Source organism: Ammospiza caudacuta, chromosome 1 (genome assembly GCF_027887145.1).
Source record: "Ammospiza caudacuta isolate bAmmCau1 chromosome 1, bAmmCau1.pri, whole genome shotgun sequence".
NCBI classification, from domain to species: domain Eukaryota; kingdom Metazoa; phylum Chordata; class Aves; order Passeriformes; family Passerellidae; genus Ammospiza; species Ammospiza caudacuta.
This window is the reverse complement of record NC_080593.1, coordinates 57,475,060-57,619,238: the sequence shown is the minus strand read 5'-3', so window position 1 is coordinate 57,619,238 and position 144,179 is coordinate 57,475,060. Positions and strand designations below refer to the sequence as shown.

Below are 144,179 nucleotides of genomic sequence, written 5' to 3'. Positions count from 1 at the left end.
GCTGCACTGCACAGCTGAGGTACTACTTCACTTCCCTTGGAAGACAGTACTTTAGTTTCTTTGGTCTTTAAGACTGGATGTTACCACTAAACTCCTTACCAAAACCTGTTGCGGTGTGATTTCATGGTTTACCTCAGGGCCCTGGGTCCCTCCCCTGAAGATTCCCTCCCAGGTGTGTCAATCATCCTTCCTTTCCCCACTCAGACCCCTGCTGAGCACTGTCTGTCAATCCTCGAATTCCAGAAAGGTGTCAAGTGGTTGGCAGGTTCAAAAGATACCCTCTACCCCTGCGGGGGCATTGCGCCATCCAGGTGTCCTTTGTCCCTTGAAACCTCCTCTCCTGTACCTGGTTGGTGGGCTTCCTATCCCTTCCCTCCGCCTCTTCCCCAGGAAGACTGTGCAGCCATGCGGTCGGGAAGTTCTGTTGAAGCAGTTGCTAGATTGAGAGGCCTGTGGGCCAGAATAAAAGCTCTGGATTGAAACCCTCCATCAGAACCGATTCCTTTCCTTTACCATTGCCTTAAAGCTTCTCCGTCAGAGGAAAACCTGAGGAGTGGACCCTCCACAGGAGGAAGCTCGCCCCGGCATGACTGGACTTGTCTCCACGCGCCCAGCTGCAACCTACAGCTAGCCAAAAGTGTCTCTGAGGTGAAACACTGCAGCAGGCTCCGAGCTTGCTAGGGCCCCATGGAGAGCTGAGGCTTAAAGACAGGAAATGCCAAGTCATGGTGAAATAGCAAAGAAGCCCCTGTCTTCTGCCTTTCAGACCCCTGCTTATCTCTCTGAACCCCCATAGGTCACTTTCCCTTAACCCCTGCTATTGGACAAGTTTGGATCCCCTTATACCCTGTATAAAGGGCTGTTTTAGCCCATTCTGGTTAGAAAAGCCGTCACTGGAACCCTTCACAGACCCCCAATAAAGACATCGCTGTGGAACTCCAGCTGCCTTCTCCTCTTGTCTGTCTTCTTGGTCAGGCCTGCATCGGCACCTTAGCAAGCAAAGAGCTGAAATCATAAGAGAGCTGATAAATCACTAAAGAGTTGATATCCCTTAAGCTTGCTAAGGTTGCCTGCGGCTAAGAGCAGCCTGGGTACTTGGACACTCTGTCCCCGAAAGAAGATTGAGCTATCTGGCCTGTGCTGCCTGCTCAGGGGCAAATTAGCCCAGCAGGAAACCGGGATAAAACACCACAGTTGCCACTATTTGGTTCAGACGCAGGGGCCAGACAAGCCAAGGCACATCCCATCCAGCAATATTGGAAACACCAATAAAAACCAGTACTGTTTGTGCTGACGGAAAAATGTGCAGTGTTATAGAAGAGCATGTTCCCTCTTGGTTTCGCTTGGCTCTTAAATTGTGCCATTTAAATCACTATGCATGAAATGTAATGTATTATTACTCTCACAAAACATTGAACTCTGTTCAAAACTGGCTTTCATGGTTTAACTCCAGTATCTCAGTTTAGGGATAAATTTAGCAGAAGACACTCTGGAATGAGTCATCTCCTCTAAAAGGGTTCCAAAAATCCCTTTCCACCAATAGGAAATTAATACTAATGGATGAAAGCGAAGGGAAGAAGTCCCCAACAGTCTATTAACACCTACAAGATGAGGAGAAAAAAAAGTAAATAAATGCTAGGTATTCAACTGTCAGACCTTTACCCCCACACACACTGGAACAAAACCCCAAAATGCTAGGGAAAATACCCACTCACAACATGTGGTACAAGGTGGTGTTGGGGTCTCTCTCAGGAAGGAGCGAAAAAAGAAACAAACAGGAGCTTCATGCAGCAATTTGGGCAACAGATGAAAATCTGGTTACTCTCTGGCATTGACCTCCTCTCCACAGCAGATGAAGCAGCTGGGCTGGAGCCCAGCTTGGTGTGCTTGCTGTGCTTTTTCTCCCTGGCTCAGCTTTCCCAAGGTTTGAGGCTGAAACAGAGTGGCCCCTCTCCCGCTGATCCTAAGCAACCCCTGTCCTGCAGCCCACAATTCTTTGTTTTGGACTAACAAACTGTCCAATTCACATTAAAAGGCTGCTGAAGGATTGCTGCTGCAGCTTCTTCCAGGCCAGGGAAGGGAAAAATTTTCTTATCTGGGCTAAAAAAAACCAAGCAAAAGCAGACCACATGCCACCTGGATACCAGGGGAGTGAGGCTTTGAGAAAGCCTGCCAAAGAGCCCAAGGCCCCCCTCTACCCTGGCCACACCTTAAAGGTATAGCAAGCATTTTTGGGCATAAAGCAGAGGATCATGGAATAGACTATCATCAAAAAACACCCAAAGACACCCAGCCAGCAACTAAGTACTATGCAACAGGTCAACAATTCTCTCCTTTCTGCCCCAGAAGGATGGAGGATGAAAATTAGAAAAAAAAGTAGAACTTGTGTATTAAATGAAGAAGCATTTAATGCTTGAAATAAAGTAAAATATACTCCTACTGTTACTAGTACTAATTGTAATGAAAAGGGAGATTACAATAAGGGAGGAGTAAAACTAAAACCAAAACCTACCCCAAGTGATGCACCATACTACTGCTCACCACCTGTTGACTGCTACCCAGTCAGTCCCCAAGCAGCAATCAACCAATACTAGCCAACTCCCCCCAGTTTATATACTGACCATAACATTCTATTGTCTGGGATATCCCTTTGGCCATTCTGGGTGAATGGCTTACCCCTTGGCTCAGGGTAAGCACTAACTAAAACAGCAGAGCAATAAGTAAAACAGCAGTGAGTTATCAACATTATTCACATACTAAATTCAAAACATAGCAATGTTACAGTTACTAAGAAGAAAACCAACTCTATACCAGACAAAACCAGAACACAAGTGTAGATTGACTAATTTAAAACTTAATTTTGTTAGTCCAAGTAGAACTGTAATTTTTCTACTAAAAACATAATTTCTGTTATGTCCAGATAATCTGAATAATAAAAAATAGCCTGTTAACATATACTGCTAATGCTAATGGGACTTTCTTTGGCAGTCATATACTGGAAAACCAAAACTTTCAAACAGAGTGAAGATAAGTATTTGATTATCAGAAGGCTAACCAATAGAACCTGAACAAAAAGTGCAAAATTTAGGGGCTGGTGCTCTACCCTCTGCAACAATGCTTAAAATTCCTGGAATTTTGAAAGAATGTCATATAACTTCTGTGATCTTTCTCTGCAGATGTTCAAATACAGATGAAACATCATGAAATAATTTTTCTTCTGCTCAGTAAAAATAATGGCACCATGAGGAAAATGTCCTTCTTGCCTGAGTAATTTCTGTCCCACCAAGTAACTGGCTATAATTTCAATAATGACTTCCTGGAAAGCTAATGTCAGACTTGATACTAATATTCCTTTGCCTGTGTTTGTGGTCATGTTCTGGGTAATCCAACGTGTTATTGCTGTGAGAAATAACCCCTTACTTTTAAAACTTCAAGGGTTTATTAAATGTCAACAAAATACAACAAAGGACTGAATAAGGAAAAAGGACAGTGCCACTGGGAGTTTGTGACTGGCCATGTGCCATGTCCTTGTCTACAAAATGGCTGCTTCACCTTTTATACCCCGGGGGGTTGCATCAGGCAACCCTGGCCCCTCCTAAAGTCTATCAGTCAACTCTTCTTTGCCGTTTATTCATGGAGGCTACTTTCTTGCAACTTGATTGGAGGTCGGTGTTGTTATGCTGCGCCCCCCAGCAACAAGCTTTTCTCATTCTCAACTGCCCTGTCACAGCGCACCCGGTGATGGGGGGGCTACACTCTCCCAGGACCCCGAACCCTCCTCAGTAGTTGCCAATGGATCAACACAGAATGACGAGATGGGCCTTGCTTGCTTATCCGAGGATTGTTTCTTATGCTAAAAGGGCGAAACTAAAAGTGTTCGTAACTGCAAAATGAAAAACTAAATATAAGAAGAGGAATCTCCCACAAAGGCAAGGCAGTGGGGTTTTAAGGGACAGGACTGGGGTGGAGCTTGGGGTGGAGAGCCAATAGCTAAGAGACTGGGGAGGAACACAAGGCGGGGATTGCAATGTTTAAACCAATAGGGAGTTACTTGGGAGGGGAACAGTTTAACTAAACCAATAAGGTATCAAGGAATACAAAATTGACAGGAAAATCTCTGGAACAAGACGTAGCACTGAAGGAGGACTGAAACGGGCTAAACCAATGCCTCAGGGGAGGGGGGTACAAAACCAATTGTTGAAAACAATATATAACAAAAACACACCACAACATTCCCCGCCCCCCCCCCTTTTTTTTTTTTTAAAAGAAGAGAGTCTTGGTTAACAAACAAAATTTTGGAAATTAGCAAAATAAAACTTGAGAACAATTATTAAAGAAATAACAAAGAGTAATAAAAGATTCTCAGATATACATGTATAACACTAAACAGTACGTTCCCAGGAATGTAATTATAAAACTGAAGAAGGTGATTAACTTTATAATAACACTTATGAAGTTTAACTTCAAGCAAACTCTTGTTAGTAGTTCATTTTTGGAAAGTTCTTGTGATGGAAGGATCTTTGGCTCTCTGTATTGCTCAGGCTGTGACAGCACGGTCATTTACAGGTGCGATTTTGCTATTGTCTATTATGGAAACTTGGAGTTGCTAATTGATGGTGGTCTTAGCTTAGATGTCCGCTTGGTGCAGTGCACAGTAGCTCAGAATTCTTGGACTCAAGTAATCCATTAGGCTCAGCTTCTCTGGCAGCTGAAATTACAGGCGCAGGCCACCATGCACTGCGCCACTACACTTTGAATTGTTTTTCTTTTCTTTTACTGCCTTTTTCTCTGCAATGTAGAACTCACATCACAGATTAAATTGCATAAACCCTTACATGGGCTATTTTATGAAACAGGGTACATATAAGAGATTAAATTTAGCATTTGTAAGGAAACTGAGGTAGAAGCGAGGAGATAAAGTTAAACACCCTGATTAACGTAACTATTAACTAAAATGGTTGCTGTCCTCTGTTTACTCACATCTTAATGCCTTTTATTATTAGTAAACCACTGATTTTCTGTTTCATGCATTCTCTCTCACTGTCTCTTCTGTCTTTCTCCTCCTCTCTCTTTCATCAAACAAACTTACTAGTAAGGATTTCATAAGTAACTCAGGAAGCAGCTTGCTCTATAACAACATTATTTCAAGTTTCCCCTATGCTAATTATGTCAGTAACCCTGTGGAAACTGTACAGGTGAAATTATATTCTATGACCAAGCTATCTACTTACAGCTTCTTGAGTTCAATTTTAAGCATTCTACACAGCACTCCTCGTCTTACTATCAACATTCTACACATACCTTTTTACACTTACTTTTTTGTTCCCAATAAACTTTTTATTATCTTTTGATGGATGAACATTATGTTTTAAAACATTAAATACTAATTAAAATATCTTATGGTTGAACACACAAAAGAGAACACTCTTCCTTATAAAACTGTGAATATTTGTTCCTTTACGAGGCCCTTTGCAAAAGAGGCAATAGGTAGAGCATAAAGGAGTGTATTAAATTAATTTAACTACTAAAATTAAAATGAAATAATTAAACTTAGTGAACTCACAAAAAGTAACTCTGAGCTCAGAACAAAAGCAATATTAATACTCAACAGTTTTAAAGTAACTAGGATAATGGAAATAATTAAACAAACATGTTTTTGATACAAAACCCATGTAGGCTTAGGATGGTTTACACAGCAAAATAAACTTAGAAGGGAGCTTAGAGTGTCCCAAACAGTTTGGACAGTTGCCACTAATTATTATCTTGCATGGAAATGATGATGATCTCCTTCCTTTTGCCATTAGTCTTTAAAAACTTGGAATGGAACACAGTTATTCTAAAAATTTCCATTGTTTTAGTTGGGAGTCGGAGCGGGCTTGGCGGTCTGGCCAGCTCTTTGGAGAGATGGTGCTTCCCTCATGTGGGTTTGTTACCAAGTGGGAATGGGGAATCTGGTCTTGTGAAAGTCTATATGACAGATGCTGCACTTCAAATACTAGAGAATACTGTATCATCTCTATTTAAGAAGAACTATATCATTCTGACTCGGTTGACAATGGAGGGATTTGTTTCCAGAGGGGCACTGATGTTGTATGTTATGTGATAGTGCAAAGCTATCTGGGTTTCTGGTAGGAGAAGGGGTAAGGACAGGGTGGGGAACATGGGCACTGCCGTTGTGGGGGGAGTACATAAAATGATGGTTTCCAGTAGGGAGCTTCTGTTTCCATCCCTTCCAGAAGGGGCGTGACCTATGGTGAAATGGTTGCCACCCCTTGGGGTGGAGCCTTCAGGGGAAGGGGCTGGAGCCGGGGCAGGATTATGGACAGGAAAAGAAGGAGAGGTGCATAAAAACTAGTTCCAAGTGACGTGGCCATCGCCATCTTGGACAGGGGAGACCGGGATAACACAGCCAATGGTATCCTGGTCTCAGGACTGGGAATGGGATGGGAGAGTCTGAGGGAGAGAGGGTAGCGGAAGCTTCAAATAAGCTAAAAAGGGTCTATGGGAGAGAGAGCTGACAATCTAGAATTTTGATTTTGCTCAAATTGGTGGATGGTATCTTGAACCACATTAAAAATAGGCATAAACTGGGGTGCCCTGATCTCTAAAGGCGCACTTATCATGTCTCAAAGGTCAGCATAATGAATGATGTCTGTAGATATTCTAAAGGTGTTATGATGCCATTTGACAATCTTTTTCAAATCTTATTTGAAAAAGTCTCTCCCATAGGAAATTGAAATAAATTTAAGGACTTTATAAACATCTTGTTGGCAAATGGTGAGTGTTGATCCCATTGCTGGCCCTTCCCAATTACTTCTCCCCTCACTCCCCTCCTGAGAGCCCTGAGGTTTTTAGAAAGAACTTTCCTGTGACCAGTCCACCCAAAACCCAAGTGACTCCTCTTACTAGTCCAAAAGGGAGCCCCCACAAGTTTGGCCTTTAACTTTTCGGGATTTGGAACCTGGATTCACTTTCCCACAGGGAGTGTCTACTGGCTCCCCGCTCGCCACAAAGGTGCCCAATGGAACATCTCTAGTCTTGACCCCACACTCATGCTGTTGATCAAAACTAGTCATCCTGGTCATGGGCATGTTGATCAAGAGCTGCTCTCTGCTGTTTTGAAGCTCAGCTCTTCTCCTTCTCTGATCCAATGAAACCTGGATTTCATTCAGGAGTGGCAAGTGTGGTGCTGTTATTTTTCCTAATTTAGTCCTTTTGTTGTATTTTTTTTAAGGTTTAATAAACCTTTATAATTTCAAATGGTAAGTGATGCCAGCAATTTATATACAGACGTGAACAGGACGGGGCTCCTGTGAAAAGCGTCTTGAGCTATTTATTTTTCAGCATCAGTCTCATTACATGATTATGACAATAGAGCGATGCGAACAGCTCGCTATCCAGACAGCAGGCCAAAAAACCTTAATGTTACAACATACCATATAGCCGTCTTAGCCAATTACATAGAGCAAAAGCATACTGACAGTAGTTCTATCCAATCATCTTAAACACATGTAGCTTTGGTTAAAACAATGGTTGCTTATTCTTGAATACAATGACCGTTTATAAGAGACAATGAATAAAGCTCTATTCATAATCATAACCTTCTTAATATCCACTAGATAAACATTTTGCAACTTAGAAAGCCAAACTACACAGCTCTATTGTTCTATTTCTCATGTCCTCTCTACAGCTTAGATATTTTTTCTGCTGTTTTAGCACTGTTCACAGTTCCGCTTTATCTGAGGCCTGTCTTTTTACCACCTTCCTAAAACCCTCTGATTTTATGGATTCCCACAGTAAGTGGTCACTTCTTCAGTTCTCACACTGTTCTTTGTGTGTCTTCCTTTCTTCAGTTATCCCAAATAATGTAGATGTGAAATGTTTTAGAGTGTCAACTGCCACTATGGTTTATCAGAGCTGTTTAAAGTCTAGGGAGAAAAAAATGGATAATGCCGGAGCTAACTAAATTTAGCTAACTGAAGGAAATAGGCAGTCTCTTTCATTCCTGGCCTGTTTAATTTCCTAGCATATACATAAAACTAAGCAAAGTCTTTATGGTGATAGGGTAAAATGAAATTTATCTCAAAGTCATTGAGATTTCTACTTATTCTTAGCCGACAAGTACATTTTCTTGTAAAGAGTCCTTTAGACCTGAGGATTTTGCTATCACAAGGATGACCACTGGTCTTTGTTCCTTTGTCTGAAAAGGAAGGCAGGAGGCTCCCTTGGAATAGAAAATGTGACCCCCTTCCCTCCAAATTGTTATAATTTTGAAATTAAGGGGCTCTCAGGCAAAGATATGAGAATAGGAATAACAGTTCTTTACTAGTATGTATAATAAAGCAAATCAACAGCAACAACTATGGTTATTAACAACAAAAAAGAACTAGGAATCCAGTGACAACCTTCTCAACTGAGAAGGGAAGGCATGGAAGGGAGGCTTTGCTTTACAAAAAAAACCCTGAGGCAGTCAATCCTGGTGCCCCATCAGGACTCTTGGAAGCAGCAAGCTGGGCAAACAGAAATAAGCAAAAATCCTGGAGTGTGTGAAAAATGTGTATTTTATGATTGGCTTTTGTTGTGGTGTGTTGGTATGTTCTGTTTCTTCCCCCCCTTTGTTACGATGGTTCTGTCCTCCCAGTTTTCCCCACCCTAGTTTCTGTCTATTATTTAGTTGCTATGGTTGCCCCCATGTCATGTAATTTCCCCACCCTGTATCTCCTAATATGTATTATTTTCCCTCCTCCCTGGGCCCAGTCAATCACTCCCCACCACTCCCAGTCTTCCAGAATGTTCCTCTCAGTGGGAGTAGTGATTGGCTGAGGTCCCGGGGCCCCTCCTTTATAATGTATCGATTAGTTCTCCCTTACAGTCTATTATGTTAAGCACGTCCCCTGACTTCCCCTGATTGGTTTTTTGTAAATCCCACCTCCAGTTACCACCTCCCTTTATAATCCCATGCCCAACTTTTTTTTCTCTCGCGGTCACTCCCTGCTGGTCGCCCCCCGGGACATTAAACTCGTTTGACCCCAGAGAGTGTCCGGCTCTTTTCTGCTCCGCCCTATTCAGCAGCTCTACCCCGAGACCTCGTCCTGCAGGCACAGCCCAAGGCTACTACCGCCGAGGGGTGCCTGAAGCTGCCAGCCCTGGGGCCTTGCCACCGGGGCTGACACCCCCTGCTGCAGTGGGACTGTTGGCCACCTTCTCAGCTAGCCAGGTCACAGGGTCTCCGGTCAGTCATCGCTGCAGATTGGCACCCACCGCGTGGCCCTCGCTCGGACCCCGTGGACAAGGTCATCGGACCTCTGGACACTAATCTACCACCAGTCGCAGCAGGCTCCGTTGTAGGAGCAGCGCTCCCGGTGGACCCGGAGCTACAACTCCTCTCACCCAAGGAGAGCTCCGAGGGCGGAGTTCTGCCTCTACCGGATCTTCTTTTCGCCGTTCGTCTGATTGGTAAGCCCCTGCCTTGGGGGTCTTCCCTCCCACCTTTTTAATCTTCCCGGGACCTGAGCCCTGCTTTGGGGACAGCTCCCAACCCCTCTTTTCCTTCACTTTCCTGCTGTCTTGCTGTTGGGGGCTCATGCCTGCTTTGGGACCGGTCTTCTAGGCAAGCGGCAGCGTGGGAGCGGGCAGACGAGCAGTTCTTGTTTTAGTTGTTTTTTTTTACTTCGGTTTAGGCGGTCAGTGTCATCAGAGGAGTGCTCTTTTCTTTACTTTCTCTGTTGTTTTCTTTAATTTACGCGATGGGTGCGCGTCAGAGCTCTCCTCAAAAAAGAGCCTTTCACCAGGTTAGAAGTTTGTTGCTTGGGGGAGGTTTAGATCCCCCGAAGGTTGCTTTAAAGAGTTTAGTAAAGTGGATTTTTTCTCAGTTCCCCAACACTACCCCAGAGCAAATTAGAGACCCTCTCTATTGGAAAGCTGTTTTAGCAAAATTAGATCAAGAGGTCAGCTCTGGGGAGGCAAAGCTTTACCCGGCCGCTTACTGGGCGGGTAAAGTTTTGCAATTGTTGTCTCAGCAGAGGGAACTGCGAAAAAATTCATCAGTGTCGCGGTTGAATCCCAGTTCCCCTGGTTCTGTTGTCCCTACCCCGTCTACCTCACCCCGTGTCCCTCGGTCGGAGCCCTTGAGGGGGGTCCTCAAGGCCAACCCACAGCAGAGGCTCCATCTTCCCTCTGCCCCCTCTCGATCGGTCCGACCTGGCCCTCCAAAAGGAGGACTCCGAGGAGATCCTGGCCAGACTCCTTGGAGCAGGTTTTCTGTCGACGGAAGGAGACCCAGACATCCGTTGATCATCATAGGCCCAATTTTATTGATCAGTACGGCGGGTTAAATACAGTTAATAATGAGCTTCATACATATTGCAAAAGTTGAGCTCAGGATTGGTCAGCTTACATATCAGCATCTACGCCTACTTCTACATTCCTATGGTTCTACTTTTGATACTTTCTACATATTCTCAGGATATATTCAGGAATATCTCTACTCCCTTTCCTCATGTTGCAGCAAGGTCACTGCTGACCTTTCCTTTTAGCTTGCTGACTGCTGGCTTTTCTCTTTCAGCTTAACCAGCGGCATTATTTCAGCGTGGCCTTTCTCAGCTAACCAATTATTAATAAATCTCTCCACATTTCCCCCGTTTTCTTCTTGCGCAAGGAGATTAGTTTGCCATGTTTTTGCTATTGTACGGCTAACCATGTTTTGAATACAGTTAAAGATACAAGGCAAAATAAGCAAAAACAGTAAGATTACACCGAGCAGGCCTATAGCATAGATCACAAGGTTCCTCAGCCACGGTCCAAGTCCTAAGCCTTTAAGCCATTCGTCAATTCCTAAACCGTCTTCTTCCTTAAGTTTGTGAAGTCCCTGTTGCAATTCTTTTATCTTAGAGTGAATGGACACCGAATGATCAGACAGATTCATGCAACACATTCCCTCAAACTCTTCACATCCATGCCCTTGTGCTAAGAGCAAAAAATCTACAGCAGCTCTATTCTGCAAAACAGCATGGTTAACACTTTGCACATCTGCAGTTAACATGTCTAAAATTTGTGATGTCTTGTTCAACTCATCCCTTGCCCAGCATCCTAATTGTTTTGCTAAATTCATAGCTTTATTGGCAGATCCTCCTGGCAAGATAGTTGAAACCACCACCTGTTTGAATGTGCCCCAAAACCGTGGATCTCCTATCTTGCTGCAGTCTAAGTCATGTATGCTACGTTTTTTCCTGTTTGAATTTTGACTCAGCTGCATTAGCAAGGACACATTAGGGTGAAACAGTGACAATTTTCCCAAATAACAGGGTCCACCCTGTGGTTTAGCTGGTATGCCATTCCACGCCCTGTCTCCACAAATCAAAAATATTCCTGTGGGTAATTTCATTGGTGCTGTGATATTTGTGCCGTTACACTGATTGTAATGCTGTGGAGAGAATTCACTCACATTCAGGGATGAATCTAGGGTGGCCCATGTTTCTTTAGGTTGGTTTAAATTCTGAGCACCCAAAAGTCTGAAGCTAAACCATCCACCAGCTGTAGTGTTAGATACGCTGGCATTTGTACTTTCAAAAAGATCCAATTCCTCAGGAGGAGAATGCAAAGAGGTGTTAAGTGATTGGATTAGAAAGCATTGACGATAGCCATCACTCTGACCTGCAGTATACCCTTGTTGCACCGGCAATGTGATGTTTGACATGTTAGACATACATAAGGTTTGGTTGTTTATCCAACTGCAAAATTCTCCAGGAGACCACACCGGAAGTCCCACTAGGCATGTTCGAAATGGGTTAGTGACTCCTCCAAGACTAAGACAAAGTGATGATTGGTTAGTTTGATTAGCAAGTGTCACCCATAAATTTTCCCTTGGTTGACTAAAGTGTGTTATTCCTACTGCTTCACTTGCTACAGCATTGAGCAGTATAACAAGAACAAACCTCATTTTTCTTTCTGCTTGCTTTGCTTCTCCCTTTCTTCCCTCTGCTTGCGTTGTTTTTCCTTTCTTCGCTGTCTTTTCCCTGGTTTGTTAGATTGTCTATTGTAGGGCTGAGTTAATTTTTGAATGTACTGATCTAATTCTAAATCAGCATCCTTGCTCACAAGTATAGCATGAGATAAGTTTGAAGGCAAATCAGCTTTACAGCGGGCTGCTATGATGCGTGAGGCTTTATTAATTTCAAATATTCTAAGGTTTTCCTGCAACTTCCACCTAAGATATGCTATAATCACTTGTTCTGCACTCTCAAAAAGCTGTAATCCTGTCCGTCCTGGCAGGCCAGTACTTTGTTCAAGAGCTCTAACCCAGAAATAATTTCGAATCCACCTTCCAGAGCAAGGGTTACACCATAAATAATCTACTGACCTCTGTGAATACCAATAAACCTGATTACAATCTACACAATGCAAAGCTACCCATGCATAGCATTTATCATTATCCCTTTTGCAAACATAACAAGGAAGTGAATATAAGTAAGGACCAGTATGAAATTGTGGTTCTTCAATCCAAAGCAACCAATTCAATGGCGGTGATCGCAAAGCCTCTTCTGCCTTTTTACTGTATGAGGCTAACAGCTCAAGGTCTCTCTTTAACACAAGGTGTATCTTATTTCGTAATCGTAGTTCTTGTTCGTTATCCTCCTCAACAACTATATCTTTCCGAGGGTCCCACAACTGTAAAAGTGTTCTAATCATAGAAAATTAATTAGCAATCACTGATACCCTTATTTAAATGAGACCCTTCCCCTTTTGCCTTCTTTTTCTTATCTGTCTTTAATCTTGCTGCTCCTGATCTCACTGGTCCTGCCACTTGCAAACTCAATTTTTGCAATTTGTCAATGCAGCAATCTAATGCTCTATCAGGATCCCCTTTGAAGGGTCCTACAATTGAATGCTGTGCTAAAGGCACTAATTTCCTACACCTTATAGAAACTATACGTGATTTACTTTGAACCTTAATTCTATTTACAATACATTGTACTTCCCATCGATAATAAGCAAGAATTTTCTGTTCAGGAGACTCATAAAGATTTAAAGCTATATATGCATTTTGCCCTGTTTGTCTCCTTAATTCATCTTGCCAACTTTTACCCCACGTGTGCTCTTGTTCACAAGTATGACACCACAAATCCCACAATAGTGATTGTTCTATCCAAAAAGTTCTTTCACAACCCCCACAACGTAGAGCTATCCAGGCAGCACAATGTGGATTGTAACAGTCAAGACAATGTAGTTTCGCTGGATTCGTTAAATGAAAAGTTGATAATGAGTCAATAAAACCAATCAGCTCCTGGGCTGTCCGATAGTGACGTGTCAGTGCTCTGTCCAACGCTTCCGAGTACCCCTTCAATTGTAACAGTAGTGGTTGTAGGACTAGAAGCAGTTTCTTCCCCAGTCGCTCCCTGTCCTCCTCCGTAAGGCGATCCACCAGAGGCTGCATCAAAAACAGGTTTAGTCCACTTAGCAGGCACCCACAAAGGCCCTGTAGGTGAGGAAACACAAAGATACCCCCGACCCCAATATAATACTTTTGCAGGTTTTTCCCATAATCCTGTACTCGGGTTCTTATACTTAACCCAGACCTCTGTTTCCTTAGTATTTTCCTGACCTGACCTCGGATGACGTTTCATTGCAGGGGGGGTATCATCTTCCCCAAAAATGCATAAATGGTTAATCACATACAAAACCTTAGCCAAACATGCTTGTGGATCTGCCAAATCTTGATGTTTTTCAATATACTGCTTAAGGGTACCGTTTGCTCTTTCCACTATTGCCTGTCCAGTAGGAGAGTGTGGAATACCTGTCACGTGCTTAACGGACCACTGATTCAAAAATTTCTGGACCCTAGCACTTACATAAGCTGGACCATTATCGGTTTTAATACTCTTTGGAACTCCCATAACAGTGAAACAACTTAACAGGTGTCTGATAACATGTGTAGCTTTCTCTCCTGCCTGAGCCGTAGCCCATATGTAATGACTATATGTATCTATGGTGACGTGCACATGCTTGACTTTACCAAATCTGGCTATGTGTGTAACATCCATTTGCCATTTCTCATTTATTTCTAAACCTCGAGGATTTACCCCGATGCCTAGACCTATCCCACCATTATGATAACTACATGTTGGACATGCTCTGACAATGGCCTTGGCTTCTGACAAACTCAGCTCAAAGTGTTTTGCTAAACCTTTTGCATTTTGATGATATCTACTATGTGCTTCTCTGGCCAATGTGTGCTTGTCAATAGGACAAGAATTATCAATGGGTAGGGTAACCAATTTATCTGCACGTTCATTCCCTTCTCCTAAACCTGATTTCTTTTTGATTACAAAAATAGGTGTATTCCAAGGGCTTGTAGATAGTCGTAGGTGCCCTTTTGTATATTGTTCCTGTACCAATTCATGGGCATGCATAAGACTCTCCCCTTTTAATGGCCATTGCTTAACCACCACTGGTGTATCTGTTTTCCAGGTGAGTGGAATGGGGAAAGTCCAAGCAATGGCAATTACCCCAAAGGGTGCTGATTAGTTAACACCACTCCCAATTGTGTTAAAATGTCCCTTCCAATTAAACAAGAAACTGTAGGAGGCAGTTGAACAATTGAAAACACAGCAGATATTTGTTGATTCTCAATACACACAGACAAAGACGGCGACCTGCTTGCCAGTGTAAATCCTCCCACTCCTGTGAGCATGTTTGATGAGGGAAATAGAGGCCAGTGTTGTGGCCATGCTTCTGGAGAAATGATGCTAGTATCTGCTCCTGTATCCAATAATCCATAAAGGGTAATGCTTTGATGCCCATAAGTAATTCCAACCTTTTGCTTTGGTCTATTTTGTAAATCCACAGTTAAAAGTGCAACACCAGTAGAGCCAAAACCTTTTTCATCCCGTGTTTGTCCAGTAAATGATTGTATTCCTGATGTCATTTGTGACAGTGGTACCAATTGTGCAATGCGTTGTCCTTTTGTAATTTTAATCGGAGGATAAAGGGTGTAAGCCATGATTTGTATTTCCCCAGTAAAGTCTGCATCGATACCACCAGGCAAAACAAATAATCCCAACATAGTTGTAGAGGAACGTCCCAGCAATAATGCTCCACATGTTTGTCCATTTAATATAACAGGGCCCTTTACTCCAGTGGGTATCCTCTCAGGCCGGTTCGTCATTAGTGTGACGTCTACTGCTGCTGATAAGTCCAAGCCGAGGCTCCCTGCTGTTGCGGGTTGCAGACAGGAGGTAGCAGCGATGTCATGGCAGCTGCTGGTGTCTCCGATGACACGGTGGCAACTTGTGTCTGTCCCTCATTGCCGCATCGGTAACACTTGATGAATGGTCTCGAGCCTCCTTACGTGACCACCAGTGAGCCGCTTCGGAGAGGAGCAAGAGCAGCTAACACCTGATTTTGAGTAGACTATGCTTTTGCAACCCTAATCCTAATTCCTTTAAGGCTTCTACTATAAATGCCTGTGAAGCTGTTGGCATTAATGCCATTCACTCTAATGCTTCCTCAATAGCCCAATTTGCCCCTAAAGCAGCTAACACTCTTTGGGTTGCTGGATTGCTATTTTGCAAGGCACACTACTTCAATAGGGCCCTGCAACACCAGCCCGATATATAGCAGTAGCTGCTCTATCGATAAAATTTCCAAATGATTCTTCTCTACCTTGTTTAATGCCCATATAAACCGGTAACCCTCCTGGCTCTTTAACCATCTCAATTGCAGCACTGACTAACCACATAGACTCCCTAAGTTTATCTTCTCCCGATATCATCTGTGCCTCTGTACGTAAAAATGCCTCTAAGCCCATCAGCTCCTTTACTGTTACTCCATGTAATGGGTCATGTGCATTAAACAACAACTGCTGATGCTGAGTGAATATCAACCGAACTATTCCTCTTAAATCATTAGGACATAAAACCTGAGTATTAAAAAGATAATCTAGCATTTGCTTAACAGGTTCACTTTTTACTCCAAACTGACTAACCGTAGAACGTAGCTGAGTTAACAGCTTCCAATCTAAGGGAGTATATTCTGCTATATTATGCGTAAGGTTCCCCTGTGCATTATAGTGTGGTGTGTATGTAACTGGGCATGCAAGACTAGAAGCTATTTCCACCGCCTCACCATCCCCCATTTGCATTACTTCTTTTGCCAAAGCAGCCCAAGCTTCCCTCCTCTGTTTAGCCATCTCCCCCCATGGATCACGGTGTGCCCCTGGGATGGGATCTGGCTCTTTAAGGGTGCTATGCTGCTGGCGCTTCGGTGCAGACACCGAGTTTTCGCACGGGGAAGGCAGTGAAGCAGAGGCTGGCTCGCGCGGGGGAAGCAGGGGAAGCAGCCCCCCCGCTGGAGCTGACAGTGAAACCGGAGCCAGTGGGGCGATTCAGGCGCGGGTGCTCTTCCCGACGCAGATCACCGAGTCCTGTCGGGCTGCAGAGAGGGCCTTTTTCAAGCTCCCAGTGGTCTTCTCTCAGCAAGACGAGGAAGAGCCCCAGCAGGGGCCACAGGAGTCCTATTTACGTTTTTTAGAAAGACTTTACAGATATGTGGAGACTCAAGCTTCCGAGGAGGGAGAAAGAGAAAACCTGTTGCGGCGGATGGCGTTCAAGAACGCAAACTCTGAATGCCGGAGAGCCATCCGAACCCTCCCCCGTAGTCCACGACCTACCATCGAGCAAATGATGGAGGTCGTGGCACGAGAAGTCCCACTGCCAGGAGCGCCTGACTCCAAGCTGAAGAACAAGCGGAACTCAGTGGCGTTCGCGTCGACCTCCAGCGCCGATGAGGAGGATTACAGCGCGGCAGCAGCTGGAACGTCTACCCCAGGAGCTGCAAGGAGACATCCAGAGACCCACCCGTGTCATCTATGTGGAAAAACGGGGCACTGGATGCCTGACTGCCCACTGCGGCAAGAATTTTTAACATTTAAAAGGAAGGAGTGTCCTGCTGGGAAGCAGGAAGTAAAACAGCAAAAAAACTAGAAAGCGAGCGCAGCTCCTCCCTGCGCCATGATACAAATAAGGCGGGCAAGGTTGCACCAGGCAGGGAGGAGGGAACAGGGAGAAGCCCGCCACATGCCTCTACTGGACTTGACTTTTCCTTACCGGACTTGACTTACTGTACCTGTTGGCTTCAGCCTCAACCTGCTTTAACTACCACCTTTTCGTTTTCTCCCTTTAGGCTGCAGCTGACCCGCAAAATACATCTCCCGGACACTGATTTCCACCTGGTGACTGCCGACATTCAACATCCCGGCAGCTGGAGGAGACTTGGACGTAGCAGGTGGATCATTGTTGGGGACACCAAGCACACACCATTCAATCTTCACATAGTCCCGGGGTTAGTAACAACTGACCGGGACAGATTTGCATTAGGGCTGTACTGCGTCCAGCCCCCGCTTTCTCTCCCCAAGGGCCAAATCATCGCCCAAGCCATTCCAGTGCCGGAGGAGGTACAGGATTCCCAGTCATCTAAGGGGTCCTCACCTCCAACGGTTGCTTGGGCCCAAGTTGTGGGAAGAGAAAAGCCCAGGCTGACATGTCAACTGTCCCTGGGCTCAGACCGTAAAATCGTGCGGGGGTTACTGGACACAGGGGCAGATGTGACGATCATTCCCTCTAGGGATTGGCCGTCACATTGGGATTTGCAAAACGCAGCCGGACACATACAAGGTGTAGGGGGTCTAAAATTGGCGAAGCAATCAAAGAGCATTGTACAAATTACGGGGCCAGATGGGCAATTGGCTTCTGTACGCCCATTTGTTTTAGATTACACCGAGCCCCTGTGGGGAAGGGACCTGCTAGCCCAATGGGGAGCCAGAATTGACCTCCCAAAGGCTCCCCAGGTTTTTCGGGCAGTGGCCACTGAGGAGCGCCCTACCTGGAAGCTGGACTGGCGATCAGATGAGCCAGTACAGGTAGTGCAGTGGCCACTTAATAAACAAAAATTGAAGGCGCTCAACGAGCTCGTTCAGGAGCAGCTGCTCAAAGGCAACCTGGTGGAGACCATGTCACCTTGGAACTCCCCAGTGTTTGTCATCAAAAAACCTAATAAAGACAAGTGGCGGCTCCTGACCGATCTCCGCCAAATTAATGAACAAGTAATTGACATGGGTCCCCTCCAACCAGGGATGCCATCCCCTACAATGCTCCCCCAAAATTGGAATTGGGCTATAATCGACATAAAAGATTGTTTTTTCCAAATTCCTCTGCATCCTGATGATGCCCCGCGTTTTGCGTTCACGGTTCCCTCCATCAACCGTGAGTCCCCGGCCAAGCGCTATCACTGGCGAGTTCTTCCGCAAGGATTAAAGAATAGTCCTGTGATCTGCCAGTGGTATGTTGCTTCGCTGCTGTCTCCTGTCCGTACAGCCCTCGGGGATGTCGTCCTGTTACATCACTATATGGATGACATCCTCGTCTGTGCCCCAACAGATGATCTACTTGCCCATGCGCTTGACCTGACAACCAGTGCGTTGGTTGCTGCAGGGTTCGAGCTCCAAGCAGAAAAAATTCAAAGGATGCCACCTTGGAGGTACCTGGGCCTTGAAATCACCAAGCGGACCATTGTTCCGCAGAAATTGGCCATCCGGACGAAAGTCCAGACCCTAGCGGATGTTCACCAACTGTGTGGGTCTTTAAATTGGGTGAGACCCTGGTTAGGTATACCAACAGAAGACCTAGCCCCCCTTTTCAATTTATTGAAAGGGGGAGAGGAGCTGAGTTCTCCTAGGGAACTCACCCCAGAGGCTCAGGTAGCCCTGGAGAAGGTTCAGAAAATCATTTCGGCCAGGCAGGCCCACCGCTACCATCCAGGCCTGCCATTTAAATTCATTATTCTGGGGAAGCTGCCACATCTTCACGGCTTGATCCATCAGTGGGACAAGAGTTTAAAGGACCAGGGTCTGGGCGACCCCCTCTTAATCATAGAGTGGGTGTTCCTCAGCCAGCACAGGTCCAAAAGGATGACAAGGCCACAAGAGCTGATGGCCGAACTGATCCGAAAGGCGAGATCTCGGATCAGGGAGCTGGCAGGCTGTGATTTTGCATGCATTCACCTTCCAATTCAATTGGTTTCGGGCCAACTCAAATTAAAGACCTTCAATGAACTGCTGGAAACCAATGAAATGCTTCAATTCGCATTAGACAGCTACACTGGCCGCGTTGCGGTCGATCGGCCGGCCCATAAACTTTTTAATTCGGAGTTTAAATTATCAATCAAGGGAATTCAGAGTAAGAAGCCTCTAGATGCTCTGACAATATTTACCGACGCGTCCGGGGCATCCCACAAGTCTGTAATGACTTGGAGGGATCCTCAGACTCAGCGGTGGAAGGCTGATGTTGCCATTGTGGAGGCCTCTCCACAAGTAGCTGAATTAGACGCAGTCGTCCGAGCATTTGAGAGGTTTCCTGGTCCCTTCAATTTGGTCACAGATTCCGCATATGTGGCTGGTGTAGTATCTAGAGCGGAATCAGCAGTTCTGCAGGAGATCTCTAACCAAAAATTGTTTAATTTGCTCTCAAAACTCGTAGAATTAGTCTCCCACCGAGAGCATCCGTTTTTTATAATGCATGTAAGATCACACACTGATCTGCCAGGGTTCATCGCTGAGGGCAACCGTCGGGCTGATTCTTTGGCCGCAGCTGCTGTCACGGTGGGCCCGCTCCCAGATGTGTTTGGCCAGGCTAAGATCAGCCATCAGCTCTTTCACCAAAATGCACCAGGCCTGGTCAGGCAATTCCATCTCACGCAGGATCAGGCCAAGGCGATTGTGGCCACATGTCCCCAATGCCAAGCCCATCAAATGCCTACCATCGCAGCTGGGGCAAACCCCAGGGGCTTGGCGAGCTGTGAAGTGTGGCAGATGGACGTGACACACATCCCGTCCTTTGGGAGGTTGTGTTACGTCCATGTCTCCATCGATACCTTCTCAGGAGCTATCTTTGCCTCTGCCCACACAGGTGAGAGGGCGGCGGATGTCCAGAAGCACTTGCTTCTGGCATTCGCTGTCCTGGGCATCCCTAGGGCTTTAAAAACTGACAACGGCCCAGCGTATACCTCCAAGGAGCTGCGGAGCTTCCTGCAACAATGGGGAATAGAGCATAAGACCGGCATCCCCTATTCCCCGACAGGCCAAGCCATGGTGGAGAGGGCCCACCAGAGCCTGAAAAGGATCTTGGAGAAACAACGCGCGGCAGTGAAGGTGGAGACCCCCCACGTCCGGTTGTCGAGAGCTTTGTACACCTTAAACTTCCTAAACTGCTCTTTTGACAACCTGAATCCTCCAGTTGTCCGGCACTTCGGCAGTCACCAACAGCTGCAGCCGAAGGCCAGGCCTCCGGTTCTGATAAGGGATCCGGAGACCTGGCGGATGGAAGGGCCATATGACCTGGTTACCTGGGGGAGGGGATACGCTTGCGTGTCCACTCCCTCAGGGCCGAAATGGATACCATCAAAATGGGTCAAGCCCTTCCTCCCCGAGCAGGCAAAAACATCCGAGACTGTGCCACAGGTGCAGGAGGCATGTTGGCGGCGGAGGAGGAAACCTCTCACTTTCTCTCACCTTTATTTTCCCCACAGGTTCCCTCCGACCGGGTCCCCTTCCTCTCCACCATTGATTCGCGCCCCTTTTCGAGTCGTTCTTGATTCCCGACCTTCCTCCCCTGTCTCAGATTCTTCCCCCGAACTTAATTTACTTTTTGAGACAGAACCATCTCTTTAAGAAAATATTTAAGTTATAACCATGCTTGTTTTGTTTTTTCAGTTTGTCTCCCTTTGCCTGGCCCACACCATGCCAGAATGGCCCAGCTCAGCCCTCAACTGTGGCAGCGTCCAAGCGCTCCTTTACATCTCCTGATCTTCTGCCTCCTCCTTCCACCCTGGGCAGCGTGGATCGTCCCTCAGCCAAAGGTGAATGTCTGGCGTACCTTGGCTCAGGCGTTAGGGCAAGATCATATCTGCCTCGACGCAGCATCAGCAGAGGACCCGATGTCGTCGTGCCTTGTGGGGATCCCTTTCTCTCCAGGCAAATTCCCCTCCGCTTTTCAGTCAGCCCTTTCCCCGATTTTGGCACGGAGTCTTACTATCCTTCCTAGTTTTGATTCCAGCAACGCTTGGAGAGACGGAGTGGTAAAGCTGGATCCTTTGCCCTCCGAGCCCACTGAACTCCACCTGCTCGGTTCCGCCAATTCCTCTATTTGTTTTCAATTTGAGTATACCTTTTCCTCTATTGAGAAGGGCAATGAGGTGGTGCAACAGAATAAAGCTGAATATCAAGCCTACCAGTGGTGCAAGGCCGTTTTAAAGATCAGCGGCCCCACCACCACGGGCCGCACCCCATACGCCCTTCCCAGGGGAGCATTCTTAATTTGTGGCGACCGAGCGTGGGCAGGCATCCCCTCTGGTCTGATCGGAGGGCCGTGCACATTAGGCAAGCTGACGCTGTTTACCCCCAACATGACTCAAATTGTGAATTGGAAGAAGACTAACATCACAGCAGAATTGGCCAGGTCCAAAAGAGATCTTAAAGATCTCCCAGAAGACTGTGATGATGAAATTACACATTGGTCCCATTCCAAAACCGTCGCTTTTACCATTCTGTTGCCGTGGGTATCAGTGGCGAAGTCTCTAGGTGAATTGGGCCGCCTAGAGTGTTGGGTGGTTAAGCAAGCCAATTTGACTTCGGCTGCTATATACGACCTCCTCACAGACGAGGAAATAACAAGGAAGGCGACACTCCAGAACAGGGCAGCAATAGATTTCCTATTGCTGCTCCATCATCATCAATGTGAGGAGTTTGAGGGCCTCTGCTGCATGAATTTGTCATCAAGAGCTGAGAACGTCAGACACACCATCCTGAAGATGAAAGACCAAGTCCATCGGATGGAGCAAGAAACATCAGATTGGCTGAGGGACATTTTTAAGGGCTGGGGCTTGGGCAGTTGGGCCAGTTCTGTTCTAGAATCGGTTATGAAAGTTGTTTTAGTTTTATTTTTACTTTTGATTTGCTTTTCGCTGGTCCGTGGGCTGGTCCAAAGACTTGTTAATAAGATCACAGCTCCAAGTGTCAACCAGGTGGTAGCGGGAGAATCTGCAGAGGGAGACACCTATCCTTCGGAGGCAGAGGAAACCGCAGATGAAGAAGAGCTCGCTGCGCCTCCCTTATACCACCAGGAGCTGTGTTTCGAAGAAGAAGACGCCTGGACTGATCAGCCCCGGAATCCAGCCTTTTGAACCTTTTAGTACAGATTTTTCCGTTCTTTTCAATTTTATTTAACAAAAAACGGGGAGATGTTGTGGTGTGTTGGTATGTTCTGTTTCTTCCCCCCCTTGTTACGATGGTTCTGTCCTCCCAGTTTTCCCCACCCTAGTTTCTGTCTATTATTTAGTTGCTATGGTTGCCCCTATGTCATGTAATTTCCCCACCCTGTATCTCCTAATATGTATTATTTTCCCTCCTCCCTGGGCCCAGTCAATCACTCCCCACCACTCCCAGTCTTCCAGAATGTTCCTCTCAGTGGGAGTAGTGATTGGCTGAGGTCCCGGGGCCCCTCCTTTATAATGTATCGATTAGTTCTCCCTTACAGTCTATTATGTTAAGCACGTCCCCTGACTTCCCCTGATTGGTTTTTTGTAAATCCCACCTCCAGTTACCACCTCCCTTTATAATCCCATGCCCAACTTTTTTTTCTCTCGCGGTCACTCCCTGCTGGTCGCCCCCCGGGACATTAAACTCGTTTGACCCCAGAGAGTGTCCGGCTCTTTTCTGCTCCGCCCTATTCAGCAGCTCTACCCCGAGACCTCGTCCTGCAGGCACAGCCCAAGGCTACTACTGCCGAGGGGTGCCTGAAGCTGCCAGCCCTGGGGCCTTGCCACCGGGGCTGACACCCCCTGCTGCAGTGGGACTGTTGGCCACCTTCTCAGCTAGCCAGGTCACAGGGTCTCCGGCCAGTCATCGCTGCAGGCTTTTCGCAAATATTAAAATTATATGTGTATTGTATGTGTTATGTTAGAAAGTTATGCTGTATTAATTTTCTTCAGGAGTGTGTTAAATATAGTTTTAGGTTATAACATAATGTTAAAATAGAAACTATGCTATGTAAGATACTTTTTTTTTAAGAGAAGAATGAGGTACTTGCACCAAGATAGCAGCCATAGGACACCCAAATATTTCAATGAAAAAGAATTTATTGCTCCCTTATTATCAGAAGAAACTAACTTCTTCCTGCCTCGCTCAGCCCTGAAGATGCTGTCAGGATTCAGAGGAAGAAGTTGACACTGACCATACAGAATCCTTTGTTTGAATGGATTTTATGCATCATGCATGAGATGTATGAATATGCAACAGGTTATTGTTTTTAAGGGTTAATCCTCTGTTAACGTGTATCCTTTTTCAGGCTTGTTTTGCCCAGAAAGAGGTACCCAGACTGTCTGTAACTCTTTGTTTTTATTGTCTCATACTGTCCTAATCATCCAAATTTTTATTACTCTAATTATATGACTATTTTAATAACTATTTTAATACTATTAAACTTTTCAAATTTTAAAAACACGTCATTGGCCATTTTCACAGGTGTTAGACAAGATGTATCAGAAGCTCCAGAGCAGTGGCTGGGACCATGGGACATCTTGGCAGGCAGGGGGTGCAGGGCTACAGTGTAGTGAAAACTAGAAGCAGTGCTGAAGAAGCAGCAGATAGTGGCAGACTGGTTCCCAACAGGGCAGGGAGGGATGAGCTGAAAACCTTGGGCACCCAAGCAGATAGAAGTAGGTCCCTCTTTTAGTGAGTGTTATAAATGGTCAAATCTGTAGCCAAATCATAAAAAAACTTTGACAAAGATTTATTAAGTCAATCAACAAAAATAGAAAAGTTCACAATCCCACAGCCAAGTCAGCATCAGCCCCGGGAGCAGCCGCTGGGTGACCCTGGGTTCCTGCTGACAGAGAGACAGTGTTTCCCCTAAGGTGTACATCGAGTGCTTCCAGCAGCCTGCTTATATACAGTTTGCTCTACCTAAGGCAGAAATGACCACATAATTCTTTGTTTCTCTTGGCATGTAAAGTTGGGTCTATACATGTGTAAAAGCAGACAAAGAAAGTGTCCAAAACCTAGACAAGTGTCTGATCGTCTGGGAGGAAGAGCTATTCACATGTAGTAGGTGATGCCGTCTCTTGAGCAGTACAGATTCCATCAAGTCCAGCTGCAGGACCTCGTGGCCCTCCTGAGATGCCCTGTTGATCATCACCTGGGAAATTCCAGATGATATCTTCCAGGTGCAGAGGAAATCCTTTCAGATGGCTCCAGCTTGTCTCCTACATCTGATACCAGGTCTAGCTGTCCCAGAGCCTGTCCTGGAACTGGTTATCATGTGAATACCTCTAGCCCTGACAAAGACAATTGCAGACACCTTGGCTCAGGGCTACTCTGTTCATATGAGAACAAAGTTTTGATTTTGTCTTAACTCAATCCGGGAACCAGTTATAATGTGAATAACTTCTTGTTCCTGGACAGAGTGGTTTCACAAGCATAGGTTCAAACTTTATTAATATTTTATACCTACATATATCTATATCTATAGCATGAATTGTCTTCACTACATATAACAGTGAGGTAGGATTTTAATAAGGCCCAAGTTCAATGGCTGCTCTTACAGCAAAGGTTCACCCACAGAAAGGATGAAGCAGTACAGGAGTGGGCTCCAGCAGTGACAGTGAATTCTCCCGGCAGTAAGCAACAGCTTGACAGTTCTGCAATGCCAAGAGGGAGAGAGCTAGCAACTCCTCAGCAACTCTTTTTCCTGTCCAATTCTGGAGGTATCCCTGCCCCTCTCCCCTAAGCTTTGTCACTTCTTTTGTTTTCCTTAAGTACCCAGTTGTTAGGGTATCCTAGCAACTAATGGGAAAGAAATTCTATAAATAAATAGGAACAAAAGGAAAGAAACCTAACCCCAATAGCACCTTAAACCATGATGATCAGGATCTGGTTGTCTGGTATGTCTGAACTGGCTTTTGAAAACAGAGGTAATTGCCAAACCTTGTGTGATGAACAGCTTTGAGCATGACTTGCCTGAGAATGCTGCTGTTAATCCACATATTTGTCACACAGCTGTACTCGGTAGATTTTCCCATTGACTCTAATGCAGCTGGTCATGGATCCCCTTTATGAGTAAAGGTTTGCACTTATTTGACCCCACTTTTCTGGATTCCAACTTCAGCCAGCTGGTAACAAAAGGAGAGGTGATTATATAACAGTGATATTGAGATAACTTTCTGTTTTCTCAACCACTTTTCAACCCAGTGGTCTTTAAGAAAGTGTACTTATGTCCTAGATCCCTTTCAAAGTCACCAAAATTAGGGTACCTGTCATTTCTTGGGCACTTAGGTTTTACTAGTAATCTTAATTGTACATTTACTGCCTATGTATTGAGTATAAGTAGTTTCAGTACCTTGAGTTTATGTTTTGAAAAAATTAATGTCTATGTTTTTACAAAATGCAGCACATAATCGATATGTGAGAGTATATGTATGAATGTTTTTATAAATGATCAGTCAGAAATCCAAATTAATAAATGTGAAGAGATTTTATTTATCTTTTCCTGCGACCAAAATACGGTCCCCAAAACCACCACAGCCAAAGAGACAGCGTCGAGCCTGGGATCGGCACTGGGTGAACATAGATCTGACCTCCATCGCATCGGACCTTCACCCGTTCACCCATGCCACTTCCAGCCAGGCTGTTTTATACAGTTTTTTATGCCTGAGGCAGAGGAGCCCCAATTTCTTTTGTAACCTCACATATGCATGAGAGTTTCTTTCACTGTGCTGGGCTGGACAATTGCTGTTTCCTGAGTCGTATCAATCGAGCAGTGATTACTCTTGAGTGTCTCCTGATTAACCCGGAGGACGACGATCATCACGCTGGCCATGTCTATTCATAGGTAAATGGGGTATTGTTCTACTGCTGCCTTCAGGAATTTTGACATTCCGAAGTAGACATCTGTCCCTGGGCTGCTTGTGGTCAGAGACTCGTTTGGATTTTACAAACCTATAAAATACATTCTCTCTTTAAGCATGAATTATTTAATGACAAATATTAATTTATTCACACTATTTGTATCTAAAGGTACTTGTGAACCCCAGAATGTATTTTAACACATGGTTAAACTGGTGGTGTAATAATTTCAAATAATGCAGCATTAAGCATTAATTCATGATGATGGTGGATCTATGGCATTCCACAGAGCTGCTCCTTTTCTTAAGTCATGTTTTGGATTAGGGCGGATTTGGGAGGAAAATTATAAAGGGGTCCCTCTAGAAAGCAGATCCAAGCAGACTCTCCCCCAACTGGTTCAAGAGAAGATCTCCTTGGAGAAAAGTGGAAAAAAATGTATTTAACAAGCAAAATATTCACAAGCATAAAAATTATTAATATTAAGCTGTTCTGAAGAGATGGCAAATTCAGAAAGTCCTTGTGGGACGTAGCTCAGTGGGCTTGCTCAGTCTTTTATCAGTCCCTCCTGCACTTTAAAATGCTGTGTCCTGGTCCCCAGTGTGCCACAGGCATGAGCTCCCAGTGTTTTCCTGGGTTTTCAGTACAGAGCAGGATCAGTTCCAAGAAAAATAAATGCCATTGTCTGGGGAACTTCTCTGCCTCAGCTAGCTAAAAAAACCCAAACAACTATAAGGCAAAGAAGAGCTCTCTCCCACTGTCTGTGCTGCAGACAATACAGTCCATGAGAAGGAATGTGGGGGAGCAAGTGAAGTTTCTGCAAATAAACTCCGTGCTTCTTCTCTCCCCTGCTTTGCTCTCGGAACCAGTCTTATCGATGCAGAACTTGATATCCATCATAAACAGAACAAACTATTGGGAATACAAGCATCATAAAGTCACTCTAGGACAGGTCATGATATTTAAGATTTCAATCACGCTGTTACATATGCTGCCTTACACATGGATGAAGTCAGTAATTTTTCAGGAGTTGTCACATATGGAGGAAGATGTATCTTGGTTCCCATATGGATTTCAGGATGAAGGCTGATCATGACTGTGGGACAATTAATAACAACATATTAAAGTGATAATTCCAGTTCTCACAGCTAGTTGGTATTGCCTCTTTGATATGTTCTGCCCTGAAAAGATTGTCATCTACAAACCTTCTGAGCTCTAACCTATCTCAAATGTGTGGAGGAGGCATTAGCCTTCCATTCCACGTCTGGCAGGAATGTGGAACACAACTGATGAAAAATGGACTGCTGCTTATGGATCTTCACTGTTACAATATTTTTTATGTGGTTTGACTTTTCCACCAGGGCACCAGGCAGATAGTAGTATGTGACATTCAGGGACAAAACAAGTGGAGTGAACCACAGCAATATGTGGAAATTTTACATATTGTTTCCTTTCTGTTAATGAAAAGCTTCCAGTGATGAAACAGAGCTTGATGTCATAAGCCACTTATTTATAAAAAAAGTTGAAAGGGAGACAAAAAGAGAATGTGCTTTTCAGCATCTTGTTTCTGTTCCTCTCAGTTCTCTGTCAGCACTAACCAAGAGCCTGCTCCTAATGCTTTTTTTTGGTCAGTTATCCAAGCAATACAGTTAACGAATATTTTTTAAAGTAATAGGCTCTCAGAAATTAATGCAAATTTGGGCCTGGAAAGGCCAAAAGATTTTCATTATGTTTTTAAAGCAAATGTCAAACATAAACTCTTTTTCATGTCTGTATAAGCCCAATGGGCATGTAATGCTTGCTCCCTGTCAGATCTGGTATTAACTGTGGCTATCACTTAGAGAAAAATTAAAACCATTTGTGCTTTTGTTCTTGAAGGCTCCCCATACAACCTAAGAAAGTTCTTTGTAGATTTATTGCTATATCTATTCATGGGTTTTCAGTGCATGCACTCATTCCGTACGACATTTCAACAACAAGCTGATCATGTTGCAATCTTAATGCAGTGGCCAAAGGACATCAATTTAAGCATATACACTGTAGCACCAGAACTTAGATATGTTGAGGGTGCATGCCACTATGTATGGTGTGAGAGAAAAAGATCAATGCAGAAAGTAAGGGAGCTCAGCCTGGAGATTTTGATCTGTATTTCATACAGCTGTAATTTTGGTGGGCAGTTAAACAAAGGATTATATTATTATCTTGTCTTTAAGGTATTTGAAGCAGCTTTTCTTGCCTTTGTGCTTGATCAGGGGAAAGTGCTACTTTGTGCATGGGTGTTTTTGATGGGTACTGTAAGAAGAACTACATTAATGTAAAAATGATTTAAAGTACACTACTTCATTCAGCTCTTTCAGTGCCATGACACCAGTAGCAGTACTAACTTGAGGGGGGCTGAAGTCATGCATAGGGAAGTTTGGTGGATAATCTGTTGCCCTGAGATTTTGTGGTTGTAGCTTTCTCATATAGAAGGAAGTTGATGTTTGCAGTTACTTTGATGCTGTCTTGGTTTGAAAAGACAGGTGTCTGCTAAGGAAGGCATGACCCTCTCTTGAAATGGAAAATGTAAACCCCCTCCCTCTGAATTATTCTAATTTTGAAATTAAGAGGCTCTCAGGCAAAGATATGGGAGTAAAAATAACAGTTCTTTATTAGGAAATATAAAAATAAAATGCAGTAATATAAAACAACACGGACAGAGTCAGAATATGACCAGACACCCTGTGGGTCAGGGTGTTGGTAGCAGTCCAATTAAATGGTGGCTGCACTCCTGCTGTGGTGACAAATGTGGTTCTGTTGAAGCAGTGATCCTGTAGAAGGGTGTCTTTTTCCTCTGAAGGCCCAGTGGTGCTGTAGGTAGGCTTGGTCTTCCTCTGGGAATCCAGTGGAAAAGAAAGCTGTTCCTCTGGGAATCCATTGGGAAAAAGCTGCCTGTGGTGCTCCAAATCTCAGACTATGTCCAGGTAGGAATGCTTGTCTTCTCCCCCTGGGCAGAGCATCTCATGATGGGATGATGTAATTTTATCAGTCATGCAGTGAGACTCAATGGCCCATTAACAGCAGATATCTCCCAGGAAGGATAATGGGTTGTGAAAGACAAAAAAACCTGCCCCACCTGGTTTTAACAAGTGGCCCAATTAAAAGATAACTGTCCCAGCTCTAACAGATGGCAATAGAATACCCTAGCCACATCTTGCATTTGTAACCTAAGATAGACACAAAAGTGTATATTCTGTTAACTGCTTATGTGACATTTGACCTGTAATTTTCACTGAGTCTGTCCTAACATATTTCCCAATGACTCTGAATAGCTTTAGTTGCATGAAGTGTGTCCTCACCTGGGAAAAGAAGAGAATGCGTTCACTCAAACTGAACAAACATTGCAGGACTTTAGGGTTCCTAGGTTATTGTATTTTAAAGCCAGTGATCTGAAGGCAAAAGTTGTAGTGTTCCTCACTGTGGAATCATGTTAGACCAGTATGGGGATGGCTTTTCTTTCCTCAGCCCTCAATTACAAAGAATTCCTATTTGGGAATGCATTTACACATCTATCCAGACTTAAGATATAAGAGTCTAGACAAAAGCAACACTGAAAGAACCCTCCAATACTGATGGGGTATGTCACTAAACCACAACACTACTATTTTCCCTGCAGAAAAAGAAGCATAGTTTTAATGTATCACACAGAAAAAGGAACAGGGTTTTAATGTATCAGCTGAGATCAATGAATGCTCTGAACATCTGGAATGGAAGAATACTGAAAGCAGAAAGATGTTTGCCTTACTTGTGTTACTTCTCCCTTCATGAAAGGAATCCATCATGAAAGGATGTTGATGCTAAGTATTCATTAAAGCATACAACTGATTGAGAGAATCAAGTTCTTGGTTTCATTGTGCACGGCCCCCATCTTGAAAGGCAGAGTCGTCTGTAGAAAGGTGGAAGCTGAGCCTTAGGCAGCTCTGACTGACATTCTGGCAAAGCTTGCTGCTTCTTGGATTTTGCAGCCATATTGAAGTTGTCAGTGTTACAGTACTGGAATATTTTTTAAAAAGTTAGCAATCCTGGAGAGGTTTCAGCAATGTTGGAGGGCATTAGATGGAAAAATTAATTGTGTGAAACTCATCAGAGAATTTTCAGTTTAAATTGTTTTAAGCTCTTTCTAATTTCAGCTAAGACACTTAGTTGCAAAGGCTTTTCTTACAACACTTAAAATTTTAATCTTAACTTTTTGCTGAAACATGGTGAGAATGAGAAAAAAGGATGAGAATGATGAATCTTGCTACAGATTTGTGCACTTGAAAGTGATGGCTGTTATCCATACTGTGAATTTAACGGTTTCCTTATAAATATCCTGTCTTGCTTCTACATACTGTAGAAGTTTATGTATTACACTTTGTTACAAAAATTAAAATTGCAGAATAAATAAATAAAAAGAATCCTTGTTAATACTGCAGTTGCATTTCTGTCCTATCTTCAGTGTTTCGATCATTTGCACCATAAAAGCAGAAGATCAAATTAATTGAATTATAATCTTCAATATAAAAGTGTCTCCGTCTGAAACACTTGTGTCTCAGATCTGACTGCAAACTGAAACCTGGCTTATACCTGTCAAACACTACAGCACAAATACGAAAATTGTGTTTTCAGTGCATGCTTACTGAGAAGAAAGATTTAACTTGGGGGTTTGTGGTATGAAGCTGGGATATACACTTGAATATGCATTAGTTAACAGGGATTTGACAGATGAATAGACTGCTGGCTGATGGATTCTTGAAAATTCTCTGAATCTATATTTTTGGCTGATGGTGTGTGGAGAAATCACATCTCTTCCTGTAGTAAATTAGAAAAAAATTTGCCACAAGGCATTCCTCCTCTAAAATCCTGCTGGCAGTTTCGGCCATTCTACAGAAATTGGGAGCCAGGATTAGAGAGGAAACCTTGCCAAGAAATCCTAAAAATGGAAAGCTGAAAAATATTACTGGTGTCACTAGACTGGTGTCTACTCCTAATTACCTTCATAATTGTGCCCTTAAACTGTGAAAATCACACTGCATTGAAAGCATTCTTCTGAAAGTACTTGCAGATTTTAAGAGATCTTGCAAGCATTCAACTGTGGATCATTTTTTCCTGTCTGCAGTGTATAAAATAAAATGTAGAAATTGTAGTACATGGTGGTTTCTCATCTCATTCCATCCCTTACACTGTCTTTCTAACTAAGGAAATAGTTGGATTCTGAAATGCAGAGGAATTTATAGTTAAATCTCAATTGATCCAAATATTAATACTAAAAGCTGTCAGCCCACAGCTTGGAGAGTTGCACCCTGGGTGCACTGGGTTAAGAATGGGCTGGATGGCCAGGCACAGAGAGTGGTGGTGAATGGTGCTGCATCCACTTGGTGACCAGTCACCAGTGGGGTCTCCAGGGATCAGTGCTGAGCTCAGTCCTGTCTAAATATCTTCACTGATGATCTGGATGAGGGGACTGAGTCCACTGTCAGTAAATTTGCAGATAACACCAAGCTGGGAGCATGTGTCGATCTGTTGGAGGAAAGAAGGACTCTGCAAAGGGACCTGGACAGACTGAATAGATGGGCTGAGTCCAATAACATGAAATTTAAGGAGTCCAAGTGCCGAGTCCTACCCTTTAGCCACAACAATCCTCTGCAGCACTACAAGTTGGGAACAGAGTGGCTGAACAGTGCCAGGTGGAAAGGGACCTGTGGGAACTGGTCGACAACTGACTGCACATGAGCCAGCAGTGTGCCCACATGACAAAAAAAGGCCAATGGCATCCTGGCCTGTATCAGGAATAGTGTGGCCAGCAGGACCAGGGAAGTGATTCTTGCTCTGTACTTGGCACTGGTGAGGCCACACCTTGAATTCTCTGTCTAGTTCTGGGCCCCTCAGTTTAGGAAGGACATTGAGATTTCTGAACACATCCAGAGGAGTGCAATAAGGCTGGTGAAGGGCTTGGAACACTAGCCCTATGGAGAACGGCTGAGGGAGCTGGTGTTTAGCCTGGAACAAAGGAGACTCAGGTGTAACCTAATTACTCTCTGCAGATGTCCCCTCCCCAGGGAGGTATGAATGTGGTCACTCAAAGAGAGAGATAAAGCAAACTGCCCACTTGACAAAGGTAATCTGCCATACAGGTGGTAATGGAAAACAACTTGCATTGCAATCTTCAACAGTTGTTCTTGCTATTATGTTTCGTAATACCAATAATTTTGAAATCCATCTCCATCTTGTGGTCCAACCAGGTAAGAAAATCTTTATCTATGTGTGTGATCTGCAGAATGCTAGTTGCCACAACATTTACTACTTCTGTCCATCTTGTTTGGCTTACAGTCTATTCTTTAGGAGAAACTTGTCAAATAATTTTCAAACTTCAGGTATATAGCTTAAGGAGCTAGGATGTCAACATGCATGTTCTCTAAAAGTCTTCCTAAAAGGCTGCTTTATAGCTGAAGAAGACTGGACACACTGAGTGCTTCCTTTTCAGTTTTTTGCAGTATATCCATTCTTAGCAGTGGCTAGATCAAATAGATCTGGTACTGTCCATATCATTAGTGGAATGACCCTGGGGTACATGGGTAAGTTTTTGCTTACATGGGTAAGGAATTTGCACAGGACTTTTTTGCCTAAGAGAGAGCTTTCTCCCTTTGGCTGTACATTCCTCAAAGGCACTCAGAAACTGGGGGGATTGAAAAAAAAATATTGTACCCAATGTAAGCTAGGATATTACAGTGACTGGAAAAACACCTCCGATTATTGATTATCATAGCATCTCATGGGCTGCTGTACAATATTTTGAGGCACACTTATTCTGACTTTCCTTGACTGATGTCCTTTTATCAACTGGAAAGATGTCATGCAGAGACCTACACAAAAGAAACAAATGACTTTACAACAAGGTACAGAACAACACATGGGATTATAACTAGTTTTTTTTTTAATCACACATATAAATGTTTAACTGGGCACATCACCATTAACAGTGGAATAAGTGTGAAACTAGTTCTCACAGCTGAATACTATGCAGAGTATGAGAAAACCAGAAACTTTGCTGTAGAGAAAGAGGCCTCTTCAGAGCCAAATAGATGACACCTGAGACATCACAATAATGTGCAAGAGGAGGAAAGAGTTGATGATTACAGTGTCAAATACATACAGCTCTCAGGACACAGCAAAAACCATAGGCTGCAAATGTAATTGGCAGAGTGCACCCAGAAGTAAGTTCATAGGGACATATTTTCATTCTGTGCAAACAAATGAGGCTAACTGCTTTAGTTGCAGTACTAATCAGGAGCAGAGTTGAGGCTATGGAAATGGTAGGTAAAGAGAAATAATCATACAAACAAATATTAAAGTCTTCTGGACATTTAATTACCTCTAATACATGGCCATGATAGTTTGGTCAGTCAAGAACAAAGGAAAACTAGTCCTATTGGTGCCTTTTTCCTATAGTTCAGCCTTTCTGCCTTCCAATGCATGCATTGTTGTTATGGGATATCTGGTTGTGATGGACAAGTAAGTTGCTATGGAAAGTTAAAAGATACCCCTGTGAAACTGATCTTGGAATAATAAAAAAAGTTTCACTGAAGCTGTGATAATTTATGAAAAGGTTGCCTCTTCCTGTATTAAGAGAGGGAAGGAGAACAAAATCCACAATATATTAATAAACCAGGAGGAATAAGTAAGTTGTTCTTTTTCTAATTAATTTTTATTACAACTTTTTAGTTCTTTAGAATTACATCCTGTTCCAGCAGACTTTTTTTGTAAAAAACCCTTTTAATAATTGCCTTCCTTTTCAGTTGTTGTAACTGTACTCTATGATTTACTAGAGAAAGGGTATTTTATTTCTGACTTCCTGAACCTCCTGCAGGGAGATCTGGTGCAATCTGGTGCCTTCCTGAAAGGAATTATTTTGGTTGCTGGTCCACTCAGCTATGCTAAATTCATATAAACAAGTTTTATATATCTAATGATGCCATAGAAGCAGATGCTTTATGTTTACTGATGTTTTTTGTCATTAGGCACTAGAGAACAAACTTAATACATCCAAAGCCAAATACCTTTTAAAATTATAGCTTTATTAGATTTGGTTAAGAATCACCCATTTGTCAAGCAAGATTATTTTACTAACTAAATTACTAATTCATAGCTGTGCAAGCAGGGTCGGTCCCGATTCTCTTTTCAGCTCAACAAAAGGAGAAACTGATTTTTAGCCGATATTACTGTTCCCTCTGTTTTCTTCCTATCCTTGTGTGTAATGAAACTTCTTCTTGATTACTTTCTTGACTTTAAGACTTCAGTGACTGGGAGAAAGTAATGAAGAGAGAGGGTAGAGTAGTGGGGACTCAGAAGTAGACGGTATATTTGAATGTGGAGATTTAAAGAGGAAGGCAGAGAGCAAAGGAGATCTTGAACAGGAAAGTTGGATATGAAGGCAAGAGCTGCAAAGAACAGTGTCAGAGAAGTGAAACAAAAATAGCTGAGGAAATAAAAGATGGAGTGAGGAAGACACAGGGAGATTGAGCAAAAAATGAAAACCCAAGAAAATATAACTTATCACAAGCTGCATACATTTCTGTAATATGTATATATTGGTTTAAATTGATGTTTCATCGGAAGTTATGCATCTAGGCTCCCTACTTAAGTATTCAACCCGTTTTATAAGTGGCTACTTATGTTTGCTGACTACAGAGGGAGCTCAGACAGTTTAAACTTGGGAGACCAGCTTTTAGCTGTCCCAAAATTGGCAAAATTATTGCTATTTAGTGTATTAGAGCTGGATTTTTTTTAAGAGTAAAAGATGTAGGTTTCTTAGAAATAACTTGGTATTCTTATAGGATCAGGATGGAACTGTAGGTCAGCAAACGTACTTGGTGAGGAAGAAAAACTGTTTATGTCAAAATAATTTAGCTTGACAGTTGATACTTTTTTTCTTCACCCATATGTAAAGACTATTACAGAGTTTAGTTTGTGTTTTGCTTTGTGTATCACTAAAGAATAAAGAATGAATTAGCATTTATTACTATTAGCATTTTAGAGGTCTTGCCAAATTCTGAGGGTGTAAATATAAGTATAGGAAGGGTGTCTGAGGACATAGGAATGGAGAAAAAAAATTGTGATTATATAAGAAACTTAATTCTGTTTTAATTATTTAATTAATTAAAACAGTTAATAAGCTGTCCTAGTCTTCACACTTGTAATTATGATCTAAAATTTCACTTGCCATAAGTGAGGATACCAACCTGACTTACTCTTATTCAATGTGAATTAAAGGATCCAAATATGTTTCTTTGGCTTCTGATTTCTTATCTAGCAGCACTGAAAGCTATGGGTTTGTCTTCCAATTGAGAAGTATTGCTGTGAATTCAGCTGTGTTAATCCTGAATACTTGTGGAAAAACAACACTGCTAATTGTTCTTGAGGGGAGAAATTTAGTTTTTCCCATGCATGTGCCTTTCCCATGTTTAAATGTCTGTCTGTAAGAGCAGGTGTTTCTCAGTCCTCCTGCTTTAAAGTGAAGTATTATGAACTTTTCTTTTAGATTCCTTGAAAAAGTCTTGAGTAGGGACCCCTAGAAAATGAGTATAAATAATTTTGCTAAAATGTGACAAATAGTCTTGGGCACTTAGGACTATCACAGGATTTAGGTTCAGTTGTGTACCTTCTTTCTTGCAAAGTCCGAAGTATATGGTAATGCTTGCCTCAGCTGAGTGAAGGCAAAAAAAGGAATGTGGTTATTTTGCATATGTGAAAGATTAAAATACATAAAAAAGAAGAAGCATATAGAATATTTCCATGGGAAATAAGTGGATTAAGTAGGCAAGCAAAGTTTCACACTGGAAAGAAGAACTACTTACTGAAATAAGTGGCATTGGGATTAAATGTTTTGTCTTCTTCCCTCCATCTCTGAAGACTGAAATGTGCAAATGAAATTAGCACATTGACACAGATAGCCAAAAGCCTTTTCTATGTTTTCTACATGACTCCACACCTGTGCTTAGTAAGAACTCTGTAAAAAGAATTTGTGCTTGATTCTCCAAATTGAAGCTTTGCTTAACCATTTCTCTGCACACTGCTGCAGCATTGCTCCACTACAAGTTGTCCAATGGGGAAGGGAGTCAGGGGAGTAGTCGAAATGGGGTGACATGGGGTACTCCAATGAGGGAGTGGAACGAGGGTGGTCCTTCGAGGAGAAGCAAGAGGGGAAAAGAAAGTGGAGAACTTTCTAGAACAGGGGAGTGAACCACAGTTGATTGACAGTCAGACAGCAGTACCTTCCCAGGGCATCTCTGCCCCATCTTCCCTGTGGTTTCCTCCCACAGTTCATAAATGACGAAGAGAATCTTATCTCAAATGTTACAGTATTTTTGTTATCTAAATGAAATGAATGAGAGACAGATAAGCTTTTTCTCTCATGGGTGCAGTAATTTGATGCTGCCCTTGGTCCATACAACCCACAAACATAGGTTGTGAAGATTTCCTTCAGAAGCTGTTGCTTAATGGTAACTTCTACTCAGAATATGAAGAAAAAGAGAGGGGAAAAATTTTAACTACTGCAGGATTCATTTAGAGGACTTCAGCTGTCTTAAAGATACTGTCCCAGGTTTTCACCCAGTTTATCATCTTGCCTCCAGAGGGAGGGGTAGTGAGGGAGCATGAACCCTTGTTCACCAGGAATGGGGTGATTACAGAGCAGCTGACAAGAGGAAAGGGGAAGGCAGAGGCCAAATATATGGCAGGTTTGTGAAAGGAAGAACTGTTTTGTTTATACTTGTCCTTCTTATTGTCTAAGGACAAAGTTAAGATTAAATTCAGCTGCGGCAAACACTCTTTTTCTCTTTTGTATTCCAGATGCTGAAGCTTGTGTTTCTTTACTGTGGTTTGGACTGTGGAGAGTCAATTAAGTGAATGCCCTTTGGTTTGGGAAAAGAGAAAAGAGAAGAAGTAAGTGCATTTAAAACAAAGATAAATAGCAGAGTTAACTAGGTCTGTTTTCCTGAGCTTTAGTGTCCTGAGGTCAGTCTCTTGAGTGGACTCAATGAACAAGGATGTGCTCTCAGGATTTTATTGATGAAGGTGTCCCAAAAGGGGGAGTCGGGAGGACTAATTGGTAGATTTTCTGACTAAAATGAAGCGCAAATGCAACAAAATTATATATGAGAACTGTTTATTGATAAAGAAGGGTAAGTGTTCTTACCGAAGGGGGATAGAAAAGAGAGCAGAGAGGGGAAAAAGAGAGACAGAGAGAGAAACAGAAGAGAGGAATAGCGTTACCGCAAGAACCCCGTGCGCTCTGTTGGCGTCAGCTCGGCAGATGGAGTGTGTGTGCTGCACGCCGCGGTGAGCCCACGCGGCTCTGGTGAGCGCTTGGCACGATTTCCAAGCGGCTGCGGCAGCGTGTCTCCGGCGTCGGCGGCAAGCCGCGGCGGGCCTGCGCGACTCTTGTGGGCGGCTGGGTGCAGGCAGTGGCTGTGATGGGCTGGTACTGCGGCAGACTGGTGTGGCGGGCAGCTCTGGACTGCTCCGTCCGGGAAGCAGAGGAGCACCCGGTCGTCTCGGCGAGGAACTGCGGAAGCGGTGAGGCAGGGTAGGACACATGCATACAGGGAAGCAGGACCACAGGTAGGAAAAGGTGAGGGGGGAGGAGGTCCAAGCTGACCTTCCGAGCGAGCCCTTGATCCCTCCAAGAAAACCAAAGAAAATGGCCCACGGTTGTGTCACAGTTAACTGATTTTATGTTCTAAGATTCCTCCTACAGCCCGATTTCACAGGCATTTCTTCCTGGGCATTTTTCCCGGGCATCCAGACATCTGCCCCACTGACCAGTCGGGGGTCGCTTGCAACCCAGTCGAGGAATCTTCTCTCCCGACTGGCTGCCAGTGAAGTCTCCCCTGGGACAGGGCTGCCAGCACGTGTACAGCCCTTATAGTGTTATGAATAAGAAGCTTGACTAGGCCAATATTCAAGCAGCAATCAGTTTATCATTTAATATGGTAAAGTATGAGCAATACAGTGCTGGGTACAGTGGGGGAAGTTTTCCCTCCAACTGCATGCCGATAATTGATGGTTACAGGTATTTATAGGGGTACTCATCAGTTTTTTTTCAGCAGTTTCTGTTTCCAATTTTTACTCATCAGCAATTTTTATTCCAAATTATTACATCACAATTCTATACACTATTGTGATTTTAACTTCTCAGGATGTATTCTCAAAGGAGTATCCCCAGATGGTGACGGTCCAGTTTCCGAAAGAAGAAAGACGAATCCCATCCGGTGAAGTCCAGCTCCCCAGATGTGGGTCCACCTTTTAATTGCAGAGACTATAAATCTCATAACAGTGATGTCCAGCTTCCCTTTGGTCGAAACCATAAATCCTTGAGGTGATGTTCATCTTCCTTTCTCAAGCTGTTTTTCTCTGCTTCAATAAGGTGTGAGATAAGCATATTTCCTTTATATATATTCCAAAGCTATAGTTTCAAGGATACAAATAATATTCTAAAATTATACTTCAAAAGGTTATTATTGCAGAGCTTTTTTATGGATTAAATGCAAGCAAAAAGCAACATCCTTAACACCTTAATTCCAATGCTCCTAAATCAACCAGGGTTAATTGCAAACAAAAGATAGGTTCAAAGGCCTTTTTCCATGCTTTATTTTCCTCAGTTATTACTAGAATTTGCAACTATCCCATTGTTGATGTCCACACATTTCGCATTCGCAAGTACACACGTCGCCCGTTTGTACCTGACAGGAAACATAGCTTTGCATCTCACAATAGGAATCCTTCAACTAATGTATAACATATGTTGAGGCATAAATAAAAATCAGATTGATCCCTCTCAGGAGGCATTAGCATAGTTTGCATGCTTCAGCTATTTCCTGTTTTTAGGAAATCTGAATGAACTATCCAGGAATGGAATTGCTGACTTTGAAAACTACTAGAAAAAATGATTAAGACAGAGATCTAAAGCAAGGTGATTTTTGTACTCACAAGTAACAGTTATAAAATCAAGCTAAAAATAAAAGTAACAGAGACAAATGCACTGTGCAAGGCCATCAGAGCCTAATTCCTGGTTAGCTCTGCTGCTTCACACTGCAGCTAGCTGTGAATTTTCAACTTCTCACAAATTAAACAAGAATGAGTTTTATAGTGATTACAATATTTCTATTACTGAAAGGTGTCTAGGAATACATAAACACCTCCAGCCAGAGGTGAGTGAGAAAAATCTAGGAAATTTGCATGAGAGTGGCTCTGCAGTAGCTATGTTTAAAAACCTCAGGCAGTTCTGATGTCACTGATGGGGACTTCTTAAGGGGAGTAAATATAAATTCAACACATTACTGTGGTTTAACCCCAACCAAGCACCATGCAGCCACTCGCTCACTCCCTCACCAGCTGGACTGGGGAGAGAGTTGGAAAGGTAAAAGCTGGAAAACTCATGGTTTGAGATATAGACAGTTTAATAGGGAAAGCTAAAGCCGTGCACACATGCAAAGCAAAACAAGGAATGAATTCACTGCTTCCTATGGGCAGGCAGATTTTCAGCCATCCCCAGAAAAGCAGAGCCCCATCATGCATTACAGTTACTATGGAAGACAAACACCATCACTTCCAATGTTCCCTTCATCCTCCTGCTTCCTCCCGCTTTATATACTGAGCATGATGTCATATGGTCTGGAATATCCCTTTGGTCAGTTTGGGTCCTCTGTCCTGTCTGTGTCTCCTCCCAACCACCTCCAGCTTCCTTGCCAGTGTGGCAGAACAAAAAGCAGAAAAGGCCTTGGCTTTGCATAAATACTGCTCAGCAACAACAAAAACATCTCTATTATCACCTCAGCACAAATCTAGAGAATAGCCCCATACCAGCCACTGTGAAGAAAGTTAACTCTACCCAGCCGAAACCAGCCCACATCCTCTTTCATGATCATTAAACCTTTATTACTGGTAAATATTTTTATAAAGAATATTCAGATTAAAGGCAAAATCACTACTGTAATCTTCTACCTCACTGTAAAATTTTAAGTAATTTCATTCTGATTTTAACTGCTTTAGCTGATTAGTAGAGACAGTAAAAGAATCAACTTTGAGGCAGGTGCCATTTGACCCATTTATTCCTTGGGGAAAGAAAGCTATTGACTGGCAAGCTTCACACAGGAGCTGAAAACTCCTCTTGTAATGGTTAGCATAGCCTCAGAAATTACGACTATACGGTTAAACATCTAAATAGTCTTAATAGAAGGGAAGGGCCAGAGATGCTGCCCCCAGAGTCACTCACTAAACACATTATTTTTTCGAGTGTCAGCCATTATTACCTGCATTTCCACTGTACTCAGAAAGTGAATGCTTTGACACAATATGGTGTTGATTGTGTGCTTCATATTACAGGTAGGTACTGACACATTGCTAGTGGTTTCCCGTGTAATCAACGGACACAACTGTTCAGGCTCACAGTGTGCTCCAGATGTCAGTTCTTGTCATTATGGTGTTTCGAGTTTCTTTTATTGCTAGTTGATACTCCTTTCTTTATTTTGGTATTTGTAAGTCCAGGTTTTCTTGGTGAGAAATAAAAAGGAAAGTGATCAATATTTTATCTTTCTGTGTAATTTTAAATTATTTTCTTTCCTGTTAGTCTTCTTTTTTTTTGGCAGTGATTTTCTAGTACAAAACAGTGAAGTGCTTGGCACTTGTCTTGAATGTGTCTTTTCCCTGGTGACTGAAATGAAAGGAAGCATTGTGTATGCGAGGTTATAAAATTAATTGAATGGAAGGAGATGGTTTAAGATATGCTCTGGTGTGTCTTACTATACATAAATGCCTGCATTTGATAGCTGCCTATGGAGCTGCGGAAGAAGATGCAAATTATCTGTGAGACGCGCAGACCCTGATGTCAGTGTTATAGCTGTCTGCCTGCAGCATTGTAAAAGCTGAAGTCCAAAGAGAGGTGGCATAAATACCTCATGTCCAAGATGTCATCAAAATGTATGCAAATTATTTAAACCACTCTAAAAACTTACTCTGAAGAAAGATGCTAGTGTTCTAATTTCTAATTCTAATTTCTGGAAAGAGTGTTCTAGTTTATAATCTGTCAGTTAGTTACTTCTGCTCGATTCTTTCCTCCTAACATGGTCAAAAAGTTTTTGTGAGGTATTATTTAGCTACCAAAACTCCTCTCCCCCCACCCCACCAAGCTAGATAGGAGTTAGACATACTGCTAAAATCAAAGTAATGGCATTTTATAGGAATACTTATTTAATAGGAATTTTAAAAGGTAAATGGATTTAAATATGAAAACTGATAATTTGGAGATAGTTCTAAAAATAGAACAAAGAGCAGAAAATTAGCAAAGGAGGGTGACTTAAAATGACTGTGCAGGTACAGACATTTATGGAAATAGATTGGCTTGAGCTAAGTAAGAGGGTAGAAAATTGGCAGAAATGAATGTAATTCTGCTTTATATAGTACCTAGAGTTTATGTGCAAATACTCTGGTGGCAGAAAGGCACCCCAGGTTCTGAGGGCTACAGGCCTTACAGATCAAGAATAAGCTAAGAGTGGATCCCATTTAGGATGGGATTAACTGTGCTGTTAAATTAAAGAATGAGCACATTCAAAATTGACAAAAAGGTGGACACTAGCAAAAATACAGCAAAGCAGGCACTGTATACATAAGCTTTAATAGCAGCTACATATGTAGTGATCAGAGCTGAAGATAATAAAAGGGTGCTATAAAATAGAGGAAAATAGTTAATACAGAAGAAATAAAACCCAGTATTAATCCCAATAGTATTCATGGTGGAAAAGACAAAAAGTATAACAGGGAATTCCACTAGAAATGGAAGAGTTATTCATGGATAAACCTTAATTTCAAAGCACAGCAATCTTCAAACTTGATTAATTTCTCAGTTGTTCCAAAGTAGTTATTAACATGATTCCCTGATTTCTCTGTCAAAGTTCTTCTGAACAGGGGACAAAAATTCCTATCTTCAAAATTTTAGGAAGTGTTTAAATTATGAAATTAATATGTAGAGTACTCTTACTAAGGAAAAGGCAGTGACTGACAAGACAGGGCTTACAAGACCTGGGCTTAAGTTAATGTGCTACGAAAATTTGTTATATGTACTTGTAAAGGCATGTACAGATTCACTGTATATCACTTTCAGTCATAACTCACCAAAAATAGCAAGATGCTTTGGATGTAAGAATAAATAAATGGATATTGTACCTAAAGTCACTGGTATTGTGATAAACTGTTACATATGCATAACCATTTACCCTTTCTAATGCTTCTAATGCAGTGAAGCTAGGGCTTTGCTGTAAGCAAGTGCTGATATCCCATCTATAAAAAGTAAACAGCAACCTGAACACGTGTCTGGTTTCCATGATTATTAAAAACTCAAACTGAAATGCAGTTCACTTATAATTTTTGGCATTTCATCTATTTCTTCAGCATGGACAGATGAAGTTGAATTGGCTGAGTCTCTACTCTGTAATCTCTGCTTTTGGAAGAACCTGGGCAAAGTAGTAGTAGGGCACCTGTACTTGCACTGCTGACTAAAACTTGGCCCTGGGATCTAAATTAAGGAAAAGAAAGTAGCCTTCCTTTGAACAAAGGCATTCTCTTTCTCTACTTGGGTTTCGTTTCAGATATATCATTACCAAATGTCAGACATGAGATCACCCTCCACTCCTATACTTATAAATTGTGGAGCAGTAGTTGGAAGAATTCCTTAGGGCATAAGAGTTAAGGATGCATGATGTGCATGCTTAAGGTTTCTGAGGCAACATTTACAAACAATAAATGATCTGGTTTTATCTTATTTCCTTTGGGGAATATTTTTTGGTGTAATTTGGTTAAGTGATACAAGGATTATATGTGTGTGCCTATGTGTATGTGAAAAATGCATGTATTTTATGATTGGCATTTCACAAATATTAAAATGAATATTATATGTGTTGTGTTAGAAAATAATGCTGTGTTAATTTTCTTAAGTACTGTGTTAAATATAGTTTTAGGTTATAGAAATTGTTAAAATAGAAACTATGCTATGTAAGATGCTTTGTTTAACAGAAAGGGCTTGCAGCGAGATAGCAGCCACAGGACACCCAAATCTTTCAGAGAAAGGGAATTTATTGCCTTCTTATCAGAAGAAACGAACTTCTTCCCGCCTTGGAGTCGCTGTTAGGATTAGAAGGAAGAAGTTGACACTGACCAGACAGAATCCTGTGTTTGAATGGAATTTATGCATCATGTATGAGGTGTATGAATATGCAACGGGCTATTGTTCTTAAGGGTTAATCCTTTGTTAACGGGTGTCCTTTTTCGGGCTCGTGGTGCCCAGAAAAAGGTACCCGGATGTCCATAACTTTTTGTTTTTATTGTCTCATATTGTCCTAATTCAATTTGTCCATATTGTTATTACTCTAATTGTGTTACTATTCTTTTTAACTATTTTATTACTATTAAACTTTTAATAATTTTAAAAACAACTGGTTGGCAGTTTTCACAGTGTATATATAAATACATACTCACAATTATCCCCGAGGAGAAATGCAAATTAATTGCTAAAGGTCAACAGTTGCCCTGTTGCTGAGCCAGTAGTAAGAGGCTCCCTGTTGATTAGCTAATGCTTTCTTAGTTACGTTAACTCAGATAAGCTAGCTGAATGTGAAAGAAGCATCCTTTTGATGTCTGTTGAGGTGCTAACATATCTTGAAGACATGTTTGCTGCTCATATTGTAACTTACTTCTGGAATGCAACATGGTAGTATCCTAGGTGAGCCAAAAAATGTGTACTATATTCCATATTTTCTCTCTGTCCATCTGCACTGAAATAAACACGGGCAGGGGACCTTTCTACTTTTTAATGCCTTTATTAAAAGTGATCAGCTCAGGTGGGGAGAACCTGACAGGTCCAAGCTCACGCCACCATTGCTCCCAGGAGTGACATGGAGAAGGAGGAGGAAGTGCGCAGCTTTGTCCATTGGTCTGTGGGCAGAGCTGGGGTTCTATCCTCATGGGAGCATCAGGAGACTCCCTTACTACTTGGTTCAACATTCGAGCTCCTCTCTCTAGCCGACATCTTATGTTAGGGTGAGGGGTAAAAAGGGTCTTAGCGAATACTAGATTCGGTTCCTCACGCCTAGACATTACTTTGATTCGTCAATTTTGTGTTGGCTCGTGTTTTTAGGGGTTTTTGGCTAGGTTTGGTGAGGGGTCTCTCCCGTTGCCTGCTGGATCCGATGTCATTTGCATGCCGACTTGATGTCCCTTCCCCTTCACCGTCTGGGTGCCATCTTCCAGGAAGCAGCAGGGCGACGCCTGGCTAAGGGAGCCGGCCAGCAGCTGCCCCCGTGGGACACGGCCACCCAGGCCGGTCCTCGCGGAGCTCCCCTGACACGGCTGGGACCTGTGCTGAGGGGGAGCGCCCCGCTGCGGGGGAAGGGTAGATATAAGTCTAATTGTGTCAGGAACTCATGTTTTAAAAAAGGAACTCACTAGGCTGCGGCAAAATATATAAATATGGATAACATTGTTACTAGACTAGTGAAGAGATTTCTGCTTTTATTTTCAGCACATCAGTCTCAAAATACAAAATGGAGACATGACAGCTCACTGATCTACACTAAAATGTCTCCTCTGGGAGAGCTGATACAGAAATACACAAAATCATCTCAGTCTAGATTTCAGCTAATCACACACAGAAAACACGTATTGACAAGCATTCTATCTAATCTTATAAAACATATGTAATCATAGCTAAAACAAAGACTGGTTCATAAGAGACAAAGAACAAAGTTTTATCCATGCTAACTTCTAAAGATATACATTAAATAACCTTGTTGCCATCTTAAAGCCAATTCTACAGAGGCTTATTGTTGTTTGTCACGTCTACTGCTTGGGAAACTTTTCTGCTTGCATGGGAAACTTTTCTGCAATGCTAACAAAACTCTAATCTAAGGCCTACATACTTTTTTTAACCATTTCTTAAAAATCCTCTAACCTTATGGATTCCAACATTTCCCCCTCTCTGTTTGACTCAGAAGTTTTTATTTTCTTGTTGCTTGTTACTTGCGTTTCATAGTTTTATTGCAAAATTTCTGCTTATTATCTGTTGAAGACTTATTTTCACTAAACTGAAGCATTGCTATATTACGGCACAGCAACTTAATGCTGTGAAGACTTAATTTCTGAAAGAGATATGATTCACGTTTGGCAACAGTCACAAGTCATCGTTCGAAAAACTCTGGTCGATTTTAAGGCTTTAATTCAAAACTTTCGTTCATGTCAATACTTTCATTTACTGCTTTTGTGAGATTTCCTATACTTTCTGTGCTTCTACTTCTTAATTCTCTTGCTTGAATGACAAAAACTTCTCGGACTGTTTTGTTCATCATTCGCTGAACACAACAGAGTATACAAGGTACTACTATCAATATCAGTATTAGAATACTTAATACGTAAAGACTTATCTTGCAAAGTTGCTTTAGCTAAGGTGCAAAACTCTAATTTTGAAACAAATCATCTAATTAGGAACTTTTATCTTCTTTAATTTGGGTTGTCAGATCTTTTAATTTTTGAATGCTTTTGTGAATGGATTTAGAATGATTAGACAAATTCATACAACACAATCTTTCAAATTCTTCACAACTATGTCTTTGTGCCAGTAAAAGAAAATCAATGGCTGCTCTGTTTTGAAGAGTAGCATGTCTAATACTATCAACATCGGTCAACATATCACTGATTGCGGAGGATGTGGTATTAGTTTGTTTGCTCAGCTAATATCTAACTCGATCTAATTGTTTCAATGCTACTGCTGAAGCTAATTGGGGTAGAAATATACTTGCTGAAACTCTTCTGGCGGCATTTTAAGGCATAAAATTACTCTGACAGTTCTCATAATAATGAGGAACAGTTCTCGTTTTCTTTTGTTTCTTTTTCATCACTGCTTTGGCAGTGGGGGCAATTATGGTGAGCACACTAATGTTACAAGGGCTACTTTCAAGGTGGGCTGGAATGCTTTGTTAAGCTCTGTCTCTGCAAATGAACTAATACTTTTTTGGCAATTGCTGTGGATATTGATCTGGTTTTGGAACTACATTTCGACTGTTTGAAACATTACACTAAAAACTCAAATTTATATATGCAAAGTAATGAGGAATAACACTGAACTTTGGGGGATCACTTTTTCGCTAGGTACGAGTCATGAAAGTAAAACAAAAATCTATGGTCAAAGAACTAAGGATTTCTAATTCTTGAGATTCAGATGCTGCTCCAAGGAGTTTTTTGGACTAAATGTTCTAATTGAAGAAAGGACTGTTTGTATTGTCAATTCTACTTGGTTTACTATTAGATTGTTTTTTGACTAAAGGCAACTCTTTCACTGGCACACTAACTAAACAGGTTGAAAAAGGCTTTTCTGGTTCTGAATTAGACAAACATATAGTATCTGATCTGGCAGCTTTGGCTAAGGTCATTTAAACATTCGTTTTCGGTTGATCTACAGGCAAATCTGCATGACAAAAAACAATTAAAATCAAGCAAAACAAGTATACTATATGATTTTGCCCCATCTCTTTCAAGAACTAAGTATTGGCAGAATTCTTTCTAAACAAAAACAATAACTTAAGTTTTCACTCAAAGTTTAGCTTTGTTAAACAAACATTCAGCATTCAATTAGCATACTTATAAATAACATTGGCACAAAATCAGAGTTCATGGGTTCCACTGATGCACAAAGAACGTCAGGCACAAGAGGCATCAGGCGAGACTCGGGATCTTTCGATTCGGTTCACGTCTGCGTACTTGCTTCCTCGGTTCTGGGCTCGACAACAGGTTCTGAAGTGCGATATGGTTTGACGTTTTTGGTAGGAACTCACTTAATTCTAGCACCTGTGCAAATAGAAGCATACCCTTTGCCTCACGTTATTAATTGAAACGGACTTTCTATCTGTCTAGAGTCAGGGTTTCTAATTAGAACAGGAGGATGTTCTTTCAGTTTTGCCTGTGTGTTATTTGAAAAGTGTCTAAAGATTGGTGGATCTGGTTCTGTACTTGAACTATTTAGAAAATTAAAAACATACAGAGCCTTACTCAGTCTCATCTGTGGGGTGATCTCCGTTCTCCCTCTCTGTTGATTTAATATGCGTTTTAGGGTTTGATGTGTTTTTTCAATGATTGCTTGGCTTGTGGGAGAGTGGGGAATACTAAAAATGTGTCGAACACTTCATTCATTTAAAAATGTGGCTAATTTTTGAGATATATATGCGGGACAGTTGTCAGTTTTTACTTCTTGGGGTATACTTAAGGAAGCAAAAGCTTGCAGGAAATGATGACAGGCATGGTTGCTAGTTTTACTTGTGTGAAGGGAAGCAAAAACTGTACTAGAGAATGTGTCTATGGAAACATGAATATTTTTAAATTTACTAAAAGAAGGATATTTAGTGATATCTGTTTGCTACAACTGTAAGCTTTGTAAGCTTCGGGGGTTGATTGCTCTTGTAGAAACAGGAGGTTGTACTAATTGACAGTCAGGGCAAGTATGAATGATAGCTTTAGCTTGACTTTTAGTGATTTGGAACATTTGCATGAGCGCTTGTGCATTTTGGTGGAAAAAGGCATGATTCAATTTTGCTTGTTCAAAAATGTTTGGCAATGTGTTAGAAATGACTATTGTCAGCTTGTCTGCTCTTGCATTTTTTTCTACTAAAAATCTAGGAAGTGAAGAATGCACTCAAATGTGAGAAAAAAATTATGGATTAGTTCTATATTGCAAAGTTGTAAAAAGACATGAAAGCTAATGATGTAAAGTTTTATTACTAACATCTTTTAAAATTGAACTTTCTATTCTCTTGACTACATTAGCAACATAAGCAGAATCTGTGACTAAATTAAAAGGCTGAGGAAAAAGCTGAAAAGCTCAAATTACTGCAGCAAGCTCAACAATTTGAGGGGATCTCTCTACTGCTTGAATATCAGATTTTCAAACATTAGTCTTTTGATTAAACTAAGTTACAATGGACTTGTGGCTTTTACTAGAGCTATCAGTGAAGAGAGTCACAGTATTTAAAGGTTTTTCACTTAATTTAGGTTTTTCTCTGAAACTCAGTTTTGCTTGCAGTAGTTTGTGAGTTGGATAGTGTATGGAACAATACTTGGGAAATTTAAAAATGCATATTGTAAATCATCAGAATTTTGCATTGCTTAATTGAAGTAATCATTTTTCAATGGCAAATAGATAACTGAAAATTCTTGACTTGTTAAAGTTAACAATTTGGTTCTAGCTTTAATTATAATGTATGCATTTCTAAAACTGAGCAAATGGTCTTTGGAAACTTGTAGGGAGGAAAAACTTATTTTATTATTAACAAAGGATCTTGTTTTGTGGCATCTCATTGGAAAATGAGACTACAAAGCTGCATCTTCTCTCCTAAAATTGCAAGAAAGAAAGGATTTTTAGGAACGCAGTGATGAGCTTGTCTTTTTTGAAGAGCTTCTGTGACTTTGTTGAGAGCAGCATGAGCTTTAGGGGTTAAAGTTCTTGGCGAAGTAATGTCGCAACTTCTCAGCAAATTGAAGAGTTGACTCAGTTCATCATTGGTGATTCTCAGCATCGGTCTGACTCAGTTAATTTCTCTTAGAAGTTGTTGTAACTCTTGTAGGTTGTTGACTCTGGTTCAGATTTGAATTTTTTGTGGTGTTATTGTCGTTTCAGTCATTTTTTATCTTAGGTACTTCTAAGATGAAACTTCTTGAACTTTCGTTGCAGAGATTTCAAGTTTAGCTTTTTGAATTTCAGTAACAACACAGTTTCGAGTTTCTTCTATCTCTTCTTGTGTGGAGGCTGTGATGAGAAGATCATCTATGTAATGTAGAACCATGGATCTTGGAAACTTCTGACGGGTAGGATGCAAAGCTTGGGCAATGAAATGTTGACAAATTACAGGCAAATTTTCCATTCTTTGTGGGAGCGATTTCTAGTGGTATCTTCGAATGGGTTTACTTCGGTTGATGACGGGAACTGAAAAAGCAAATCTTGGAGCGTCATCAGGGTGAAGTGGAATATGGAAAAAACAGTCTTTTAAATCAATTACAACGAGAGGCTAATGCTTTGGAATTATGGGCAAAGAAGGAAGTCTAGGTTGAAGAGGACTCACGTCTGCAATCACTTCATTGATTTTCTTCAGGTCATGCAGCAACTTCTAGGAATTAGATGTCTTCTTGTGGATGACGAAAACTGGAGAGTTCTAGGGACTGTTCGTGGGAGCGATGTGACTTTGCTGTAATTGTTCTTTTACTAGCTTATTAAGAATGTTCAACTTTGTCTCTGTCAAAGGCTATTGTTTGACTCACACAGGATGATCAGTTTTCTAGGTAAGCTTCAAAGTTGTAGGTTTTGATGGAGCTTTCATTACAGGCTTACTTCTAATCTTGCTCTCCATTGGGACAGGACGTCTCTCTCTCAGACGGTGAGAGGCTTCTGAACAACAAAAGGACGTACTGTTGCAGTTTTTCTTTCAGGACTTGTAATGTCAATCATGGATGCACTTTGCATACACACACTAGCACTTTTAATTCTTGAAAGAGAATTTGAAGGAGCTACTAAACTCTAGTCATTGGGCTAAAATATGTGAGAAATCACAGTAATATCTGCACCAGTATCAGGCATTCTTGTAACATAAATTGTTTTATTATAGTGAGTCAAGCTACAAGTTAATTGTGGACGGTCACAGTTCAAGCATTGCACTCAGAAAACTTCTGGACTTGAGGTATTAGGAGACATTTCTAGCATTTTCAGATGCTAGAAATGCAATAGCAATAGGTGTTTTTGGTGGAATTACTACAGGAACATTAAATGCAAGAGTTAAAATCATCAGCTCTTCATTATAATTTACTGAAAAAATAGTAGGGAAGATTGACAGTCTTAGAAATTTGTTATTTGCTTTGCTCAAAATTAAAAAATCTTGTCTTTGTTGACAAGAATTGATTAGCTTAGTGGGAATATTCACTTAGCAAAAATTATTTAAAAGATGAATTAGTTTTGAGGAACTCAATTCAACTCTTGTGTTTGGAATTGCTGAGCTGGGATCATTCGAGGTTGGGCTGGTTGAGAGACAAATGGCTGACGTGCTATCATCATTTGGTCTGAGATCTGATTGCTAGTGGGTACCACTATTTGTGTCTGAGCGCGGTGGAACGCGCTGTTTCTGAAGTTTAACGACAGTGGGTTGCTATTGATGTCAAATAGTGAGTGACAGAATTTAGTAAGGTGCTTTCTTTTTCGGCATTGAGGGCAAATAGAAATTTGATTTGATGTCTCACGACAATCTTTTTTAAGGTGCTCTAGTTTACCACAAGCAAAGCAGACAGGCTTTTTATTAAAGTTTACTTGTACAGCATTAACAGAATTTTCTCAATGTTTTTCTTGTTTTTCTAAAAACTTTTCAATTTTATCTATTCATTGTGTCAAATTATGTTCTAGTGTTTTTTCTAAAGCATTGACTTGTGAATTTGCAGCATTTTGTGAACCCATAAGTCTACTGCAAGCTGTTAGCATCTGTGTAATTGTTGGAGGCTGATCAGGCAAAGCTAAAATAATTTTTCTACATTCATTATTAGCATTTACAGAAGCAAGATTTTGAATGATATAAGAGTGGGCTTGTTCATCTGGACATTGCTTTTCAACTGCTTGAGTTAATTTATCTAAAAAAGAACTATAAGATTCAGTTTCACCTTGTTTGATCAGTGGATAAGAATTCAAATGAGAGCTAGGAGGTTCAAGTGAAAGCAAGGCCTTTCTAGCAGCATCTTTAATGTCTGTTAACACAGGCTGAGGCAGTTCAGCTGCTTGATTTTCAGGCTTATTGTAAGGTGAATTACTAGCTAATTGAGCAACATCTAGATTAGCATAATTAGTATTTGCATATCTTTCAACTAACTTGTTAAGTAGTTTTTGCTATTGTAATTCTCATAGTAGGTACTGTGAATTGGTTAAGATCAGAGAGGCCACATTCTTGCAATTAGCAGGAACTAAGTTATAAGAGTTAAAAGTATTTTTCAACACACTATTAAAATAGGGAGAAGAAAATCTACTCTCTTTCAAAGCTTGTCGCAAATCTTTTATATCATGATGATCAAGTCTTTTATATTTTGGATTTCTATCATTTCTTCTGTATTTTACTGGTAAAGCAAGATATTGTTCTTTTAAATCTGAATCTTTTTCTAGTTTCTGATTAATGTATGACTAATCAGGTAAATTTAATGGAAAATTTAAATTGTCACTTCGATCAATGACAGGTTGACTTTTACTTCTAACTAATATATTTTCTGATTCTGAAAAATCACTAAATCTAAACTTTCTAGGCACTCTGCCCAAATCTAAATTCTTGACAGGGATGCTGTACTCTTGTCTAGGAGTTCTGCCAACTCTGGGAACTCGGCCAGCTCTGGGAACTCGGCCATAATAGGCAGGGGTGGACTCCCACAAACAACACGCCTCCTCTGAAGCCTGGCCCAAAGGGGCCGGGAGGGTGGACTCCCACAAACAACACACCTCCTCTGAAGCCCGACTTAAAGGGGCCGGGACAGAGGCGTGTTCTTCTCTTCTGGGAACAGTGCCATTTAACCTTGAGTTCGCTACTTTACTACAAGTTTCACATTGTCTCCCTGCCAAGAAAAACTCAGCTTGGGAGTCCCCAAATCTAGGTTTTAAACTTACATGGTTTTGTTTTAAAATACAAGAATTAGGATCATGACATTTTAAAAACTCAACCCGTGTTTTTTCAGGTTTTTGAGAGTTATCCATCCTTGCAAAGGACTCCACCCTTAAAGCCAGTTTTTCTTTCTCTGTATCTATAGATTGACAAACACCAGAAAAACCATGTTTTTGCTTAACTGAAAAAGAGTTCCCCGGAACCACAATTTCTCGAGTTGAAGTGACACTCTCAGCTTCCGTCTCAGGCATAGAAGAATCTGAATTAGATTTCAATGTCCCTGTACAAACAATTTTAGAAGGTACAGACACTTTTTCATTTACATTTTCTACACATATTGTCCCATCCCCCTTACAAGAGTCACATATTTTTACATTAACAGAACAACGCGAAGAAAAGTCCGAAAGAGTCTCATTTTTTCCCAGAGAGAGAGAAGAAAGATTTTTTTCAACAGAGTTCAAAGCAATACTTTCAGCATTTGCAACAACACTTGTAACATTTTCCGATACACACACAGTCTCTGGTTTACTGGAATTTAAAGAGACAGAGCCAGAAGCTTTGTTTTCTGAGTCCGAGTTGATCTTATTATTAATATCAGTTTGTTTAAAACACTCCAACAGAGCTCTACAAATCGGCATAAGTTCTCTTAAGCTTTCATCTTTTTTGAGAGAGACTAGATTATAGATTCTCCAGTTTATCTGATCCCAAAAATGAAAAGTAAAAGCAGACTGCAAATTTAAATCTTGCGTATTCGCCTTAACCCAGACAAGTAAATTTTTAAGCTCCGTTTTTGAAATTTCAGAGTGACCTTTCTCTTGTAACATTGTCTCTAATTAATGAAAAACATCCCATTCAACTTTTGATAAATTCGTTCCCATTTTTGTGTTCTTTTAATAATTTTCTTTTTCTCTATATTTGCTCCCAACATCACTCAAGCGCTCTCCTGAGACAAGTTACTTACAATTTTCTTGGCTTCGGCGGGAGAGATGATACAGTGTCCTCCTTGTTAACACTTGGGTCTCCACGGCTGGGACATCAGGATTTTTCTTTTTTTCTTCTATTCTATGTCCTCGGACGGGGGTCTCCTCACACGGGGCACCAAAATGTGGGGGAAGGGTAGATATACGTCTAATTGTGTCAGGAACTCATGTTTTAAAAAAGGAACTCACTAGGCTGCGGCAAAATATCTAAATATGGATAACATTGTAACTAGACTAGTGAAGAGATTTCTGCTTTTATTTTCAGCTCATCAGTCTCAAAATACAAAATGGAGACATGACAGCTCACTGATCTACACTAAAATGTCTCCTCTGGGAGAGCTGATACAGAAATACACAAAATCATCTCAGTCTAGATTTCAGCTAATCACACACAGAAAACACGTATTGACAAGCATTCTATCTAATCTTATAAAACATATGTAATCATAGCTAAAACAAAGACTGGTTCATAAGAGACAAAGAACAAAGTTTTATCCATGCTAACTTCTAAAGATATACATTAAATAACCTTGTTGCCATCTTAAAGCCAATTCTACAGAGGCTTATTGTTGTTTGTCACGTCTACTGCTTAGGAAACTTTTCTGCTTGCATGAGAAACTTTTCTGCAATGCTAACAAAACTCTAATCTAAGGCCTACATACTTTTTTTAACCATTTCTTAAAAATCCTCTAACCTTATAAATTCCAACACCCCGCCGCTCCCGGGTCACGCCCGGCATGGGCGGGCCCGCGCCAAAAGGTGGGGGTGAGGCCCCGCCGGGGCAGCGGTGGGCTTGCTCGGGGCGCTGTTGAGAACAGGTAATTAAAAAGGAAACTGTTGACGGGAGATTACAACATGAAATGATTAACAGTTAGAACTCCAACTTGTCAGCAATTGGTTTAACTTGTGAACTCTGCAACCTTTAAAAAAATTGGCAGCTTTTCTACTCATAACATGCGCTGTTTGTGTTACTGTCACTAAGAGTCGACAACCTGGGAAATTGCACTTGTGTGTTTTACCTCGGTTCACAGAAAAGAAGCAGTCCGTGGTCCCTTTAAAAGACAGCCAACAGACATGCAGAGACCGCCTTTGTCACTCTCTGGGCTCCCAAGGAAGTTGCTTTGGGCAGGTCTCTGGTTAGAAACCTGAGAAGCTGAATTTTGCAATCCAAAACTGTTTCAGAGTGAATACCTTTCTGCAGCTGCCATACCAAGATAGGACTGGCGGGGACTGGGGTGGCCTTTCCTCAGTGCTCCATGGGTCCACTTTCTTCTTCCCCCTCCTACCCTTTGGGACAGGGGCCTATGACAGCAGCACCAACACCGGCTGAGTGCAGCAGGTGGCAGGAGGAGGCAGCGAGCAGCTGCTCTGACCTCTCACACACATACACCTCATGACAGTCATGAAAAGGAAGAAGGGGAGCTGACACCCTGGGGCCAGAGCTCCCTAGGCAATGCCAGCACACCCCATCTGCCACCAGAGCTGCTTCCTGTTTTTTCTTCCAGGGAAAAGGTTGAGTTGAGTGGGGCTTCTTTGCCATATTGTCATTGCCTTCTGGTCCATCCAGTCTGTTTATGATGGCTGCCATCCTGGGGGAGGGTTTTTCCACCATACTTTGTCTTCTAGTTCATGCAGCATGCTACAGTATCACCATCTGGGGAGGAAGGATGTACTCCTTATCTATCAATGCCCAGATTTATTACTATCTCTTTTTAAGACAGGGTGCCAGGTTTGGGGGATTGCTGGGATTCCTTTAAAAAGTCAGACTCACCCAAACAGACCATCTTTTTTGCCTTGTGGTCTTTGCTCAAGGCAGAAGGTCTGCTTTGGGATTTTTTATCCACTTTTGTTCTTCTCTTGCATCTTGGACTGCCTCAAGATGAATTCTGGGAGTGCTTGACTGCCGCCAGTACATTGTGTCAAGGGGAGTGGAGCAGCCTCACTCTGTGTGGTCCTCAGCCCACAAACAGTGTGAGGCAGGAAGGGAGAGTCGCTCCAGCTCTGCTTTGCTGTCTCCTGCCTGCCAAGAGGATGGCAAAGTCTCTTCATGAGTTCTAGCCCATGACTGAGTACCAGCTGCTGGAGTGTGCCAGTTGCCTTTGTTGATGGAATTTCCACTGCTGGAGAGGTAAGGCTGCCATTTTTCCCCACTGTTTTTGAGCCACATACTTGGCTACAGAGCAGCCATCTTGGTGGGACGTGTCCCTGCCATTTTAAAATTCTCTTTGTTCCCATGGAAGTTGGGCAGACTTGGCAATTTTGTATCTAATAGATTTTTCACTGAGGTTTTTTTTGCCTGTTTCTGTTTTGCTTGTCAGCAAACTTATTTTTTCACTTCTATCAACTTGTATTAATTTCTACTTATGGGTGGCAAGGGATTGGTCAAAACCAAGAGCAGGTAACTAATCTTAGAGCATCTCCCTTAAATTGTCTTAAACCAAGATACCTAACATGTGGTTTTCTTGTTCCTGGGGAGTCCAAGGGTTTCAGCAGATTTGTGTCTAGTGGTTATTGCTGTTATCTTGGTGGTTGTTGTTTGTTTTCTAGTAAACTCTTTTTTCACTTATATCTTCTTCCATTTATGTCTCCTTATTGGTGAAAGGGAAGTGGTTAAAACTAAGGGTAGGTAGTTCATTTTGGCATCTCCACTCCATATAATTGTCTTAAACTAAGGTGGCCTGATAACTTGTCTTTAGATGTTCTGTGAAGTTATAAATATTACCTTGGTTAGAGCATGGTGGTAATAACACCAAAGTTGCAAGTTCAATCTCTGTATGCATCAGTCACTTAAGAGCTGGACTTGACCATCCTTGTGGGTCTTTCCTAAATCAGAATGTTCTGTGCTTATATGAACAACACTGTGATCTCAAGATCCAGCCTTTAGGGTAGTTAGAGTTGTTTGAGATTTTGTTGTACCTTTTTTATGGGGGCCGTTTAAAATAGAATCTTAGAAGTCTAAGTTTCTTTTTCTAGACACTCTCTCCTCCACTTAATGACTTTTTTTTCAGTAAGTGTTGGAAAAGAAAGGAAAAATCAGTCACAAAAATCTGAGTCACGCAATTAGGCTACCACTGTACATCTGTCTGATATTGGAGTAGGCATAGGAATGATCCAAAATAAGTATAAACTTGATCAAGCTTGAAAGAGAAATTCCCTTATTGTGAAAGAAATTTGAGTGAAGGATCACATCCCTTATTTTAGGTTTATTTCTGTTCTCCATATTGAAGAGAGAAAAGCACTGTTCTTAGTTCATTTCAGAGGTGCTGCTTTTGGAATAATGTGAGATCAGGAAGATTTGTCAGCCTGTAAATATATATATCAGCTGTTCTGGTGACATAGGTAAATAAGTAGATATGTCTCGGCTATAGCAAGTTTCTGTAGTTCTAGGCAATATCTTTTGCCTGTAGCTTTGAGCAAGTGGATATTCTTGCCTGTATCTTCATTTTATCTTGAATCTTGCAATAACTTGATGTATTTTTAAGGTTCTGAAGATAAGTAAATAATACATGAATCCCGGTTTTCTGTATTATAAGGATAGTTCCTGGTTTGGGATAAAGGCTTGAAAATGTGAAGTCTCCAGGCTGACAAAACAGATAGCAAAGAAAGGGGATTAAAACAAAGATTATCATGGATAAAGGGGAGTTAATCTCAGAATTTTGTCATGCTGTACATTTTAAAGTTGTGAAGTTGGACTGGCATACCCATGTCAACTGGGAGTCCTTTTAGGGAAAATACCTTTTTCTAAACTGGTGGAACACTGCTGACAAAGCCTCAGTGGAGATGGAGGCCTCCCAGCAGAAGGGTAATTCTCTGAGTGCTCATATTTTTTGAACAGGTAAGATGGCTGTAGTGGCAAGAGACATTCTGTAGACCAGTGCAAACCAAGTCTGTGGTAGGAAGCTGTGTCAGCATAAGTGGGCCAAAAGTGTGGGACAGCACCAATTAGTGCCCTGCTCAAGAAGTTGAGGGCTTTCACAGGTGGCTGAGTGAACCTAGAAAAAGTCATGCTAGTGCTTCCTGCCACTTGTCATAAATAATTTACCAGTATCTCTACTAGTGTAAGACTGGCATAATCTAACAAGTAGGCAGAAAGCAACTTTTCAGAAACTTCTATGGGAAGTGACAGATTGTAAGAAGGTTTTTGGTTTTTTTTAAAATCGTCTTCAGGAGACAATCTGAGCACCAAAGATGCAGTGAAATTATTAAAACATTCTCCATCCCTATAACAGATCTCAATGAAGAATTTCATTGTGTTTTATCCTACATTTTTCTTGACTGGATACTGTGCTGAGGTTTGGTGTTGAACAAGTAGGTGTTGAACAAGCAGTTCCCTTGTGTCTTATAATTGTCACTATGCTAAAAGTCTTCCTCCTCATTCAACAGTTATAGTTTTGGTTTGTCTTGCAGAGTTGAATGTAAGCTCTGGGAAAATACAACAGGCTGATTTGTGTCTCATGTTCACTCAGAGCAATGTTGTTTCTCTGTTCTATTTTATTATGGCTAATTGAATGTATTTTCCTAATTCATGTGGCTACAGTTATATTATTGCAACTCTTCTGATGTTATTGGTCAGCTCACACCAAACTCAAAATTGGTGTCTTCCTCTCTCCCCTTATGATTCAAACTGGGGAGAAAAAGACTATTTTGATTTATAAACTGGAGTGGAGGGGAAAGGATGCAAGAGTTTGAAATAGGGGACCTGGAGCCAAACATGTTTCAACTCACAGGAAGGAGTTTTATAAAAAAAAAAATTGTCTTGTTGCATCTCCCTTTCATAAGGGGGGATATACATATACATTTGCAGGTTAGATTCTACTCTTTGGGGTGTATTCTTTGAGTCATGTCATTATGAATTAAAAAGAGGACATCATATTCCCTGAGAAGATTAACTACGAGACCTATGATTTTTGTGAATCATAGATGTGCCGTTCAAATCTTTAAAGCTTTTTGTACAGCTGAAATTATAATGAAAGTTTAGGGATCTTCCTTAAACTGGAGATGATATCTGGGATTGTAAAAAGCAGCCAGGAGTTGAGTAACTGGACAAAAATTTAGACTCCTTGAGGCACACCCATTGGTTTTACATATTACAGAGACATAGCATACTATGCCTAAGGAGGGATAATTATTATTGTATTTGGTTAAATAAATTTTCTGTTTGTAGTATTGTCCTGGTTCCAGCTAGGACAGGGTTAAGTTTTCCAGTAGGCATAAGGAGACATGGCTAGAACCATGACATTATTCAATACCACCTCATGTCATTCCTAGGATTGGGGAAGGAATTCTCTGAATCACTCTCTATTTTGTATACTTCTGTTATTAGGATTGTTACTGTTTGTTTTCTTATTTCATTGCTGTTTCCAGTAATTGTTCTTATTTGATAATTATTTTTTGTGCCTTGAATTCTCCTCTCCAGCTGCCAGATGGAGAGGGGGGAGTGGGAGCAAATAGAGCAGTGTTGCGTTTTAGTGGGAATACTAAACTGGGGAATACCATTTCTAACCTGCAACAAGTACTTAAAGAGTGTGGCTCTATCTAACCCTATCTAAAGAATCTTAATTTCAAATTAATTGCTAGAACCCAAGCTGTCTAGCTCCATATTCTAGAAAAGAGTGGTGGCTAACCTGCAGTCTGTGAAGGTTCTAAATGGACGTGGAAACTCATGGCTGCTCATCTGTGAGGTCTTGTATGACTTCACTGATAATTGGTAGCTGATACTACTGGACCATAACTAGGAGGTAGGATGCTCTGCACAGACTTGAAGAAAGCTTGCTTTCTCTTCAGTTTAAGGAAATCCTCCCATCTCCACTAATAAGTAGTGTACACACATACTAATGTTATTCATAGACACTCAACATGTACAGCAGATTCTGTCTCAGAGCTGTTATCTCTACAGATTGTTCTGAGTTGGGGCCTGTTTCACTGTAGGATAAAGGGAGGTGAAGGAAGAGAAAAATATTATTTTGAAGCTCCTGTGGCGTCAAAAAACCCTGGCAGTCACTAATCCTGAAGCAATGCACTGAGATTTGAGGAAGCATGTTGGAACATCATGCTATAGGTTCTCTGTTTTGTTTTTCTTAACTTTGTGTAGCCAGTTACAGAAACTTTTGTATGTTCTGCACTAAATTTCCAGTCATGTTACACTAAGTATGTGATACGTGGCATTTGATTCAGTTGTATCCTATCACAGAAGTTGAAGAACTGTGCAATTGATCCCTGTGTGTGGAACTTCTGTTTGAGTCCTTGCCCTGGGGTGACTTTATGATGCTCATATCCCCATTTGTCTGTTTAGCCCAGAAATAAGTTTTCGACCTTTAAGACTGGTTCTGAGAGCGAAGGGGAAGGAAGATGAAGTACAGAGTTTTTTTCAGAAACTGCACTCATTCCTCCACATTCCTCCTCCTGGACTGCATTGTCTGCAGATGGACACACAGACAGCAGGACAAAGCTCTCTTTTGCTTTTAGTTAGTTTTTAGGTAGCTGAGACAGAGAAGTTTCCTGGACTGTGGTTTTTCTTTTTCTTTGGACCTGTTAAAACCTGCTCTGGACTGAACACCCAGAGGAGCACCGGCAGCTCACACCTGTGGCCCACCGGGCCGGGCCTGGGCCGTGGCATTTCCAGTGCTGGAGGGACTGATAAGAGACTGAGTGAGCCAAGCTACAGCCACGAAAGGGACTTTTCTGAGTTTGTCACCTCCTTTGGAGCGGCAAGAGGTTTTGTTTTTTAATATGGCTCATTTATTTTGTGCTGGTGAATGCTTTGCCTGCCAAATTAACAGGTTTTTTCCATTTTTCTCCAAGGAAATATTTTCCTGAACTGGTTGGGGGAAGGGGCCCCTTGAATCTGCTCTCTAGAAGAAACCCTTCAGAGGTTTTCTCCCAAATTTTCCCTAAACCAGGACAGTCCTATGAGAGAACTGATTTGAATTTTGTGAAGAGTAAAAAGCAGCAACTGTTTTATTTTTTATTTAGTTCGCTTTCCTATCAGTTTTCTCTGTATCAAATAACACATGACTTCACTCACTCAGTACCACCAGACTTGCCTTGAAAGCACCTCTAGAGTTGGTTTTTTTCTGAACTACAGTTGTAGTAGTATATGTTAAAGCATCAATTATACAATATATAAGAAGCTTTTCTGCAGCCTTCACAATTTTAAACTTGCCAATTGCAGTGTTTCTCACTAGTTTGTTCTTAATGCAAGGAAAAAAAAAGAGGAGCAGTTCTAGGAAACTGGAGAATAGAAAAATGTTTATGGGACTATGTAAAGTAGTAGGCTTTTTTTGTTATATCACAAGGCATCAAGTATTGGATTGCATGAATACACATATAGTGCTTGTTGTATCATAATAATATAAATGAGCCAACCTTAAAACTGCATGGTCCTGATTTTCTACAATTATTTTCAGCATGCCTATACTATCTGGTAATGGGTAATGTAGGCATGCATTTACAGGGGCTTGCTTTGCAAGCTGATAACCTGCAAAAATGTAATCATTTATTAGGAATATCATAAATCAATACAGAGAGAAAATGTTGTAAATACTATGCAAGGTTCTTTTTCTTGTCCATTTTTTAATTAAAGAACCAGAGCACCAATAAGAATCAGATAATTGATAGATTTTTCTGCAACACACTGTCAGTATGGACTGCAGTTATTCTCAGTTTAGAGATTTTGTATCTTTCTTTTGATTTTGTATCAACTGAACATTTCAGGAGGTTAATGCAGATTGATGTTTCATTGTTGCACTTGTAACACAATCACGGGTGTGTTTGATAAGTCAGCAGATTTAACATTAGCTTTTTAACCACCACAGATACCATGCATCATCTGTGCCAGTAAGTCAGTGATGGAAAACAGGTCAGGTGGGTTCATTCCTAGAACATGAGGTTAAATATGGTCTGTTGGTGTGGTCGCTTGAAAATTTCTGAAATGGTGACTTAGTGCCCAAAGTTGACATATGCAGGGCAATTAATAAATCATAGAATGGTGTGCGTTGGAAGGAACCTTGCAGATACCAGTTCTGTTAACAGTACATGAATGAGATGATTATTACTTGTACAGCACTGCAGCTATAAGGATTTGTTTTGCTGAAAATGAAAAGAAACAATAAAACCAGTTACCAGAGTGTTGTCGCAAGCCCCCAGCTGGGTAATAATTAGCATTGACTCCATGATTGCAGAAGGCTGATCAATCGCCATGCCATGCCATGCCATGCCATGCCATGCCATGCTCATTATGAAAAAACCAATCACCCTTGCAGACAGTCCAATACAGTTTTGAGCAGATTGGTTAATCAAATTCAAACACCATCACCATTGGCCAATCAAGAAATCACCCTTCGGTAAACAAAACTCCGTAACACATTCTACACAATGTGCACAACAACAGGTGCAGCAAGTGAAGGCAAGAATTGTTTATCATTCTTTTCTCTGATCTTCTCACAGCCTTCCCCAGGAAATGCCTGGCAAAGTTGTGCCTGTTGTTCTCTGTGGAGAGAGCTGTGGCTACACCAGAGAACTCTTTTTCTTGTTACAAATAAAAATGTGGTGGTTGTTCATGCCAGAATACAGAGCTGCTGGAGGGACATTTATGAAACACTATAAGTTCTTATGCTACTGTTTATGTTACATTTGGAGCTACTTAAAGTTATTTTGTGATCTCTAACACTGAAGTCAGATTACAAATTTATAGTAAATAGCCTAGTTTGAAAGAGTATACTGAATTTTAGGACCCTTACTCAAGGGAAACTTGATATCTATCAAGTGTTCTTGATGCAAATGTGATATATGCCTTATGAGTGGTTATAAACATAGTTTATGCCATCACTGTATGTATTTTATGCACATGAAAGACTACTGTTCTGCCTTGTGTTATTGAAGCAAAATGGCAATAGGAGCGAAACCATTTTTCTGTGCCCTGATTTCTGCGTAACTTGCTCTCCAATTTCTTGGTTGCTGGTAAGAATAGATGATTAGTTTCAACACAGTGATAACTGACCAAGCAGTCCTTCTTTCATCTGATATAAAAACTTTATTTGTTCACCTGATACATTACTCAAAGTTGGTTGCTTCTGTAGAAACCAGTAAGAATAAAGCACATCAGAGCAAGTAGTAACCCAGTGTGTGAAAGGTGTGAATTACTACCATAACTACTCTTACTCCATTCTTTAGAATACATAAATGTGTTTGTGATGTTATTAAAGTAGAAGACAAGACTATTTTGATAGCAGGTTAGCCTAGCACACAGCAGATTCTTTGACTCAGCAAGTTTGTGTCTGAGATGAATGTTTAACATGGTCAGTGGTAATATCTCTAGGCAGGTTCCAAAACACTGAAACCTCTTTAAAACACAGACACAGATTTCTCCTTTCCTGTCCTTCCCAATTCCTAGGGAAAAGTGATGAAGGGAGGAATTCAAAATATAGAGGTGATAAGTACAGCTGTAAACATATTAGAAGGTATTATTTACCATAGACATACTATAAAAAGTAAAGAACATTTATGCTAGGCTAACACTGTGGTATTAACCCTACACACTAAACTTCCTGGCACTGAGCCTTCACATTGCAGAACTGTGCAAAAATACTTTTTTTCTTTGGCTAGTGTCATATGTAAAATACGTGCATCTGTAAGCTGGTGTCTGCATATATGTGAAGTATTGCCTAAGTGGAAGAATTTAAAAACCATGTTGTCAGAGTGCTAAATCATGATAGTTTAAATTTTAAAAAATATATAGTCATTTCTACCTTCTTTCATTGGAGGTCAAGTTTTGAAACTTTTGCTTGAAAGCTAGAAGGTGATTGTAATTCTCTTTTTGTTTTGTTGGTGTTGCAGGCACTTTGCCTATTCCCATAATATGAAATTTCCATTGCAAAGAACGGACTTAACATTGAACTTTGATCCCATCTCTGGGATCTCTAAAGATCTCTGTTTCTTGGTGGTCCTTTGTCCTCAATGCAACGGAATTGCAAATATCAGCCACTGTATTGCCTAAATCAGCCAGAAGAAGTGCCTAGTGCTAGAATAGGCTGGCTGTAAATCTAGCCTCTAAGAGTAATAAAGTATTTATTATTGCTTGTCACTTCCCTGAGCTTGTTTCTGGGACAAGCTACAACAAGGTCACATCATGTTTACATGGGGTCCTAGTCATAAGAGGCATGCTCAAATCTTTTTATCACTAGTAATATGCATTCACCTCAAGTGAGGCCATCTGAGTGTGGTGTGTTAGCAAATCCAATTCTATTAAGTTCCTTTTTGCTTCAGTTAATATTTGATTACACATATATATATATATGCAAGGAATGGCCTCAAGTTATACCCATTTTAGCTAAATTTCAGTGTCCCTTTGGGGGTGAAATTCTGCACCAAAGGAAAGTTATGGAAGTTACTCCTTATGCAAGTGGAAGTAGCTGTGAACCAGCAGGTACAGAGAACAGTGCCATGTGTGTATGTCCGGCAGGAACTCCAGGCATGGAGCTCCCCTTTCTTGAGCTACTTCAAGGGAGAGGTAATTCTTGGTGTGTAAATAGCATAAATACCAGTGTAGTAAAGAACTCTATTGCATGAACATATGTACAGAGGGAATCTGCAGCCTTAGGCAGTGTGAAAAACGCCATTCACTTTTGTTAAAATTTTAAAGGTTTTGTAGTAATGAAAATAGTAATAAAAATTAGGACAATAAGAGACAATAAAAAGTAAAGAATTATGGACGTCTATGTGCCTGGCACTCTGCCACAAAGCACACCTTACTAACAAAGAATTACCCCTTAAAAGCAATAGCCTATTGCATATTCATATATCTCATACATGATTCAAACCTTCCTTTCACACTAGGGTGTTTCTGCTTAATTTTAACTTCTCCCCCCATCTTGAAAATCAATCTTCTAGGTTCCTCGAAGTCTGAGCTTTCCTGATAAGGAGATGATACTTCTTCTCTTGGGATCTTGGCGTCTGTTGCTGTTATCTCTATCCAGTTAGGATAATGTGAAGAATTTCTTGGTTATCCTTTCCATTCCTTGAGCTAGTTACAAAAAGTATCTTACATCACATAGTTTCTATTTTAATATTATGCTATAGCCTAAAAAGTATATTTACCACACTACTTAAAAGAGATTAATACAGCATAACTTTCCAACATAACACATATAGTATTCATTTCAATATTTGCAAAGAGCCAATATTGTAATACGTGTCTATGACAAGCAGCATCTAAGCTGTGATTTTAGGGATCATCTTTGCATCTCTGATGCTGTGCTGAGAAACTAAAAGGAGCAAACCTCTCGGTTTTGGCTTCCTTGCTGTGGCTGCTTTGCGCGTGGCTGCTTATGGGTGTTAGCCTCACTCCTCTGCCTGCAGCCAAGCCAAGCCGTCCCGGAGAGAGGTAAATGCTCTTATTCCAGGAGCTGCAACTTCTAACCCTGCACTTAAACTCAAAGCCGCCGGGATACAGGGAGGAAAGCCAAGCCATGCAGGGCCTAGGGGTGGCGGCACTCTCCCGTCCTGAAGATCCCCTACCCCCCTCGTAAGCCCTCCGAACGAGGCAGTCAGGCTGCCACGGGGAGATGGCGCCAGGTAGCAGGCCAGAGGAGGGAGCTGGTGTCGCCGCTTCAGGGTGAGGGGTGCAAGGCGCGGCTAGACTGTCCCGTACCCCCCCGCCCCAAGCCGGGAGCAGCGCCACGCGCCTCTTCCCCGCCTCCTCTTCAGTCTTTTTCGAGACGCTGGAGGCTTCTCACGGCGGGAGGGAGCAGAGAAAATAAAAACAAGTGTGTATGGTGCTGGGGGAGGGGGATCCCTGCTCCCGCTCCCCGGCCGAGCCGCCTTGTCCTGTCGCTGAGCCGGGAAAACGAGGTAAACTTTGTCGGCCGTCGTTATCCACGGCAATGATAACGCGCCAGCCGGTGCGGCGGCGCGGGGCTTTGTTACTGGTGGGGCGGAGGAGATTCGGCGGCGGGGAAGGGAGGGAGGCCCTTCGGCGGGCCGCGGGGCCGCCGCGGTGGGGATTGAGGGGATGCGGGGCCCCCACACTCGCCGCTACCGGGTGCCAGGGCTCCGCTCCCGCCCCGGAGCGTGTTAGGGCGGGAAGGGCGCAGTTCCCGGTGGTGGGGCCGGGCGGGGGTTCAGGCAGTCTAGAGGGATTGGGAGCGCCGTCCGCTGAGACAGTGTGCGGGAGTTCATATTACCAGGAGGGTAGAAGTGGTAGAGCGCTGCCGCAGGGAAGGCAGGATGGCGCCGGGGCTGTGAGGGCCGTGCCGTCCGCAGGCAGGCTCCGGCCGAGGGGGCGGGAAGGCGCTCCCGTATCTTGGTAGTCACGCTAGCTCTCTCTCCATGCTGGGCAACTTAGTGGCCGGCACTCTTTTCTCTCTTAGAAAGTTACTTCAGCCTGTGGGTTTGTCAGGGAGGGAGACGCCCGGTCTGGGGCTGAGGTGCGTCCGCCAGCGGGGAGGCCTCCCCCTCCTTCCCCGCTTAGCTCGTCGTCCACAGACAGCCCTTGCTGAGGCTGCCTTGGGCCTCAGCACATCTGCTGGCGTGTGCGATAAATGGTGCTGGTTTTGGTACCCACCCAGATCTCTCCCGATGCCCAGATTTTCTGAACTGTTGGCAGTGTCTTGCCATCACTGGCTAAAACTTCCAGATGCTTGAAGCCTTCTGATCACTTTCTTAGATAAATGATCCTTACTGAGGATCGGTATTTAGAACCTTTGTATGTCTTCTCACAAACGTCCAGGTCTTGAGCAGCTTTTGGCATTGGTGCTGGCCAGTAGTGCACCACAGCTGTGATCCTCCGTGTCGGGTGGTCTCCTGAATGTAAGGGAGTTGCACCTTAACCAAGAGTCACATTTCCAAGTCTAGGATTAGGTGAGAAGGTGAGAACTACAGTATTTTCTGTAACTTGAATTTTTTATTTTGGAATGCTGCTTATATGTTCAACAGAGTGGGGGTTTTTTATCTTCTTTTTTTTTTTTTTTTTTTTTTTTTTTTTTTTTTTTTTTATGTTGAGAAGTACCTGGTGGTAGTCATTACATTTGTAATCACAGTGTTTACTTTCTACAAGTTATGATGAAACAGAAGTGAAAGCTATAAGGACTTAGGGACTATTTTATGTGATATTTGATAGGAAATTTCTGTATGCTGGTCAACTTCAACAGATGTCTTAAAATGACTAATTTTTAAAAGAAAGAACTACAGTTAGTCTAGGCTAAGCAGGACTTTTGCATAAACGAATGGTATTTTTGATGAGATTGAAGCTGTGAAAGAGAACCTCAGAAAGTAGTGAACCTATTGAAACCTAGGTTCTAGTGAACCTAGAAGAGAACCTATTGAAAATAGTGGGTTTTTCTTCCTACATAGGCAGAATTGGCTTTTTTTTTGTGTAACTAAATCGATTGCTTCTAATAACTCATGTTTATTGGAAGTTTTAATTAGTTATATAATTTGTTGGAAGTACATGTGCTCATGAATTAGTGATGCATTACCAAGAGTTTTCTATGATTTAAATTAAAACATTCTATTTCAGTTTAGATTGTGCATGTGCCCCAGGGAATGATTATTTAGAGAAGGCAGTGGCCACAAGTAGTTTAATCCATGTTCCTTTCAATCTCTGATTTAATCCAAAGTACCTTTCTGCCGGTCACACTTTGTTTTAGTAAAATAGCTGTGATATTTTTGGATATCATCACCATTGGTATTACCTTCTTTGGCCTGCTCTTGTTTTCTGGTCATTCAGAAAATATTTCTATCTCAAACATAGCACCCACAACAGGGATCTTTTTCATTCTCTCTCTGGGCTGCTCACCATGGAGGCATGTTAGTCCATTCCTCTGGGTTATCTGCCACTTTGACTATAACCTCTATAGCTAGCAGATCAGAAGATACCACTGAGACAGAGATATAATAAGGCAGAATATTGGAAAAATACAGCAATTTCTTTTTGCATTAGAAAAACCTGATGGGGAGTCTCTTATTCTCTTTTGTCTGACTTCCCTTCTCTGGAAGTGACCATAATGACAGAGAATGTTGGTATTTTTGAGAGATGAGTGGCACTTATTTGGATAAAACTTTGTTAGTATAATTACCTACGTGTCTCCTAAATATACTCTTTAACAAAAACAGCAATGATAACTAAAATAGAGTAGTTCTGAAATTGCAGAACAGGTATAATGAAGGAGAACCAATGTAAGGAACTTATTTTAGAAGTCAGTAAAAACGCTATAGAAACTTAATAATTGGTTAGCATTTAATTTTAGGGCTTACAGTTCCATATTATTCCTGGTGAGAATTTCTAGTGGTGTTTTTCTGGCTGCCAGTTGAAGAACGGGATTATTAACTCATTTGCATTTTGGAAGGATCTTGGCTCAAATACAGAAATGTAAGTAACCAGAAGTTACCATGTCATAATGAGAGTCTGATGTATCAGCTACACAGATACTTGACCTATTGCTGAAGAGTCTCTTGGAAAATACCTTGGTGGAGACTCTCTAGCTGTGAAGGAAAGAAGATGTGTGATAGGAAAGGTGGGAGACGGGGAGTGAATGATTCAGCTTTTTGCTTTTTTTTTTTTTTTTTTTTTTTTTTTTTGTTTTGTTTTGTCTGGGCTGGGTTTTGGATCTTTTGTTCTGTTATTTCTCCTGGTCTTAGTACCTTTGTGGGTGGAAGGTGAGAAGCAAACCATGTGACTGGATACCCTCTTTAAAAGTTAAGTTTGGTTTCTGCTTAGTTATTTCTTACACAGCAGGCCTATAACAGGGATTGGATTTGTATGTAAGTATTTGCAAGTGTTTGGGAGCACGTTATTTTAGTGAGGGGTAGGGAAAGCAAGCATCTGGGAAATATCAAAGCTGTTAAAGGTTTTGGCAGGCCAACGTCCCCAAAGCCTGCCATTTGATGATGAATAAAAACTTGAGTTTCAGAGAAACAGCCCGCAATATGATGTTTTATAGCTAGGGATAGACCAGGCTGCTGTTTCTAAAAGATAAAAGATAAAAGACATACAATATCAGCAATTTGTTAAAAATTACATTTCAATTGCAAACACGACAGGAAAGCACACCAGGTAAACAAAACCTAGCACATATTTTCAGAAAACCAGATGTTCCCAGAAGTACACAATACCCACAAAGATATTCTTTATAGCTGCTATTTCCAGGACACTGACTGTTCAGAAAAGTATCCTGTAACAAGTCACTATCACCCTGAGGTACGTCTCAGGTTTTCTTACATTTATGGTAGTGTGAGGGAGTCTGCAGTGATAATGGTAATACACTTAATGTGTGTAAGTGCCCCCTCACCCTTTTTTCTCCACTTGATAGTCTTCTGTATTGATGCATTTCACAATGTAACTGTGCTTTTAAAGTTGCTTTTTTCACAGTTTAACAATATAACTGGATTTGCATACTCAGGACTTGTTAACTTCTGGAAAAGAGTATAGCTTTTCTGTGCTTGATACATTAAGCCAGAATTTTCATAATCTGCAGGGTCTGTTGTAGCGATCTGCCAGTGACAGGAAATTAACATTGCCTTGCTTCACAGGGATTAGGTGTCTACCTTTCTTTTTTCTTTTGCTCACTACTCCCTCTCTCATCTTGCCTACTCCACCATGCTACTATCTAATTACCTTGCAGGTACAGACCTTTGTCAGAACAGAATTGAGATAATGAATTGCTTGAGGCATAAGGTGGCAGATTGATATGCAGCAGTGTAATGGACAGATGTGTTGATGCAGCCTGCTTTCAGTGTACATCCACTGAAAAGGACCTGAGGAAATTAAGCAGCCTCAAAGACAGAGGAAGGGAAGATGCTGTTATATCTTTGTAGTTCCATGAGCTTCACAGACACTCTCTTAGCTTTGGGGATGGCAGAAAGAGGATGTGAATCCATTTAGGAATGTATTTATTTGTGATTTGGGGAATAAGAAAAAGAAGGTGGTGTTTGGAGAACAGTCTATTAGGTTTTATATGTTCAGGAGAAACCTCTAGAACTTAGCTTTTTAACTTTTGGTCTTGCATTAATTTACTGAAAAAACAAAACTTTGGTGGTGATATCTTTTAAGCCTTAACCATGAAACAAACAAAAAGCAGGGTAGAGGGCATCTTTTTTTCTCCCAACTTGGTCAAATCCATATGTTTGCAGACGGAGTGAAAAGGTGATTGTAGACATCTGATTTTACTTTCAATTAAAATGCTGTATTATGGTTTTTCTTGAAGGATAATTTTAGTTGGGGAAACTGTGGAATCCTGTGATGTGAGTTTGTGCTCTTTTCAATTCAAGGAAGAATGTACATTAGACCATATGTAAAATTTTCAATGTACTATACTACCTTGTGTACTTTGCGTACAGTATCTCAGACTCAATGCTTTGTAAGCACATTATCATTGATCAGTAGAAGAACTGTATTTACAGCTGTCTTTTTAGTTGAAGTAAAATGGGTGGTCTCTCTTCTTCAATAGGTCTTTCTGTACTTGTTCTTTTTTTGCAGCTAGTACTAATAAAATTCTTTTGAGGAGATAAGGTAAAAAGAAATTGCTAGTATCTAATTTGATGAGGGATATTTATATTTGTGTAATATTGCCTTGTTGTATACCAGGGTCTCTGCTGAAATATTTTCTCTATCGATGTTTCTTTGTGCCATATAAAGCATGTTGCACCTCTTATCTTTTGGCATACAAAAATGTCAGGTTTTTGCAAGGCTTCTTGGTTGCCAAAATAGGACATTTTTATGTCCTAATCGTCTTTATTCATCTCAGTGCATTTTGGGGGCTTTTTTGTGTACTTAGGTTTCCATGTCTCTTGGTTTAGTGATTCAGCAAGTTGCTGCCGTTGAAAGTGACCCAGAGAACACTTTGATCTGGCTTACCACCTGTTCTCTGGAGGGGATAAAGAAGGCCCAGAGAGCTGTGTTCTGCATTCTGCACCTTCTTTCATGCTGCTGGTCAGTGTCAGGATGCTGCTGTTGCTTCTTGTCCTTGCATAAGTGGGTACATCCTCCTTCTCCAGACCTCTGGCAGCAGTAGTGTCAGTAGCTCAATCCTCTGATATACTGAGGTTTTTTCCTGTTTCAGGGCTGTGGCTGTGTTTGTAGTGGTTAGCAGAGATAGCTTACCGCTGTTAGGTAAGTTGGTAGTTTAGCACCATAGGGGGAATTGAGGGCAACCCACTGTGAAGAAGAGGGGTAAAACTGGTGTTGGAATCTGAGACTAGATCGTTGTGGTAAATAATCCACTATTCAGAGAGCCAAGAAAAGACAAATACCACAGCACTGTGTTTGGGGTGCTCATGTGCAATCTGGAAGAAAAGGTGAGAAGGAGCTTGAAGGTGAGCCTTCCACATCAGAGGACAGTGTACTGGCTTAGAAGTCTTCCGGTATGCCTTTTAGTATGCTGTACACGCAGATTATCCCCTCCCTGCTTTGGTGCTTTAGTATGAAGAGCAATTGCTGTAACAGGAGAGACTGAGATGTGCTCAGATCAGGCATTCCTGGCTGTTTTATACCAACCACACGCTAGTAGATTGCTCCATTAGAGGTTTCTTCCAGAGATGGATGGTTTGTAATGCCTAGCTTTAGCAGTGTTAGTTTCTGTATTGCATTGTGAGCATCCTTGTCTTCTGCCACTCATGGAGCTAGTGAAGAGGGAGACATGATCTGTGTTCCACAGCCTGGTGTGACTTTTGCCCTAATTGTAAATGAGTTAGTAGTGGAAATACAGCTTTTGTGCATGCAAGCTTTTAATGAATGGATGATAGTGACTTGTTATAGGATACTTTTCTAACAGTCTGTGTCCTGGAAATAGTAGCTATAAAGAATATCTTTGTGGGTATTGTGTACTTCTGGGAACATCTGGTTTTCTGAAAATATGTGCTAGGTTTTGTTTACCTGGTGTGCTTTCCTGTCGTGTTTGCAATTGAAATGTAATTTTAAACAAACAGTTGATATTGTATGTCTGCCAGGTTATAGGTGATTTGCTGTTTTTTAATTTATTATATATACATGAAGAAACTTCAGCTGCTTGGATTTTGGTAACAAACTGTTCCCTCTGGCTTTGATGAATGTGTTGTTAACTGATTATAGCTAATAAACACATGGACTGTTGTGGTGGTGAAGAAATGAGAGCCTAGGTCTGTGATTTAATGAATTGCTGTTGATTTTAGTATGTAATCAATTTAATTTGTGCTTGAAAAACCTCTGAAAATGCTTCCTTTAAGAACACAAAGTATTTCACTAAGTTAGAAATAAGTAATTCCTGAGGCATGTAATCTTTTTTTCCAGTCATTCAATTATTCTTGCAGTTATCAGCCACACTCAGTCTTTAGGACTAGTTTTTTCAGTTGAGATGGATTTGATTTGGAAGATGAAAAGTCAAGTACAACCTATTACTGCAGGTTCTGGGAAACCTGGCATTTCCAGTGGCAAATTCAGTAGGTTAGGGTGTTTAAGATCAAACTCTGCAGGGTTTTTTTAAAGTAGTAGATTGGATTTTATGTAATAAATGTTTGGATTAGTAGATTTCAACTGAACCACTGGGATTGTTATTAGCCTGTTTCCTAAAATTTCTGTCTGTTCACTGTTGGGGCTCTGGTCTAGCCCCAGTATTGGATTTTTTTTTTTTTTTTTTACCTGTAAGGTTATAAACATTTAAAAAAAACTCTGCTATTCTATTATAGTTGCTCTTGCTCTTTGAGCATGGTTTGTTGAAATAAAACTGTCTTTCAAATATCAGCAATATGCATGTTTCAGGAGTGCATCTTCAATGTATAAGTAAATTATAGCACATAAATATGGGCAAGTCTTTACATATTTTCTTTATGATTGTGGAAACAAATGCCTGACAATTCTGTGCTTTTTGTAACTTTGCAGGTATTCCCTTTCAGCAGGTATTCAGCAGTGGCCTTGCTGCAGTTGATACCAGCTGTTCTGTTATTTTGAGGTCTTACTGTAGTTGAGAGCTTTTTGTATTCTGCAGTATTTTATGGATGCTAGTATTCTTTTTGTATAATTTCTTTCTGTCTTATATACTGTGGTTACGTAAAATATTTTGGTGCTGCCCTTCTGCTCCTTTACCTGCCTGCCTTCCAAAAGTATATTTAAATGTGAAAGCTCGAATATTATGTTAAAATTTGTCTGTCTATATTAAATTACGTATGTTGTTTCAAGACACTTAATGATAGGCCAGAGGAGGAATTAGTTTTAGTTATGGCTTGACACTTAATATTCTTCCATAGAGTTCTTGCCTTTTGAGGCTTAAAAATTCTGCCTTTTCAGTCTAATATTGTGCTTTGACTTCTGTACTGCTTTCTGTAATGTGCTTAATTTGTGATATTTTTCTCCCCCCTCCCCCATCCCCAGCCTTGGTAAGCACACTGGACTTTTCTTCAAGGAATAGCTTTCCTGAAGCACAATAGTTTTATTGTTATCACTGATAAAATGCATCATAAGATTTATAGTTCCATCTAGGAAATGAACGTATAGAGGAGTTATGCCAGAAGCCAGTTAGAACTCCATTCCCCAGGAAGTGCAAGAGTAGCATTGTTATAAATGGAACTCCGCAACGAGTTAAGTTGCCCAATTGATATTTATTAATTACAGCAAGCATAGGTAATAAGCAAAGCAGCGCTGGGCGACAGGGGAGTTGTGGGGAGTCCAACTCCACCAACTGCCGCACCCAGTATCTCACAAGTTCCTTTTTATACTAGTCCATATCTGTAGACGTGTTCTTCCCTTGGCGCATGCTCCAATTGTTGCAAGGGGGTCGTCTTCTACCCTCTGGTGGTCGCTGGATGAAGGCTTGAAGTCTTCCTCAGGCCTGTACTCTTGACCTCGGAGCTCTTGTCTTCCTTATATGGGGTGGTGTTTGGCTGGTTTCTGTTTCTCGGCTAGCTCTTCTTAGTTCCCAAAACCTTAGCCTTTCACATGGTTAGTATTTGCGCAATACATGGTTGAATTTAGCAAACAATAGTAACTTGATATATATTATTTTTAGGTTATGCGGTTATGTATGTCTTAATCACATGGTTGACTATGTATCTCTTATTCACAATCATAAGGCTGACCAGTCTGACCATATATTTCTTAATCACAATCACAAGGTTTTCTATATCGGGGTTTAGTGAACAGGACTATCCGTTACAATCCCCCCTTTTCTATTTATCATTCTGTTCACTAAACCTTTGAAGTTCTTTCCTACTTAAGTCCAAATAGTCCTCTACTTCTATGGCACCTAGAGATTCATACTCTGTTTTCATCATCATCAAATGGGCTGTTTCAGATCGGGAGTTCACTAAGTTAACTATTTTATTGAATATACATGGCCCAAAGGTCGACCCTAGCAATAACAAGATCACCAGTCTGGCAATGGTGGACAACAAGGTGGTAAGCCATGGAAAATAGTTGAATAAAGATTCATACCTAATTTTGTTGGGATTTTCTCTCTCTCTCTTTTTTTTCTATTTGTTTGCGTAATTTGGCCATAGTGTCTACTGCTATTCCAGTAGTATCTACATATGTGCAGCATTTCTCCCAAAGGGCTACACAAAGGCCACCTTGTTGTAAAAACAGTAAGTCTAATCCCCTTCGATTTTGTAAAACTACTTCCGAAAGTGACCAGAGCGAGTTTACAAATTCATTGATAGATTTGTCAATTTTCTTAAGATCCTCATCTACAGCGGCTCTTGAGGCCTTAAACCCCTGTTGTTGATGTATAAGGGCCGCTGTGCCTGTTCCTATCCTAGCTTCTCCAATGGTTAATAATGCTGCAACCGTGAGGGCTGTAAAGGGTTCTCGTTTTTGCAAATGATGTTTCAAAATATGGCTTTGGGAGTACACGTATTCCCTGGGATGATAGATAATCCAGGGGGCTATTACTACCTGTATGCAAAATTCATGGCTTTCATTAAAGGCTGTTATAGAGATACAGGGGGTCACGCCTAGGGTATTACATACTGATTTGGTATTAGCTGCCAGAATTAACCACTCAGCTGGTCTTAAGGTATCCTGCACTAATTTAGTTATTTGACACAAATGTTTCTTATTCTCTGGAACAGTTCCAATGCATCTCCCTTTTCCGGTTACTTGTGATAGGGTAATTCCCGGAGTCCTATCCTGCCCTTTTCCCACAAACATCGTGCAAGATTAATCCCATTTTCAAAGTATGTTACTTCCCTCGTCAGCCGAAGTCGCTTCTACCTGTTCTACCTGTGTCTTGTTATTTTCTATTTCATTCTCTACCCTTCCTAAGCTATTACCTGAGTTTGCTATCACATGGTTGGGTCCAACAGGTTCGGGGTCATGGGGAACAACTTCCTTTTTAATGAGTATCATCCCTCCTTGATCTCTCCCTGGTTGCCATATTTGGATTCCCCAGGTTTTTCCTATTAGCCAGCCTGGGTCATCTGGCTGAGTGACATTCATATATATACAAACTTGCATGATCCTGAATATTCCCCTCCCAAAATTGATCCATCATTTGCATATTGTGGAGGGGTACAACCCGAAGGGCCTCTCCCAACCTGTAAAAACCTGTCAGGTCCTCCCCCTGGGGTGAATCCCTGAGCTATTGTTTCACAGCCCCAATATCCGCAATAATTATACCCTGGGTAATTGCAATAGGCTTTTCCAGGGTTAGAGGCTGGGCACATGTAAAAACCGATGTAGGAACTGACACTTGGGAGTGTAGTTGCCCAGGAGGTGATTAACTGCGTTAGGTTTACTTTAAATGAAGGGGGTCCCATTAGTGTGATGTTACTGATCACAACCTGATCTTCCCACCTAATTAATGACCATTTAAAGGGTTCGTGTGTTTGAGATTTACAGTTCCCAATCATTGGCATTATTACAGGTATTCCAAAAATCCTAAGGTAGTTTTCCCAATTGTCATAGTGGCTGCCATAATTTCCCTGTTCCAAATTTTGTCGTTTCTGATATTGTTGCTTTTGCTTAGAGTGGTCCCGAGTTTGTTCAGGTCTTATTCCAGGGTCCTCTCCCCCACAGTTATCAACCCCTCTGCCTCGCCCATCAACTCGGTTGCTGCGAGCTATGGGGTGATCTATCTTCTCGGCAGCAAGGGTAGTCTTCAGGAGGAGTTTTGTGCCCCTTTCTCCTAATTCGTTGGAGGTATCTAGACCACTTCGTGGCTTTCACCTGAGGAGCTAGACAGCTTAGATCAGGGATCCACCTCTGGCAAACCCCTGCAACAATTCTCGTTACGAATGGTGTTGGTTCGTTTGAGTGGTAACAATAATACTGGGGGTTTATTCCTTTAGCATAAATGCTCCACCAATTCTTGGAGCCTATTTTAAGGGTCCCAGATATTATTCGAAGTGCCAATGTCTGTTCAGTTAATTTTTGCTGTGTGTAATAACAGTTATAACATGTTCCCCTAGGGGAATAGCCGCTGCGACAATGGGTCCACCACCTTTCATTACATATTATACAAATAATACAGACAAATGGATTATAATTTCTCCAACACCCTTGAGCATTACATATAACCCTTATTTTGAGTTCGGTAATCCTTCCCCTTCTTCGATTATTTCTCCTGACTTCCTATTTACCAACAGAAAAATCCGATATACCCAATCCCAATATTCATGTATACACCCAAGGTCACTTATTATTTCTGAATTTGTTACAGGTATTCCTCCTTCCCATCACAGGGATCGTCTTTCTTGACTTCTGTACAATCTGTATTGCTTAAAGGGGAATTTATATCAGAGTCTCCATCCTCATGTTTTCCATTTACCAGTTTCACTTCAGTTGTCTTCAACAACTCCTCTTTAACCTTATAGACAGCTTTAAGTTGTTGCTGATCACTTACTCTCATGGTTTTTCGTGCTTTAAAGACTTTTTTCTGAGGTTCCTCTGTGCTATCCATCTTAGCCCTTGAGGTCTCTCGGTATTTCACTCACTTCCTACTCATAGTTCTTTGTGTTTTTGGTCCACTGGTCGGGGTGGTTCTATTGGTCCTTTTATTTGGCTCGCATGGATCCAGCCTTTTTCTATGGTTCTAATTGCAGCGTCCGTTGTTAGTAAGGCTTGGCATTGTTAGTAAGGCTTGGTAGGGTCCCTCCCACTTTGGTGTGAGGGGGCTCTCCTTCCAGCTACGGACCAGGACCCAATCTCCACGCTCTACCTGATGTAATGCAAGATCCAAAGGAGGTCTTTGAGCAGTCATTCCCTTTTCCCATAGGGCTCTCCTGAATTTCATTAATGTTATTATTATGAGTTGCTCCTTCTCTTATTTGTGCTATAGCCAATATAGCAGGAACCAATTGATCTAAGTTTCTTATTAATCCAATTGCTGCTGGAAGGGTCCTGTCTCCCAATCTCAAAAGTATCCCCAAAAAAATCACTAGCAATATGTTCTATAATTAGCTGACTAAATACATAACCATAGCAAAACAAACAAATTAATTGTCTCTCTTTCTTTTCTCCCTTAGTTACTTTCCACCATGAGTTAAAGCAAAATGTACAAACAATACATATTCATGGATGACACCCTAAACCGTGTTTACCGCACTCCCAACATTTTACTTGTTTCTGAGCTCTTTTAACAACAGGTGTTATCAATTTCTGTTTTTGGAATTGCAGTTTTGTAATCAGTTGCTGGTGGGTGACCCTGGAGGAGATCTTTGATCTTTTTAGGCTGTTCCCACCGATTTAGAAAGTCCTTTATATATATATATATATATATATATATATATATATTTTTTTTTTTTTTTTTTTTTTTTTTTTTTTTTTTTTTTCCCCACCAGCATTTTTTTCTGCCTCCGAGCTCAGGGGAATTGCGGTCCACAGCCACTCCAGGATGCTTAGTTCCTTCTTAATAACTCAGGGTTAATATAAATCGTGTTTCAACAATATTTTAGCTACTGTTTGAACTGTAGCTCAAGCTGCTGGAAATGCTTTTAACTCACTGAGTTAATTGATCTATTATAACTAACAAATATTTCTACTGACCCACTTTAAACAATTCTATAAAATCAACCTGGATCTTTTCAAATAGCCGGTAGGCTGTTTTGCATTCTCCAAAGGGAGGGCTTCTTAGCACCTTCTTATTTACCTTTTAACAGGTAAGACACCCCTGGGTAATTTATTTTCTAATTCCAAATATCCCTATATTCCCATAAAATTTTAAAAAGTGATCACAAAAAGCCCTTGTTTCCCAGTGTGTCTGTCTATACAAGTTATCTAAAATCTAATGTGCCACTGGTTTTTGGCATCATAATCCTGCCATCAGGAAAAACCCACTTTTCCTCCTTAAATGTTGCTCTTAATTTTCTTATAGCTGCCAATTAAGGTCACTCTTTTTGCTTCTTTATCAGCCAAATTATTTCTCTAACTCTAATATCCCTCCCTCTCTGGTGTTCTTTTACATGAACTACTGCTATTTTCTTTGAGCCTTTTAAAGCTTCAAGTATCTGAATTATCAATCTCCCGTGTATTAATCTTTTCTTTTGAATGTTTATAAGTCCCCTTCCAAGTTTTTTCTAAAAGTATGTACTACACTAAAAGCATATTTGGAGTCTGTATAAGTAGTCCCTTCTTGTCTTTTTAGTATTAATAATGCACAGAGTAATATATAAAATTCACAGGCTTGTGCTGACCAGGAGGGACTAAGGGGACCAGACTCCTCTATCCTAAACTTTTTCCACTTCACCTGAATGCCCACCTGTGTCATTAATTTCTAAATCATCTTTTTCAGTTAAAGAATGAATTTTAAGTTTTCCTTCACAGGGTGTTATCTGTAATTTTAAGGCTATTATTAGATCTCTGCCTAACATATTATTCCCTGCCTCTGGCATTAACAACAAATCATTTACTTCAAATTTGTTATCTGTTTCAATTTGCACTCCTTTTATTACAGGAACAGGGAAAGCCTCTCCCGTAATTCCGATTATTGAAACTCGCTCACTACTTATCTCACATCCCTAGGGTAATTTTGCCACTGACGACTGAGAAACTCCTGTATTTACCAAAAATGCAAGTTTTTCGCTCTGAGGACCTACTCTTAGCTTTATCATCAAGGCCTCTTCTGGGTGTAATTCGGTCCTCTTTGTTAGCTCCCGCCTTCTCTGATTCTCCTGAGAAGTTTTCTCATCCTGGATCCTGACCCTACACACTCGTTTGAAATGTCCCTTCTTTCTGCAGTAAAAGCAGGCTTTAGGCTCCTTCGTCTCAGTGTCCTGACCATTCTCTTTCATCCCAGTGTCCTGACTATTCCCCTGTCTTTGCTTTCCAAACTCATTCCTTCCTAACTCCTTGTTTGTACCTCTCGCAGCAATTTATCCTCCATCTTGCCAATTATCTACCCTTTTCCAACCTTCGTCTACTTTCTTCAACTTTCGTCTAATATAGAATCCTTCCCATGCCTATGCTATAGAATGCATCCGCAGCAGTGCCTGCCTAAGCTGTGAGTCTGGGTCTAGTGGGAGAGGGGGAGCCTGAGGGGGGGGGGGGGGGGTAGAGGTACTAGGGGGTCCTCCTCAGGAGAGTCCCTCTTCTTCTTCTCCTGTTTCCTTCGTTCCGACAATTTAAACACCAATGTACCTGGTTGCTTGGCCCATATTGCTAATCACTTTCTTCTTGACTAAAGGGATTTTTTCTGATGGGCCAATATACACTTTTAAAAATTTCTTTTTTCTCCCCAAATTTCAACACAATAGTGAATCGTCTTAGCTTTATTCTCCTCCTTAGTGCCCGGAAAATGTCTCCAATTTTCTAATGTCTCCAATTTTCTAACATAAACCCCAACGAACTATCTTTTGGCACCGGAGAAACCTAATGAAAATAGGGGGCTTGCTTTTCCCCTGTCCCATCCTTTTGGAGTGCCTCTCACACACAAATCACCACTTGCTTCCCCTTGTTCGTGGCCCACGTCCTCGCGGACTAATGGGAACCGCACTACTGAGGGTCCACACTCACTTGGGGAATCCGACTGTCGGTTCCCCTCTCATGCACACCTCACTTGCTCGCACTCCAGGATCCCTCGCCCTCCACGGGCTCATCTGGAGCATTCTTTTGTCCATCCTTTAACCGGACGGATCTCGTTTCTTCCGGAGTGCCTTTGCACTCCGGGACCCAAACTTACGTGTCCTGCGTCTTCGTCCGGACCCTGTGCACAGAAGATTAAGGGGTTCACCGGTGTCTCCCTTTGCTTATTACCTAAAGTTTTAGGTTCGTCGGTGGACATATGGTAGGAAGGTCGGATGTTGGGCCACCCGAAAATGGGGTGGGGCGCCTCTCAAACACCGTCGCTCCCTCACCTATGACCATCCGAGTCATGGCACCAAATTGTTATAAATGGAACTCCGCAACGAGTTAAGTTGCCCAATTGGAATTTATTAATTACAGCAAGCATAGGTAATAAGCAAAGCAGCGCTGGGCGACAGGGGAGTTGTGGGGAGTCCAACTCCACCAACTGCCGCACCCAGTATCTCACAAGTTCCCTTTTTATACTAGTCCATATCCGTAGACGTGTTCTTCCCTTGGCGCATGCTCCAATTGTTGCTAGGGGGTCGTCTTCTACCCTCTGGTGGTCGCTGGATGAAGGCTTGAAGTCTTCCTCAGGCCTGTACTCTTGACCTCGGAGCTCTTGTCTTCCTTATATGGGGTGGTGTTTGGCTGGTTTCTGTTTCTCGGCTAGCTCTTCTTAGTTCCCAAAACCTTAGCCTTTCATATGGTTAGTATTTGCGCAATACATGGTTGAATTTAGCAAACAATAGTAACTTGATATATATTATTTTTAGGTTATGCGGTTATGTATGTCTTAATCACATGGTTGACTATGTATCTCTTATTCACAATCATAAGGCTGACCAGTCTGACCATATATTTCTTAATCACAATCACAAGGTTTTCTATATCGGGGTTTAGTGAACAGGACTATCCGTTACAAGCATGTCAAAATCTTTTAGCTTTTGCGGGGAGTATTCTTTTGTTTAATACCTGCTCTCTCTGCTATGCAGAGGTAATTTGAAGACAACAAATTAAAAAAAAAAAATTCAGTTTTAACATTTTAGTTCTATGTCATTAAAACACTTTGACTGTTCCCTGTGTGTATACATGCTGTTACTCTATTTTATTTTGAAATGCAGATGCTAATTCTGCCCTGAAAAGAGAATAGCTGTTCTCCTTGTATGTTAGGGTAATAAGGTGTATGAACAAGCTGACCTTTACCAAAGTTAGAAACATAATGAGGCACTCCAGCTTTCATTATGGTCTGCAGGAGATAATATGCCTCTTACCAAGAAAGAGGATTTGGGGGCTAATTGAGGAACAGTGGCTGTGTTCAACTGTGACATCTTGAATCTACAAGTACAGAACAGTATTTCTGAGGAAAACCAGGACTGAAGCATTGATTCTCAGTTTAGCTTAAGACTATCAATTCAAAATGCTCAATGATCGTGTGGTGCAAGATCATGTGTTGCTAGAAGGAATTGATAAATAATCAGAAGAATCTTTGAGAATTGTTTTCTAATGGTTTGTGGCTATTTGTGAAGAAGGCAGCCCCTAGTTGAATTAACACTTCATATACAAGATCCAGTTGTCCTGGTTAGTGCCTTTAGCTCTGTGCTTTCAAGTGAGACTATGTCCCCTGCAGGTGTGAGATTTTGTGAAAATATAGTTATTCTGCTTAATTAGAAAACTTGGTTTGACTGAGCTGGACTGAAATGTGAGTAAAGCCACATTGTTGTGCATGGCCTCATTTTTGGTAGTGGGGGGTCACAGAGGTGGCTTCTATGAGAAGCTGCTAGAAGTTTCCACCATGTCCAGCAGAGACAATCCCTGATGATTCTGAAGATGAACATGCTTCTGGCCAAAGCTGGGCCAATTAGAAATTATGGTAATGCCTCTGTGATAACATATTTACAAGAAAATCAAAACAAAGTGGGGGCACAGTGTTTTTCTATCCAGAGAAGAGGAGGAGGTGAGAACATGTGAGGGAAACAACATGGAGACACCAAGGTCAGTGAAGAAGGAGTGGGAAGAGGTGCTCCAGGTGCCAGAGCCAAGATACCTCTGCAGGCTGTGGTGACTGATGACCATGGTGAAGGAGCTGTACCCCTGCAGCCCATGGGGATCCATGGGGGATGCAGAGATCTGCAGCCCGTGGAGGAGGTGCTCATGCTGGAGTGGGTGGATGCTTGGAGGAAGCTGCGATCCAGTGGGAAACAATGGAGAGAGGGGGTCCCTGCTTCCAGGCTGGAGCAGCCTGTCCTTAGAGGACTGCACCCTGTGGAAGACTCACTCATGCTGCAGCGGTTTTGGGAGGACTCTTTGTCTGTGGGAGGGACTCACATTGCAGTGGTTTTGGGAATGCTGCTGCTCATGAGATTGGAGCCACATTGGAGAAATTAACGGAGAACTGTGTCCTGTAGGAGGAACCCCACGGTCTCATGATGGAAGGACTTTTCTTGAGCAGTGGAAGATCTGGGGTGATGAACTGACCAAAACTCTGCCCCCTATCTCTGTGCACTGTCAGTACGAAGGAGGGAGGCATTGGGGGAAAAAAAGTGGTATTAAGGGCTTATTTTACTTCTCATTATCCTCCTCCTATTTTATTAATATTAAATTTACTTTGTACTTCTAAATTGAGCCTGTTTTGCCCTTGGAGTGTCTTCTTCTAGTCCTTAGCTCATGAACCCTTTGCCCAGCTGTAGGAGGGTGAGTGGGTGACTTTCATGGGTGCCTGGTGTTTGGCCGGTGTCAAACCATGATGGTATTCTGGGTAATCATTCTAATTTCAAAGACTTTATTGCTCTGGGAGGGACAGGAGGGATATAGTATGTGTGAATGGGAGGTGGAGAACATTCCTGAAGGGGATTAATTTTGAGGTGACTTAGATGCTTTGATCCTTGCCGTCTGCAGGCTGGCTTGTTTTAGCTTGCTAACATAGGGATAGCAAATTCCCGCCTTCCTTTTATGTTTGAAAAATTGCTTATAGCCCACACGTGACTCTGTAATTGGGGAGGGATTGTTCATTCTTGTCTGCTGGAAGACATTTCTCTGTCTGCTGACATGGAGTTCCAGACTAGATAGAGAGAATGCAAGAAGAATGTAGATGGGAAGCAGGGCTGCGCAACTCCTAAGCTACAACTCTTGAAGAAATTGACATTAATTGTCCAGAACAACATCATGTATTCTGCAGGATGAGGGAAGTAAACTTGCTCAATAGCACTCTGAGCCTCCTCTGTAGTATTTGGTTACTATGTAGAAATTTTAGTGAGTGTAGGAAAATTTTATTTATTGACAATCCACAACAGTTCACTCTCATGAATATGTTTTTCTTGTTTATTTCAACTTCAGACCTCTTACATGTGGGTAGAAGGGATCATATACATGGACAAGGGACTGGTAATTGCAAATTTTATGCTCTGCTTCTCAACCAAACATCTTAAAAACTGTTGAACTTGTTCTCTGTTGAACTTGTATTGCCCTGCCTCCTCTTAAGTTGCTCTTTTTTAAGTCAAGATTTTCCAAAAGAATTAGGATTTTCTTTGCATTGAATTTAGTCAGAATTCTACTTGGGTGCTTATCCTGCAGGTAAGATAGCACTTGTCTGGTTACAGAGAGATTTAATCCCTTACCTCTTCCCCACACCAGAAGATATTTTCAAAAGTTTTTTATGTGCGTGTTTGTCATTTGGAACTTTTTGTCTTTCTGAGGGTATTTATTTCTTATTAAGGTAGAAACTAGCAGCACATGAGTCAGAATCCTGGCATAAGCTTATAGGGTTTTTTAGTGGCATTTCCCCCAGTGTTGCTTCTACATTCAAAGATTTTAGGAGTTTGCTTTGGATTGGGATTACTCTTTGATTATTTTAAGATCTCTCAGAATTTTGTTCAGAAATGTGTTTGATAAAGGCAGTTTTCTGGGATGAATAAATGTAGTCTGTCCAGCTTTGGTTAGATGATTTACCTTGATGCATTCTAGGTGCACTCGTTCTAGGTGCATTGGGTCCTAAGGAAAGAATATTAAGCACTCTTCTCACTCTTCTCACCCACCTCACAGAGGTCTTTTTAAAAGAAACCAGGGGCAGTTGAAACCTCCTGAACTCACAGTGACTGTCACCTGCTGGTAGATCAGTGTCTGCTAACAGGAGATTGTGTATTTGGGGTTAAATTTGAATAAACTGAATAAAGCATGGTTTGTGGGTTTGTGATTTTTTGTTTGTTTGTTTGTTTTCTTTTTTTTCTTTTTTTTTTTTTTTTTGGTGTTTGAGAGACCTTGGGTGAGAGACCTTGGGTGATAAAGTATTATTAAAAAAAATTGAAAGAACTGGCCATTCCGCCATCTGCTACCATTTTTGAAGAGCAGTAAGTGGTTTCTCGTAATTGAATTACTTTCTTAAGAACTGTCTCTTTAAGGAGCTGATGACTAAAGCAAGTTGAGTGAGTCAAAGAACATAAACTGTGCAATGCCTGTAAAAATGATTTTTTTTTTCAGGACTGTGTTAGGTATTGGCACTTATTATGGGAGGACCTCTGGGACACCTTGGAGGATAATTTTTTGTTGCTGTCTCTGTGGAAGTATTTGCTTCTAGATTTAGAGAGGTCAGTCAGTAGTGAAGAGGAAGTCTTAGCATAGGTCATGATGCAAGTAAGTATTGCAGTAGATTATAAGCTATACAAGCTTATGCTGACTGGAATGCTTGGAAATGATGGCATGAGTTGGACAACTATGAGTCTAAATTCCTGGTCATCTGATTCTGCTACAAATTTTCACTTAGATCACCTTGTAGGATCACCTTGCTTTCCTGAGACTGAGCTCACTGGAATACTGAATCTCAGTTCAAGCAGCCTGATGTTTGGAGAATGCTTCACATAAACCAAGAAGTCTATAAGGGGTTCTCTCCTTTTCACAAAACACATTCAGTCACAGTGAGACAGTTAAACACAGCCATCCTTCAAGAGGCAGAGTAATAGAAAGATAATAAATTTTCTGCAAAGGGTTACCATGACAAAGACATATCATTTAGTCTGAAGACATCTCTCTGTACTCACAGCACCTGCTAGCAGTGAGAGCAAAAAGGGCATCTATATGTTGTGGTACAGGAATTATACAATTAATAGATTGTGTATATGTGCATGTTTTGCATGGAAAAGATTAATTTGTCATGATTGGGTGAATAGAATACAGTAGTTCAGGTTATGAAATTGCAGAATTTGTTTTGGCTTAACTTTAAAGAATTTTATCACTTATTCTAAGAAAAATAGTTCATCCTTTATTTGCTTGCAAAATGGTATTTCTTTGTTATAAATTTCTGCACTAGTATTGATGTCGTACTACCTGTTCTATCAATATACTTACTACCTGTTCTATCAGCAGTAAATTTTGGTTTCCAGAGTTCAAGCTGCTATTATATATAAACACAGTACGCTTGTGACTGTATGGAGGACTTGGAGACAGGTTGGAGTCTCAGGTTCACATGGTGAACTGTGGTGTGTTAGGTTATTCAAGGTGGTGAAAGAATAACTGGAAAGCAAAAAGGTGGACAATTAATTGCAGACAGGGGAAGGTGACAGCTGCAGTCAGTGTAATAACAGGCTGTGAATTGAACTTAAGCTGAATTGAACATTAGTTTGCACAGCTGTCTGGCATTTTGTTTTCCTTTACACATTTCCCCCTGTGATGCCACCCTTCCTTCTGCCCCCTGTAAAAAAATTCAGACCAAGTGGGATCTGATACAGATGTGAAATAAAATGTTGCCATCATCTCCATTAATAACATTGGGAAGCTTTTTCAGATGCTTTGGTAAACATTTTTATTTCTCACTTAACTGCTTTTTGATGTACAGAGGGGAAAGGGATATGCTTAGAGCATACCTATGTGGCTGTGTAGGGGTTAAGTGCTATTTAAAAATTGTTTTAGTGAGGGGAAAAAGGTTTCTAATTCTAGTGAAGTATTTTTGGAATTTGCCCTGTCAGTTAGTAATATTTCACTAACTGAAGCGACCCTTTATTTAAAACAGGCTCAAAACAATTCATCTGGAGAATTGGCTTGTGGGCAAACTGAGGTACGTTCATTCATCAGTGATCCAACATATTTTTTATGCTGATGTTTCTGAAATAATGCTTTTAACTTGGAAGAACGTTATCACATCTGTGCATTCCTTGTGGTTTCTCTACTGCTGAGGGCTGCATCTTATAAAAAATTTTACTGCCTTACAATCTTGTGTGTATTGAAAATTAACAAACAAAACAAGCATATAGTCATAGGCTCTCTTTGGCTGTTAGTATCAGGTTTGTTTGGCAACATTAAGATATTATAAATCTTTGCTGAAAGAATACTATGAAGAGACAGGTCTCTCTTTTCCACTTTTTCTTCTGTATGCTCTTGCTTGGGAGAACAGTGTGTGTTCCGACTGTAGTTTGCTCAATATGCTTATATGTGTTTGTAGGAAATTGAGTTTTTGTTTGGAAATTCTGCCTTTGCTGTAAAGGAAAGGACAGGACAGGGCCTGTGTTGATATACAGCTACAGTTGAAAAATTTTACAAATTTTCCTGCTCTAAGCTGCATTATACAAAGAAAGTCACATAATTCTAAAAGGTCAACATACAAATCTTGAGTAGCTAACTGGACACTTGCAGATGCTGTTTTCCCAGTACTGCAGAAACACTGCTTGTTCTTAGTTGCTTAGTTTTGTCAAATGACTTGCTGCTTGTTAAGAAGTCTACTTTGCCAGATAAAAATATTTTGAAAGAGCAAAACCTCTAACCATCTGGCTTTTTGGACTTGGTAGCTTTTTCTGGAAAGATTACCTCTTCTTCATTAATAGATGATTGCAGATGCACCTCAGATTTTGACAAAACAGTATTTGTGCTTTCCCCTCACAATATTTGTAAAAATACCAGCCTTCAGATCTGCCTTGTAAACCAACCTGAAGACAAACATGTCCAGGCAATAAAGATGCTTCAGAAGTTGTAGTTGATTTCAACAGCACTACATGATACACTACATACACTACATGATTACTCTGTAATAATAAACGTGTTACCAAATAATTGGATGTCAAAACTAACTAAGCCTTTTAAATAAGCATTCAGTGGTCTCACATGTTTTTTGGTATTAGTTTCCATGAAATTTCAGATTTTGGCAAGTGCATAATGGGACTATTGCTTTTGTAAATTGTCAGAACCCAGGAAATTCCTCTGGCTGCCCTAGAGGACTCAAGCCCATGCCTGGGGAGCTGAGAGACCTTGGCATGGAGTCCAAGACCCCTGTGCCTTTGATCTTGACCCATGGAGCAAATTGCCACCTTTATAGGCAGAATTACAAGTCAAGAGAGTTTAAGTAGAATAATAGTTTGTCATGGGGTGAAAAAATAGATTTTTGTGGTTTTTGGAATGGGTGCTTGGGGTCCCAAGATAGAGGAATTTGGGCATGCCTTGTCCCTTTTCCTTCTTCTTCCTAGCCTCCGTGTTCTGAGTGATGGTGGCACTTTTAGATTGGTTTAGAGTAGAAGCTCACTGTCTAACGTAGGTGATAGGTATTGGAAAGTTATTGTAAATAATGTACACGTAGTTTTTCGTATAAAAAGATAACACCGCCTCTGAGGTGGTCAGTGTGCCTCAACCCGACCTGCCAGACAGACCTCGGCAAGTCAAAGAAAGAATTTTATAGATAAGAAACAATAAACAACCTTGAGAACGGGAATAGAAGAGTTCTGACTCCTTCTTCGACTGCCAGGCTGGGAAAAGAGACTTTCTAATGCATTTCGGGGTCACTCTGACCAGCAGAGATTATGAGAGTAAATTGCTGTGATCTAGAAAATTACTTTATTTGAAGAATCTATTCTAGAAGTGCTTTCTGTTTTTTTTTTTTTTTTTTTTTTTTTTTCTGTGGGACAGAAGGGGTAGTAACTGCTCTGATAATGATATCCTCTAGAAGTGCAAGAAAAATAATCTAACCTGTGATAAAGTAGAAACTATGAAGGCTTTAAAGGAAACTTTTTTTGTGAGAAAAGAGTAAAAAAGCAGAGTACTTTTCCAGTGTACCAATATGAAAGTACCCTTGGTGCTACAGATGTGAATGGAAACCGAAGATCCCTGATGAAGGGATACTGATGAGATTGGAGAGTATTTGATAACAGTAAGGGTTTGTGGAGCTTTGTTGTTGGTAGAAGGAAGAAGTTGCTGTTTCAAGTGGATTCTTTGGGCCTTTGAAAAGGATCATGAAAATCATCTTAGGCATGTGTCTTGGTGAGTTTTTCTTTACTTGCTGTGGTAAGAGATCCTGATTTTAGTGCCAGAGAAATAACCAGAATAGCTATTTAGAAATTTAAAGTGTGTTGTTTTTTGAGCCAAAAGAAAAGAGCAGGTTAGTTGAGTTAAGTAACAATTGCATTTTATGTCATTTTCTTGATGTAATAGTTTAACTGTTTGTCTTTGGGCGAGTGTCCAAGTTAATCAGCTACAGAGCAGACATAAATATAATAGTATAAGTATAATAACTCCATAAGTATAATAACTCCATAAATGTCTCTTGTGTTTGATTTTCATTTCCACAAGAGCTTTAGATCTTGTAGCTGAATGTGATCCTTGTACTTACGCCATTTTACATTATTCTGGTTCATTTATATGGTAGAGGAGAGGAATTAAAGTTCCAAGCCTCAGACCAGTAGCAATAAATCTTTTCTTGGCTGGATGAGAACATAGAATGATCCCAGTTGGTTGCAGCCTGCACTTGTCAGTGACCTGAATTGATGAAATTTGTCGAGACGGCTATTTTCTTGTACTCTTGGTAGAGGTAAAGATTAGAATAGGAATAGCTAACTGAAAAGGTGGAGACCATTTGGACAGGCAGGCAAGGGTGTTATCCCATCTCCAGCCTGTGACTGAAGTGACTGTGAAAACGATTATTAATAAGGTGGGATTAAGGTTAACTTAAGTAAAATTTTTTTATGTATAAAAATCTGAGGTTCAGCAGAAGTAGGTATAATTATGGTTATTGGCCTGCTATTGATGCATTCTTTTACCATAGCATGGTATGCTTTGTTGCTAAATATTTCTTCCATTTGCTCTCTCAAATAGAGGTAAGGTTGAACCTGATATGGCAAGTGCTTTCCCCTTCATGTCTGCCAAAGTCTGAATAGCCTACTTTCCATAGTACTGATTCAAGTACCAGAGTGTAAAGGATGGTTAGAACTGGAAGCAGTGTGCAGATTGGAAGAAGGGTCTTATTTTGCTGTTTGTCACAGTAAGCAATGTGTCTGTTACCATCAGGTGAACACTGATTCACTCATTCTTCCTTAGCATTTTTAAAAAATGTTGTGCATCATGAAAATGTTGTTGTAATATAAATGACAGTTTTAACCAGGAAGTTTTGACACTAATCCTTGCTGGGGTGTTTTTTTGGTTTTTTTGTTTGTTTTTTTTTTTTTTTTTTTTTTTTTTTTTTTGTGTGTGTGTCATTCAGGTTCTTTAGTAAAAATCTTTAGTAAAAATACAAACCTACCTAGTACCTGCACCATCTCAAAGTTTCCTCTGATTTGTTTAGGTGGTGGGTGTGGATTCTTTATATTATCTGTGGTTAGTAACAATAAGGGAATATGATCAAGGCTTTGATGCAGTATACTGCTTTAACAAGAAACACTTGTGTTCACTGGTCGGTACCACCAATCTTGTATTATCAAAAAAAACCCCAAACCCAGAACATATGCAAAATCTACAGTTCCAAGTAGAGTGTTTTTCATCAGCTTGTGTTTTTAAAGACCACACAGCAACACCAGGATAAATGCAAAATAAATGACTAACCACAAGTTGTCTGCTCTCCAGTGAAAGTAATGAATTTGCATCCTGGAGCAAGACTGTTGAGTAAACATTTCTGATTTTTGGAGTGGCACTTATCCTTTATAATTTTTATAGAAGTCTGTGTAATACTAGTCAGATTCTCTTTCCTGAAAATGGTTGATTATAACTTGATGGAAAAAATTTGTCAAAGCTTCAGTAAAAGAGCAGAAAAAAGTGAAACTAGATGTTATGAAGGAAATCAGGCTTTACCCAAAAGTGCACAATGGAGATTCTAGTTTTCCACATGAGGTTCACTCCTGCTTCCTAAATTATTGAAAAAAAAATTTTGTAAGCAAAAGATGTTGAGTCCTCAGGTTTAATGAAATACAAAACATATTTCTATTTTTTTAAGTTGTTATATAAAACATGTTGGTTTAGACTACTGTTTGGAATAGTCTAAAATAAAAATAAAAAGAGGAAATAGATAAGGACATAATTCCAGGCATACACACAGAGTGTTGTTTTCAATACGAGTTACTATCATTAGGGCAGATGGTAATCTGTATAGGATTGCTTAACTTGAGCTGCTTACACACTGAAACAGGAGTGTTTGGAATACCATTGCTTCTGACCTAGAGGAATAAATTGAAGTACCTGCTTTGGTGTGGAGAGTGGAGGCGTTGAATGATGTTTTGGCAACAGATGCTGGTCTGTGCTCTTGTTACACTACGCTCTTGCTTAATGCAACTCCAGCCTTTCAACAGCCAGGTAGACTTCACTAATATTGTCTTTGTCAGTAGGTCTTATGAGCCATGCTGATGGCCTGGGTTAAAATTAAGTAGGTATATAAGGATGTGTGTGGGGAGAGGAGGAAACTGAGATTGCCATTTCTTCATCCTGCCTGAATGCCTTTAATGAGATCTTCCTGCAGACTTGGAAAGCTTGTTATTTTCTGCTTTTGAAGATGTAATGATCTGACTGATGACCTCCCTGATAAATGCACTTTCAGTGTTAATTCTTCCTTAGTACAGCAGCTACTGAATGCACATATATATGAAGTGTGCAGCTGTCAACTTCCTTACCTCTGTGTACTTCTGTCCTGGATGCTGATTTTTTTCTGGATGATAGTGGGTAGAAAAGATATATCTGTAAGATATCACTTCTATGCTGCACACATTACCTGCTTGAAGTGCTAAATTGTATATGTATTAATGTAGCACACTTGCCTCAAGCAGGATTGTTAGGGTAGGAGAACAAACTTAATCTTTGAGCCTAAATGAAATGGGTAAAAATACTACATTGGTATCAGTAATATTTCTTCTACTTCTTCGTGACTGATTTAGTGACATACATCTTCATTCCTCTCAGCTGTTTTTCTTCTGACCAATGTTCTGACACATAGCTGCTTGCTGTCTGTCCTTTCTCTAGTGCAGGTCTGACCTCTTCTTTTGCTTTCTCTCCTTTCTCTGCAGAACTTGGTAAATTTCCTGGTTATTCCTTGTTCCTAGTTGTTTCCTTGGGAGATTTCCTGGTTGGGTGTTTTATGATTTCTGTTTTAAATTATTATTTTGTTTGTTTTTGTTGTTTTTAATATCTGGTTCTACCACATCAGAAATCACTACAAGAGAACTCTTGGTAGCTCTCTGGTATTTGGCCTTGTATCTGTATTATGTCACAAGAGGGTTTCATTGCACATTGCTGCAGTCCTTTGTTCCTTCTGGAAATGGTCTCATTAGGGACTATCAAGATGGAGAGAGGAAACATGCATGTAAACTCAATGTGTTTGTGTACCTATAAGAATTCATCTGCAGGTATGATTGGAAAAATCATTTGATTTGATTGGAAAAGATTTGATTGGAGATTGTGTCATGATTTTAAAAAAACCTGGTTAGCTGGCAACATTTTGAGGGTAGATGCCTGATGTATATGAATTGTAACTTTTCTTACACTCTTTTTTTTTCCTGTTAGCAAAATAAACCAAGTATGTTCAGATATGGCCTTTTTCCCCCTGTTATTTAAATACGTGAGTTCTAGTCTTCAGCTGTCTCGTTCTGACTATGTGGGAGTTTCAGTCATTATGTAATAAAAACGGTGTTATAGTCTCAGAGAAGACAAGGTCAGTTCATTTAAAAAAGAAGAAAAATAGCCGTTGACAAACACTGAAATTTTATGAAAAGTGAAGGATAGTCCTTTGCCGCTTTCAGACATTTCCTTTCTGTGGTATTTTCCCATACAAAACAAATGTTGGCTTGCCAATGAGATGAGGATAAAAATAGACAAGCTTTTCAGTGTCTGGAGTAATGATTGTCTTAATGGACTGTCAGTCTGTCTCCTAATTGCTATTCTGCTTATACAGATGCATGAGCAGTGGAGAAATGAAGGTAATGAAACAAAAATGCAAAGAAGTGATGAAATGAAAAGATGTGAGATCTGCTGCTATTTTATGCAAGGAGTGAACCTCAGCTCCCCATTTGCTCCTGTTGGAAGGAGTGGGGATGAACCACTGCTCTATACAGGTAACTGATTCTTAGGGATATTAGGATAAAAGAGAGCAGTGAGGATTTGGCTGGAGAAAGGCAAGAAGGTTGTTTCTCTCCAGCAGGTGTGTCACTCTGCCTCCTTTCTGCTGGAAGGAAGTTAGACTACTAATGGGCATGCATTCAGACAATCCTGAGTGCTGTTTTTCTTCAGCATACCCACTTTTTCTTCAGTTACCCACTTCTGTGCAGATCTGGATATATTATTTTCTGGGCTGAAATCTCAGCCAGATCATATTGGGAAGAACTTTTTGGAAAATTGCAAACATGATGAAGTTTGTATTTGTTGTTTAAAGTTGGAGGTGGTCGACTTCAAAGTTTAAAAAGGAAAAGAAATTTATCTAATTACCAGTCTTTTTCAAGCACTTTATTCTCTTATGTTATGTTTGCATTCTGTAGAAATCGTTTTTCAAAGAAAGCTGATAGCGTTTTGTCTCAAGAACTGAAAATTTTGAGAAGAGCACCTGCAATTGATGAAGGACCTAGATGGTCTAGATAAAGGACCTCCTCTGAGGTGACTGTCTACAAAGGACAAATGTGCGTGAAAGAATAGTACATGAGACATAGATCCACTCTCTTGTTAGTGAGCAGTGAAGTTGTTGTTACCTTTAGTCATGGCTCTCTCTGGACAGGTCACTTGATAGGGTAGCTAAGGCTCCGGACCTGTGTTCTAGAATCCAATGTGAAACTAGGTTTGTTCTGCTGCTTCTCTGTTGCATCTTGCACTGCCTTGTGTCTGTCTGGCTTTTAACTTGTTAGTTCAGAGCTGGAAGTGAGAGAGCTAAGGTGAAAAGCTTTGTATGTGACGGCCAATACAATTTTCCTTTCAGCTATCAAGGTGTTTTTTTTTATTCTGACAGCAGGAATTAGAAGCAGCTATGTCTAGAGATCTAGATCTAGAGTACTAGGCTGTATGAATAGGCTGTGGAGCAAATTCATCCTTTTGGATTGTTAACTTGAAACTTTGAATTATATGTCAGATCCCAGCCTGTATAAAAGCATGTGGTAGGGTTATGAAAGTGGTCAACAGGATGGAAGAGTTGCTTTTTGGGAAGGGACTGAAAAGATGGAGACTCTTCACTTTGGTTTTCTGTTGCATGGCTTGCAAGGGTTCCTCAGGGTGAGAGAGATAGATGAGAACCTTGCTTCATGATCAGAAGGCTGGATTTATTTTTTTATGATATATAATACATTATGACTATACTAAAAGGAATAGAGAAAAAAGGTGCAGAAGCTGCTCAGCTAAGAATGGAAATAGGAATGTAAAAACAAGAGAGCTCTCTGTGAATCTGTCCCAGAGCGCTTGGTCCTGTGATTGGCCCTTAATTGTAAACATGGAACATGAGCCAATCACAGGTGCACCTATTGCATTCCACAGCAGCAGATAACAATTGTTTACATTCTCTTTCTGGGGCCCCAGCTTCCCAGAAGAGGAAAAATCCCAAAGAAAGGATTTTCTATGAAAAAATGTCCGTGACAGTTTTCCAAAAACATGGGGCAAGTTATGCAGTCCCACAATGCAGAAACTAGTAAGTGTCAGACACAGTGGGAGTTTACTTTAAAGTGAACAAATAAAGATACTTTAAACAAAGGAGAGTATGACTTTCTGGAACATTCTGCTGCAGAATATTGTGGGGCAGACAGTACCAGCATGTTCAAAGCAAGAATTTGACAGAACTAGTGGCAAATGTATCCATTAGCATAAATGGGAAGGATGGGTCTGTGATAGACCTTCTAGCATGCATGTACATGCAGGAGCATGAAGGGAGTGGACACAGAAGGGACAGGGCTGGCTTGCTCTGCTTGAAAAGTGTCTCTCTGAAACAACAATGAAGTACTTGTGTGAAGGAGGTGGATGTTGTGCTAACCCAATAAGGCAAAGTTTATGTTTTGAGCCATGATTTTTGCAATTGGCTGTTGATACACTGAATAAACATTGAGTGCTGGTGCTTCTCACCTCTGACCTTTTTCTTTAAATCTGTATGGCATGTAAGATCATTTGGACCCTGCTTTTTAGGGGCTTTTTTGGTTGGGTTTATTTATTTGTTTGTTTTTTGAAAAGCGTATAGGTTTGAAACCCTGGTACCTGGGCAGAATTTCTTATTAAAATAATGAAGACCTGGATGTCTTTAGTCTGAGAAACTACAAAGGCGTCTGCTGCTTGAAATTGTAACATGAAATATTTTCAACAAGCTGGGATAAAAGTACTTTCTGTCATTTTATGTTACTTTTTTGGCCCCTTACTTGTATAGTAAGGCAATTTGTGCTACCAAATAACATGGCTTTTTTCTTTTTAACATGAACTTTACTCAGCTGGTTTGGTGAGACATTTTTTTCCTCACTAACTTCTCCATGTGCTGTCACTTGAATCACAAGTCAGGAGCAGACTCCACTTGGACACATATTGCTGGTTCAGGTTGTATGATCCTAAGTCATAGCTCTCTTCTCTAGCTTGGTCTACTTGTTTATCTTTCTGTGAAACACCTTGAATGAATGAGGAGAAAATGAGTTATCTGTAACAAAGACTCCATTGTCTTTGAAATTCCTTTTAAGTTGTTTAGTAATAGTGTTAGTACCATAACTAGCCATTTGTGTACATTTTAGGATGTGTGTGTGAAAATAAAACCATATTTTTATGCATACATACATACATATACAGCCAGAAATGCCTTATTTCAGCCACCATCCCATATTCTTGTCATGTAGCATAGGTTCTACAATATTTATATATTCACTGGTGGTGAATAATGTTTTGGAAACATCTATGAACATTTCTTTAGCCTATAGAAAGTGGTTGAATACCTATTCTGCTAATACATTGCTGGCCCCTCCCTCCATGTATTTAAAATAATAGTTGTAACCCTTATATAATCCAGTGGATTTAAAGCTACCTTGGAGAGTTGAAGAATGCACAAGGAGAGTCCTAGGAAATTGCAGTATAGGTTGGTAAGTTAGAGGATAAGGAAAAGGAATTTGTATGACCACAGGTGGAAAGTGAACAAAACATATATTTTTTAATATGATTCTGCAGTTATGCTAAGAGGCCATGTAAAATTCAGCAGGACTAGAGTCTGCCATAGAGTTAATAGGGCTTTTTACGTATATTTATAATTTTCTTTTAGCTGGAATGTGACATGGAATTTTACAAGTTTTGGAGATAGCCAAGACCTGTTTGCACATTGTTTCTCTATCTCATCAACACGGTGAAACATCTGAAATAAACTATTTCATTTCAAAAGTCTAATAATTTTTTTATTAGATTTTTGAAAATTTTCTCATAAATATAAATTAGTCACTGCCTGGATGACTTTTTAGGGAACCAATTCTGTTCAGCTAAGTGCCTTTTTTTGGTTTGGTTTTAATGGAGCATGTATGTGTGTGAATATAACTATAGTTATATAGTTTTTGTGAAGATTATTTGAAAAGGTTTAATTTAAAAATATTTCCTTGATTATTTAATAAAATATCTAGACCCTCTGACTTCCTCTTTAAAGAATGAACTGTTATTACAGTTACAGTTTGCATGTTGGAAACATGAAGTTGAAATAAACTAATGTTGCTAAGGTTTGTTATTCATTGAAACATTAACTGTTATGTTGTGATATGATATTTGGGAATAAAATGAGGAATACCTATTCCATAGGTGTAATGAACCAGTGCTAAGTCTCTCTTAAGAAGGAATTGCTGTACTGGTATTGCCAAAAACAAAGTTGTGGATTTTGACTGTTTTAATCTTTATTGGCTTCATTTCAGTCTTGAGAGTTTTTTGTGTCAACTGCCTTTGACAGAGTTGCTGTGAATTTTGCATCTGATGATGTTTAGCCTATAGCTACCTAATGAAAATGCTCTGTCATTAGTAGTGTTTGAAATTCATCAGCTGATGAGGACAGCTGAGGATGCATCTCTAAGTTTTTACACAATCCTCAGAGTTACATTGATGTAAGTCTGGGACAGAGTTCCAACTTCATTCGATTTCTGCACGCCAAAGAGTGCGCAGCATGGCAAAATACTTCCAGAGTAATTTTTATAATGCTATCAATTGAGACCACATGCAATTACAGCATTTTTCTTTTGCCAAAACCTGAGTCTGGAGCCTGTGGTTCTGCAATGTTTTCTTCCAGTTTTTGCTCCTAGCAATTATGAGCACTTTGGATTCCAATCTTGAGCCTCATGAAAGCAGCATTGCTTGCTGTTTGGTGTATTTGCTTTGCCTTATCTTCAGTTCCCTCCCCCCCTGCACCCCCCTTCTTTTTATATATTTTTATTTCTTTTTCCTTGGTGTCTTTCTTTGTGATTCTCCACTAAAGCTTTACGAGGTGACAACAAAAAAACCTTTATCTAGGCTTCTGTAGATTTCACAGTTATGTTGAGTTCTTGTATAAGGAGACTGTAAGTTGTGGGTACTGAATTTCCTAAATAAACTGTTAAACTGAATTGCTTGGAGAGGCCACAGTGGCCTAAAATGAACAACAGGGAACAAAACATGCACATTTTAAAATACAGATGCCAAGACTGCAATGCAGAATATTTCCTAAATACCACAGAGAAAAATTGCATTTGATGTTTATGTTATAAATTAAATGGACAGGTTGATTAGTTGATCAACTAATGTCAAGACCTACTTAAACTAAACTTCAGTATATAAACTGTGGGTTATGGTAATTGTCTTTCTTTGTAAGAGTACAGGTGCCAGGGTTTGCAAAGAAGTGTTTGTTGGGTAGGAAATAAGGAAAAGCAGGCCTAGCAACAGAATGAATTTACAGTGAAGTTTATCCATTAATTTCTTCAAAAGTTCTGCTAAGCTTATTTTTAGAGGGCGTCACAGACATGTCCCAAAAGTAGAACTTTGTAGGGAAGAAGAGAGGATAAATCTAAAATAAGAATTGTGTTTTTTTTTGTTTAGAAGTTTACAAAGAGAAACTGCAGCAAGCAGTGGAGATTGCTTTTTCTCCCCCCTATTTTCAAATACATATGTAGATGAGGCTATGGAAATGAGGGAGTCCCAGCTCTTTGGGAACAATGCCCAAACCCAGTACAGAACCTCCTTTTCTTGGATTAGAGAAGTAACCTGTGTGTAATGACATTTTTTCTTCCTCCTAGACCCCTGTCTCCTTAAAAACATCTCCTGTAGTTTCAAAGGCAAAAAAACCCAATCATGACAGAGATTTTTCAAAGCAAAAAACTTTGATCTGGTTTTTTGCCTAAATGTTTCCTAAGTTAAAGAAGCCATAAAATACATGTTACAAATATGGTATTGACTTTTTGAATTCTGTCCCTAGTTAGAAATTTAATAATTGCATTATATTATGATATGATATTTCAACTACTGTGGAAATAGTGCTACTTTAAACTAGTGTATGTTTCTTATGCAGGAATGAGACAAAGGGATTTTAAGGCTTTGGTTAAATTGGCTGCTGTGATAGGGCACTACTTATGATATTTTTAACCAGTTTAAACTGAACCATTGCTAGTTTTTATGTAGATAAGACCTTACGTCAGAAGACTGTTGGGTCATATAATAGACATTATTCTGTATTTCCACTTAAAAGGTAAGTTATAGAGGGAATTGTGAAATTGTGATAAAAAATAAATTGCAGTGGCCATGTGCTGACATGGAAGAGATTCCTCACATTTTGTTGTTTCCCACACTTGAGAGTTGAAGGGCAAGGATGAGAGAGCGAGTGAGAGCACTTATATGTTACTACTATTATACTGCTAAATATAACATTACTGTTAAATTGTATTATATACAAAAGTATACTGTTAAATTATTTTATATATATACATTACTATATATAACACCACTGTTACTTTTATTTTAAAATTATTTATATTTCCCTTAAAATTCTGACTCAAAAGCTGAGTGAAGGTCTGGTGTTATTCTCCTTGCTTCCAGCATCAAGAAACAGCTTCAAGGTCTCACACCTTCAAAAATAAGTCTTTTAAGAAATACAGTATCTGTGGATTTTGCGAACAAGTCATTGACAACCAAGGAATTTCCTGCAGAGGTGAGTAATATATGATGTGGTTTTTACTTTCGTGCTTTGTTAAGAAAATTAGCTTTATATTAATGTTAAAGTTTCTAGGAATACATGTTTCTGGTAATTCCCCTTGGACTAAGTTACCTTTGGTTTATTTCCTTCCTTTGTACAGTAGGATTCCCTGCTACTGTCAGGGAATAGGGTTCTGTAGTAGGTAATTGGACTTGTATATTCATGTGCTTTTACTACTATGGTATTCAGACAGAATAAGGCAGTGCCTGCCGAGGATCTGTGAGGGGGCATATGAGTGACATTTGCATGGTGGATAACACTTGGCTCTGGAATTCAGTCTACAAATGAGGAAGTGTGTGAGCCTTGCTCTCTGAGACATGAAGGATATATCTATGTTAATTTGCAAAAAAAAAAAAATCAAAAAAGCAGTTGTCTATTTCCTTTAATTTTTCTATTTGCATTATGCTCTGTCTAATCCTTAGTCCTTCAGTCTAATTGCTCACTGAAAGAATAAAGATCTCCTGGATAACACAGACTAGAGACTGTCTGCCTGCGGCGTTCCTGCCTGCACCTTACTGCTGTGTTCCCTCACTCTTCTCCCTTGTAGAACTGCCCATCCTTTCATCTTCTCCGTGAGGATACCTGTGATAAATATTGGGAAAGCTTAATATGTCTTTTCTGCAGGTTATCTGGGGATAGGGCTTTTGATCCCCTGGTTCTGCCTGGTTAATGTTTGACTCCTGTTATTTTACATTAATCAAACAGTTTCTTTACTTGCTTTATGCATGGAGTACCTCCCAGAATAAGGATGTTATTGTCTGTTCATCTAAAAAGTAGTTGCTGTTTTCAGTTAGAGGTGTTTGCACCAACTTCAGGTTTTAGTTGAATCTCCTTCTCCCATCTCCACCCTTCCATATTCTTCAGGCACATTAGGATCCCTCTGAGGGTTTGAGAGGGAAGTGTGAGAGGATGTGAAAAGAATGTGGCCATTTTTGGAGCTATGGTACAGACTGCACCATAGAACAGCTATATATTCAGCATTGTAGCTAGCATCATAGGAATGGTAATCATGTATGCATTTAAAAAAAAATTTGTCTGTCTGTCCTTCTGGAGGTTGATTCCAAAGTTCTTAGGATTTAGTTGTTTTCAAATTAGCAGAAATTTTTTGGAAGGAAGACTGTTTAGTGAAGGAACTGCCTAAAGACCCTCTGGATCAGCTTCACTATAAAAAGTACTCTATAAGGAGAGAATCAGAACTTTGATTCATAGAATGATTTAGACTGATAAAGACCTCTGACATCATTGTGTCCAAGTGCTAGCCCATCACGTCAAAGTATAACACTAAACCATGTCCTAAAGGGCCACATTGATGTGTCTTTTAAATGCCGCTTCCTTCCAACACACTCCCCATTCAAATACATTCATGTCTATGATACATCTGTGTCTGTATCGAAGTCAGTTTTCGATGAAAAAGCTGTGAGTGGGTGTTGTGTAGGTTTTTAGTAGTATGTGGTAGTCATTTGGGAGGTGTGTTTTTTAGCCCTGTCTTGTAAATGTGGTGTGTAAAAACTTACTGTGAACAATGAATGTTTGAATGAAAGGTGCCTTTGAATGATGTCCCTTTATCCTTTCATACTTCATTCTGTCCCAGTAAAGCATTCTCAGTTACAGCTTTTTTACAAAAGCAGTGGCAGAAAGGAAAGAGAGTTGAAGGATGGGAAGCTCCTGGCTCTTCTTCTGCATGGTAAGCATGTTTGTCTTTGATACAGATTCTCATTATGAAGTAAGGACAAAAAGCTGTGGATTGATTTTGACAGTACCTGCATATCTTGCAGTAAGCCCAGGACTGCACAACTCCCCGTGTCTCTTCAGCACTACCTCAAACTTGAATGTTCTGGTTTGATTTTCCCTGAAGTACAGTATATTTTAATTCATGGCTAAGCAAATAATACATAATAATCTTGCACATTTACATGGTTAGCAAAAGGCCACTAGAGTTACAGAAGCCTTTTGAATTTTTTAAAGCTGCTTACCCTAAATGTTGAATGTTCACTATTTTACCTTATTTGTAAATGTAGAAACCCCTCTGAGGATCCCCCTAATGGGGAGATCCCTACAAAGTTCTGTGCCAGTATTGACAGATGAATGGGACTTTTGTTTTTTTTGGTCTTCAGATTGCTGTTTATTTTTTTCTTATCAAAAGTTCAGCACACTGTCTACATCTCAGCATACAAAGAGAAGGCACCGAAAGTCACAAGGCACACAGGTTCAAGGTCTTTTAAAGCTATTTTGTCCAATTAACTCTTAGAATGTACTTTATTTCTATCTTTCTACCAATAACTAATTATTTGTCTGTTCATGCAACATCTGCATTGCGATTCTTTCTAACCAATCACTCTGTGCTACCAACACTGCAGAAAATGAAGCAGATGAAGAACAAGAAGGCGATCAGACAATGCCCAAAATCCTCCATCTTGTCTTCTATCTACCTCCATCCTAAAAACCCAAAGCTCTAAGTTTTTCACCCCGTGATAAACTATACTACTATCTATTTCACACACTTGTAGATTTCAAATAATCCCAAAGTCTTGGAAGCTTTCTCCATGATGAAGGTTAAAAGCGGTATTCTCCTGGGAATCTTCTCAGGACAGGCAGAGAAATATTCCCTGTGCAACATGGTTCCAGCAGTAAACAAGCTGTCATAAGGATGTTATTTCTGTCTTCACAAGTGGATTTCTATTTTATTATTTTTACTTCATATTTTATATAAATAAAATAGATGTTAAAGTTTTCTTTTATTTCCTTTTAAAAATTATTATTTATCTTTGTTGTGTTGTCATTGAATAATTTTTAGTGTAGAACAGAGAGCTCTGAACCTCCTGAATCTCTAGACTTCCTGGCAATTAAAAAACCTGGAGACCAGATTTGGGAGATTTGAGTAATTTTAAATAAGAAAGTATAATTTCACAGCTCTTAAAACATTGATGTGATGGGTGAAATATATGTGAAAAGTTGAAGCACTGTACAGATGTCTTTTGATGAAATTCCTGTCATCTCCAGTTGATAGTTAAGTTACCTGGTTTAGGTTTAGCTGCTAGTGAGGCTTTACATTCAATACAAAGAATTCCATAAACTAATTTTTGAACTTAAAGCAATTAGTGGTTCTTTGAATAACTTGAGTGTCTTTTTGTTCATCTAATGTAGCTATGAATGTGTTTGTTTTGGAAGTATATATGTTGGAGTGATGCAAATAGCAGTTCTTGTAGAATTTTAGTTCCCCTGTCTTAGGTTTTTTTTTCTTGAAACCTTTTTCCTTGATGCTTTACCTACATTTGAGTTTTGCTTTCTTCCTTTGATACTTTCTTACTTTAAAACATGTATAAGTGTTAGCTAGAGGTGCCAAATTATATTGGTATGTGCTGTTAACTATTGTGAGCAGAGAAATGCTTACCATGATATTATGTGCAAGCTGAGTGTAATAAAGAATGCAATTCATCTTCTTGTCTTATTTGTAAGATATTATACATTTTAAAATGTAAATTGTAAATTGTATTAACATGTGTTTCATTCATTTGTTAATTGGCTTATATTAAATAAGTCCTGGACTATTTCATTGAGCAGGTTAATGGTAGAAACTATGTTCTCATCAAATTGCAATATCTGTGTTTAATCAAGTGCTTTCACATGCTTACAGACTGTAGATCAAGATTTGAAGACTGTTGAAACAATTTTTCTTCTTTAAGAGGTTTGCTTTTGATTTGAAATTCACCTACTTGTTTGTGACTGTGCTTGTGGTTGTCTAGTGATCCACTTAATATCTTGCTTTTGGATTAGTTGGTGTTACTCAATTGAAAAAGCCTTCTGTAGTTAATCAAATTCATTGCTTGTCAAATTTGTGGCAAGTCAAAATACATTTTTATATTAAGACTCATATGGACATGACAGATTGTTTGGGTGTACTGTGTGTGCAAATATATGCGTATTTAATTTTATATTATTATGTTGCAGGTGGTTTTATATACTCTGTTTTTCAGTAAGTGTTAAGACCAGTAATAAGTTATGAGCATCTTCATAATGTGCAAAGCATGTCTCTTGTTACAGTCCTGGCAGACAAACTAGAAAGCTTGAAATTGAATTTGAATTGACAAACTAGAATACTAGAATTTGTATCCTGCTTGGGCTAGTGGCATTACAGCTGGCTCTAAATGGCAAAGAGTGCAGTGAGGTACGAGTATTTGTGTCAGTCTGATTTCCATTGAGTGATCCTTGTGAATTAAGATCCTGCAAGGTGCTTACATGGGTATATTATGAGATGAGATGTATCTATCTATCTATCTATCTATCTGTCTAGCTATCTAATATTTTTTATATATATTTATATATATATATATATATATATATATATATATATATATATATATATACACACACTGTAACTTCAACACAACTAAGCCACCTTCTAGTTAATTATGGCAATGGACATTGGTTGATTAACCATAAGATCATTAATTATGGCAACAGGCATACCCATCAACTCATGTTGATGTTATAACATGGGAAATCTTTGAGAGAATGGAAAGATTGTCATCAAATTGAAGGGGATTTTCATCATATCACTATTTGCTCTCTGTGTGGTTTTTGTACACTTGTTTTCTTGAGGACTGATCCAGCAGATCAGCTTGTCTTCTGCAGGACAGTTTTAAGATGGCTTTGAATCTCTTTTATGTGTGGCTTAGACTCACCAAGAAATAGCAGAAAACAAACCAGAAAACCATACTATTTTCCAAAGCAATTAGCTACTAATTATCTCCAAATTTAAAGCAGGATATGCAGCTTATAGGACCAAATGGCATGGTCTGTTGTTGTCCCTAGAGCAGATTAAAAACTTAACAGCTCTGGTGAACTCTAAGGAAGAGAGATTAGAAAATTGCTCAAGCAAGGCTCAATTTGGTAGGGACCCAAGCTCTTACTGTAAAATTTCATTTGACTTTTAGTCTTGTTTGTGAGGGTGTCCAAGTGAGACTGTGTTAATTGAAGCAGAGAAGTCTTTTTAGTGACCCCTCAGAAATGGGTGGAGGTTGACCTGGATATGAGTGACACAGAGTGTACTGTCCTAAAAAGGAGGAGAGTGAAGAAAGAAATATGGACTGCAGCCCATCTGTGGCACTGAAAGCTTGGGATTGTCAGCCTCTCTTCTCTAGATAAAAGGTGAACACAGTAAATAGCAAGTTCCACTGGATTAGTAAAATGTACTCTAACACAATTCTTCAAGATATGCATTAATATTTCAGTGCAGAGCTTAGCTAGTGAGACATGGAAGCTATGCACACCATGGAAGTTATGTGCATAACAACAGCACAGACATAAAAGGGAATGATGATTAAAGACTTACTGGAGCATATAGAGATACAAAAGAAGCCACTGTAATCACCAGGCATTACGCAACTGGTACATAAGCATTCTGGCTGAACACACCCACTCTGTAGCTGAGAGAGACAGTAAAATTGACATCCTTTGATGGAATATTGGTATCTTAGTAAGAACTTGGGGAGAGGGGAGGAATTTTTGCAGAAATCTCTAAGATAAGTTCCTACTAACTTCAAAATAAAAAATGCACAAGGCAAAGACCTCTGTGGAATGTTTAGTGTTCACAGCTGTTGCATGATGTTTCAGAAAATTGTCTGTAGAACTTGAGTTCTGTATTTGTTTACCTCAGAAGCACCAATTTAATGACACCAGAATTTGATCTGTGATTATTTAATTTAAAGTTAATGTTTAAACCTTACTTTTAACCATAGTGCTCCTAAGGTTTCCAAAAAGCTGCAACTTCTCTTTATTATGACCAATAAATAATTAAATAAAAAGTAAATTTGATCCATCACCCCACAGTTTTTGCCAGCAAAGCCAATGACTATTGGCTATTTCATCTGATATTCCTGCAATTTTATAAGCTTAGCCCACTTGAACGGAACATAAAATTCCTAAGGGTAAGTGGAAAATAGAATTATCTGCTCTATTGGGAAAATCTGAAATGAAGTACTAGTATCTTTAGAGTGAATATGACAAACTTCCTATGCTATGTGAGGAGAGGAACCTCAAAGTAAATATTGTTGCATTTCAAAAACAACTTCACCCTTCTAATTAGCTTCAGAACAAGGGGTGGGGCCAGGGGAACAACTACAATGGGAGACAGAAATAATATATAGGAAGATAAAATATTGTTTAAAGAAAAGGTGGGCTGAAGAAAATTGTTATAATACTGAAGAGTTTGTTTTGGTACATGAAGAAAGCTTCAAGATCGAGGCAGTCTACAAGCATAACATATTGATTATATAAGCATATGTCTTAGGTTGGAAATGCAAGATGTGGCTGGGGGTGTGTATTCTATTGCAGTCTGTTACAGGTGGACAGTTATCTTCTGTTAATTGGGCCACCACTTAAAACCAGGTGGGGCAGTTTTTTATCTCTTCCACAACCAATCCCCCCTCTGGAAAATATGTTATGTTAATGGGCCATTGAGTCTCACTGCATGACTGATAAAATTACATCATCCCATTGTGAGATGTTCCACCCAGGGGGAGGAGCCAGGCATTCCTACCTGAATATAATCTGAGACTTGGAACACCACAGTCAGCCTTTTCCACTGGATTCCCAGAGGAAGACCAAGCCTACCTACACCACCACTGGACCTTCAGAGGAAAACAGCACCCTCCTAACACCCTCCTCCACTGCAGGAGGACTGCAGCCACCATTTAATCAGACTGCTACCCATACCCTGACCAACAGGGTGTCTGGTCATATTCTGACTCTGTTAGTGTTGTTTTGTATTACTGCATTTTTATTTTTCTTTTAATTTTTTTTTCCCTGATAAAGAATTGTTATTCCTACTCCCATATCTTTACCTGAGAGCCCCTTAATTTCAAAATTATAATAATATGGAGGGGAGGGCGTTGGCATTTTCCATATCAAAAGAAGCTCCTGCCTTCCTTGGAGGACTTTTCAAACCAAGACAGCACATCATATTGATAATATTCAGATCATATTGATGGTTTTCTTTTCATAGCTATATTATATTTTCATCTGGTGATAGTCTTTGTCACATTTTTTGTATGAGCTTTAAGAACAACTGTGAATCAGAACTTCTAGGCCCATAAGGTTTTACCCACATAATCTAGCAACATCTGCATTCTCACTTACTTTGGAGCTTTAAGCTGATCTCTTCTTATTTTTCTTTGATCCTTGCTCTTAGCATAATTTATGCAGGATATGTTTTCAAGATCCATCACAGACATGCAAGCTCTTGAGATCTTACACTGTCTGCAGCTGACGATAGAAGAAAACCTGGAGACAGTCCAGCCATTTTTTGGGTTTCATATGGGTTGCTGTCTACAGTAATCCACAGTCTGGTTGAAATGGTTTTGTGGATGAACAAACCCCATGTTGCAACATGGGGTTATCTTTTTAGCTGGAGGAAGGAGGTCTAAAAATTACCTTTGGTTCTAAACTGGAGTAAGGTTTATCAATTTCCTAATTGATTGGCAAGTATGCCTTAAAAAGACCGGAGAAATTAACAGTATTTTTTTAAATGTTAAAACATTTTCATTGTTGCTACAGTTCTGCCTTTGTAAGCTTTTTGTGATCAAGATTTTTCTGCAGGACAGGAAGAAGGTGGTAGTAAAGGAAAAGAAAGGACATGCTATTGCATCTGTAGTGCCAAAATATTTTTCTCTTTATAAAGATTTTCCACTACTGTTGTTGGCAACAGGAGTGGAAATATTTCATCTGTGGGAAGGCTCATGGCTCATTCACAACACTGTATTGCTCCCCCCCTCCACCCCCCAAGAAAATGCTGAAGTTCTGCACAAATTTCCCATAACTGTCTCTTAGCCTTGTCATGGTTTAAGGAAAACCATATGTTTTCAGTTGGTGGAGGTGGTTCCCTGTGGGAAAACTGGTGGAGCCAATGAGCTGGCAAGTTTTGAAGAGCCAATCATCTGGCTATGTTTTAATGTTGATATCTGGTTAAACTACTTAAAAGAGCTGAATATGCCTCTGTGGAAAAGCACATTTAAAACCTAACAAAGCCAGGAAAAGCTTTCTTGGCTTCTAGCTTTTGAGGAGGTAGCTGGCTGACCCGGCCCTGTGTGGCCAGGTTGGGCAGGGCTGGACTAGGCTGGGCTGGGCTGCCGTCGCGTGGCCTGCACGGCCGGGCTGGGGTGGTGCCACGTGGCTAGGTCGGCTTTGCCCACAGTGCAGCTGAGATTTCTGCCCTCTGAAGGGTGGTGCATGGGCTGCCGAGCCCCTCACCGAGGAGCCTGTTGGGCCCCATCCCAGTGGCCTGCTGGGGCCCCTTCCCAGCAAAGCCCCCTAGTCCTTTGTATTACTGGCACTGCCGTGCCATGCCGGCTGGCAGCTATATTGGCACCAGAAGCAACCATGCAGTGGGGACCAGCACCGGGAGTGGCCCTGCAGTTGGTGCTGGGTGCAGCTCTGAGGCCAGGAGTGGCCAGATTTGGGGTGGCTCTGTGACTGCCACCAGCCTGGACTGGGAGGGGCCACATGGCCGAGACTGTGCAGATGAAATCGGCACAACTGAGATAAAGGGCCATGGTTGCCTTGACATGGCTCATAATGGACTTTGTTTGTTTATCCGCTTTTAGCAAGACATACTGTGGACAGAAAGACAAAACTGGCAGCAGCAGCTTTCCTTGGTTTTGGTGCTCTGAGTGAAGGAAAAGTGCTAAGTAAAGCTGGCAGCTGCCAAGGCTCTCATGGTGTTAGTGGAGACCATATGAATAGCAGCGAAAGACACATAAATTTCCCTGATGCAGAGCCTGGATAAGATCAACCTTTGAGTGCTATAAAACTCTATTAAAAATGTTTCAGTTGATAAAGCTTGAGAACAAATGAACCTATGAACACCAATACTCTCCCGAATCAGGAAGAGGAAAAGGTGAAGACATGTAGGGAAAACAACATGAGACACTGAGGTCAGTAAAGAAGCAAATCAAATTCTAGATGGGAGGAGATTGGGGAGATGCCTTAGTCTTGGACTGAATTCTTTTATGAGGTATTGAAGTGAAGGGAGACGACCATCCGATTGATGAGCATCGACTCCGATTTATTGATCCAATCAGTCACTTTTTATAACAGTGTTAATTAAGTTCATGCATGTTGCAAAATCTGAGCTCACGATAGGCTACAGAGAAAACTCTAACCCCTCCTTTTGTTTACAATACCTGTGGTTTGTTTATTGAAACCAAGATTTGTGTTCTCACCGTGATATGAAAAGTTCTCAAAACCTTCATATCTGTTCCCAGAGCAGCCAAGGACAGAATGTTTACCTGTTATGAGAAGACTGTCTGAGAATCCTGCTGTTTATAAAAAATGTGCCTGAGAACCTAATTATTTACAGAAAAAGACTTGGGAACTGCTGCTTTATGGCTGCTTTTTACTTTTCCATCAGCTGTATATTTTCATGGCCTCTTTCTTTAAGCCATGTTTGAACCAAGCTCTCCACACTTTCCCCGTTTCTTTCTTTTTGAGCAAGGACGTTAGTTTGCCAATTTTTCTCTATCATCCTACCAACCATATTTTGGATACAACTACAAAGACAAGGTAAAATAAGTAAAAGCACTAGAAGCACACCTAATATCCCAATAGCATACATCACAAGGTTTCTTAACCATGGTCCCAATCCTAAACTTTTAAGCCACTCATCAATTCCCAATCCTTCTTCTTCCTTGCGATTGTGAAGCCCTTGCTGTAGCTCTTTTATCTTAGCATGAATAGATACAGAATGATCAGATAAATTCATGCAGCACATCCCTTCAAACTCTTCACACCCATGGCCTTGTGCTAGAAGCAGAAAATCTATAGCAGCTCTATTTTGTAAAACAGCATGATTAACACTTTGTACATCTGCAGTTAACATATCTAATATCTGTGACATTTTATTTAATTCACCTTTAGCCCAACATCCTATTTGTTTTGCTAAGTTCATAGCTTTGTTCGCAGCACCTCCTGGCAGGATAGTTGAAACCACCACTTGTTTCAGCTTACTCCAGAACCATGGATCTCCTATTTGACTACAGTCTAAGTTATGCAAGCTGCACCTCTGCCTGCTTGTGTTATGACTTAGTTGCATTAATACAGATATATTGGGGTGAAATAATGATAACTTGCCTAAGTAACAAAGTCCACCCTGCAGCTGGGCTGGTATGCCATTCCAGGCTCTATCTCCGCAAATTAGAAATATCCCTGTGGGTAATTTCTTAGCTGTCATGATACTAGAGCCTTTACATTGGTTATAAAGTTGCTTGGATACCGTGTCCAGACTTAGAGATGAATCCAGAGTAGCCCATGTCCATCTATGCTGATTCACCTTTTGAAGATTTAAGGAATCAAAGCTGAACCATCAGCCGTTTGAAGTGCTGGTCATACCAGTGTTTGCACTTTCGAAAAGATCTAACTCCTCAGGAGGGGAGTGCAAAGTGATTGAATTAGTAAGCATTGGTGGTAGCCATCACTCTGACTGGCAGTATACCCTCTTTGTGAGGGCAATTTAATATTCGTCATATTGCGCATGCATAAAGTGTGGTTATTAATAAGACTGCAAAATTCTTGAGGAGACCATACTGGAAGTCCTACCAAACACGTTCAAAATGGGTTAGTAGCTCCTCCAAGGCTGAGACAAAGCGATGACTGGTTAATCTGTCTAGCAAGTGTTATCCATACATTATCTCTAGGTTGATTAAAGTGTGTTACCTCTAATTCTTCAGCCACCACTACACCAAGCAGTATAACACAAACGAACCTAATTTTTCTGTTCTTTCTTTTACCGTCTTTTTCTTATCAGTTTTTAACCTTACTGTTCCCAATACCTGAAGTCCACACCTTTGTAATCTCCTAATGCAGTGATCTCATGCCTTATTGGGATCTCCTCTTATAGGCCCTACAACGGAATGTTGTGTTAAGGGTACCAGTTTTCTACACCTTGCAGAGGCTATATATGATGCACTTTGAGCTTTAACTCTTTTCAAAATACACTGTACCTCCCACCGATAGTAGGCCAAGATTTTCTGCTTGTGAGATTCATAAAGATCTAAAGCTGAGGCAGTGTTTAGCCCTGTCTGACTCTGTAGTGCCCAGTCCCAATTATGTTCCCATGTATGTTTATAGTTACAGGGGCTACACTACAAATGCAAAAGCAATGACTGTTCCACCCAAAAGGTCCTATCACAACCCCCACAACACAGTGCAACCCAAGCAGCACAATTCGGGCTGTGGCATTCAAGGCAGTTCTCTTTTGCCGGTCCTCTTATGTGGAAAGATGATAATGATTCGACAATGTCAATCAGTTCCCTGGCCATCCGGCAACGGTGTGTCACGGCCCTGTCGATCGCTTTCAAGTGTCCCTTCAGTTGTAGCAGTAGTGGTCGCAGGATCAGGGGCAGCTTCTTCTCTAGACGGTCCTTGTCCTCTTCCCTGAGTTGGTCCACCAATCGCTGCATCAAGAACAGGTTTAGTCCACTTGGCAGGTACCCACAGTGCTCCTGCAGGGGTGGAAATACAAAGATATCCCCTTCCCCAGAACAGGACTTTAGCAGGATCCTTCCATAACCCTGTCTTGGGATCTCGGTACTTTACCCATATTTCCTTTTTCTGCTCAACAATCTCTTGTGGCTTATAGTGCAGTTCTGCCGGGGATTGCCCTACATCTCCGAATACACACAAGTGATTAATTACAAATAGACTTTTTAATAATCTTGCCTGGGGTTCAGTTACTTCCTCATGCTTGGCTAAATACTTTTTCAAGGTACCATGTGCCCTTTCGATGATAGCTTGCCCTGTTGGGGAATTTGGGATACCTGTAACATGTTCAATTCCCCAACTTCTTAAGAATCTCCCTATCCTTTGACTGATATAGGCAGAACCATTATCGGTTTTAATTCTTTTTGGTGTACCCATCACTGCAAAGCAACTGTAAAAATGCCTTTCCACGTGTATAACTCTTTCTCCTGTCTGAGCTGTTGCCCATATATATTTGCTATAAGTATCGCTAGACACATGTACGTATTTTAGCCTGCCAAAACTAGGGACGTGTGTAACGTCCATTTGCCATAATTCGTTTGTTTGCAGGCCTCGTGGGTTTACTCCTAGGCCTAAACCACTTCCCCCATTATGGTGACTACAAGTCGGGCAAGCCCTCACAATGGCTTCTGCTTCTGCAAATGTTATCTTAAATTCTCTACTTAAGCCTTTTGCATTTTGGTGAAACATTGAGTGGGCTTCTCGTGCCAATTGGTGACTTGACAGAGGTGTGCTTTGGGTAATGGTGACCAATCTATGTGCCCTATCATTCCCTTCTCCTAAACCAACATCCCATTTGTGACTTGTAGTATGAATTACGGCATAAGCATGCTCCCTGGATCTTGTAGCTCTCTTCAACTGCATTAATAGTTCATATAGTCTTTGATTTTGCACCTCTTTTATGGAAGCGTCTTCAATTCTTGCTACAACTCCTGCAACATACAAAGAGTCTGTAACAACATTCAAAGGTTCCTTAAGCTGTGCCATTGCCCATACCACTGCTAACAGCTCCATGGTTTGTAAGCTGTCCACTGCTTCCGCTTGCAGAATGTGATGTTTCCATACTCCCTTTTCCTGCCAGGTTATTGCAGCAGTTCTTGACTTCCTGCCAGCATCTGTATATGCAGTAATGGCATCTGATATAGGGGAATTTTCTCGCTTTGGACAAGTTATCCAGTCCCAGTCCCCTATCCACTGAATCAAAGCTGGTTGAAGCTGATCTGTTTCAATGGGGCAACATGCACCTAAGAGAGCTTCCTGCAGTTCTTCTGAATTAGTCAAATACCAGTCCAAGGTATCCTTTTTCATTGGTATCCTGATGGCAGCTGGTTCTGCCCCAGCCACCTGCAACATCCTTTCTCTGCCCTTCTTTATTAGATCCGCTAACATTTCAAATTTTGAAAAAGAGTCTTAGTTTGCTGTAGCGGAGGGGAGATCCATTCTAATATCCGTGTTTCCCCCGTTTCTTGTTTCCATTGCATAAGTGCTCCCAAAAGATATTGTGGGCCATTCCAAATGGTCAAATCTATGGGTAAGTCTGGATCCCTTCGATAAACATGCCCATGTGTAACACAGTCCACACTTTGCTGAATGACCCGCTGTTGTTTGTCAGTAATACACACTGGATAAGTAGGGTCAGTTCCTTTTAACAGTGGGCACAATTCATTGAGTAGTTCATTGGGTATTGCCACTATTGGTTTTAACCACTGTAAATCACCCAAAAAGTTTTGAGCATCATTTAAAGTGGTCATCTTTGTTTTTAATTGTAATTTCTGAGGTTTGACGGTTTGTTCTGTCATGGACCATCCCAGGTATTTCCATGGAGCAGTTGTTTGGATCTTCTCAGGAGCTACTAGTAGAGAATATTGTGCCAGTGTGGTCCTTATTTTCTGGATTTGTTGTTGTGTAAAAGGCATAGGCTGAGCAAATAATACATCATCTGTATAATGTTATATCACTGTATTAGGCCATTGTTTCCTAAGTGGCTGCAATGCTGCATTAACATAAAGCTAACACAAGGTGGGGCTGTTGCACATTCCCTGTGGAAGCACAGTCCACTCAAATCTCTGATCCGGTGCTTCCTTGTTGATTGCAGGTAATGTGAAAGCAAACCGTCGCATATCCTGTGGATGGAGGGAGGGCAATAGTAAAATAGCAATCCTTTAGGTCAATAATCAGCAGAGGCCAATCCATTGGAATCATGGCTGGGTTAGGTAATCCAGCTTGTAATGAGCCCATAGGTTCCATCTGATCATTAACAGCACACAAATCGTGGAGCAACCTGTATTTTCCAGACTTCTTCTTTATTACAAAAATTGGAGTATTCCAGGGGCTGGTAGATAAGCGCAAGTGTCCCTGTTGAAATTGTTCTGAGACAAACTGATGTGCGTGTTGAAGACTTTCCCCTTTCAAAGGCCATTGCTTAACCCATACCAGGGTGTCAACAATCCAGGTAATGGGAATTGGGAAAGTCCAAGCAATGGCTTTTACTCCAAAGGGTGTTCATTAGTCAAGACCACCCCTAGCTGGGCCATAATGTCCCGCCCTATAAGGCATTGAACGGTGGGTGGTAGCTGGACCACTGAAAAAATCGCTGTGAGCTGTTTTCCGTCGATGTGAACTCAGAGGGGAGGCGAACGGCTAGCCAGGGTAAGTCCTCCGACCCCGGATACTGCAGTGGCTGCTGGCTGCAAAGGCCAGTGTTGAGGCCAGCAGCTAGGACTAATGATGCTGGAATCTGCTCCAGTATCCAGTAGGCCTGAAAATGACCTTTTTTGTCCTTTGAACTCTACTTCTACCCTTTTCTTGGGTCTTTCAGAAAGGTTTAGAGTCAACAAAGTAAGGCCTCCCGTAGAGCCAAAAGCACTTTCTCCCCTCTCTTGACCTTTTATGGGTTGTATTCCTTTAGTCATTTGTTCAAGTGGTACCAACTGAGCAATCCTTTTCCCCTTATTAATTTGAAGAGGGGAGAAGGGGGTGTATGCCATCACCATAATCTCTCCCGTATAGTCCGCGTCAATAACGCCAGGAAAAACAAACAGTCCCAACATAAATGCAGATGATCTTCCGAAGAGCAGAGCACCCACCGCTTTATCTTGTATGATAATAGGTCCTTGGATCCCTGTTGGGATTTTTTGCAGGTGCGGAGTCATCAGCGTAACATCTACTGCGGCTGCCAGGTCCATGCCGAGGCTCCCTGCTGTGGCGGGTTGGAGGCTCCCTGCTGTGGAGGGTTGGAGGCAGGTGGGGGTGCTGTTGTTGCTGCAGCGGCGACTTGTGTCTGGGCGCAGCCACTGCTGCGAATCACGCTCCTGGGGAAGTTTCCCGACTTCCGTCTACAAGCGCCCGTATTATGAGTGTCCGAACGGCATTTCTGGCACCAGAGTCCTACAGCCTGGCATTCCCGGCCCATGTGGCCCATGCCTCCGCATCAGTAGCATTTCATGCGGCCTCCTCTATTTGCTGTTGCCAATGCAGCTGACGCTTGGAGAGGTGCAAGAGCGGCTAACACCTCACTTTGAGAGGACTTTGCCTGTTCTTGCAAGCCTATTCCTAACTGTTTGATTGCATCTACCACAAAAGCCTGCTGTCCGGTAGGTATGAGGGCCATCCTCTCTAATGCGTCTTCTATAGTCCAATTGGCACCTAGGGTATTAAGTACGCTCCTAGTAGCAGAATTACAATTTTGAAGGGCGCACTGTTTGAGTAGGGCCCCACGCATATATTCGGGTACCCCAGCTCTTTCAATTGCAGAAGCAGCTTTATCAATAAAAGAGCCAAACGATTCTTCTCTGCCTTGTTTGATTCCCTTATTTACAGGTACCCCTCCTGGTTCTTTCACCCTTTCTATAGCGAGTCTGACTAACCTCATAGCCTCCCGGCACTTCTCCTGGCCCAGTAGAGCTTGTGCCTCAGTACGAAGAAAAGGTCCCAGGCCCATAAGCTCATTAAAAGTGATGCCATGGAGAGGGTCACCCGGCTGCCTCTGAACAGCCACACACTCGTTAACAAGTGCTTGCCAATGAGCATTAAATAACAATTGCTGATGTTGGGTAAAAATCAATTTAGCTAATCCACGACAATCATTAATGAGAAGGATGCTAGTATCAAAAATATAATCTAGCATTTGTTTGGCTGGCTCGCTTTTAACTCCAAACTGACTAACAGTAGCTCGTAGTTGAGACAACAATTTCCAATCAATAGCAGTAATAGTTGCCTGGATGCCGCCCCCGTCCTGTGGACTGAAGATAACCGGACAAGCCAGCTCACTAGCCACACTTATAAGCTCCTGATCTCCCTTTTCCATTGCATCTCTTGCCAAGGCAGCCCACGCGTCCCGTCTTTCCCTCGCAATAGCCGCCGCTAGGTCGTTTTCCGCCCCAGGGATCGACTGATTGCTTTTCGGGAACTGACTATGCGATTTTGGCCATGGCTGCTGTGATACTGCAGATACGGGGGGCTCAGAAGCGCTCTGTGTAGCCTGCGGCGAAGCGGGTAATAAAGCACTCTGCGCAGCTTGACTTGTTAAGGGGGGCGGCGAAGCGGGTAATAAACCACTCTATGTAGCCTGCCTTGTAGCCTGGCTTGCAGCTTGGCTTTTTGAGGGGGGCAGTGAGGCAGGTAATAAAACGGTCCTCATTGCGGGGCCCAGAGGAGTTCCCGACTCCTTATCGAATTCCCTATCTTGGTTGTAATCTTTATTACGATCATGAGCAGCAGTAGCCTGGTGAGCAGCCTTTTTTTCAGCCTGAAACTGTAATAATTCGTTGTTAATGACACGCCATAATTTACCCAACTCTTGGCAGTTTTATTGTCTTCTAAAGTAGCCTGCCATAATATATCACCGAATTTACACCACTCCGATAACTCGTGAACTGTGTGGGGGTTAAGGAAAATTCCTTTTTCATAACCATAAGCTAAAAGTTCCGGTAATTCTTTCTGTAAATCTATCCCCTTAATCTGCCTTTTCTGCAAAAAAGCAATAAAAAGATCATATGCGGCTTGCCTTTCCATACCTATAAATTGAAAGCGCGCTTTTTGCAGCTTCTCAAGGTCGCGGCCGCACGTGTCGGCCAGGCTCACCTTTATGATCACCTAGAGCACGGCGCATCTCGGCGTCTTTTTCTCCGCTTTTTTTTCTTCATGCTTCTGCTGTCCCGGCTGCTACTTCGGAACCCGACCCGTTTCTTCACTTCCCGTGGTGTTGCAGTATCACGTCGGAGAGGTCACCATTTATTGAAGTGAAGGGAGACAACCATCCGATTGATGAACATCGACTCCGATTTATTGATCCAATCAGTCACTTTTTATAACAGTGTTAATTAAGTTCATGCATGTTGCAAAATCCGAGCTCACGATAGGCTACAGAGAAAACTCTAACCCCTCCTTTTGTTTACAATACCTGTGGTTTGTTTATTGAAACCAAGATTTGTGTTCTCACCGTGATATGAAAAGTTCTCAAAACCTTCATATCTGTTCCCAGAGCAGCCAAGGACAGAATGTTTACCTGTTATGAGAAGACTGTCTGAGAATCCTGCTGTTTATAAAAAATGTGCCTGAGAACCTAATTATTTACAGAAAAAGACTTGGGAACTGCTGCTTTATGGCTGCTTTTTACTTTTCCATCAGCTGTATATTTTCATGGCCTCTTTCTTTAAGCCATGTTTGAACCAAGCTCTCTACAATGAGGCTATGATGAAGATATATTTTTTGGTATATCAGACTTTGTTTTTTCCCTGTAATTCGTGAAGTACATGGGGAGATGCAGCATTCACTTGCAGCCCATGAAGAAAGGGCACTCATGCTGGAGTGTGTGGATGCTGAAAAGCTGTAATTCAGTGAGAAACTTAAACAGAGAGAGTTGAGAGAGATGAGAAGCTTTGCTCCAGGGATCAAAGAAGAAAAACCTTGTTCCCAGAGAAAAAAGAAGAGAACTTTTGTTTTTATGCTAAAACAGCTCATCCTTAAAATAGTACCCTCTAAGTTGACATGGCCCATTAAAGTAACAAGACATGGGAGGGACTTTCACACTGGGAACAGATTTTCCTTACCCAGGCGGCTGATTGGCTGTGACATGGAAGCCAAGACTGCTGAGAGAACTGTTTTTGTGGAGAAGTCTCCATAGCATGCAAGAGTGACTCCTCTCCTAAGCGGACTGAGGTGGTAAACTGACTGAAAATTGCAAGTTTTGTCTCTTTACATTTGGTGGGAAAGAAAAGAGGATGTGGGGGAGAAGTGTTCTGAAGGTTTATTCTGATTTTCTTATAACTTTTCTGTAATTCTGTTAATAAAGTTTTTTTTATACTCTTTAAAGTTTTGAACCGGTTTTGCTGTCCTCCTCCTAATCCGTATTTCACAGCAAGAAATGAATAAATAATTTCTAGTGGGTATGCTGCCATTTGACCAGCACTAAACCCACTAGGTATATTGGTGCGTTGTCTGGGAAACTCAGATTGGCGAACCAATACCACTACAGCCTTCATCTTCAAAAACAATGTCACTGTAATGAAGTAGTGGGAGCAATATTCAGATGAGGATACAGTGGTTGGCTTAATATGAGGAAAAGAACAAAAGTAAATGAAGGATAATATGTGAAGCTTGGGAAATGCACTAGCAGATGTTGTTGCTGCAATGTGGCTGTTATATCTTTATAGTAGTGATATCTTTGGCATGTGGCTTTGGTAACTTCTTAAAAATAGAAGTGTTTGCTTTTGCATCTAATGACTAATATGTTCAGCTGGGCTACACTTATCCCACTCTCTACACAAAGTGGGCTACGGGCACAAAACTGCCTCACATGAAATTGCATACCAACATATTTTTAATGCTGTACTTAGTTTCTGTGTGTCTGATTATCATGCTGCTTTCCTTTTCATTTTTTTCTTGAGTTGAATTGTTGCAAAGTTGGTGGGAACAGATCAGCAGAAAAGTGTCGCGGTGTGAGTTTTTTTTCTCATAATCTGATCACAACATTATTAAACACTTGTTGAAATAAAAATAGCCGGCAAACTGCACTTGTAGCAACATTTCATCCACAATGCCATTTCAACCAGACTGGTTTGCTGTAGCCAGTGGCCATTTGGGAGATTTTGGTCAAAAATAGCCTCTTCTTCTTCCCTGCCCTTGTGAGATTTTGTTGTGGTGGCCGTAATTTGCATTTTCAGAAACCAAATCAAGTTATTTTAACAAAAAGAAAACAATTTTTCTTCAGATCCAATGACAGGCCTAATATTTTGTGCGGGATATTTCCTGCAGGTGTGAGCTGTTGGTCAGTAGCAGTATCACTAGCCTACATATTAAAATAGCTGGGCTCTACCAATTCTATTGCCCTCTGACACCTACCTGTCCTGGTATTAAGAGAGAAGTCTGGAGTTGGGAACTAAACTTAAGTCTTGACTACACAAATCTTTTTATATGCTTGGTTTAGATTACATTCTATTGTGAATTTTCAAGGACTCTGCTATTACTGTCAAAATCTATCTCTAATAGCATGTGTCTGTTTTGCTGAATTGGAGATGCTGAGGGAAAGAAAGTATCTTTCAAACATCTAGGCCTTTGATTTAGTATCCCAGTTAATTTTGTTACCAGGAAGTTAAAAATGAATATCCAGGCCTTTTAGGTGTATGTTTTTGAAACAAGTAATTTTTCTTAGGGATTAAAAAGGCTTTAAACTGGGTTACATCTCTTTGATTCTCTATTAATATGCAAGTTTCTACCCCAAGAGTATTCCTGAATTATCTTCTTTCTACCCTTGCCATACATGGTGGAGTTTATAAACAAAGACACAAAAACCTATCACAGAGAATCACTTGATAAAAGCTGTGGTTAAGTGCATTGTTGTCTTTATAAACCAGCCATATTCACTACATGTGCAGCGTGATGGAATATATGGAACATATTGCCATAACATAAGTCCATTAAATGCTTAAATGTGTCAAGGTGCAGAGCCCTTACCAGACAGAGAAAAGGTTGTCCTGGTAAAGCATAAATCATTCTGCGATTTGTTTACAGCAGTAGTTTCTTACTTTGTAAAAACATTGCTAGTGGTTTTTCCTTCTTACACACAAGAATGTAAGAAGCAGAACTTTCATTTTACAAAACCTTTGGGGCTTAAGTCTAAAAAATATGATTCACTGTGCTTATTCTTCTCTCTTTACCCTGGCAGCAATATTGGTAACTTGCAGGAGTTAACACATCTTCAGTTTGATGCCCTTACTCCCTTTTTCTCCCTATTGTTTAGGAACTGTTTTGAAGCGCAGTAAATTGACTAAGTATGGCTTAGTCTCCATTTTACTACTAGCCAGCTTGGCACAGTTGTTCTTGAAGCTTCTGAAAGACTCAGTCTTGAAGTTGCTGTCAAGGTTAAGTTCACATTTGACTTGAGTGATTTGTTTCCAGAAACAACTGTAAGAGCTGTTGTGTTACACAAGTGCAGAAAATGCTTATTTCCTTGTACATGGAAACTTAAAAAAAAAAAATTAAAAAAACCCCAATGCTTGCATTTAGTTATCAACAACTTTAATAGAGGTTTTGTGTTTTGGTGATATTTGTGATTTGGTTTTACCTGAACCAGTAGCAAAATCATGGAAATTGTCATGGAATTAAATCTGTTTTATATTTCTTCTTGCCTCACAGAAATGTAGGTCTGAGCATCTATAAAGTAGATTAGACCTTGTCTGTAAATATCAGACATTTCTGACAGATTCACCATTTTTAAATTTACTTTATTTGTGGTTATCTTTGTTTTTGGAGGAAATCTCAAAGTAGCTTATAGAATAAACAGATAATATGTATATTTTTAGAGCATTTGTTAGCCTTTTGCAAAGTTAAAGCTAATCATTGTACTTTGGACCTGATGTGTAAGAGATTTGATAATCAGGATGCCTTGGCAAGAACAAACAGAACAAGAAGATAGAATCAAGAAAGAAGATTGCATCAAGACTTCAATACAAGCAAGAGATGTTGCAAAATGTGTAAGTTTGTTTATGTGATGATTAACCCAATCATTGTAGTAAAAAATTACTTGCCTTCCTGGAGTAGTACATAAGCATACGTAGTCCACAATAAAGACAGCTTCTGACCACCTCTCAGTCTCCCTGCCTATCTTCATTGCTGATAAACCATACTGAGTATGGGTTAGTAAAGTATGGATTCTACTAAACAAGACAGTTTTGGTATGTGAAATCGCTTAATGAATTTAGCCATTTATCCCCTATGCTGTCATGCAAGAAAAGTAAGTTTTTCCTCATGGTTTAAGAGAAGTCTTCCATTTGCTTTAAGGTTGATAGAGTTTTTAAGTGGTATATATCATTATCAATGCTAATAGTATATTTGTGCGAATGTTAATACATTTTGAGAATAAAGAAACTTGATCCTGTAAGGAACTATGAACAAAGAACTTGCTCCTAACTTATATGTGGGGAAAATAAATGAACATAGCGTGTTGTCCTAGGGTGATGTTATGATGCTTGTATCTCCAGTCTTGTCTTCTGTTTATGCTGGATGTTATATTCTGTGCCTTCAAGACTAGCTCTGAGAGCAAAGGCAGGGAGAAGAAGAAGCACATAGTTTGTTATCAGCCTGCACTTACTCCTCCATGTTCTGCTGAACTGTGTTGTCTGGGTATGGATGGGGCATAACAGGCCCCTCCTTTGCTTTTTAGTTGGTTTAGCTAGCTGAGGCAGAGAAGTTTTTCCCTGGACTGGTTTTCTTTCCCTTTTATTGGAACTGTTCCAACCTGTTCTAGACTAGGGACCTGGGGAGCATTGACAGCTTGCGCTTTGTGGTCTATGGGGGCCTGCTCTGGGCAGCAGCCTTTCCCAGTGCCGGAGGGATTGATAACAGAGCGGGCACCCACAGGAGAGACTTTCTGAATTTGTCATCTCTTCAGAGCAGCGAATGAGTTTTGTCATCTGGTATTGTTCGTTTTTTTGTGCTGGGGAGTGCTTTGCCTGTTAAAGAAACAGGTTTTTTTCTACTTCTCTCCGAGGAAATTTTTCCCAAACTAGTTGTGGGGAGGGGCTGTGTGGGTGAGCTTTCTGGGGGGGGCCCCTTTTGGAGGTTTTCTCCCAAATTTGCCCTATACCAGGACACATGTACAAGATAGAATAGAAGATGTGTCAGTAAGCCTTACGTTTTTTCTCCCTGAGCAGTGATTGGAGCATGAGGGCTTTATGCACTTGAATATGAGTATGAGAATTTGCTGACCTCACACCTTGGTACTTGTATCTTTCCTGTTGGGTTAGGAAGCACAAAGAGACAAACATGGCTTTCAACTTCAGTGGTCTGAGGTTATGCCCTGGTTAATCTTGCAGTTAAACCTCTGTGGTATTCTGCAGCTTACTGATCTTGGAGATTAAATAAGTAAATTTTTCCTGAATTTAAAATGCAGGTTAGCTCATGGTAACCCAAAGGATAGACACTGCATGGAATTAAAGCAAATTTCAGAGTAAAGGAGGAAGTGCATAGGGAAAATCAAATTAAAACCAGCTTGTGTCACATTCTAGCTATTGTGCTTTGCATCACAGTCACATCACTGCTCATCTGGCTGCTTTATATCTTAATGCTGTTTCCTGAATCGAAGATTGCTAGAACAATTCATCCTATAATTCATCCCGCTCTAGGAAGAAGGAATTTAAAAGTGCTTACCTCTTGAGAGTAATGTTTGCAACACTGTATAACCTGAATTTCATAATCAGAAATTACAGTCTGGCCAGCACTAGTGACCTGTGATTTTGAAGTCAACCTGCTTTTCTTATATCTCTGGGCCTGCTGATATGACTAAGATTCAGAGGTTACACTGGAGATTGTACCAAAATACATACACATGGAATACCTAAAGAGTAGCATAGTTCTGTGAGTAATCTATGCTTCATAAAGCTTGGAGAAGTCAGATCAGATACAAAGAAAGCAGAAGTCTCAAACAGATATATACAATTGTCAAAATTAGGATTTTTTTTTTCTTTTTTTAGCTGAAGAGGCAGCAAAATGAGACATTTTGAGCAAATAGACTATATTTTTGCACTTATTTGTGTTAAATAATTTCAACCTACTTTACAAAGCTCTTTCATCTGTTACACAGATTAAATCAGGAGGGGCAATAGCTAGCATTTACAGTTCAGGTTGGCAAATTGAACCACATTGCAGAGAACTAGTGCAAAGTCCAGTAAAATCTAGTTTTAAGATCTTGGTTTCTGCTGTCTGATTTAACCCCTGTTAAAAACACCCAAATTCTGACTTTCTTTTCCTTTGCTTCTGAACTAATTTTGAACAAATCCCATTATTTTAAGGAGAGGACTTCATCTCTGTTTACTAGCTCACAGTTATCAAGGGAAACTCATCAATTTTTGCTTCCAAGTACCTTCTGTTTTATTAGAAGATTTAAAAAAATCTTTTCCCCAAATAACCTATGTACCAAGTGTCTTTGCCTTGTATATATTCCTCAGAGAATTGAAGAACTTTCATGATGCAGGTCAGGACTGTGACATTGCAAAATGAAATACAGCATGGAAGAAAGCCAGCATTTGTCATGAGTGTTTTGAAGGGTAGGTTGGAAAAGGGGAACAATAACTGACAGAAATGCCAGAAGAAGAAAACTAAGCAGAAAAATATTTTTTTTCCACCAGGCTTAACTCAAGAGCTCTAGATTGGAATAAATAGGTGTGTGTGGTTTTTGTAAAAAAAAAAAAAAAAAATTAAAAAAAAAGATGTGTGTGTATAAATGTGTGTCTCTGTGTATATATATGTGTATATATATATATATATATATATATATATATATATATGTAACATTCAGAAAACCTCACAACATGGCTGTAATTTCACGCTATTTGCAGGATGTCAGTGACTTCATTTTACTGGTCTTTTCACCCTTTCTCCTCCATTTTGTAACATAAGTAGTGGGCTAGAGTGAACAGGTTTTTTAGTAGTTTACTTTATAGATGAGTTAGTGTTACATATAACCTGTGGCAAGCATGCTAGAGTTCCTTACTTGATAAAACTGTAGCTTGAAAGAAAGTGATTCATTATAGCTATGTGGTTCAATTGCTTTTGAAAAAACAATATAATAGTGTTTGAGATTTGGACTTTGAAATGCAACTTTGGTAATAACTTGCTCACTCTTTGAAGATAGTTGTTCACATACTTCTTGCAAATAGAGAATGAAAAGGGAGGAAGATAAAAACAAAATATGCATGTAGAAGTGGGAAAAAAGCCCCACCGAAATGCAAGTATGGTTATCTCAGCCAATGAACTGTTGTGTGTTGTGTGGGGGCATGATTGTGTTGCTTTTAAGAGCGAGCAGGAACATGTTTTATTTTCCTAGCGCCAGATATCCTGCCATTTGTTGATTTTTTTTTTTGTTTGTTTGACTTAACATTTATCTCATGGTAGTCAGTTACTCGTTAACTGATGTGGCTGATGTTATAGTTATATGAAGAAGAGTTACCCACAGATTCATTGGAATTAGAATTATTCATAAAATAAATTATTTTTAATCTTTTTTCCATCACTATTGGACTTTTTCAAACTAAGGCTGAATGCAGGAAATATCACACGGGGAAAAGGTTTTCATATTAACTGTGTATGCAAGAACAGACAGTTTGTCTTTGAAATAGTTGCTTGATTATTTGTGAACAGACTAACAATGTACCTCTGTATCTAAGTGCTGGGCATCGAAAAGGTAGGTATTTCTTAAACTAGGCAAAGCATTCTTACATTCTGATATGGCTTGTTAATATGTGACTGTACAGAAGTACAGAAGCTAAATCCACCTTGGTGTGGAACTATGAAATATTACACTAATGAATATGCAGTGCATTTCTTATAAGAATAAAGAAACTATTGAAAGCTGACAAACCTGGTTATTGTAGATGTCTTTAAGATTAGCTGTAGTTTCAGGGGGTAAACCAGAAAAGTCCTTCTGAAATGTATTGTTTTGTGCAGTTGGTACAGAGTGTGTAACTTTCTTAACCAATGACTGAGACCTTTTTACTTGATTTCCTGTCTCTGCATTGTCACTGGATTTAAGTCTTGCTGTTTTACTTTTTAGCTCTATACTTTTTATATAACTTTATTTTTTAGCATGTCCCAGACCTTTGAAAACTAGGAAGGAGAATTGGAGCCACTCATATATTCTCAACCTAGATTGTTTGGATATCATAATATCCTCTGTTATCTGTTACTGGGTTTAAAAACTCTCTTGCTTTTAGCCTGTGTCTGGGTTAACATTGGAAGAATTTGCTTCAACTGTTCATGAGAACTGAAGTTGGAATACAGCAAGATCTTGATTATTTTGCTTCATCTGAGAAGAAATGTGCTATTTATGTATATGGAGTTAGAAGAAAAAACGGTCAGGGCATCTTGGGTGGTTCATTGAGTTTTGTAGCACAAAAGCAGCAGCAGAACATCAAAGTCTTTGATTTCTGTAAAGAGAAAGTGCAGAAGACACAGAAGAAGACAAAATTTTTTGGTAAAGTCAGTTTGCTATATACAGCTGTTTCAAGTATAGAGAGTTCAGGAAAGAAAAAAAATCGTGTTATTTTTAGTGTTAGCCCTCATCTTCTTACAGTCCAGAGTTGCCTGAATAAGATGCCACAAATCTGCAGAGATCTGCAATTCTCTTCTTAAGTTCTTGTCCACTGAATGTCCCCAGTGTTCTTGTGTCAGAAGGAAGGGGATTTTTCTTAAACAGTGAGTCAGCTGTAATTAGCTAGCAAATTACAGCAGAACTGTGTTTTAGTTCACCAAAGGGGTAAAGATTGTTTCCTCAAGGGTCTTGATCAGTGGAGGGAAGGGAGACAGCAGAGACTGTATTTATGTATGTCAGTGATGACAATTTTATTCCACAGTGGTTCCAGTTAATAATTACATGAGCATGTAATGTTAGTTCATCTCTTCCATTGCACTACTCAGCCAGTCTGCCAGCTCCTTTGGTGTTTCCATTAATTATTTCTTCCTAGTATATGCAGTGAGAGGAAAGAAATTCATGTATCATGTTTATCTACTTTAACCTTAGGTGTTGCTAATGAGAACATGAGCAAAACCAGTTTATAAGTATGAGGTAATCGCATGGTCAGGACAACTGAAAGTCTTTCCTCTCTAGATGCAGGCGTTTGCTGCTTGTGGTGGTGGGGCAGGGTGCATGTGGCTTTGATTCTTTCAACTGGACACTGTTCTGCTTGGTGATTTGTCACTTTGGCTTGAAAGGAGAGTTGGTGGTTGTAATTCAAGGTGGCATATGAAGTTCTACACGCTATGTCAGGCAAGAGGTCACCAAGGCAGATGATGTCCTTGCTTCCAGCAATAGGCATGCTATTATGACAGGTTAGTTAACATCTTCCATGTATGGAAGTATGGGTGTTTGGTTGGATAGAGTAGTGAATCATGAGTCACAGTCACAAAATGGACTGCAGAGGTGCAGCGTATTAAGACCTTGGACTTGCAAGCCCACTGAGAAGTCAGAGGGAAGAGCTGACAAACTACAAAAGTTCAGTCTGTCCTGTTTTCTTTAGGGGTAGAGATCATGAGTGAGCTGAGACTCACTTGTGCTACTTTTTTTTCCCCCTTTTTATGAGTAATTTATGATTTAAGAAGCATTGAGAATTGGAGATCAGTCTTTTTCATAACCATTTATGGAGTCAAATGCTGTCTCTTCTATGCTAGTGGTTAAAAGCTGTACCTGAGTGTTTAAGCTGGAGTGGGTTGTCCTTGTGTATTCAGGTAGGCCCCTTTGACTCTTTGCCTGTGTTGTGTACAGAACTGATGTTTCTTTTTGTTCTTGCGGCTTGCTCTGTTGCATGGCCTGCATCTTCTTTTTAATATTCTAAGGATTATAAATGACCTGAGGCATGAGGCCCCCTCTACTCAGGAATCCCCTCTGTGTACCATGAATTGAGTCATCATAGGAGTGTTCAGAAGATCATAGCAGCTGTTCTGATAAAAAACTCCACCTTTGTTGTCCAGGTGTTGCTGCAGAGTTTCTGGCTCCACTCTGCTGGCTGAGAGACAAATGTGTCCCAGAGAGACATAATTTTGAAGGTGAATATGTTAAATGAAACAGTTTTCACTGGGGTTAACCTCAACGTGCTTGCTAAAGTAAGCATGCATGATGACTACTACAGAAGGTCAGTTGAGTGGTGTAAAGGGATGAACCTACAGTCTTTAGACTGTATGTATGAGATTTGAGGGTGCCTGCTATATGAGACTGCAGAAATAATCTAACACTTGGTTTTCCCTAGATCATCATGTAATCCAAGTCAGTAATGATTTTCCTGGCTTTCTTTGTGTTTTGGTTTCTGAATATCAAAATAAGGTGGTTTGTGGTTTTTTGGTAATGTATACAGGCTACATTCTTCATAGGAAGTGTTTTTAATTTGGAGACAAATCTGTGAAGATATGTGACTCCACAGAGTATCTGTTCTGCTTCCTCTGCTAAGCCCATGACCCAAAGTCAGTTCCAGAACAAGGGTAAGGTGTTGGGAACTGCTGAAGTTCTAGATTTCTTGAAAAGCAGAATATTTTTACTCATTAACTAAAACTGAGATGATGATTAAAGAATAAAGGATAGAGGAAGGGAGAAAACCCTTTGTGTTTCCCTGTATATGTGACGTGAAGGAAGACATTACTCTTCAACCTGTTTCATTGATTAGAGTATGTGAGCAGGGCACCAAGTCTGCATTGAGCTAGTGCTAACTTTTTAGGGAGCTGAAAGTAGATAGTACAGCTGAGAGCAGTACTGTGAGCAGTACTGAGTGGATGCTCAGGTTCTGCGCCTGATCTGATTGGTGCTTCTGTCTGGAAAGAGCTCAAGCAATGCAGCTGGGACATTTTCAAAGGTACTATCTTTTTTTCCTTATTTTATCATCATTTTTTATTCCAGGTGGAGACACCCTGCTTTCTTCCAAGCAGCTATGAGCTGGTAAGTATTTTTGGCACTACTGATATCCATCAGGTTTTATTAGGTAAGACGTTAGATTATTCTTGTAGTCTCCTGTAACCTTTTATTATTTCAGTACTGTGCTATCACCTTCCTCTCTGAAGGCTTGGCAAATGAAGGGTCTGTTCCTGAAGCTTGTTACTGTGTCCTGTCCCATGCAGGAATCCACATGTTTTGTGCTTTTGTGTGTTTTAATTAAAAAAATACTTCAGTAATTATTTGTTTCAACATACTCATGTCTTATGTTAATTTGGAAGTACAAGTAGTGTAAGATTTATTTGAGACCTGTTATTTTTTTGTTCCTGGTGGAACCCATAGTTGGTTAGAATAGAAAAACCTTAAGCCTTTTCTGGCTTGAAATACTGTATTTGATTATTTTAGCTCCAAGGGTAATATGAGTGATACTCGGAAGTTGGATTGTAACACTTACTTATTGAACCAGCGCTGGCAGGTTCTTAGTCCTAGTGTCATTACTAGGACTAAGCAGCCAACAGCTGATGCACCAGTGTCAGCTAAGAACTCTATGTATTTTAGGTAAGTGATACAACCACTGGCAATTAGGAATCCTACATTTCATTTCTGCATTGCTTGTGAATTGGCCAAGTTACTTTGTACATTTTTGTGTCTTGATCGCCCTACTGGAAAAATAGAGGTAATGGTGCTTACCTTCATGAACCACAGAAGTCAAAAAGTGCTTTTAAAATTATTATCCTGTAAAGCAAAGCCTGGAAACCGAAATCAGTAATTTCTGGTATTATGAGGAATGTGAGTATCAACTAATTCAAGATCTCTCCTAGATTTTACCCAGTAATTAACCCATATCAGAGTCTGAGAATCTTGTATAGCATCACTGCTAAAAATATTAAAAGAAACACTTTCTTTGTAGCTCACAGTATTAGGGACATACTGGCAACTGCACTTTCTTTTGTATTGTGCACACAACCCAAGTATTGATTCTGAAATGGAAAACCAGTTAACTGTGGTTCAGAAGAAATTTTAAAAGATATAGCAACCTATGGGATATGTTACTAGTCATTAATAATTCTGATTGAATTTGATTTATGTGTGCATGGGGCAATGCTGATAATGTAGTCCCAATGGACTCTGTGATCTGCTGGCATGTAAAGAGTGTAGATGGCATAACTGGCCTAACCTGTTTTAGTTTACTAGCAGGAATGTGGACAGAGGTATATTCAGTCACCAAATAAACATTTACTACTTTGGGCATAAGGAGTGGAATTCTATTTAAATTTCTTGCAGGGATATCTGTATGTGAAATATTTCCACTATACAGCATACAGTATGTTTTATTGCTGAGAGTGAGATTGAATAGTGTGGTTTGCTTTTGGTGTGTAATGTGGTGACATTTTTATATTACGAGTCTTTGTTCAGCACAAGTAAATTTTTTCTATTTAGTGAAGAGTTCTGTTGTTCTGAAGAAGGAATAGCTCCAAGCAATTTCTTTTAAAACTGTTTTGAGTGTGAAGTTTTGACAAGATCAAGAATAAGCAGTTGAGAGGCTTAGATAATAGGGAGGACAACATCTATTCAAATTAAACAAAACATTGTGGCATCATAATTTGCTGCTGAACCATGGATTTATCCCCATTCACTCCAGCTAAGGAATTCCAACCTTTTGGTCTTCACATGAATAAACAATACATATGCCTTCTTTAAATCAATGTTGCATCTATTTAGTCAATGTAAAGATTACGTATATTGCGCTCCTTAAACTGGCAAGATAGTAGTTAGACTCTCAGTGACATATTTCTTGAAGCTTGATGAAATTCACAGATGTTATTTTTCTTTAAAATGTGTGTTTTACTGAGTATTTTCTTTTGTCTATTACCAAACTGGCTGTTCCCATTTCTCGTGAACCACATGTATTGAAGCTTTGTAATGACATCAGGAGCCTTATATATCAAATCAATGTAGCTGTTTGGGCTTTCAGGTGTTAAAATAGAAAGAAATTTCTGTGTTCTAACACTGCTTACTTTATGGTGTCATGTACATTCGCACATTCCTCAGAACGTGGGATGATGTTAGTCTAGCTCTATTAATTCAATTCAAATGTTTAGCAAAGATGATGTATTGTATTGCACCTAATTTTATTTCATGAAGAAACAATGCCCTATTTGTGGGAATTGTCTTTCATTGCCGAGATTTATAGCTTAATCCAAAAACTGAAGAAAAAAAAAGGGGAGGAAAAGTGTCATGGTCACTGTGTTTGTTTGTTTTTACCTTAGAGCTGAGTGAGGTAATATAGTACTTCTAAAACTAGATAAAAATCAAAGATGGTAGATTTGTTTTAGTGGTCTTTACTGAAATTATTGGATTGTATTTTGAAAGATTGTTAGTTACTCAGTTGATAGTATTCCTTAAATCGATGTTTTTAATTTAAAAAAATACTGACAACTTAAGTCTTTTTCTCTAGTGCTGTCAAAATAAGAAAAGGCTTAGGCCCTAACTGTAAAGCTCTGAATACTTCTTGTTTCATCTATTACTTAAAAAAGATAAAAATGAAAAGGAAAGCCAATGGAAGCATATTATTTTAGAGATAATTTTTGGATTCCAGGAAATAGTCTAGGGTATTTTAAGATGCTTCAAAAAGGCAGTAAGCTAGTCTTCTTCACTGAATTTCTTTTTTGTCCTTCATGAGAGTGTATCTTTGAAAAGAATAAAGCAGACTAAATCTTAATTCCTCAGCATCCCATCATATATGCTGCCAAATTTCTTGAAGTGAAGAAATGTGTAAAGGCCCAAACCTCTTACATACATGAATTCTTATCTTAAAATTACTTCATTCATGAATGGTCCTTATGACTGCATGACATGTCAGTTTTAAGATACATTTAAAAAGTGATCTTCAGCACAGAAATTTCTGATTTAACCTTAATAGCCTTTCTTCCTCCCCCCCTTTTACCTTACGTTTTTTTCCAAATGGTTACCAAAGAATTCTGCATACCTCTAGTCTGCCACTTAAATATGACTTGTCATAACTTGCTGTTATAATGCGGACAGATTAAATGGACACATACCTGTAAAGTATGTTTTACCATAACAGTCACTTCAAGCTGAAGTTTGTTTAGGTGTTTTGCTAAGTCTTTGAATGGAAGTTTGATAATTTTGATAGAAATGGGGGAAGGCTGTCAATGGTTCTGATTCCCACCCCCTTCTGCTTAATTATCCAAGCTTCTTTTCTGCCTGTGGAAAGAAAAATCAAAGACTTGAACATTCAGGCCTCTCCTAACAAACTAAAACCTGATTTTGAACAGTAAGCCAGATTGTGCTCTGTACTGTTTCAAAATAGGATGAGAACAGAATAAAAGTACTTGTGGGAGAAGCAGAGATTGGTTTGCTTTGGGTTTTTTTTTGGTGTGTGTATTTTTCATTTGGTTTTTTAAAAGGAGCAGGAGTATACCTTGAAAAAATTGCTGAAGAAGTGAGTGTGAAGTCACAAAGGCTTCATTTTAATTGCCTATCTCATTTTTTACTTGAAATCCAAGGTAGTTCATATATACACCTACATACATTAAACCTAGTGCCAGTATTTTCTCAAAAAAAAATTTAAAAACTAAGAAGTGAAAATACATGCTGATACATAAAAGTTAAACCAAGCTCCCAGATATGTGTGGGTAAAGTGAGGTAAAGAACAGGAAACTTTAAGAAAATTCAGTACTCTTAACAGTGTTCGTAAGAATGCTTGTCCCCTGTTGCTAAAGAACCCTCTCCTTCCTTTTTTTTTGTGCTGTTGAATGCAATCCTCTCCAGAAGCTTTGTATGAGAAAGATCAATGAATATGAAAAAATGATTTTTTATCCCTACTGCATTCATTTTTAAACACATGTTTTGAGAAAAAAATTGTGACACAATTGACTGTTCCCATGTAACACAATCTGTTTTTAATGTGGGCATGCAAGAGATTTTTTAAGAAATGGGAAGCTGAATAATTCTTTGTAGTATTGGGAAAGTCTGTGCATGTAGATGAAGAATTGCATTCTTCAATTTCATTTTAAATGAGGTCTCATTACTAAAAGATATAATATGTTAATTTGGGTTAGTCAGGCATGACCTCCAAACACAGTGGAGTATGATGACAGTGACTAAACTGAGCTAGAAACTGACATATACAATATATACAGTGATTTTGCTCTGCCAGCTCTGAGTTTGGTTTCTGGCTTACATTAGTAAAAGCTTTTGTGAAAAATTTATCAAGTGGATTTAGTTTGTAGTAAGTGTCTGTGACTAATGGCTAATTAGTTCTCATGTTTTCCTCTTTCTTCTTCCAAAAATAGTGTGGAAAGCTTATGGAAAACTAGGAACTTGCCCAGCTCCATTACTTAGGGAAACTTCCTTTTTTTTTTTTCCTATATGCTACATTCAGACTTTGGTTCACAGAATCTGTGAGATGCATGCAAAACAAGCATTATATGCATATGCAGGCTTGATTTGGTGAAGGTGAAGGACATGCTAAATCTACTAGACTTACCCAGTGATGTGAACTTTCCTGACTCCTTCCAAGACTGTCACCAGAGCAGTTCTTAAGGGAGTGCTGCAGGCTATAGCTGCCTGTCTCATGCGCATGCCTGCACATCATGGGAGTGGAAATGCAGCAGCCTTGTTCTGTTCTCTGATTTGTTTGCAAAAGGTGGGAATATCCAGTGGAGGTTTGTATTTGTCTGTTCAGTTCCTGCTCTCTCACCATCCAGAACAATAGTGCTCATGTCTCCGTGAAAACTGTGGGCTTTGGAGAAACGTTTAGAGGAGGGATGCTTCTTCACTTCTGGTTCATGCAGCTTTCCTGAACTCACAAGGAAGCAAAGGTGAAACTTTTGCTTGAAACTTTTTGAAACTTTTTTTAAAGCTCTCTCTCTCGCTGTTAAGTTTTTCTTTATTAAATTTTGATGTGCGCTTTTCCCTTCCTTTCCTTTTTTTCCTTTCAGCTTCTTAAAAAGATTTACCTAGCTTTCTCAATTTCTTGATTTGTAGTCATAGATATGCAGAAGAACAGACTAATGTGACACTTTCTTGACAAAACCTGTGAGCTGATACCTGATTTGAAATACTTGACATGATTGTGTTTTAAACTTTTTTTGGATTTCAGCTCTCCAGAACCAGGCTGGTATGGGCCTCTTTGTAATGCATTTCTGTGAGGTTTATTTTTTAGTTTTAGATTTCAAGTGCTTACCAGAGTAAGGCCATGCTCTTTAAAGACATGCAGAGTTGAAATTCCAAAATGCTGTTTTAAGTGCAGTCAGTGCCTTGTTCATTAGTGTTTGACTTAGTCATAAGAGAGCACAGAGAACAAAACTGCATGAATTGACTATCCCAATCCTTCAAATTCCGAAATGCAGTGATCCCGAATTGAGCTGTGCAAGGCACACTCAATTCAAAAGCTAGTCATTGTGTTTGCCAGGAGGGAGGACTCACATTGTTTCTAGGAATATTAGAGGATTACAAGATTTAATAGGAATTAAAAGATGAATTTTTGTTATAATACAGTATGTTCAGTTCCAAGCGTTCATCCAAAATGAAATGAAAAGCAGGCTTTCTTTGAACAATCGAAGCAACAGAAACAGGGAATCAGCAAGAGGGAAAGGTTTGGTAGTTCCCAGAGCCAAGTTTTCCTGCTTGTTTGTTTTCTCCTAATTGACTTCAAAACTTTCCACTGAGTGTGGTACTTTTTCAAGGCAGAAGCATCTGCTTTTCAGAAATGTAACAGTAATTACTAGAGCAGATAAATCCAGAAGCATGATTTTCTTTCAAGGTATAGCATGCTTCTTTCTGCCATCCCACCTTTCTTTTTCTAAAGCAAAGTTACCCAGATTACTCTGTATAGATAGTTTTCAGATGGCATAGAAATTTTTCTTATTTGTTTGACTTCACTAAAAAGCAAATGGGCTTGCATAGGTTCTGCTTGACAACTCACACTGGAAAAGGGAAATACCCATTACAGGGTGTATTTTTTTCCTGCTTATCTGCATAATTTTCTATTCTTTCATGGCTTATCGTGAGAGTGACAGATCTTATGTCCCTTGTGAAAATGCCTCTGATTAATATTTGAAAAGGCTTTTTCAACACTGAAATGTGTGAAAGGATAGGACGATACTAATGCCATCACTATAAGTGAATGCTAGCCAAATATTAAAATAATAAATGACTGTGGCATTAGTTCTTACAATGGTCTTTGGTCTGACTGCTATATAATGGTGAATTCTGTTTGTTTTTTGCTTAACTAAACTTCAGTCTCTGGCATCCCATTCAATTTTAGTTCTCTATCATGTCAAAAATGATACTTGTTTCATTTAATTTAGGTTTTTCACATTGGTGCAAAAATTTAGTACTTGATCGTAAGTAAAATGATGTGGTAGAAGTGTTACATATTTTTGATTCTCATATTTTTGATTACTTATTTTTGATTCTCATTTAATGTCATTGAATGCTGGAGTCAAACCTGTTTGTTTCTCAGAGAAATGTCTTGGAGAACACCATCTTGTAGATTTTGAGGGTGGAAAGGAGGAATTTATTGGGTTTTCAATGTCTTTAAAGGGCAACCAAATGAGAAGTGTTCAGGGCAAGGTAATCTTACTGATGAGTGAAACAAAGTTAACAAATGTGAAGAAACTATAAGTGATGTCATTTTATCTTTTGCTATAATGACTTCATTTTTCCTTCAGAGAGGCAATTTTTAGGGAGTCATTGTCAAAAATCTGTGATGATTTTCTTCAATAATGGTAGGAAGGAGAGGTAGGATTGGTTTTGGAATTATTTTAGCTCGTTTCATGGAAAAGTGGTTTATATTCCTAGCCATGTCAATCTAATTTCCTTTAAGTTGTCTTCATTGGAGGGCGATAAGAGTGTTTTGTTGTGTTTGATGTTGAAATGCTATGATTGGTGAGGTGCAGAGGTAGAACCATAGAATCACAGAATGGTTTGGTTGGAAGGACCTTAAAAGATTGTCTAATTTCAACTCCCCTGCCATTGGCACGGACACCTTGCACTAGATCAGATTGCTCTGAGCCTCATCCAACCTGGCACTGAACTCTTCCAGGGATGGGCATCCACAGCTTCTCTGGGCAACCTGTTCCAGTGCCTCACTACCCTCACACTAAAGAATTTCTTCCTAATACCTATTCTGAAACTACCCTCCTTCATTAAAGCCATTCCCCCTTCTCCTACCACTGCATACACTTCTTAAAAGTGCCTCTCCATCTTCCTTGTAGGCTCCCTTTAGGTACTTGAAGGCTGCTTTAAGGTCTCTCTGGAGTCCTTTCTTCTGCAGGCTACACAACCCCATCTCTCTAACCCTGTTTTCATAGGAGAGGTGATCATCTTCATAGCCCTCCTCTGTATCCTGTTTCAGTGGGTTCACATCTTTCTTGTATTGTGGCCCCCAGAGCTGGATGCAGCACTCCAGGTGAGTTCTCACAGGAGCACAGGAGCAATCTGCCTTGACCTGCTGACCAGCTGCTTTTGAGGCAGGTCAGGATATGGTTGGCTTTCTCAACTGGAAGCATATGTTGTTGAGATGTAACAAGCTTCTTGTTCACCAAATCCCAAGTCCTTCTTCCTAGGGTTGCTCTTGATCCATTCTTGGCCCAGACTATATTTATGCTTGGGATTGTCACAAGGCAGGTACAGGACTTCGGATTTGACCTTGTTGAACTTCATGAAGTTTACACAGGCCCCCCTTTCAAGCCTGTCTTGATCCCTGTGCATGGCATTTTTTCCCTCCAGCATGCCTATCACATCACACAACTTGGTGTTGACAAACTTGCTGAGGGTGCACTCTCCATGTCACTGACAAAGATGTTATAGTGCCAGTCTCGAAAGCCACCAAGGAATGCCACTGGTCTCCACTTGGACATTAAGCCATTGACTGCAACACTGTGACTATCCAGCCAATTCTTCATCCATCAAGTGGTCCATCTGTGAAATCGATGGCTCTCCAATTTATAGACAAGGGTGATGTGTGGGACAATGTCAAATGCAATGCACAGGACCAGGTAGATGATGTCAGTCACTCTTCCTTCATCTGCCAGTTCTTGTAATGCTGTCATAGAAGGCCATCAAATTTGTCAGGCGAGATTTGCCATTAGTGAAGCCATGCTGGCCATCACCAATCACCTTATTTTCCATGTGCCTTAGCTTAGTTTCCAGGAGGATCTGCTCCATGATCTTGCCAGGCACTGAGGTGAGACTGACTCGTTTGTAATTCCCTGGGTCTTCCTTATTTCCCTTTATAAAATGGGGCCTATGTTTAATTTTCTTCCAGTCAGTTGGAGCTTCAGTGGAATTCTATAACTTCTCAAATGTGATGGATAGTGACTTAGCCACTTCCAGTTCCCTCAGAACCCATGGATATTTCTCATCATGTCCCATGGACCTGTGCTCCTTCAGGTTCCTTAAGTGGCCTTGGACCTTGTGGTCTCCTATAGCAGACAGTTCTTCATTCTTCCAATCCCTGCCTTTGCCTTCATTGAGTACCTCAGCCTTTTCCATATCCTGGGTAATCAGGTCTCCCGTATCCTTCTTGATGAAACCCACATTTTCCCTAGTCTTTCTTTCATTACCAGTAAACCTATGGTAACCTACCTTTAATGCCCTTGGCCAGATCGTGTCAGTTCTGTGGCTGCTCAGACAGTTTTTCTGTTTTTCTTAGTTTCTACCTTCACCTTTTTAGAATGTACCTTTTTGTCTTTGAGTTTGTCCAGATGTAACTTGTTGATCCATGCAAGCCTTTTGAAATTTATGCCCAATTTCCTCTTGGTAGGGATGCATAGCTCTTGAACCAGGAGGAGACAATACTTGAATTTCATCCAGCTTTCTTGAGCCCCTTTTCCCTCCAGGGCTTTAAACCCACAGCATTCTACCAAGGAGATCCCCAAAGAGGGGCAAGTCTGATCTGAATTCCAAGGTAGTGAGTTTGATGTGCATGCTCCTCACTACCTCAAGGATCTAGAATTTCACTGCTTTGTCATCACTGTAGCCCAGGCTTCCCTTGAGTGTCATGTTCTCCACCACCCCCTCATTGTTAGTGGAAACAAAATCCAGCATAGCTCTTCTCCTTGTTGGCTCATCTGTCTCTTGGAGATGGAAGGGATCAATGTGTTCCAGGAGCCTGCTGGATTGCCTGTGTCGTGCTGTGTCATCCTTCCAACAGATACTGGATTGTTTGAAGTTCCCCATGAGGACCAGGGCTTGTGACCCTTGAGGCCATTCTGTTTTGCTATAGAAGGCCTCATCATATTGGTCTTCTTTGTCAAGTGGCCTGTAGCAGGCCTGCACTATAATGTCATCTGTTCCTGCCCTCCTCCCCTTTCATCCTGACCTGTAAACTTTCAAATCAACTCCTCATCAATCATGAGGTAGAGCTCCATGCTTATTCACAGAGAGGACAACACCACCTCCTCATCATCCCTGCCTGTCCTTCCTAAAGAGCCTGTACCCTTCCATTCCAAAACTCCAGTCATAGGAGTTGCTCCAGTATGTTTCCATGATGTCAGTAAAGTCATAAGCATACATATGTGTTATGCAGGTTAGCCATAATATACTGAGTATACTGTTATCATGGTGTTCAATATCTTGAATTTAAGTATAATGACTACACATGGGGCTCATGAAATGTGATAGGCATCAAATCTTCTGTTGTCTCTGATTTCTAGTTTTACATCTGGAAAATAATTCTCTTAATACATATCACAGTTTCCCCATGGAAACCTCTTTTTACACATGGTGTTAGAAAAAAAAAACCCCAAAAATGGTGCAGTGAGATATTTTAATATTTGGTGATGTTTTCCATGTGAGATATCAGACCTTTTGCCTATGGCAGTATGTCTTCCAAATTGAAGAGAAGTCAGAAACTGGAAACAGCAGCCATGAGATGAATAGGGAAGGAGGGAAGGGAGGACTTTCACAGTTTTGTTACAGAGATTGTAAAATCAGTTTGGCTTTTCTTTTTTTTTTAATGATTTTTTTTTCTTTTATCACTTGGATGTGCCATAGATTTATGTGTGATCCCTTAATTTTTATTTTTTTTAGCATTTAAAACCAGAAAGATTTATAGTTGGCACAGCTATCTCTTAGAGTGGTTAGAATGGTCACCCCATGAAGGTGTAGTAAATGATGTTGAAGTTTCAAAGGAAATGTCAAGGTTCACTAAAACTTTAGAAATTTGAAGTTTAAGTCTTCAATCTCAATGGGGCTGATAGTCTTGGTTAAGACGTTTAACTTGGATATTAGAATATACTTTCAGAGGATCTCTTCATATGTGTTCAGTCAGAGACTTGAAGCTGGATTGTTTACATCTTGAACAAATGTACCTCAGAAGTTGGCCAGTCAAGGAATTTATTTGTAATTTTAGTCTTAGAGCTGACGAATAGGCAGCAGGAATAGCAATATTTGGCTTGGGGCAACAATTTTAAAGCTGTGAAGGGAACATATGAGGGCTTGAGTGTAATCCCTTATTACATACATGCATACAGACACTCCATGTGCATACAAACACATCTGTTTACCTGAGGTGGTTGGTTCTTTCAGCACAACTCATTTCAGCAGTCTTCCCCTTAAGTCAAAACAACAAAAGAAAAAGTGTGATCCTGCAAGCTCAGATAGTTATGTCAAGCCCTGTGCTTTTAGCACTCTGTGTTTCCTCATTACTGAAGTGGAGAGAGCTATTGCATCTAGCAGCGTGAGAGACTATAGATATTTCAGTAGAAGCTTGACAAACTGGAGAGCAAATTCAAAACATTAAAAACTAAAGAGAAGAAGAGCTTCTTGCTTCTTATTCCATATTTCACCTTACAGCTATCCTAGAAAACTTGCAGACTACACCAATCCAATGCCAGACTGAGAAATACATGGACAAAACCCCTTTTAACTGGCATACATCAGGTGTAAGCCTCATTTATGTCTCTATATGCAATTACACAAATAGGCTTGTGTTGGAAGAGTGGGTGCTGAGTTCAGCTTATGTATGAACTTTCTGGTGAAGGGCCAAAGTGAGCAGTGTGTTTTCCCAAGTGCTTTGCTTGTGCACCTCATTAAGTCTCTTTGTACGGAGATTTCCAAGTGAATCCAAAAACTGTATTTTGTGTGTTTTGTCTTTTTCTATTTGAGTCTGGGTATTTTCCTAGGTAGCAGTGGATGTGCTAAGAATGAAATAATATTAACTGAGGTTATACAGTTGTTTGTCTTCTGCTGAGAAGAATCTGGAAGATTCAAACAATAGGGTTCATGGGTTGAATTAACAGCACTGATCAGTCTGTATGTTAGTTCTTCTGACTGATAGATTTGTACTTGCAACACTGTGGAGATTTGATAGCTGATAAGGCAAGTCAAAATTTTAAGTAATAAAATCAAACAAATGCAAAGCCTATTCTCATGGATTAACTGTGAGCCAGTCTCACATTGTAAGCATTATGGTTGATGTGGGATGTATGCCCTAGTAAACTGTGTGTGGTTCATTTAACTAAGCAAGTTTTGAAGGTGTTGTAATTTATACACACTGAAAACCTATAGCTCTTTCCAGTTGACATTTGTAACTACTGTGTGTCTGGACTTTAGTGAGCAAAAAAAGTTGACAGCTATGAAACTGCCTCTTTAGTTCAAAGCATCTTTCTCACAGCAGGATTTGGAGACCAATTTTTAGTTGTACCACTGCTAATAATAGACTTTTTGTAGTAATGGATTGGCTCTTTCCTTTTAAAAGGTTTGCTTTAAACCTCCATTGATACAATTTAGCATGATTTTAAGCCTTGAGAAGATTTTTTTTGTCCAGTACATACAGAAAATTCTCAGCAGTTCACTTCAATAATGTCCACTCAAGTGCCTTTTTTCATGAAAAAGCATAAAATGAGAGATTGGGTGAAAATGAAAAAAGGAATAAGTGGTTAGCAATGTACATCTCCATAGATCTTGTACCTTGGAATAAACACTCTCAGTAGCTGAGTACTGTCATATAGACTTGAATATGCAGGACGTTAATGCAAAACTAATTAATTTTCCATATCTGTTTGAAAGGTAGTTAGCTTATTAATACTGTAGAGTGAATATGTACTTCTGTGTTGAAAGCGAAGGGAAGCCAACCCACCTTGTCGTTAATCAACATTGACTTCGATTTATTGATCAATCAGTGACTTTATATAACAGTGTTAATTAACTTCATGCATATTGCAAAATCCAAGCTCATGATAGGTTAACAGAGAAAACTCTAACCCCTCCTTTTGTTTTACAATACCTGTAGTTTGTTTATTGAAAACAGGACCAGCGTTCTCACTGTGATATGAAAAGTTCCCAAAACATCCATATCTGTTCCCAGAGTAGCTATCTTTTCCCAGAGAGCCCAAGGACAGAGTGTTTTGCCTGTTATGGGAAGACTGTCTGAGAATCTTATTGTTTATAAAGTGGTGCTTGAGAGAGCCTAATTATTTATAGAATCAAGCCTGGGAATTGCTTTACAACTACCTTTTACTTTTCCCTCAACTGTATGCCTTCATGGCCTCTTTCTTTCAGCCATGCATGAACCAGACTCTCCACACTTCTGAATGATTTTTTTTTTGTGTATGTGTGCATATGTATATATATGCCATTAGGAGGGAATTTCTTAAAATGTACCTAAGCTATCTGGAGAAATAGTTTGTGTTAACTTTTCTCCTTTTACAGGCTAATAACTCTGAGATGGTTAAAAATCATGTAAGCAGATGTGTAAATAATTCTGGTTTATTTATTATTTTTTCTTTTACTTGGCCTGATTAATTTTCCTGCTTGTGGCTGCTTATTTGTATCACATCTTCAGACAGCATTTGTTGCTCGCCATTTTCAAAGTATGCACTTTGGTTTCTGTACTGTGTGAAATTAACTTCTGATTAGGACCATTAGTGTTTTTTTCCACCACTGAGTTTTTTCAGAAGCAATTAAATGACCTCTGCATCCCTTGTTTTTAAATCAAGCCAGGGAGAAATAAAAGGAAATATTATAGTCTTCATAGACTCAATTGTATTTAGACGCATTCAGAAAGTCAAGAGATTTTTTTTCAGCAAGAATAGTATTAATTCTTAATATGAAATTGATCTTTTGGCTTATATTTTTTCCAGTTGCGATGCCATGTTATTTAAAAAACAAATTAGGTCCAACCCTTTATTACTATGGCTGTAGTACTCCTGGTAAAAGTAGTATTAATGACATTTATTGAAGTACAGTAGAACCCAATTGTCTGATTGATGTAGAAATTTCTGCAAATAGGAAGTACAGCCCCTTTCAATACTAATAACACTTATAAGTATACTTTTAGCACAATTTCTGTAAAATAAATAAGACAAAAAAAGAAAACTTTTAAAGTCCTTTGGAGTTACCTTTTAGCAGAGATGTCAAATCTTGTGGATTTCTAAATAAATTATGGGAGATGCCTATAGTTAACTATCTGCTAGTAGGCAACTGTGATGCAGGTGTTTGATTTGGCTCTGTGAAAATGAGGCTAAAATTTGAAAAGGGACAGAAGAAAGGACTTGCAAGATGCACATAGTCTTCACCGATTTATTGTTCAATTTTAGACCAGCTCTCTATTGCAATAAATGAGTGTCTGTTTCACAGTGTTAGTCCTGTGTGCATTGCATTTATTTTGTGATGCTGTCCATGGTTCAGTGCTGCAGGCTTCTGCTGGTGCCACTCTGTGCAGGGCGTGAAGAGTTCTGATCCCTGACTACCTATGTAGACAGGAGATGTTCAAAGAGGTCATGTTTGTATTAGCAGTATAGTTCATTTCCTTTGGTTGACAAAAAATGTTTTTCTACAACCAAGGGTATCTATGTATTGTATCCATGCTATTATCTACTCTGTTTCAGTAAAATTAGAATTATTTCTAATTGCTAGAATATATTTGATATTGAGACCAGCTAAAATGTCTAGTGACATGATTGTTTCACCTTTCAGTTCACTGTTCTCCTCCTTAACTAGACAAATTGACTAAAATTAAAAAATCAGAAAAGAGCCTACTTCTTAGTTATTTGCATATGAATAATTGGTTTTGACAGCTGCTTATAGTGAAACAAATGTGAAGCAAAATAGTGAGATCACTCTCTGATTTAGTTGCTAGTTGGAAGTTTTTAGCATCTTTGTATTACATCTGAATACTTCAGAGTTTCTACGGGTTTCTGTTTCTACTGGTTGTTATACAAGCCAAGATCATATGTTTCTTGACTTTTTTTTCTGTACATGTAATAGTTTGTGCACAGCCATTTTGAATGCAGCTTTAATAGCAAGCAATGTTTATTCAGCTGTGCCTTTTGTCTTATTGTGTTTTGCATTGATTATTACTTGACCATTAGTGAGCTTCCTGAAATTGTCATTAGTTACTTTCTATGGACCAGTATATTCCAGGAGCAAAGGTTGACATGGATTGACATGCAGAAGAAAGGTCCAATCTGAAACACAGATGTCTTTTTGGAAAAGAGAGGAGATGTAAAGCTGCGAGGCTGGGTGATTCACAGAATACTGCCCCCAGACAGTGGGGCTGGATGCAGCCATGAGATGAGGCTTGGATGAGGGTTTTGCAAGTCTAGTTCTGTGACTGCAGCACACATCCCATCTGTGTGGTGCTAATGGGAGGTGCATCTTTCTGTTCTCTTCCTTCTAATTTTGTGCTGTGCTTGTTCTCCTTTTTTTTTATAAACTAAACGGGAAAAAACTGCTTTAACTGTTTGTTGTCTCTGGAATTGCTTCCTCTTTCTCTTCTCTCCTTTGCATATTGTTTCATGGCATCTGGTCCAGGAAAGAAAACCTCTCCTGCTTTTTTCTGGCAGCGTGTCTGCTAATGGAATATTTCTAGTGTCAGCTCTTATTGCTTTAAAGGAAAGGTGTGTAAACATCAGCCAAGACAGTTTTGCCTCGGTCGGGACACTACTTGGAATTCAAAATTTTGTTAGCTTTTTTCTAGTGTTCAGGGTAGCTCTGAGGCACGGATAGCACATTCTTACTTGGGAAATCAAAAGTGCCTTTTCTTACATTTAAAGGCTTTCCTCATGGGATGTTATTTTATTCTTAATATTGTCATATTTAAAACAAATAAATCAAACGTCTTGTTTCAGCTAAAGGCTAGCAGAAATGATTCTGTCACTTTCTATTCAAGAACTGTGTGCACATAATCTTCTGTTAGTTAACAGGTGGTCTAAATTTGTGGTGAAAGTTTTACTTCAGTTTTGATCATTTTCATCTCAACTAGGTCTGAGCGAAACTCAGGAGATCCACTCTGAAGGCTTTCATTTTTCCTTCTTGCCCTGGCAGATTGGTAGGTAGGACTCTATATCCCAGGGCCCAACAAACTTTTTAAAAATTGAGGTGGACTACAAAGCCCTACAGTGAACTTGTTTGGGAAGCCTGGCAGTTTTGGCTGAAGTGGTAGGAGCTCCCGTGAAAGAATCATGGGAGCAGCTTTGCCAGCTGCCAAGAGAGAAAGCAAACTGGGATTTATAAGTTCTGTGGACACTGCCATTTGCAAGGGTCACATCTGTCTGGATTCCTGCTGTCACACTAGGCAGGGGAACAGATCAGGATTTTTATACCACAGTATACAAAACAAAACTAAATTTGCTCTCAAACAAATAGCTGCTTGCAGTAGAAATAAATCTCTTCTGTGGAGTCAACTAAAACAATATTTTAAATTAATATTTATATTTACTACAGGAATTGATACACAATAGCACAGAGATATTTTTATTTACAAAGCATGAATATTTTCTGCACTTGAAATCATTCTAAAGCCAAAAGCCAAAAGATTATGCAAATTCTGGTTCTCATGCAAAACATCCAAACATGTTTCACTGTGTCAGTAGGAATTATTATGGTGAGCAGTCCAATGATCAATGTAGTTCATTGCCCTTTTTCTGCAGTATGCTGGAGTGTATAGAACTGTTACACTGTGCCTTGGAATAGCTTGGAGAATTTCTTCTGATTCCTGTCCATGGCTTGAGGAATGAAAATACGTCACAGATCTGGTTCAAATGCATTCAGGTATCTTGCTGATGAGTCTCTCACTTTGTATTTTTATTTATGCTGTTCGAATGGTGAACAACCACACAGAAAAAAAAGTTTCATAAGATGATTAAAATCTGTGTAAAACCAATGTAATTATATGCAGATTAGCTAATCAAATACTCTGTTGCTTATAGCACCATTAAAAATGGGCACAAATAAAATACTTATATTCTAAGTAGATACATATCATTTTTTCAAAATGTCCTGATATCTTTAAGTCACAGCTTTGTCATCGATTGATATTTCAGATAGTTGGTTTCTACTCATCGATCCTTATGCCTATCAATGCTTTCATTCAGGAGAGAGCCCAGGAGAGAAACAGATGAGCTACGTGAATGCATGCCAGATCTTGGAGCTCTGAGTTTGCAGTAGTGCAGTTCCTCAAAGGAGTATATATATGGTTGATGTACTGCTGACTCAGCTGTTTAGATTAGCCCAGTCCTTGAAACCAGGTTTTCTTATATTCTGCTGAGATAATTTTTAAGTAGATACTATGTTTTTCTGCTAATACTATTGTATTGTAGTTCAGGGTCAGCAACTGGGTCTTAGGAAGGGCAACTGCTGGATTTTTCATTTAGCTTCCTTAGTCTGTCATTGATTCTAGTCTCAAAAGGGGCAAATCATAATCCCATGCAGGATTTCTAAGCCCATGTGTGGCCCACAGGTCTAATTTTACTTTCATATTGGAAACTAGTAGGTAGCATTGATTTACTTACTTTTCCAGAGCTGTGTAGTAACTCAGTGTACTGCAGAAATGCAGATGAATTTGTCTGGGGCAAAACTGAAACTCCCTTTTCTGTTGGGGTTTTTCACTAACAGGTCGGGACTGCTGGGATACCATCCTTGAGCTTTATTGCAGCATATGCCTCATTACATGGTTAAGACAATAGGAAGATGGCAACAGTTCATATACTGCCAGCAGCAGCCAAAGACTTCTTTGTTACAAAGCTTTAAAAAACTTTCTAGCCAATAGCATATTGCTGAAGCTTACAGGCAATTGTTCTAGCCAATCACTAAAAGAACATGTACGCCTGCTTCACAGAATGCTTGCTTGTATGCTTTCTATTAACAATACACCATACACCATTATTAAGCTTAAAACCTTCTACTATCTTGCTAAGCGTAGCATTGCTTGCACTGCTTTCCTGCAGTCTTAAGGCCTAAAACTCAAGCTATTGTTTCATGTCCTTGCTTGCTGTACTATTATAACTTTTTCTACTTTCAGACTTTGCAGCTGCAGCTAGCTCTTAAATTTTCTGTTCTTTCTGTTTCTAAGGCCTGCTTTTACAGCTTTCTGGAAATCTTGTCGCAGACATTTCTCCACAGAAATCCTTTCTTTCGGATTTCTGTGTCTTCGGGAGGCCAGAGGCCTCCGAAGACAAGGTAAACAATTATTATCAGCTGCTGGGGAATGCAACAGGGGCACCTATTTTGATTGGTGATTGGTTCATGTTTTATGTTTATAATTAAGGGCCAATCACCAGTGCAAGCCAGGGGACTGAGTCCTTGGCCACAGCTTTGTTGTGGATTCTTTTCTATCTCTTCCTAGCTAGCCTAGCTGCTCTGCAAAACCTCTCTCCTTATTCTTTCTAGTATAACTATAATGTATAATATCTTATATTAATAAATTCAGCCTTCTGATTCAAGAAACAAGATTCACCGTCTCTCTCTCACCAGCCAGCGCCCACTCAGGCGCGACAATATCTGGTGACCCGACGTGTGAGAGCAGAAATTAATTTAATAAGACCAGAGGAGCAAAATTGCTGCACTGGGTAAAATCCTGTATGTGTGGCATTTGATGGTTGCTTTGAAGTGACCACAAAAGTGGATTCAAGCCAGGAGCTGAAGAACTGAAGATTTGGACAGAGTTCACAGCCAAGGCTGACCACAACAGAACATTCTTCTGGAAAACCATCAGGAAAGATGATGGAAAAGAGCAGCAGACCTGTGGAGCTGGCCAGAGCAAGCTGGACTCTTTCAAAAGGTACTGTGGGCTTTTCTATCCCTGATCAACCAGCCCTTCGTAGCTTGTGGCTTTTCGTATGGCAGACACATGCCTTGCCAGAAGAGATTCAATTCTCCCCTTCAGTGGAAAAGCTTATTGCCCTCTGCAAATATTGGTGCAGAGAAGATGGTTGCTTTTTGTCAGAAACAGATATCTATGGGTTCTTTAGATGGGCAAAGCTTTTTGGGTTTTTTACTGATGTCCTGTACGCTTTAGATGTTTTTGTCTAGGAGTGCATGGACTCGATTATTCAGTGCATCTACAGTCAGGGACGCGTGTTGCCTTCTATCTACCCAGCATTTATAAAGCTTTTCCCAGTCCTGAAATGCAGAGCAGCTTGTTTTCAATGGATCTCTAACTGTTATGGACAAGCTCCGTTTCCACCGCCCTTGGCAGAAGACCCCGTGGGTGATGACTTTGGGCTTCCCCCCAACCCCGCTTCGCGGCGGGGGGGGCTGAAACTTCGCGGCGCGAAGAAGTTTTTTTTACTCTTTCTCCGGAGCATGCTCAGATGGAGTTTTCTCCTTCCCACCCTTCTCTCTCTCCGGGGGGATGGGAGTGGCCGCTCAAGCCAGTGCCGGTCTCTCAGACTCTGCCTTCAGACATGGGGGCGGCACCGGTCTCTGAGGCTTCCTCCATGCCCCTGCCAGAGCCGTCACTCCAGGAGGTCCCGCCCGCGGTTTCACCGGCCTCCCCGCCCCCGCCAGAGCCTGTGTCGGAGAAGGCAGAAGAGACAGCACTTTCGGCGATTGACCTGTTGCTAAGCAACAGCGATGCGCCACTGTTTCTCTCGGCTCCGCTGCTGCCTGTTTGCGCTGCGACGGAGACTGCGACTGCGCCTCCACAGCGGATCCCGGAGTCAGCGGCGGGGGACGGCGCCGGCCCCGTGCCGTGCCTGCCGCCGCTTTCAGGGCCGGGGGATGCGGCGGAGGCGGGTTCCCGCGCATCCCCGCCGCTTCAACCGAAGACAGTCCCAGAGTCAGTGGCAGAAAACGGCGCTGAACCTGCGGGACTCTTGGAGCAGCCCGCGGCTGATCCCATGATCAGCGTGATTCCCTCCTCGGCCGGCTCCTCCGCGGCCAGAGTCACTGCCACATTCCAGGCCAGCCCCAGCATCACCCACAGCCCCGCGGGCCCCCACCCCGGCCCGGCGCCCCCCATGGCCGGCCCGCCATCCCCAGGCCCGCCCCAGGAAGCGGCCCTGGAGGCTGGTCTCTCCTTCAGTGGAGCGGGGGCTGCCCGCCAGCTGACTCTTGCAGCAGTCCAGCTGCCGGCTTTCAAGCTCGGCGTTCTCTGCGGTTTGGGGGGTGGTGTTTCGGTTGCTGTCCCATGGAGGCTGCCATCTCTGCCGCCCCTCTTGTGCCCTAGCGGCAAGGGGGAGGGGGCTCCCCAAAGTTCTGCCTTTGGTCCCCAGCCCGGTGGGGGTGGTGCCGTGATGCTGTGGGAAACAAACATTCCCAGACCCGAGATGAAGATTCTCGGGGCAGCTTCTATTTCCCAGCTGGCATGCCTCAGTGGTTTAGGGGAAAGGAAGCGTCTCACTACCCGTGCTGCCATTGTGCTGGCAGCTGGGTTCAGGCCTGTGGATATGCAGAGCCTTCCTCATGGGTTTGGCCTGGGCTGTTGGGCTCAAAAAATTCCTGGGCTGGCCCCACTGCGTGGCCTCCTTGTGTTTTTGGGGACTCTGGTTTCTCCTACCGGTCCTGGTCCCCCTTTGTGAG

The 144,179-nt window shown here is 40.5% G+C and overlaps 1 protein-coding gene and 1 long non-coding RNA gene across 2 annotated transcripts; both read left to right on the top strand.

Moving 5' to 3' along the window:
* Positions 1-8,583: 8,583 nt before the first annotated feature.
* On the top strand, positions 8,584-23,489 carry LOC131559519 (uncharacterized). The gene is made up of 2 exons (XM_058807918.1): positions 8,584-9,456; positions 20,762-23,489. The coding sequence occupies exon 2, from the start codon at positions 20,797-20,799 to the stop codon at positions 22,228-22,230; it is 1,434 nt and encodes a 477-aa protein (XP_058663901.1). The 5' UTR covers positions 8,584-9,456; positions 20,762-20,796; the 3' UTR covers positions 22,231-23,489.
* A 40,818-nt stretch (positions 23,490-64,307) lies between these two features.
* Positions 64,308-124,406, top strand: LOC131566479 (uncharacterized). Its single transcript, XR_009275551.1, has 3 exons — positions 64,308-64,496; positions 96,802-96,913; positions 124,368-124,406. It is a non-coding gene; the product is annotated as an uncharacterized LOC131566479 (long non-coding RNA).
* Positions 124,407-144,179: the final 19,773 nt, after the last annotated feature.

What these genes read in the sequence shown, in the direction of transcription:
- LOC131559519 (XM_058807918.1), top strand. Translation starts at nt 20,797, where the DNA reads ATGGCCCAGCTCAGCCCTCAACTGTGGCAGCGTCCAAGCGCTCCTTTA.